At 37.1% G+C, this 144,007-nt stretch overlaps 4 protein-coding genes and 1 pseudogene across 4 annotated transcripts; 3 read left to right on the forward strand and 2 right to left on the reverse strand.

The window, feature by feature from the left end:
- Positions 1-3,292: 3,292 nt before the first annotated feature.
- Positions 3,293-8,887, forward strand: LOC136157467 (E3 ubiquitin-protein ligase RNF130 pseudogene; annotated as a pseudogene).
- A 3,857-nt stretch (positions 8,888-12,744) lies between these two features.
- On the reverse strand, positions 12,745-13,704 carry OR2C3 (olfactory receptor family 2 subfamily C member 3). Its single transcript, XM_065919351.1, has one exon. The coding sequence runs from the start codon at positions 13,702-13,704 to the stop codon at positions 12,745-12,747; it is 960 nt and encodes a 319-aa protein (XP_065775423.1).
- Positions 13,705-29,540: 15,836 nt separating this feature from the next.
- Positions 29,541-30,504, reverse strand: LOC136157489 (olfactory receptor 2C3-like). The gene is given in 2 exon segments (XM_065919360.1): positions 29,541-29,975; positions 29,977-30,504. Coding segments are annotated over 2 exon segments (963 nt in total).
- Positions 30,505-59,306: 28,802 nt separating this feature from the next.
- GCSAML (germinal center associated signaling and motility like) lies at positions 59,307-107,767 on the forward strand. The gene is made up of 5 exons (XM_065934876.1): positions 59,307-59,350; positions 85,501-85,560; positions 89,070-89,122; positions 104,408-104,436; positions 105,354-107,767. Exons 1-5 carry the CDS (start codon positions 59,322-59,324, stop codon positions 105,585-105,587), a joined length of 405 nt encoding a protein of 134 aa, XP_065790948.1. The 5' UTR covers positions 59,307-59,321; the 3' UTR covers positions 105,588-107,767.
- A 22,520-nt stretch (positions 107,768-130,287) lies between these two features.
- Positions 130,288-131,220, forward strand: LOC136167323 (olfactory receptor 2G2-like). Its single transcript, XM_065934889.1, has one exon. The coding sequence runs from the start codon at positions 130,291-130,293 to the stop codon at positions 131,218-131,220; it is 930 nt and encodes a 309-aa protein (XP_065790961.1). The 5' UTR covers positions 130,288-130,290.
- Positions 131,221-144,007: the final 12,787 nt, after the last annotated feature.

Raw genomic sequence — 144,007 nt, forward strand, 5'->3', positions numbered from 1 at the left:
ATCTATGTTTCTATTTTTGGACCAGTACCCTACTGTTTTGTAATAAACAGCTTTGATTAAAAAGCTGTAGCTTTTTTGTATAATCTGAAGTCAGGGAGCCTGATTCCTCCAGCTCTGCCTTTCTTTTCAAGATTGCTTTAGGTATTCAGGGTCTTTTGTGTTTCCACACAAATTGTGAAATTTTTTTCTAGTTCTGTGAAAGATGCCATTGGCAATTTGCTTGGGATTGCAGTGAATCTGTAGATGGTTTTGAGTAGTATAGTCATTTTCAAAATATTGATGATTCCAATCCAGGAATCCTGAAAGATGCTGCTATGAAAGTGCTGCACACAATATGCCAGCAAATTTGGAAATCTCAGCAGTGGCCACAGGACTGGAAAAGGTCAGTTTTCATTCCAATCCCAGAGAAAGACAATGCCAAAGAATGTTCAAACTATCCCACAATTGCACTCATCTCACACGCTAGCAAAGTAATGCTCAACATTCTCCAAGCCAGGCTTCAACAGTGTGTGAACCACGAACTTCCAGATGTTCAAGCTGGATTTAAAAAAGGTAGAGGAACCAGAGATCAAATTGCCAACATTCATTGGATCATCAAAAAAACAAGAAAGTTCCAGGATATTATCTACTTCTGCTTTATTGACTACGCCAAAGCCTTTGACTATGTGGATCACAACAAATGTGGAAAATTCTTCAAGAGATGGGACTACCAGACCACCTGACCTGTCTCCTGAGAAATCTGTATGTAGGTCAGGAAGCAACAGTTAGAACTGGACATAGAACAGACTGGTTCCAAATCAGGAAAGGAGTCAAGGCTGTATATTGTCACCCTGCTTATTTAGCTTGTATGCAGAGTACATCATGTGAAATGCTGGGATGGATGAAGCACAAGCTAGAATCAAGATTGCTGGGAGAAATATCAGTAACCTCGGATATGCAAATGATACCACCCTTATGGCAGAAAGTGAAGAACTAAAGAGCCTCTTGATGAAAGTTAAAGAGGAGAGTGAAAAAGTTGGCTTCAAATTCAACATTCAGAAAGCTAAGATCATAACATCTGGTCCTATCACTTCATGGCAAGTAGATGGTGAAACAATGGAAACAGTGACAGACTTTATTTATTTATTTATTTTTGGACTTCAAAATCACTGCAGATGGTGACTGCAGCCATGAAATTAAAAGACTCTTGCTCCTTGGAAGAAAATCTATGACCAACCTAGACACTTTGCTGACAAAGGTCTGTCTAGTCAAAGGTATGGTTTTTCTAGTAGTCACGTATGGATGTTAGAGCTGGACTACAAAGAAAGCTGAGTGCTGAAGAATTGATGCCTTTGAACTGTGGTATTGGAGAAGACTCTTGAGAGTCCCTTGGACTGCAAGGAGATCCAACCAGTCCATCCTAAAGGAAATCGGTCCTGAATATTCATTGGAAGGACTGATGCTGAAGCTCCAATACTTTGGCCACCCGATGGGAAGAACTGACTCATTGGAAAAGACCCTGATGCTGGGAAAGATTGAAGGTGAGAGGAGAAGAGGATGAGAGAAAATGAGAGGGTTGGATGGCATCACTGACTCGATGGACGTTAGTTTTTGTAAGCTCCAGGAGTTGGTGATGGACAGGGAAGCCTAGCATGCTGAAGTCCATGGGGTCACAGAGTTGGACATGATTGAGCAAATGAACTGAACCGAACTGAATTCAGAAACATGGTGCATTTCCATTTCTGTTACTGTCATGTTTGATTTCTTTTATCAGTGTCTTTTTCTGATTGTTTATTATTAACTTATGGAATGCAAGAAATTTCTGTGTATTAATTTTCATCATGAAACTTTACTAAATTCATTAATTGGGTTAAGTAATTTTCTGGTGGCGTCTTTACGATTTTCTATGTATGGTATCATGTCATTTGCAAACAGTGACAGTTTTACTTCTTTTCCAATCTGGATTACTTTTATATCTTTTTCTTCTCTGATGGTCATGGCTAGGACTTCCAAAACTATGTTAAATAATAGTGGTGAGACTGGGCACTCTTGTCTTATTCCTGATCTTACAGCAAATGCTTTCAGTTTTTCACCTTTAAGAATGATGTTTGCTGTGGGTTTTTCATATATGGTCACATATGATCTTTATTATGTAGAGGTAGGTTCCTTCTATGCCCTCTTTCTGGAGGGTTTTTTTTTTTAATCATAAATGGCTGTTGAATTTTGTTGAAAGCTTTTTGTTTTTGTATCTATTGAGATTATAATATAGTTTTTAATCCTTCAATTTTTATATGGTATATCACATTGCTTGGTTTTTATATTGAAGAATCTTTGCATCCCTGGTATATATCCCACTTGAACATGGTTCAGTTCAGTTTCGTTGCTTAGTCATGTCTGGCTCTCTGCGACCCCATGAATCGCGGCACGCCAGGCCTCCCTGTCCATCACCAACTCCCGGAGTTTACTCATGGTATATGATCCTTTTTATTGTGTTGTTGGATTCTTCTACTATTTTGTTGAGGATTTTTGCATCTATGTTTATCAGTGATATTGGCATGTAATTTTCTTTTTATGTTATATCTTTTCTTTTGGTACCAGGGTGATGGTAGCCTCATAGAATGAATTTGGGAGAGTTCCTCTCTTTGCAAGTTTTGGAAGAGCTTGAGCAGTATAGATGTTAGCTCTTCTCTAAGCATTTGATGGAATCCACCTATGAAGCCATCTGGCCCTGAGCTTCTGTTTGTTGGAAGATTTTTAATAAGTTACAATTTCGGTGCTTGTAATTGGTCTGTTCATATTTTCTATTTCTTCCTGGTTCAGTCTTAAAAGATTGCTCCTTCCTAAGAATTTGTCCATTTCTTCCAGTTTATCCATTTCATTGGAATGTAGTTGTTTGTAGTAGTCTCTTATGATTCTTTCTATTTCTGCAGTGTCAGTGCAACTTCTCTGATTTTATTTCTAATTTTATTGAATCTTATTTTTTTCTTGATGAGTCTGGTAAATTTTTATCTATTTTGCTAATCTTCTAAAAGAAAGAGCTGTTAGTGTCATTGATTTTTTGCTATTGCTACCTTAATTTCTTTTTCTTTTATATCTGCTCTAATATTTATGATTTCTTTCCTTCTACTAATTTTGTGGCCTTTTTTTCTTTCTTTTTTTTCTAATTAGTTCAGGTATAAGGTTAGGTTGTTGATTTGAAATTTTTCTTGTTTCTTGAGGCAGGATTATATTGACAGAAACTTCACTCTTACAGCTCCTTTTGCTACATCCAATAAGTTTTGAGTCATCAGTCCCAAATTGTACAGTGAGCAGTATGGACTTGAATTCAGTAGCACAGGTAGGTAGCAGTTGGGTTAGCAAATGACCCATAAGCCTGGCCATTTAAAACAACTGAAAGAAAGTGCTAGCAATTCTTATAATTCTTCTTGGTGTTAAGAGATGAGCAGAGCTCAATGCTGTCCTCTGCGGTTCTGGGGTGATGTGTTTGGTCAACTATTTCTGAATAAACTGAAGAATACCTGCACTACTGTCTTAAATTGGTATCCAGTCTTGAGATCAAGAGGATGATGCATGCTTGGGAAAATGGGTATCCCAGTGGATACTCCTGTCCTGTTCCTTGCTTCTATGTTTGGAGGTTCTAAAATCTTGAGTACTAATTTTACATTAAACCATGAACAGGCAAAGAAAATAATAGTACATTAAAACACCAGGAGATACTTTTTATTCATCTTTTTAAGGAGTCAGGAATATTTTTCAGTTTTCAGACTGACATTATTCTACAGATCTTGAAAATTTTCATCTAATGATTTCAAAATTATGATTTTCCACTATTTGTTCTTTTATTTTGTGGGTACTAAATAAGGTAAAAATTGTCAGTGACTCCATTAACTCCTTTCCCAATTCATGTTACTTCTCTGACTCCCTAGGTCACTACTGACCTACTTCTTACTTCTCTTACTTCCTTGCCTAAGCTGTCAAAATTTTTGTAATTTTAAACCAAATTCTCAATGGAGGAAAAAGCAAAGGCCTATTTATAAATCAATCTAAATTATATACAAGCAGTAGAAAGAAATTGTCATTATTATGTCACAGTCCCCTCTGAGCATCCTATAAGATAGTGGTATAGAGACATTTTATATTCCCACATATAGATAGTGGAAGACTACAGGTAGTTCACCTGGCTCTTAATTTTCATGGAAGGAGACGTGCAACTGAGTTTGGATATGCACTGATTTCTGGTCATTGCCTAACAGGCTGGTGTTTTGTTCAGGGATTTGACAAGAAAAAGGCTGAGAAGTTAATGACAGAAATCTGGAAAGAGGCGGTAGATGAACTTCTTGAAAGAGGCACAGAATGTGATAACTATTTCCTACATAAATCTGCACTAAAGTACATCCACTGCAGAGATGGATCTTGATAGTTGGTAGATGAGAACTCTTCCAGTAGATACTAGTCAGTCTTTTTTGCCAGCCTTGCTCCCAGGCCCAAGTAAAATTGAACAGAGAAGCAGGGATGGAGGCTGTGAATTGATTCAAATTTATAACATTTCTCTTATTAAGGCTGATCTCTTAATTGGCACGTTCCCAGGGGACTAGGGAACCAACTAGTGGTGTGTTGATTACATTAGACTCCTTAGATCATAGAGTCAATAACGTTTATTTCTGTAGGAGTAGAAAAATATTCTGGGTGACATTTTTTCCCTTGCTCTACCACTTATTTTATTTTCTTGGGCTCCAAAATCACTGCAGATGGTGACTGTAGCCATGAAATTAAAAGACACTTGCTCCTTGAAAGGAAAGCTATGACAAACCTAGACAGCATATTAAAAAGAGACACAGAAGTACAGAACAGGCTTTTGAACTCTGTGGGAGAAGGTGAGCGTGGGATGTTTTGAAAGAACAGCATGTATATTATCTATGGTGAAACAGATCACCAGCCCAGGTGGGATGCATGAGACAAGTGCTCGGGCCTGGTGCACTGGGAGGACCCAGAGGAGTCGGGTGGAGAGGGAGGTGGGAGGGGGGATCGGGATGCAGAATACGTGTAACTCTATGGCTGATTCGTGTCAATGTATGACAAAATCCACTGAAATGTTGTGAAGTAATTAGCCTCCAACTAATTAAAAAAAAAAACAAAAAGAAAAAGAAATTATAAAAAGCAGAGACATTACTTTGCCACCAGAGGTCCATCTATTCAAAGCTATGGTTTTTCCAGTAGTCATGTATGGATGTGAGAATTGGACCATAAAGAAAACTGAGTGCAGAAGAATTGATGCTTTTGAACTGTGGTGTTGGAGAAGACTCTTGAGAGTCCCTTGGACTGCAAGGAGATCCAACCAATCCATCCTAAAAGAAATCAGTCCTGAATATTCATTGAAAGGACTGATGCTGAAGTTGAAACTTCAAAACTTTGATTACCTGATGTGAAGAACTAACTCATTGAAAAAGACCCTGAAGCTGGGAAAGATTGAAAGCGGGAGGAGAAGGGGACAACAGAAGATGAGATGGTTGGATGGCATCACTGACACAATGTACATGAGTTTGACCAAGCTCCGGAAGTTGGTGATGGATAGGGAAGCCTGGCGTGCTGCAGTTCATGGGGTCGCAAAGAATCAGAAATGACTGAGTGACTGAACTGAACTAAATTCATATGCAGCATCTCTTTCAACCACATTGCTAGGAGATAAGAAATAAACTATAAGAAAAATACTCTTAAAAACACAAGCACATAAAGGCTGAACAATATGTTACTGAACAACCAATGGATCACTGAAGGAATCAGAGGAAATAAAAAAATACCTAGAGACAAATGAAAATGAAAGCACAATGATCCAAAACCTATGGGATGCAGCAAAAGCAGTTCTAAGTGGGAAAATTATAGCAATAAAGTCTTACCTCATGAAACAAGAAAAATCTCAAATAAATAACCTAACCTTACACCTAAACTGACTGGAGAAGAAGAAAAAAACAAAACCTAATGTCAGTAGAAGGTAAGAAACCATACCATTCAGAGCTCAAAAAATGAAATAGAGTTGAAGAATGACTAAAAGCTGGTTCTTTGAAAAAATAAACAAATTTGATAAACTTTTAGCCAGACTCATCAAGAAAAAAGGGAGAGGGATCAAATCAATAAAAGTAGAAATTAAAAATTAGAAATAAAGAGAAGTTAACAATTGACATCACAGAAATACACAGGACATTAAGAAACTACTAAGAGGTACTGCATGCAAATAAAATGGATAACCTGGAATAAATGGAAATATTCTTAGAAAGATACAATCCCCCAAGACTGAACCAGGAAGAAATAGAAAATATGAACAGATCAATCACAACTAATGGATTTGAAACTGTGATTAAACAAACAAAAGAACAGGATCAGATGGCTTCACAGGTGAATTTTTTCAAACATTCAGATAAGAACTAACACCTATCTTTTTGAAACTGTTCCAAAAAGTTGCAGAGGAAGAAAATCTCCCAAACCCATTCTATGAGGCAAACATCATCCTGACCCCAAAACCAGACAAAGATACCACAAAAAAATGAAATAAAGATCAATATCACTGATGAACATAGATACAAAATTCCTCAACACAGTACTAGCAATCTGAATCCAACAATATGTTAAAAGGTTTGTACACTATGAGCAAGTGGAATTTATCCCAGGGATGCAAGGATTTTTCAATATCTGCAAATAAGTCAGTGTGATACACATCAACACACTGAAGAATAAAAACCATCATCTCAATAAATGTAGGAAAAGCTCTGACAAAGTTCAGCATCTAGTTATTGATAAAAACTCTCCAGAAAGTGGCCATAGAGGGAACCTACCTCAACATAATAAAGGCCATACATGACAAACCTACAGATAACATTATACTCAACAGTAAAAAGCTGAAAACATTTCCTCTAAGATCAGGAACAAGACAAGGATGTCCACCCTCTTCACTTTTATTCAACAAAGCTTTGGAAGTCCTAGCTACAGCAATCACAGAAGAAAAAAGCAAGTAAAAGGAATCCAAATTTGAAAAGAAGTAAAACTGTCACTGTTTGCAAATGAAATGATAGTATACATACAAAATCTTAAGGATGCTTCCAGAAAACTGCTAGAGCACATCAATGAATTTGGTAAAGTTGCAGGTTACAAAAGTAACACACAGAAACCTGCTGCATACCTATGCACTAACAACAAAAGATCAGAAAGAGAAACTCAAGAAACCCCATTTACCATGGCATCAAAAAGAGTAAAATGCCTAGGAATAAACCTACCTCTGGAGACAAAAGATTTGTACTCTGAAAACTGTAATACCCTGATGAAAGAAATCAAAGACAATTGAAATGGAAAGCTGTAACTTGCTCTTGGCTTGAAAAATCGATATTGTCAAAATGACTATACTACCCTAAGCAATCTACAAATTCAATGCAATCGGTATCAAGTTACCAATGGCATTTTTTTCTTGGAACTAGAACAAGAACAACAAAAAACTTAAAATTTATATGGAGACACAAATGACCACAAATAGCCAAAGCAACTTCCAGAAAGAAAAATGGAGCTGGACGAATCAGGTTCCCTGACTTCAAACTGTACTACAAAGCTAGTTATCAAAACAGTATTGCAGGCATTCTCTGAGGAGCCCCCACTCAGCGGGACCGGCCACAGGGGATGGAGTGGGCCCGCCAACCAGGCCCTGGAGTGACCCAGAGGAGACGGCCAGGCGCCGCCTGGCCAGCTGTCATCGTAGAAGGGCCCCCTGGGCGCGTCCTGGAGGTTGGCCAAGCAGCGGTTCTGTGGCGCTGGCGCCCAGGAGTGCCGAACTTGGCACGGGCCTCAGGCATGCGTTCGTGCTGCAGGGCCTGCTGCGCCAATCCTGCCTCTCCCAGCGGCCTGGGAGCCCCCTAGGCGAGCTACCTTGGCGGCCCGGAAGGACTGCGAGCGGTGCTGCGCTGGCCGGCCGCCCGGCTCGCCGCGCTCGCTCTGCTGACCAGCAGCCTGTGATCAGCGCGTTTGGACACGCGAGCCAGGAGTGCTACACTGCGCTCGTCAACGTGACGGTGCAGGAGCCCGGCCGCGGCAGCCCTTTTTACATCCACATCCATCGCGGGCGCTATGAGCTTGCCCAAGGCCGAGGCTGTCAGTTTCTGGCGCTTATACCCATCTATGGAGTTGCTGATCATCTGGGCTGTGATCCTCAAACCCGGTTCTTTGTCCCTCCTAACATCAAACCGTGGGTTGCCTTGCTGTAGAGAGGAAATTGCACCTTTAAAGAGAAAATCCCACGGTCTGCCTGCTTTCCACAATGCAGTTGCTGTAGTCATCTACAATACTATATTCAAAGGATAGCCAGTCACTGGAGATATTATTGTTGTCATGATTACAGAATTGTGGGGTAACGATATTTTGAGTTATCTGGAGAAAAATATCTCTGTACAAATGACAACAGCTATTGGGACTCAAAACGCTGCAGAAGAACTTCAGCCACGACTTTGTAGTCGTCGAGTCAATATCTTTTATTGTTTTGATGATTATTTCTTCAGCATGGCTTATATTCTACTTCATTTAGAAGATTAGGTACACAAATGCCCCGGGGGCAGGAACCAGCGTTGTTTTGGAGATGCAGCCAAGAAAGTCACCGGCAAATAGACAACCAGTGAAAAGGGGTGGTAAGGAAACAGATCCAGACTTTGATCATTGTGCAGTCTGCATAGAAAGCTATAAACAGAATGATATTGTCCGGATTCTCCCCTGCAAGCATGTATTCTACAAATCCTGTGTGGATCCCTGGCTTAGTGAACATTGTACCTGTACTATGTGCAAACTGCATATATTGAAGGCCCTGGGAATTGTGCCAAATTTGCCATGTACTGATTAAGTAGCATTTGATATGGAAAGACTCACCAGTGTTCAAGTAGTTAACTGAAAATCAGCCCTAGGTGAGCTCGCCAGTGACAACTCGTTTAGCCTGGGGCCACAACTTAAGAGATGTCACTTCTTCCTCAGGATGGGGAGCACACTCCTAGAGCAAGAGAGATCAACATCACAGTGACAAAAGAATGATTTATTATTGACAGTTACAGCCTCCTCAGCGCTATCACACTACTATGTGATCATCAGAACCATAGCTAGTTGAATGCTAATGAGGTAGAATAGTTTTGAAGAAGGAAAAACTGCTTTCTGACTGATTGCCTAGAAGGAAAAAAGAAACTATGTTTGTGCATCATTTACCAATCATGCCACACAAGCATTTATTTTTAGTACATTTTATTTTTCATAAAATTGCTAATGCCAAAGCTTTGTATTAAAATAAATAATAAAATTAAGAAAACAGTATTGTACTGGCACAAAAATAGAAATATAGATCAGCGGAATAGCATAGAAAACCCAGAAATAAGTCCATGTGCTTATGGTCAATTAATCAATGACAAAGGAGGCAGGACTACACAATGTTGGAAAGACAGTCTCTTCAGTAAATGGTGGTGGGAAAACTGAAGAGCTATCTGTAAAAAAGTGAAATTAGACTATTCATTAACACCATACACAAAATAAGCTCAAAATGGATTAAAGGCCTAAGTGTGAGGCCAGATATTATAAAACTCTTAGAGGAGAACATAGGCAGAACACAGTTACATAAATCACAATAATACCTTTTTTATGTTTCCATTATCAGAGTAATGGAAATAAAAGCAAAAATAAATAAATGAGACCCACTTAAACTCAAAAACTTTATACAGTAAAGGAAACCCTAAAAAAAAAAACCTTATAGATAATCCACAGAATGGGGGAAAATATTTGCAAATGATTAGTCTTTAAAATTTACAAACAGCGTAAGTGGCTTAATATCATCAAAACAAATGACTCAATAAAAAAAATGGACAGAAAACCTAAAGAGACAATTCTCCAAAGCAGAGATACAGATGACTAAGAGACACGGGAAAAGATGTTCAATATTGCTAATAATCAGAGAAATGCAATTCAGAATTACAGTGAGATATCACCTCATGCTAATCAGAACGATTACCATCAAAAACTCCACAAACAACAAATGCTGAAGAGGTTGTCAAGAAAACAGAACCTTCCCACACTATTGGTGAGCATGTAAATTGCACAGCCACTGTGGAGAACAGTATGGAGGTGTCTTAAAAAACTAAAAATAGAGCTACCATACAATCCTACAATCCCTCTCTTGGTCATAAATCTGGAGAAAAATGTCCAAAAGGATATGTTCACCCCAATGTTCATTGCAGCATTGTTTACAATAGCTAAGAAATGGAAGTGACCTAAATGTCCATCAACAGAGGAATGGATAAAGAGAATGTGGTGCATATATAAAACGGAATATTATCCAGCCATTAAAAAGAATGAAATAATGTCATATATAGCAACATGGGTGGACACAGAGCTAGTCATACTAAGTGAAATAAGTCAGACAGTGAAAGATAAATATCGTATGATTTGTTTATATGCACAATCTATAGAAAACAATCCAAAAGAATTTATTTACAAAGAAGAAACAGATTCAGACTTAGAGAATGAATTTATGATTACCAGGATAGAAGGGTACATACGGAGAGGTATAGTTAGGGAGTTTGGGATTGACATGTACCCACTGCTATATTTAAAATAAATAGCCAACAAGGACCTACTGAACAGCACAGGGAACTCTGCTCATTATTGTGTGACAATCTAAGTGAGAAACGTATTTTAAGAATAATTAACACATGCAAAACTGAATCACTTTCCTGCATACCTAGAACTAACACAGCATTATTAATAACTATACTACAATATGAAATAAAAAGGCAAAATGATCAATAAAAGTAATATCAAAAAATGTTTTTCTGTCTGATCAGCATTTTTAATCACAAAAATGTCAATATTATTAACTTTCCAACACTGCTTTGAGTTTTAAATCAATAGGTACTGTGATTGCTCTGTGAACTTAATTCATCTTTTTTAGGGCAGCACTGTGTGCTAGTTTTCCTAAGCTCCAGGAATAGATCTCATGTAAAGATCTCATTTTAGGAATGAATAAATGCATGATTGGACATATGAAAAAGTAAACAAATATTCTACTGAATGAAAAAATAACTTTATATTTCTTATAAACAGAAGGTATAGAGCTGAATAAGAAAGTTGATATTTCTGTAATTAGAGATAAATCTGTATAGTATGTTATTGATGAAATCTCTAATTGACTGGAAATTCAGCTAAAAGTTCTACTCTTGAGACATTTGCATCTTTATATTCCTCCTCCTGAAGCGGTATGAATTGGTTTTTGCTCACAACATTTCTGGCACCAAATGTGTGAGATTTTCTACATCAATAACCAATATTCCAACTCTCCAAAGACCAACTGTATATTTGAGAATTCAGTTTAATTCTGACAGTAAGTACACCTGAATTTAACACCAGATCCCACTGATTTAAAAGCAAAGTCTTGCACAAGAGCCCTTCCCCCCACCTGCCCACAGTTCAAAAGTCAGTTGCAAGTTCTAGATTGCCACAAACTACCAATTGACTATAATCATGGATTGCCAGTACCTGTCCTTTGGTCAGGTTAAGTGATTTCCTAGAATACTTACAGAACTCAGGGAAACATTAAGTGTACTGGTTTATAATAAAGAATATAAATGAAGAGGTACATGGGATGAGTCCTGAGCAAAGGAGCTTCTGTCTCTGCAAAGTTTGGGGTTCATAACCTTCTTGCCACATATATTTATTCACCATCCTGAAACTTTCCAAACCCCAGAGTTTAACGTTTTTATATAGGTCCATTGCATAGGCATGGTTGATTAAGTAAAAACTGACCATCGGTGCCTTAATTTCTAGTTACTCCCCCTCCCCAGTGGGTGGATGTGGGGCTGAAAGTTCCAACCTTCTAATCATGTGGTTGATTCCTCTGACACCCAGACTCCATCCTGAAGCTGTCTGAGGACTCTAGGTTGAGTTATTTCATTGTCATAAACTCAGGTACGGTTGAAATGGGCTTGCTATGAATAACAAAAGTCGTTCTTCTCACTGATATCACTAAGAAAATTCCAAGGGTTCTAGAAGCTCAGTGCCAAGACTCATGATAAGAAAAATGTATCTATTTCTTATTACATCACTGGGATTTATAAGGAAAATGGCAAAGACACCTATGGATAAATATGCTAGACTTATATATCAGCCTAAAATCTTGATTTGTTGTTATTCAGTCACTCAGTTGTGTCCTACTGTTTGTATCCCCGTGGACTGCAGCACGCCAGGCTTCCCTGTCCTTCACTGTCTTCCAGAATTTGCTCAAACTCATGTCCATTGAGTTACTTTGCAATTATCTAACTGCTATGAGATAATAATATCTACATCACTGAGTCACTGCAAATATTGGGAAGAAAAGGCAAAGGACTTCACACAAATTAGGCACCCTTAGTGGCAGACATTCTATAAAATCTTAACAAACTAACATAACAATTAACATATGTAGCTACATAAACAATTTACAATATCATAACAAGCATACCTATCATACATATAAAACTATATAAATAGCCAAATGATATAATTATGAACAAAAAATGAAAACAGAAAACACTTTATCTTTATCTTGGCCTGAAAACAGTATGAGTACATCCAACTCAATTTGTCACCTACTTTGAACTCAAGAAGTTTTGTACCGAAATGACATCCCAAATATTCTGCCCCTCCAAATCCTGTATTTCTCTTTCTCTTATTTTTAAAAAATAATTTTGATCCCTTTAAACCAACTTCCTCCTCACAACTGGTGAGTTTCTAAATATTACCTCGTGTCCCTCCAAAACCACAGTTCTCTAATACAATGTGCCTAAGTGCCTTCTTCACAGTCTTGTTCCTTAGCGTGTAAATCAGGGGGTTCAGCATTGGGGTGACCACCGTGTAGAAAAGGGCTACAAACTTACCTTGCTCATGAGAGTTTCTCTTGGCAGGCTGGAGATACATGAAAATGATGCTCCCGTAAAAAAGAGCCACCACTGCCACATGGGACGAGCAGGTATTGAACGCCTTTCTCCACCCTTCTGCTGACCTGAGCTTCAACACAGCCCAGGCAATACGGCTGTATGAGACCAGGATGAGACCCAGAGGCAAGACAACAAAGATAAAGCTGGCCACGTACATCTCTACTTCATTGAAGCTGGTATCCACACAAGCCAGTTGCATAATGAGGGGCATCTCACAAAAGAAGTGGTCAATGTGATTGTTCCCACAGAGAGGCAGGAGCATGGTGAGTGTGGAACCTACCATGCTGGTGGTCAGACCCCCAAGCCACGAGGCAAAAGCCAGGCTGCAGCAAAGCTTTGGATGCATGATGACAGTGTAGTGGAGTGGCCTGCAGATGGCAGCATAGCGATCGTAGGACATGGCAGCCAGAAGGACACATTCAGTTGCCCCCAACCAGTGGGAGATATAGAACTGGATCACACACCCTCCATAGCTGATGGTTTTCTGTGGTCCCCAGAGATTGACCAGGAGCTGTGGGACGATGCTTGTGGTGAAGCTAATGTCCAGGAAGGAAAGGTTGACAAGAAAGAAGTACATAGGAGTGTGGAGATGCACATCCATGCAGGAGACCACAATGATGATGCCATTACCCAAGACAGACACCACATAAACCCCCAAGACAAAGATAAAAAGGATGGGTTCTAGAGAGGGTCTTCCGGAGAAGCCCAGCAGTATAAAACCTTCTGGAAAACTTACATTGGCTATTTCCATCATACATACAGCTATAAGTAGGGCAAACAAGTCACCTGCAGACGAGTGGGGGCACAGGGTATGAGTGATTACACAGGGTATAGTGATTATATCAGTTAGCAAACTTTAAACATAAATTTAAATCCTTTGTTCCTGAAAGCATCCCATCAACTGCTCCATAGGTAATGGCCCATCAGCTTCTTGAAGAACAGTTTGGAGTGTGTGCCAAGTTACATGGAAATATGCATAGCCTGGGGAAAAAATGGACACATGCAAAATTCTTGGCATTGAGTTTTTATTGAAATATTACTTGTAGTAGCAGATGTGGAATCAACCTAAATTTTTAGTGATAAGGTTTTCATTGGGTGGAGGATGGCATTTCATATGATGAAACACAGCACAGTTATTAAAATCGAGCCTGTGCTACTTCCCTAGTAAGTTAGTAGCCACATGAGTTCATCTTGACATTTCTTGTTCTGTCAAATCTCACAAACATTGGCAAATTTTTGTCTTATTATTAAATATAGCCAACTTCTCATCACTTCTCACCAGCTCTGCTGCTTATACCTTAACCTTTGCTGTTATCATTTATCACCTGAACTGTTGCTGTAACATCCTAGCTTGTCTTCCTGCTTCCCTGTTACTTCCTTTCAAAGTATGCTCAACATGATATCAAGAAGATTATGTTAAAATGTAATATGGTCATAATTGCTCCACAGCTCAACACCCTTCTTATCATAGAAAAAGGCTTGCAGTGGTTTTCCTCCAAGGGTAGCCACATGCTCTTATTCCTCACCTCCTTAAGGTTGTTTTTAAAAAACCATCTTTTACTGAAGGTTTCCCTCACTGTGTTATTTAATGAAAAGAACAGCTCTATCCCATCTCTCTTATCCCCCTTTCCTGCTTTATTTTTTGTCATAGTACTTATCTTCATAGAACAAATATTCTGTTCTAATTTGTTGTGCCTATTACCTGCCTCACTCCATTACAGTACAAATGTCATGGACATAGGGCTTTCTGTTACTTTATTTTTGAGTTCCCAGTGCTAACTCAGTGTCTGAAACACAAAAGTTCCTTACTTGACAGTCATCAAATCAGTGAATTGTGAAGCAGTTTTGTTAAAATGATGTGTGAGCATGATGAAAGAAGAACTAAGGCAAAATAAAGGTATAGTTGAGGGACATGCAGTGTAACCTCAAACAATGCTGCAAAGAGGGAACACTTAAAGCTGTCAAAGTCATGCATAGCTGACCCAGACTATGTCTTCCTCTTATAAATGTTGAATAAAACCAGAACCAAGCACGGACAATGTGTGAAGTCAGAAGCCCTCTTAAAGGGAAACAGGAAACACTCTGCTTCAGGTATCTCTGAAAAGTTCTGGAACCTTTGCTTACAAACACATGAAATTTTTCTTCTCTGGTTTTTGAAAGGAAAAATAAATGCATTATAATTAGAGTTCATTCAAGTGTGAGGATCTGAGCAGCTATAAACTCAACTATCAACGCTTTTAAAATTCCAGAGAGGGAAACTTTTCATCTCTATAACTGGAAGTTGACCAAGCAAAATAAATTGTACACATGTATGTTTACAGTGTTTTATAATACATGTCGAATTTCCCCATGCATTTGGAGAAATGGGGTTCAGGGAGCTTCATGCCTTTCCCAAAATTCAGGCACAGAACTTGTACTGGTTTGGACTTTACTGAGCTAGAATGCTGAGAAAATCATCTGCTTAACATACAGTACACCAGAGCAGCACTGAGCTGCTCCAAACCCACCAGGAAGAGGATTCAGAACCCCTACAAATTTAGTAAGCATAAAGAGTAGTTTCATAATGTGGATGTTGGAGAGGAGAGGTGAATGGGGATAGTGCTGTGCAACTGATTCATGACACAATAAAGTAATTGCCCCATACACAGAGTCACCTCAGATGAATTGATGAGTACATAGAAAAGTAAAAGGCTAAACTGAAGATTGCATTGTCTCTCATGGGCTTAAGTATCCCTACTGGAGATATGAAAATTTTATTAGCACACATATGGAGAAAATGTGTGACTGTCACCAAAAGATGGGGATCAGAAGTTCATAGTCATGAAGTAATAGTTTGGTAGAATTTTTGAGAAAATGGAGATCTTAGTGATAATTTGATTCATTTCTGGAAATGATCAGTGAAGTGAAAGTCACTTAGTCATGTCCAACTCTTTGCAACCCCATGGACTATATAGTCCATGGAATTCTCCAGGCCAGAATGCTGGAGTGGGTATCCATTCCCTTCTCCAAGGGATCTTCCCAACCCAGGAATCAAACTGGGGTCTCCTGCATTGCAGGTGGATTCTTTACCAGCTGAGCTGCCAGCCTGGAGGATTCCATGGACTGTAGAGTCCATGGGATCACAAAGAGTCGGACATGACTGAGTGACTTTCACTTTCACTATAGAAATGATCAGTGGCTTACTCAAAGTCCAGGGGTTGCTCAGTGCAAGTACTGGAGCTATACTCAAGCAATCAGATACTTAGTACAAGAAAAAAAAAAAAAAAAAAAAAAAACCTCAGTAAAGGAAGAGTTTTGCTCATTCAATGATTCACCAAAGCACCACACACAAAAAAAAGCATTCTTGAAAATGTGACCCAGCCCCAAGTTCTGTGGCGTTATGATAAAGAAAGGTAGCATGGTGAGAGTTACAGGAATGAGTTCAAATTTTGTGAGTCAATTATGTCATCACAGATTCTACCCCTGAATTTATCCAACCTGCTAATATCCCCAAGACCCCAAAAAGAGCAAATCGACATGGTGCAGTGCTCTCAAACTTAATTAGAATTACCAGAAACTGTATGATTCCAGTTTATTTTAAATATCATCAATAACAAATAAATCTGAGAATATCACTTACTGATGGTAAACTAGCAGTATCCTCTCTCTCTATGCAGGGTGCAAATATTGTATACCAAGTAGTATTTTATTTCAATAATTAATAAGATCCATTAATTCAATACATATGGCTTTAAAAAGTAGGAGAGTCAGCAAGGTATTTTGATGCTCTAAAATTGCTGGAAATCTCTAAGTCAGTGGTGGTAGGTGTGCTAGATTCTCTTCAAATGCATATGTGAGGGCAGCCTTAAGTTTTAAAATTAGAATAGATTTAAATTAGAGAGAAAAACTTATTTTTTCCTAAGAAAGGTGTAAGCAAAAGAAGTGAGAATGATTCACAGAATTTTCAGAGTGAGAAATATATGGCAGTCCCCAGAGATCAAGTGTGTCATAAAACTAATAAAATTACAAGACATTCATTTTATCCCCTGGAGCATTCAGGAAGGAGACAGAGTGTGATTATATCAGGGGAGTGAAGTTGGAGGAGAAAAAGCTTTGGGGATTTTCTTCCCTATTGAATAATTACAATTCTACTAGACTTTCTATACACATAGAATTGTTCATATGTGTACAGACGTGTCAGTTTGAATGCTATTTCAGTGTTATTTTAGGTTTTTATACTACCAAATATTGATTGTCTATGCATTTATGCAATGATGTCCATATCTCGTGAAGAAGAACATGAAATATTTGCTCACTACAGTAACTTCAGTAATTGTGCTACAGATATTTTTTCAAAATTCAATTATTCTATTATTGGAGTATAAAACAGTGATGGACTAATATTTTTCTTGATAGAACAAGGTTATTTTTACTGTAGTAAAATACATGTAACATAAATTTGCTAGTGTAACCATTTAATAATGTACAGATCAGTGGAATTGTGCATTTACAAAATAGTACAACCATCACTCACATCTAGTTCCAGAACTTTCTTATTAACCCCATCAAATCCCTTTTTAGCAGTCACTTTCCTTTTTTTTTTCTTTTCCTAGTCTTTGGAGAAATCTACTTTCTGTCTTTATGAGTTTGCCTACTTTGGATATTCCATGTAAATGAAATCATAATGTATGTGGCTTTTTATGTTTGACTTCTTTCACTTAGCATGTTCTCAGGTTTTTCCATGTTGTAGTGTGTATCATTATTTTATTTACTTTTATAGTTGAGTCATATTCTATTGTATGACTTTGCCACATTATGTTTACCTAGTTATTTGTTGATGTCCATTGGAATCCACCTGCAATGCAGGAGACCCTGGTTTGATTCCTGGGTTGGGAAGATCCCATGGAGAAGGGATAGGCTACCCATTCCAGTATTCCTGGGCTTCCCTGGTGGCTCAGCTGGTAAAGAATCTGCCTGCAATGTGGGAGTCCTGGGCTTGATCCCTGGGTTGGGAAGATCCTCTGAAGGAGGGCATGACAACCCACTTAAGTATTCTTGCCTGGAGAATCCTCATGAATAGAGGAACCTGGTGGGTTACAATCCATAAGGTGGCAAAGAGTCGGACAAGACTGAGTTGCTAGGCACATTGGTTTATTTGTTGATGGACATTTGTATCATTTTCACTTTTTGCTATTGTGAATAGAGCTGCTAATGACATTTCTCTACAAATATTGTTTGAACATCTGTTTTCAATTATTTTGGTGCATGTCTAGGAGTGAAATTAATAGATCATATGGTAACTTTGTGATTAGAACTTGTTTTGGGGACTTCCTTGGTGGTGTAATGTATGAGAATCTGCCTGCAATGCAGGATACCCGGGGTCAGTCCCAGGGTCAGGAAGATCCCCTGGAGAAGGCCATGGCAACCCACTCCAGTATTCTTACCTGGAGAATTACATGGACAGAGGAGCCTGGCAGGCTACAGCCCATGGAGTTGCAGAGTCGGACACGACTGAGTGACTAACACTTTCATGCTTTCACACTATTATATTTACTATGCTGTTGTTTTTCAGTGGCTAAGTCATGTCTGACCATTTGTGGCCCCATGGACCTTAGCTTTCCAGGCTCTTCTGTCCATGGGGTTTTCCAGGAGAGAAGACTGGTGTGGGATGCCATTTCCTTCTTCAGGGAATCTTCCTGACCCAGGGATTGAACCCGGGTTTCCTGTGTCTCCTGCATTAGGCAGGCTGATTGCTTAGCATTGAGCCACCAGGGAAGCCATAGTTTTGTATTACAGTTTGAGATCAGGAATTATGAGACTTCCAGTTTTGTTTATTTTCCTCAAGATTGCTTTGGTTATTTGGAATCTTTTAAAGTTCCATCCAAATATTGTGATTAAAATTTGTGTGTGTGTGCTTGTGTGTGTGTGTGTGTGTGTGTGTGTGTGTGTAAAAAGTGCCATTGTATTTTGATTGAGATTGCTGTGAAACTACAGATGACTTTGGGTAGTATGGACATTTTACCAAGATTAGTTCTTCTGATCCATGAATGTGGGCTCTTTCCATTTATTTGTGTTATTTCATTTCTTTCCTCAAATTCTTATAGTTTTGAATATACATATATTTTACCTCCTTGTTTAAGTTTATTCTTAAGTGTATTACTATTTTGATGCTATTGTGAATGGGAAACAACCAAGCAATGTATGCAGTGAAATATGTGCTAGACACAGTCTACTGCCTTACAATCTAATATGGGTCATTTTTACCAATAAATATTTTATCTTATTTTTGAGTGCAAGTTACTCTTAATTTAATTCTGCAAAGAGCTATTATGAACCTCATTTTAAAGGTGAGGCAACTGAAGCTTTGAATGGGCAAATGACTTGCTCAAGGTCATGTGGCTAAATGGTGGAGAGATTTGCACTCATAAATATTTATTTCCTATCTCACATATTCCCTTAGTGACCTGATATAGTCTAATGGATTCAAATATTAACTAAATCCTAAAGACTCTTTGAACTGTATCACTGGCCAGCAACTCAACCCCACACTTCAGACTCAAACAACTCATTGTCTGTGTTGTATGTTGATTTAAAGGGTGTTATGGAATGACTCATTTCCCCCACCAACATTCATATGTTGAGGCTGTTACCCCTATTGTGATTGTATTTGGATATGAGGCCCTTAAGGAATAATTAAGTTTATATGAGGGAGCTCATGTGTGGCATCCTAATCCCATAGGATATGTGTCCTTATAAGAAAGTGGAAAATACCAGATCTGCATCTCTTTCCCCCTGTTTCTATCCCCCAGTATGCAGAGGGGAAAGGCCATGTGAACACACAGTAAGACCAAGGCAATCTGCCAACCAGGAAGAGAGTCCTTACCAGCAATTAACCTGATGACACCTTGGTGTAAGACTGATCTGTCTCACAGGTCCAGTGTCTGACCTGTGAGAAACTAAGTTATTGTTGTTTAAGCTATTCTACATGTAATATTAGTTCAAATTTAAATACAGATGGCTAATACACCTTCTGAACTTAATGTTTTCGAAAATGAACCCTGTTTTCCACCAGACCTTATCTAGCTTCAGTATCCCCATCTCACTTGATGACAATTCTATTCTACTAGTTTCTTAGGTTAGAAACCTCAAAATCAACTTTGACCATTCTGTTTTCTCTTTCTGATGGTTGTCAACCACCTACAGAAGAGATGCACCTGTATAAACTCTGTATCCTTTGAGTCACTATATTGGTATTAGTTATAGCAGTACATCTAGTGTAAATACTAGTAAAAAAAATTAGAAAATTTTATGAAGAAATAAAACAATTATGTGCATAAAAAGAAACAAACACTACTGTTTGTTGAGTTTTTATATGTTTATCACTATGTTATTTTTCAGCCTCTCACTACATATGGCTCCACAACAAGCATATGTGGTTGGTGCTATTACACAGTTTTACAGATGAAGAGAATGAGGCTCAGAGAGGAGAGTTAATTGAGTAAGGTCACATAGTCACTAAGTAAAGAACCAGGTCCTATAGCAAGTATGACCTGACCTCATACCAGATACCAAAACCCTGTGCTTCATGTCCTTTCCTTATTATCTACATAGAGGTCTTGGTCCTATAAAAATGTGAGTTCTTCTGACAATAATTTAAACTCTAGCTCACTACTAGAGTCCCAATAAGATACTGTTTTTGAGTAGCAGGAATGGGCTTATTGTGACATTTAAGATAAAGTAAGTATAGGAACAGCTATGAAATTTTTGAATTTGAAGAATAGAAAGAATAGTGATATATTCCTTGCTCTACTAGCTAAGAAAATATTCTATTAATCCAGTTATTGAAAGTGTGCTGTGAAAGTGAAAGTGTTAATTGCTCAGTCATGTCCAACTCTTTGTGACCCCAGGGACTGTAACCTGCCAGGCTCCTCTGTCCACGGGATTTCCCAGGCAAAAATACTGGAGTGGGTAGCCATTTCCTTCTCCAGGGGATCTTTCTGACCCAGGGTTTGAACCTATATTTCCTGCATCACAGACAGATTCTTTACTGTTTGAGCCACCATGGGTGCATCATGCATAAATAAATATTAAAAGAACAGAATTGATATTCCCCAAATAAACTTATATACATAAGAAATGTAGTTTTTGAAAAATGTATAATTTCAGGATAATAGTAGAAATATAGCTAATTGAAATAAACTGTGGAGGGGCCATTGAATAAACATTTGGAATATATTAAATATAATTTTGTTCTATTATGCGCGCGCACACACACACACACACACACAGACATTGTAGAAGGGATTGAAAAGATAAGCATAAAATAGAACTCTATTAAACACAAAATAAATTTTGTGTTTGAAGGACCATTTCTAAGCATATTTCAGGCATCAAGGCATAAAATAATTTCCTCCCACTTACTAAGATAGTCTGAAAACATAAAAGTCAATGTTTGATGCTGTTCTCTCGAAACATCCCACCCTGGCCTATCTATGGTGAAACAGATCACCAGCCCAGGTTGGATGCATGAGACAAGTGCTCGGGGCTGGTGCACTGGGAAGACCCAGAGGGATCGGGTAGAGAGGGAGGTGGGAGGGGGGATCGGGATGGGGAATACATGAAAATCCATGGCTGATTCATGTCAATGTATGACAAAACCCACTACAATATTGTAAAGTAATTAGCCTCCAACTAATAAAAATAAATGAAAAAAAAAAATCAACGTTTGCCTGGGGTCTGGAAGACCCCTCATCACCTGGATCTTGAGGATCTCTCAGGTTTAAATTCCTTTCACACTTTTCCTCACTCCCTTTCAGCCACACCTGACAATTTTCCATCTGAAATTGTTTCTCCTCTAAAGCCTTTGCACTGGTTGCTCTTTTTCCATGAAATGCCCTTCGCACTCATGTTTTGTGTCTCCTTCCCCTGTTTCATTATGAAGAGCTAAAATGGCAACTCTAGACCTCCTGTCACCTTCTCCACTCTCATCCTATTGACTGTTGGTCCTGTCTTGACTTAACCTACATTCTCTATAGGCTTGCTTATTTAATAAGCTTGTGTATCTGTGAAAGGGTGACATCGTTTCTTTGTTCTTGCATCTCCAGCACACAAAACAGGTTGCATATAAAAAATAAGTTAAAATAATGTTTCATTTTGTTGAATGAAATAAGGACTATAAGGAGTTATAATTATATAGTTGATGGAATTTAATACACAAAATTTAAAGCTTTTGTACTACGAAGGAAACAAAAAAAAATCATGTTAAAAGAATAAACATCCTACTGGAAAAATTATTTAACACTTCTAATAGTGAAGGGAAATAGATTCATATACAAACTACTCCTTTAAAGCAATAAGAAAATGTGAAACAGCAAGAACAACAATGAAAAAAGGGGGAAGACAATTTAGCACAGAAAGCATATAGTATCCAAAACATTTCAAAAGGTGTTAAAACTCACTAGTGATCAGATAACTGACAAGCAAAGACTAAAATGATCTACAGAATCCAAAGTTAGTGAAATTGTGAGACTATATACCTTTCCACATGCTATTGGCAAGAATATAAATTTATAGTTTCTTAACAATTTCAAAATGTATATTTCCATAAAATATGAATATGTGAACATTATTTGCTTCAGAATTCTAAGATCCATCTTCTATAACTAGTAGTCAAGTTTGCAAGAATTTCAATACATATGAATTTATTTTAATTTTATATGTAATAATGAAGATGAGGAAAATGCTCATGGTAATTAAAATTTCAGAATACATACATACATATATATATATAGTACATATTGATGTGAAAATATATCTATGAAATGTTTAGTGAAAGAACTTGCTAGGAAGTCCTGAGCTTGCTCTTTTCTGGGTTGTTTTCTCATATCTTGCATTACAGTCTTGGACCAAGGAGGTTGCCTGCTGAGTGTGTTTACAGTTTTTAATCATATTTTTGATACCATCTGGCTCCCACCACTTCACACACTATCCCATCCCAAGCTGAAAGATGAAGTGGAGTGTGCTGAGCTTGAAGAAATTACTTTCACTTTAGTCTGGGTGTCCCCAGGGCAAACGCTATGCCCAGTGCATATGGTTTATAATGTCAGATAACGGTAGAGCAGGACAAGGGGAGAGGAGACTTTGACCATGAGCATGGGTATCAGTGCTCCATCTAGCAGAGATATGGGAGCTGTATGATATTGTATATATATATTATAATTTCTTAGATGACTAGACTGATAAGGACATCATTTGTTATAATATTTAATTTTTGTCCTCAGTTTCTGGAATGCTTTTAGAGCAAAAAGAAGTGGCTATCATTTACAAATGATAAAAATCCCTTTCAACTATACTTGAGTTTGTGTTAATGGGGTGACTTTTGGAAAGTCTCTAGGTAACCACTAGGGCTTCTCAGGTGGCGCTAGTTGTAAAGCACTCATATGTCAATGCAGGAGACAGACACGGATTCAGTCCCTGGATCAGAAGATCTCCTGAAGAAGGGCATGGAGACCTACTTCAGTATTCTTGCCTGGAGAATCCCTGGAAAGAGCAGCTTGGCGGATTATGGTCTATTGGGTCGACTTAACATGCACTAGATAACCAGCAGATGGGCTGGTTCCCAGCGGAATCAACAAGGTGGTTATAGTGTTGAAACATTCAGTCCTGCCCCTTCCGCCATACACCCAACTCCCTAACCTCAGAAAGGAAGAGAGGGGATGGAGGGTGAATCATTCACTAAAGGTCAATGATTAAGTCAACCATGTCTATGTTATGAAGCCTCAATAAAAACTCAGAAATGCAGGCTGTAGGGGGTTTCCACGTTGGTGAACAAGAAAACATCTTCATGTCATGAGAGTTGAACACTTCAAAATACATGGGGATAGAAGCTCCCGTGTTTAAGGTTCACCTGGACACCACCCTATATATCTCTTTATCTGGGTATTTATTTGTAATCTTTAATATTCTTTGGAATGAGTGAATAATTAATTTAGTGAGAAAAATGTTCTTGAATTCTGTAAGCCATTCTAACAAATTAATCAAACCTGAGGAGGGAGTCATGGAAACCTTCAATTTATAGCTGAGTTAATTAGAAGCACAGGTGACAAGCTAGACTTGTGATTAAGGCAATCTCAAGAACTGTAGCCCATCAGGCTTCTCTGTCCATGGACTTCTCCAGGCAAGAACACTGGAGTGGGTAGCCATTCTCTTCTCCAGGGGAGATTTCTGACCCAGGGATTGAACCTTGTTCTCCTGCATTGCAGGCAGATTCTTTACTATCTGAGCCACTGGGGAAGTCCCTATTTAGAAGCAGAGCTGACAAGCTAGACTTGTGATTGGGGTCTGAAGTCAGGTACAGTCTTGTGGGACTGAGTCTTTAAACTGGATATCTGATGCTATTTTCAGGTAAGTACTGTCAAATTCTAAGGTTATCCAACATGTGTCAGAGAACTGATGGTTGTGGGAAAACACCCACACAGAAATGCATCTCAGATCAGTTTCTGATGGAAGGAAGGGAAGTCATCCCATTGACTTCAATCCCTGTGGGAGGTGTGGCTTCATTTCCAGACTGTGCATGCTTGAATTAAGCATGTGAGGAGACCCTGAGGGAAAGTCTCGGAGTATACAAAGGGGCCTGAGGTGACTCAGATTCGGTTTGCTTGGGTGAGAGAGCATCAAAACCTGTGTTCAAAAGCTTGCTGCAAAAAGGGGCAAGAGTGACAGGAGTAATCATGGAGATTCAAAGATTCTAATGTATTGGGCAAAAAGATGCACAATACAAAAAAGTAGGTGGCTAGTTTCCAGGCTTCAACAGCATGTGAACCGTGAACTACCCAATGTTCAAGCTGGTTTTAGAAGACGCAGAGGAACCAGAGATCAAATTGCCAACATCTGCTGGATCATTGAAAAAGCAAGAGAGTTCCAGAAAAACATCTATTTCTGCTTTATTGACGATGCCAAAGCCTTTGACTGTGTGGATCACAATAAACTGTGGAAAATTCTTCAAGAGATGGGAATACTAGACCACCTGACTTGCCTCTTGAGAAATCTGTATGCACATCAGGAAGAACAGTTAGAACTGGACATGGAACAACAGACTGGTTCCAAATAAGGGAAGGAGTACATCAAGGCTGTATATTGTCATCCTGCTTATATAACTTCTATGCAGAGTACTTCATGTGAAATGCTGGGCTGGATGAAGCACAAGCTGTAATCAAGATTGCTGGGAGAAATATCAATAACCTCAGATATGCAGATGATACCAGCCTAATGGCAGAAAGTGAAGAACTAAAGAGCCTCTTGATGAAAGTGAAAGAGGAGAGTGAAAAAGTTGGCTTAAAACTCAACTTTCAAAAAATGAATATCATAAGCATCAGGTCCCATCACTTCATGGCAAGTAGATGGGGAAACAATGGAAACAGTGACAGACTTTACTTTTTGGGACTCCAAAGTCACTGCAGATGGTGACTGCAGCCATGAAATTAAAAGACACTTGCCCCTTGGAAGAAAAGCTATGACCAACCTAGACAGCATATTAAAAAGCAGAGACATTACTTTGTCAACAAAGGTCCATCTACTGAAAGCTATGGTTTTTCCAGTAGTCATGTATGGATGTGAGAGTTGGACTATAAAGAAGGCTGAGTGCTAAAGAATTAATGCTTTTGAACTGTGGTGTTGGAGAAGACTCTTGAGAATCCCTTGGACTGCAAGGAGATTCAACGAGTCAATCCTAAAGGGAATCAGTCCTGAATATTCATTGGAAGGACTGACGCTGAAGCTGAAACTCCAATAATTTGGCCATCTGATGCGAAGAACCAACTCATTTGAAAAGACCCTAATGCTGGGGAAGATTGAAGCGGGAAGAGAAGAGGGCGACAGAGGATGAGATGGTTGGGTGGCATCACTGACTTGACGTACATGAGTTTGAGTAAGCTCCGGGAGTTGGTGACGGACAGGGAAGCCTTGCGTGCTACAGCCCATGGGGTCGCAAAGAGTTGGACATGACTGAGTGACTGAACTGAGCTGAACTGAACTGGGTTTCCAATAGGTCACACAAACATCTTTCCCCCTTTCACTATGTCTTAAGGACTTATAATATAAATAGGATAAAAATTTACACTGTTTAGGAAGACCCTCCCTTACTATCCCTCAGGCTTCACTCCTTCAGGATGGCTCTGTTGGTGAGTTTGCATTACTTCTACTGGATGTGGGGTCAGAAATTGTGTAGAATCACTGGTGTCCTTTCAGTTCTTAACTTCATCATGAGCCACAAATCACACTTCAAATGAATTTCTTTAGGTTCTGAGAAGGATGTCTTCATTGTCAAACAACACCATGTTGAAACTGCCTCCCTCATTCTTTAGCCTATGTATTCTATTACTTTAGCACTTTGGCACTGCGTGTCAAGAGTTACAGATTTAAACTGCTGTGCTGTGCTAAGTGGCTCTGTCATGGCTGACTCTTTGTGACCTTATGGACTGTAGACCCCCAGGTTTATTCCGTCCATGGGATTCTCCAGGTAAGAATACTGCAGTGGGGTGCTGTGCCCTCTTCCAGGGGATCTTCCCGACCCAGGGATCAAACCAGTGTCTTCTGCATTGGCAGGTGGATTCTTTACCACTGCACCACCTGGGAAGCCCAGAAAAATGTTTCTTGTGCCCAAATAACTCATTAAGTTCCCTTAAGAAATTTCCTGTCCTGCAGTCCCAGATTAGTTATGGCTGTTCCTTATTGTAGTTCTCTTTCAGTCTAGAAACCTTGCAAGCAAGTAGAGATAAGAATGGTAAAATAAAATGACTGTTATTAATTTAAAGTTCCACTGGAGCCTTGTGATCTACTCTATGTGAGCGAACTGAAAAACAAAGTAAAGTTATGCTTCCCTTGAGTGCTAGGTAGTTGCAAGACCCTTTAATCTTGAACCCTCCTGCCTCACCTTTTCTCTAAACATAAAAGGAAATTGAATTCTACTCTAAGTTAAGATGGTTCTTTAGGAGATTGTTGTTTTTGTTCAGTCCCTAAGTCAAGTCCAATTCTTTGGGACCCTGTGGTCTGCAGCATGGCAGACTTCCCTGTCCTTCACTGTCTCCCAGTTTTTGCTCAGATTCATTTCCATTGAGTCAGTGATGCTATCTAACCATCTCATCCTCTACCACCCTCTTCTCTTTTTACCTTCAGTCTTTCCCAGCATCAGGGTCTTTTCCAATGAGCCAACTCTTTGCATCAGGTGATCAAAGTATTGGAGCTTCAGTGGCAGCATCAGTCCTTTCAATGAATATTCAGGGTTGATTTCCTTTAGAATGAAGGGGTTTGATCTCCGTGTTGTCCAAGGAAATCTCAAGAGTTTTCCCCAACACCAGTTCAAAAGCATCAGTTCTTCGGTGCTTAGTCTTCTTTATGGTCCTACTCTAACATCCATACATGACTACTGAAAAAACCATAGCCTAGACCTTTGTTTAAGCTCAGACCTTTGTCCACAAAGTGACGCCTTTGCTTTTTATACGCTCTCTAGGTTTGTCGTAGCTTTACTTCAAGAAACAAACACAGCATTGTAAGGCAACTATATCCCAATAAAAAAGTTTAAAAAAGAAATAAACTAAGTAATTAATAGTTGATAGTGTTGATAAGTTATCAGTCTCAATACTCTATGTACTTTTACTTTATCCAAGATCCAAATCTACCATTATCTGTTGGTATTATTCAAATGAGCAGTCTGAGAGTCAATTTGTGACATTTAGGGAGGTGTTGAATTCAAAAAGTGGGAGCAAAATTTCTAGAGACAGGGTTTTGGCCAAAAAAAAGTCCAGAAAAACCTTTCAAAATATTGCTGAAAGTAAATGAGTTTGTGGTACACCCACTTAATATGTTTGAAAGAAAAACATGCTATTTTTTTCTTTATGATCAAATATTTTTCTTTGATCAGAATTTTCCCATCTCAAAAATGTAAATATTATTAACTTTACAACATGATCTTGAGTTTTAAATCAACAAGTCCAGTGATTGCTCTTGAACTTAATTCACTTTTTTAAGTGCAACTTTGTGTGCTAGTTTTCATAACTTCCAGAAATCATTCTTGGACTTATGAATAGTACTCAGTGAATAAAAATATCTTTACATATCCTGTAGACAGAATATGTAGACTTGAATAGGGAAACTGATCTTCCTATAGTTACAGATGTATCTGTGCAGTATGTTATTGATGAAATCTCCAATTTCCTGAAAATTCAACTCAAAGTTCTACTTTTGAGGCATTTGCCTCTTTAGTTTCCTCCTCCTGAAAGTGCATGAATTGTATTTTGCTCACATCTTTTCTGACACCGAATGTGTGAGATTTTTTTCACAACAATAACCAATATTCTAACTCTCCAAACACCAACTGGGCACCCTATAATTCAATTTAACTCTGACAGTAACTATCTAAATCTAGTACCAGATCCTGCCAATTTAAGAACAAAGTCCTCCACAAGACCACCCCCAGTTTAGAAGGCAGTTGCAAGCTCCAGGTTGCCACCCATGTCTATGACCAACTAACTATAGAGTTGCCATAACCCCTTCTTTAGATTTAGTGATTTGCAAGAATGGCTCTCATAACTTAGGGAAACACTTTAGTGTACTAGTTTATTACAAATAATATAAAAGAAAAGATACATGGGATGAAGTTTGGAAAGGTCTTGAGAACAGGAACTTCTGTCTTGGTAGAGTTTAGGGCACCCTACCTTCTTGTCACATAGATGCAGTCACCAACTGGAAGTCTCCAAACACTGTTGTTTAAAGTTTTTGTGGAGGTTCATTGCATAGGCATGGTTCATTAAGTTATTGGCCATTAATGATTTAATTTCCAGTAACTCCTTCCCAGACTTTGGGCTGGGACTGAAAGTTATAAACTTCTAACCACAGGGTCAGTTCCCCTGGTATCCAGGCACCTCTGAAAGCTATCTAGAGACTCTTCTTTGAGTTAATTCATTGGCATAAACTTAGGTATGTTGAAATGTGCTTGTTATGAAAATAAAAGATACCTTCTCATCCATATCACTCAGAAAATTTCAAGGGTCCTAGAAGCTCAGTGCCAGAAGTCAGGACAAAAAAAAAAAAAATGTATATATTTCTTATTACATCACAAGAGACTATAGCCAAAATAGCATATATATCCATGGATACAAAGAATAGACTTACATCTCAGAATAAAATCTTGATAACTTTGTAATTATCTAACCTTTGTGAGGTCAATAATATCTACCTCACTTAGTCATTACAAATATTAGGGGAGAAAAAAGTAAAGGATTTCACACATATTAGACACCCTTAGTGACAGACATTGCTTTAAAACATTAACAAAATCATTTAACAATTAGCATATGTAGCTACATAAACAATTTACAATATCATAAGTAGCATGAATATAACCCACACAAAGCTATACAAATAATTAGAAAAATATACTTATTAATAAAAAATAAAACAGAAAATAAGTTCTCTTTGCACTGGCCTGAAAAAAATATGTAAGTACATCCATTTGTTTGCCAGTTACCTTGAACTTAAGAAATAGTGTATAGAAATGATATCCCAAATATCCTGACACTCCAAATCAGTTTTGATTCCTTTAAATCTGCTTCCTCCTCACAAGTTTTTAAATATATGTATCCCTCCAAAACTACAGTTCTCTAATACAACGTGCCTAAGAGCCTTCTTCACAGTCTTGTTCCTTAGCGTGTAAATCAGGGGATTCAGCATTGGGGTGACCACAGTGTAGAAGAGGGCTACAAACTTACCATGCTCATGAGAGTTTCTCTTGGCAGGCTGGAGATACATGAAAATGATGCTCCCGTAAAACAGAGCCACCACTGCCACATGGGACGAGCAGGTATTGAATGCCTTTCTCCACCCTTCTGCTGACCTGATCTTCAACACAGCCCAGGCAATACGGCTGTATGAGACCAGGATGAGACCCAGAGGCAAGACAACAAAGATAAAGCTGGCCACGTACATCTCTACTTCATTGAAGCTGGTATCCACACAAGCCAGTTGCATAATGAGGGGCATCTCACAGGAAAAGGTGGTCAATGCAATTGTTCCCACGGAGAGGCAGGAGCATGGTGAGTGTGGAACCTACCATGCTGGTGGTCAGACCCCCAAGCCACGAGGCAAAAGCCAGGCTGCAGCAAAGCTTTGGATGCATGATGACAGTGTAGTGGAGTGGCCTGCAGATGGCAGCATAGCGATCGTAGGACATGGCAGCCAGAAGGACACATTCAGTTGCCCCCAACCAGTGGGAGATATAGAACTGGATCACACACCCTCCATAGCTGATGGTTTTCTGTGATCCCCAGAGATTGACCAGGAGCTGTGGGACGATGCTTGTGGTGAAGCTAATGTCCAGGAAGGAAAGGTTGACAAGAAAGAAGTACATAGGAGTGTGGAGATGCACATCCATGCAGGAGACCACAATGATGATGCCATTACCCAAGACAGACACCACATAAATCCCCAAGACAAAGATAAAAAGGATGGATTCTAGAGAGGGTCTTCCGGAGAAGCCCAGCAGTATAAAACCTTCTGGAAAACTTACATTGGCTATTTCCATTATACATACAGCTAAAGGTAAGGCAAACAGGTGGCCTTGCAGGTGAGTGGGAAGACACAGGGTGTGAGGTATAAAGGGATTATATAAGTGAGCAAACTTTAAATCTAGATGCATAGTCATTGCTCCTGAAATCATCCATTCAACTTCATTGTGGATAAGTTTGTATCATCTTCTTGAAGGTCAGTTTGGAATGTATGCTAAATGACATGGAAATATGCATAGCCTGTGGAAAAATGGACACATGAAAAGTTTTTGGAAATGAGCTGTTATTGAAATATTACTTACAGAAGCAATATCTGGAATCAACCTAAGTTTTTAGTGAGGAGTTATCACTGGGTATGGTATTTCATGGAATGAAACACTGCACAGGCATTAAAATTGAGCCTGTGCTGAAATTTGCTGAATGTTGTGTGGCAGCCTGGATGGGAGGGGAGCTTGGGGGTAATAGATACATTTGTATATGTGGCTCAGTCCCCATGCCGTCCACCTGAACATTGTCACTCAGTGATATTCCAGGATAAAGTCAAATGTTACAATGTTGAGCCTGTGCTCCTTTGCCACACAGTTAATAGCCACATGGAATCCATCTGGACATTTGTCTTCTCTCAAATCCCACAATAATTGGCAATGTTTCATTTTATTATTAAATGTATCCAGATTCTCATGGCTTCTTGCCACCTCTGTTGTTTCTACCCTGATCCTTGCTGTTATCATTTATCACCTGTACTCTTGATGTTATATCCTAAATTGTCTTCCTGCTTCCTTATTACTTCCCTTCAAGTTATTCTCAACATAGTAGTCCGAAGATTACATTAAAATGCAATGGTCATATTGCTCCCCTGCTGAACACCCCATCTTCATGGAGCAAAGCTTGCAGTGATTTTCCTCCAAGACAGCCACATGCTTACATTCCTTACCTCCTTCAGGTTGTTTCTCAAAAGTCATATTTTACTGAGGGCCTCCCTCACTGTGCTATTTAATAGTGAAAATTATAGCTTCCTCTCAGCTCCCTTCTCCCCCTTTCCTGTTTTATTTTTATTCATAATACTTATTACCATAGAACAAATATTCTATTCCAATTTATTATGTTTATTACCTACCTCAATCCGTTAGAGTAAACATTTCATGGAGTTATGGCTTTCTGTTACTTTATTTTTGGGTCCCCAGTGCTAACCCAGTGTTTGACACACAGAAGTCCCTTAATCAATTATCACTGAATGAGCAAACTGTGAAGCAGTTTTTAGAATGGTGTGTAGTCATGGTGGAGGCAGGACTGAAGCTAAATGAAGGTTATAGGTGATAACCTCACAAAAGTATTTCTAAGAATGAACACTTAAAGCTGTCAAAGTCATGCCCCAGTGACTCAGATTCTCTCTTCCTCTTATAAATGTTAAATAAACAACACAGGACCTATCAGGGACAGTGTGTGAAGTCAGAAGCTCCCTTAGAAGAAAACAGACAATCAGTCTGCGTCAGGTGTATCTGAAGAGTTCTGGGACTGTTCTTAACAAAAACATGAATTTTGTCTTTTCAGTCTTTTATTTATTTATTTATTTATTTTTTAAAAAATATTATTTTATTAGTTGGAGGCCAATCACTTCACAACATTTCAGTGGGTTTTGTCATACATTGACATGAATCAGCCATATAGTTACACGTATTCCCCATCCCGATCCCCCCTCCCACCTCCCTCTCCACCCGACTCCTCAGGGTCCTCCCAGTGCACCAGGCCTGAGCACTTGACTCATGCATCCCACCTGGGCTGGTGGTCTGTTTCACCATAGATAATATACATGCTGTTCTTTCAAAACATCCCACCCTCACGTTCTCCCCCAGAGTTCAAAAGTCTGTTCTGTACTTCTGTGTCTCTTTTTCTGTTTTGCATATAGGGTTATTGCTACCATCTATCTAAATTCCGTATATATGTGTTAGTATACTGTAATGTTCTTTATCTTTCTGGCTTACTTCACTCTGTATAATGGGCTCCAGTTTCATCCATCTCATTAGAACTGATTCAAATGAATTCTTTTTAACGGCTGAATAATATTCCATGGTGTATATGTACCACAGCTTCCTTATCCATTCATCTGCTGATGGGCATCTAGGCTGCTTCCATGTCCTGGCTATTATAAACAGTGCTGTGATGAATATTGGGGTGCACGTGTCTCTTTCAGATCTGGTTTCCTCAGTGTGTATGCCCAGAAGTGGTATTGCTGGGTCATATGGCAGTTCTATTTCCAGTTTTTTAAGAAATCTCCACACTGTTTTCCATAGTGGCTGTACTAGTTTGCATTCCCACCAACAGTGTAAGAGGGTTCCCTTTTCTCCACACCCTCTCAGCATTTATTGCTTGTAGACTTTTGAATAGCAGCCATCCTGACTGGCGTGTAATGGTACCTCATTGTGGTTTTGATTTTCATTTCTCTGATGATGAGTGATGTTGAGCATCTTTTCATGTGTTTGTTAGCCATCTGTATGTCTTCTTTGGAGAAATGTCTGTTTAGTTCTTTGGCCCATTTTTTGATTGGATCGTTTATTTTTCTGGAACTGAGCTTCAGGAGTTGCTTGTATATTTTTGAGATTAATCCTTTGTCTGTTTCCTCATTTGTTATTATTTTCTCCCAATCTGAGGGCTGTCTTTTCACCTTACTTATAGTTTCCTTTGTAGTGCAAAAGCTTTTAAGTTTCATTAGGTCCCATTTGTTTATTTTTGCTTTTATTTCCAATATTCTGGGAGGTGGGTCAGAGAAGACCTTGCTGTGATTTATGTCGGAGAGTGTTTTGCCTATGTTCTCCTCTAGGAGTTTTATAGTTTCTGGTCTTACATTTAGATCTTTAATCCATTTTGAGTTGATTTTGTGTATGGTGTTAGGAAGTGTTCTAGTTTCATTCTTTTACAAGTGGTTGACCAGTTTTCCCAGCACCACTTGTTAAAGAGATTGTCTTTTTTCCATTGTATATCCTTGCCTCCTTTGTCAAAGATAAGGTGTCCATAGGTTCGTGGATTTATCTCTGGGCTTTCTATTCTGTTCCATTGATCTATATTTCTGTCTTTGTGCCAGTACCATACTGTCTTGATGACTGTGGCTTTGCAGTAGAGTCTGAAGTCAGGCAGGTTGATTCCTCCAGTTCCATTCTTCTTTCTCAAGATTACTTTGGCTATTCGAGGTTTTTTGTATTTCCATACAAATTGTGAAATTATTTGTTCTAGTTCTGTGAAAAATACCGTTGGTAGCTTGATAGGGATTGCATTGAATCTATAGATTGCTTTGGGTAGAATAGCCATTTTGACAATATTGATTCTTCCAATCCATGAACACGGTATGTTTCTCCAACTGTTTGTGTCCTCTTTGATTTCTTTCATTAGTGTTTTATAGTTTTCTATGTATAGGTCTTTTGTTTCTTTAGGTAGATTTATTCCTAAGTATTTTATTCTTTTTGTTGCAATGGTGAATGGTATTGTTTCCTTAATTTCTCTTTCTGTTTTTTCATTGTTAGTGTATAGGAATGCAAGGGATTTCTGTGTGTTAATTTTGTATCCTGCAACTTTACTATATTCATTAATTAGCTCTAGTAATTTTCTGGTAGAATTTTTAGGGTTTTCTATGTAGAGGATCATGTCATCTGCAAACAGCGAGAGTTTCACTTCTTCTTTTCCTATCTGGATTCCTTTTATGTCTTTTTCTGCTCTGATTGCTGTGGCCAAAACTTCCAACACTATGTTGAATAGTAGTGGTGAGAGTGGGCATCCTTGTCTTGTTCCTGATTTCAGAGGAAATGCTTTCAATTTTTCACCATTGAGGGTGATGCTTGCTGTGGGTTTGTCATATATAGCTTTTATTATGTTGAGGTATGTTCCTTCTATTCCTGCTTTCTGGAGAGTTTTAATCATAAATGAGTGTTGAATTTTGTCAAAGGCTTTCTCTGCATCTATTGAGATAATCATATGGTTTTTATCTTTCAATTTGTTAATGTGGTGTATTACGTTGATTGATTTGTGGATATTAAAGAATCCTTGCATTCCTGGGATAAAGCCCACTTGGTCATGGTGTATGATTTTTTTAATAAGTTGTTGGATTCTGTTTGCTAGAATTTTGTTAAGGATTTTTGCATCTATGTTCATCAGTGATATTGGCCTGTAGTTTTCTTTTTTTGTGGCATCTTTGTCTGGTTTTGGAATTAGGGTGATGGTGGCCTCATAGAATGAGTTTGGAAGTTTACCTTCTTCTGCAATTTTCTGGAAGAGTTTGAGTAAGATAGGTGTTAGCTCTTCTCTAAATTTTTGGTAGAATTCAGCTGTGAAGCCATCTGGTCCTGGGCTTTTGTTTGCTGGAAGATTTCTGATTACAGTTTCGATTTCCTTGCTTGTGATGGCTCTGTTAAGATCTTCTATTTCTTCCTGGTTCAGTTTTGGAAAGTTATACTTTTCTAAGAATTTGTCCATTTCATCCAAGTTGTCCATTTTATTGGCATAGAGCTGCTGGTAGTAGTCTCTTATGATCCTTTGTATTTCAGTGTTGTCTGTTATGATCTCACCCTTTTCATTTCTTATTTTGTTAATTTGGTTCTTCTCTCTTTGTTTCTTAATGAGTCTTGCTAATGGTTTGTCAATTTTGTTTACTTTTTCAAAAAACCAGCTTTTAGCTTTGTTGATTTTTGCTATGGTCTCTTTAGTTTCTTTTGCATTTATTTCTGCCCTTATTTTTAAGATTTCTTTCCTTCTGCTAACCCTGGGGTTCTTCATTTCTTCCTTCTCTAATTGCTTTAGGTGTAGAGTTAGGTTATTTATTTGGCTTTTTTCTTGTTTCTTGATGTGCGCCTGTAATGCTATGAACCTTCCCCTTAGAACTGCTTTTACAGTGTCCCATAGGTTTTGGATTGTTGTGTTTTCATTTTCATTTATTTCTATACATACTTTGATTTCTTTTTTGATTTCTTCTATGATTTGTTGGTTATTCAGAAGCGTGTTATTTAGCCTCCATATGTTGGAATTTTTAACAATTTTTTTCCTGTAATTGAGATCTAATCTTACTGCACTGTGGTCAGAAAAGATGACTGGAATGATTTCAATTTTTCTGAATTTTCCAAGACCAGATTTATGGCCCAGGATGTGATCTATTCTGGAGAAGGTTCCGTGTGCACTTGAGAAAAAGGTGAAGTTAATTGTTTTGGGGTGAAATGTCCTATAGATATCAATTAGGTCTAGCTGGTCCATTGTATCATTTAAGGTTTGTGTTTCCTTGTTGATTTTCTGTTTAGTTGATCTATCCATAGTTGTGAGTGGGGTATTAAAGTCTCCCACTATTATTGTGTTACTATTAATTTCCTCTTTCATACTCGTTAGTGTTTGCCGTACATATTGCGGTGCTCCTATGTTGGGTGCATATATATTTATAATTGTTATATCTTCTTCTTGGATTGATCCTTTGATCATTATGTAGTGTCCTTCTTTGTCTCTTTTCACATCCTTTATTTGGAAGTCTATTTTATCTGATATGAGTATTGCGACTCCTGCTTTCTTTTGATCTCCATTTGCGTGAAATATTTTTTTCCAGCCCTTCACTTTCAGTCTGTATGTGTCCCTTGTTTTGAGGTGGGTCTCTTGTAGACAGCATATATAGGGGTCTTGTTTTTGTATCCATTCAGCCAATCTTTGTCTTTTGGTTGGGGCATTCAACCCATTTACATTTAAGGTAATTATTGATAGGTCTGGTCCCGTTGTCATTTACTTTGTTGTTTTGGGTTCACGTTTATACAACCTTTCTGCATTTCCTGTCTAGAGAAGATCCTTTATCATTTGTTGAAGAGCTGGTTTGGTGGTGCTGAATTCTCTCAGCTTTTGCTTGTCTGTAAAGCTTTTGAATTCTCCTTCATATCTGAATGAGATCCTTGCTGGGTACAGTAATCTAGGTTGTAGGTTATTCTCTTTCATTACTTTCAGTATGTCCTGCCATTCCCTTCTGGCCTGGAGGGTTTCTATTGATACATCAGCTGTTATCCTTATAGGAATCCCTTTGTGTGTTATTTGTTGTTTCTCCCTTGCTGCTTTTAGTATTTGTTCTTTGTGTTTGATCTTTGTTAATTTGATTAATATGTGTCTTGGGGTGTTTCGCCTTGGGTTTATCCTGTTTGGGACTCTCTGGGTTTCTTGGACTTGGGTGGCTATTTCCTTCCCCATTTTAGGGAAGTTTTCAGCTATTATCTCCTCGAGTATTTTCTCATGGCCTTTCTTTTTATCTTCTTCTTCTGGGACGCCTATGATTCGAATGTTGGGGCGTTTCACATTGTCCCAGAGGTCCCTGAGGTTGTCCTCATTTCTTTTGATCCTTTTTTCTTTTTTCCTCTCTGCTTCATTTATTTCCACCATTTTATCTTCTACCTCACTTATCCTATCTTCTGTCTCCGTTATTCTACTCTTGGTTCCCTCCAGAGTGTTTTTGATCTCATTCATTGCATTATTCATTTTTAATTGACTCTTTTTTATTTCTTCTAGATCTTTATTAAACATTTCTTGCATCTTCTCAATCTTTGTCTCCAGGCTATTTATCTGTACCTCCATTTTGCTTTCAAGATTTTGGATCATTTTTATTATCATTATTCTAAATTCTTTTTCAGGTAGATTCCCTATCTCCTCCTCTTTTGTTTGACTTGGTGGGCTTTTTTCATGTTCCTTTACCTGTTGGGTATTTCTCTGCCTTTTCATCTTGTTTAGATTGCTGTGTCTGGAGTGGGCTTTCTGTATTCTGCAGGTCTGTGGTTCCTTTTTATTGTGGAGGTTTTACCCAGTGGGTGGGGTTAGACGATTGGCTTGTCAAGGTTTCCTGATTAGCGAAGCTTGCGTCAGTGTTCTGGTGTGCGGATCTTGACTTCTTCTCTTTGGATAGCAATGGAGTGCCCAGTAATGAGTTTTGAGATGGGTCTATGTGTTAGGTGTGACCTTGGGCAGTCTGTATGTTGACGTTCAGGGCAATGTTCCTGCGTTGCTGGAGAATTTGCGTGGTATGTCTTGCTCTAAAACTTATTGGCTCTTGGGTGGTGGTTGGTTTCGGTGCAGGTATGGAGGCTTTTGTACGGTCACTTATTACTTAAAGATCCATGTAGTCAGGAGTTTTCTGGTGTTCTCAGGTTTTGGGCTTAAGTCTCCTGCTTCTGGATTTCAGTTTTATTCTTCCTGTAGTCTCAGGACTTCTCCAACTATACAGCACTGATAATAAAACTTCTAGGTTAATGGTGGAAAGTTTCTCCCCCATTAGGGATACCCAGAGAGGTTAACCGAGTTACATGGAGAAGAGGAGAGGGAGGAGGGAGATAGAGATGGGCAGGAGGAGAAAGAGGGGGACTCAAGAGGAGAGAGACAGATCTACGAAGTTGTCTGATCCCAGAGTGTTCTCCGTAGCCCAGACACCCACAAAGATTCACAGAATTGGATTAGGAAGAGAAGGGGAAAGGAGGAAATAGAGGTGTTCTGAGGTAGAGAACAGAGTCAAGATTGGGAGAGAATAATCAACACACTCCTGAATAAAAATGGGAGCTGAATATTGGATTCTTAAATGTTCACAATTTATATCATATACTGAAAAACAAAAATTAAAAATCTAGAGTAGAGGTTGTACTCTTAAAAATACTATATTAAAAACAAAAACCAAAACACACAAAAGAAATTTTAGAAATATATTTGAAGTTTGGTATAAAAATAGAGCTTCTCTTCTTTTTTTTCTCTTTCTTCTGTAAGGTTATAGTGTATTGAAAATGAAAATTAAGGCGTAGTAAAAGGAGTGCTAGAGGGCTTTAAAAGAAATAAGAGAAAAAGAAAAAGAGAAAATAGAAGAGAAGAATAAAAAAGAAAAGAAAAGAAAGAAGAAGAAATAGAAGAAAAAGAAAAAAAAGAAAAGAGAAAAAAAATTGTTTTGCCTAATTAAAAAAAATCGTAAAAATCTATGAAAATGAAAGGTAAGGAGTAATGGGGGAGTAATAGGGAATTTTTAAAGGAAAATAAAAGAGAAGCAAGAAAAAAGAAAAAAAAATTTTTTTTTCTTCCTTACTTAAAGAAAAAAAAGAAAAAAAAAAGAAAAGAAAAGAAAAAGAAAAAATATATCTAGGAATTTCTCTGGAGCTGTTGCGGTCAGTGTGGGTTCGGCTCAGCTTCAGATAGCTCCTCGTTCCAGCTTACACTTCTCGATATCTACAGGCCCTTCTGGTGTAGTCAGTCGGTGGTTTCTTCAGGGATTTTAATCTGTTACACCGGTCCCTTCTGAAGCGGTTCCCTTTGTTTATTTGGGTTCTGTTGCCGGTCTCTCTTCCGCGCCTAATTTCCGCCCTCCTTTCGAAGACAATGGGCTGCTTTTCTGGGCGCCTGATGACCTCAGCTAGCGATCAGAAGTTGTTTTGTGAAGTTTGCTCTGGGTTCAGTTATTTTTTTGATGAATTTCTAGGAGAGAAAGTGGTCTCTCCATCCTACTCCTCCGCCATCTTGGCTCCTCCCTCTCTTTTCAGTCTTTTAAAAGGAAAAGTAAATTGATTATTATTGGAGTCCATACATTGTGAAGAATAGAGCATTTATAAACTCAACTGTCAACTCTTAAAATCCCACAGCAGGGAACTTACCTATTTGTATAACTGGAAGTTAGACCAAATGAATAAATTGAACACTTGTACATTCACAGTTTTAAAAAATATATGTAGAGTTTCCCCATGAATTTGTAGAAATAGGACTTAGAGGGCTTCAGGCATTTGCCCAAATTCATACACAGAAGTTGTACTGCTGTGGTCTTCACCACACCAGAATGCTGAGACAATCCTCCAGCACACCAGAGCAGCACCAAAAACTCTGAGAAGGCACCAAGGAGATGTACTCAGATCCCATCCAAATTCAGGAATCATGGAGAGTTGTCAGGGGTGGTTTCATAACATGGATGTGCGGGAGGATATGTGAATGAGTATACTGATGTGCAATAAAGAATAGTCATGATACAATAAAATAACTGCCCTGTGCAAAGAGTCACTGAAGATGAATTTAGGAGGACGCAGAAAAGTAAAAGTCTAAACTGAGAACTGTGTTGCCATCTGTGGGTTTAATTGCCCCTCTGGAGATAATGAAAATTTGTTGACTCACATATGAAGAATATGTATGAATGTTCCCAGCAGATGGGGACCAAAACATCAATCATAGCCATGAAGTAATAGTTTGGTAGAATTTTTGAGGAAATGGAGATCTTAGTGATAATGTGATTCATTTCTAGAAATGCTTAGGGGCTTACGCAAAGTCCAAGAGTTGCTCAGTGCAAGTATTGGAGCTACGCTCATGCCACCCAGATTCTTAGTAAAAAAAAAAGTCCTGTAAAGGCAGAGTTTTGCTCATGAGAGTGACTCACCAAAACCATTACAATAAAAATCACTCTTGAAAAATGTGACTCAGTCCCAAGTCCTGTGACATTATGACATAGAAAGCATGATGACAGTTACAGGAATGAGTCCATATTTTGTAAATCATTTATTCAGTCCCAAACTCTTCCCCTGAAGGTAGGCAACCTACTAAAATACCGAGGACTCCAAAAAGAGAAAATCCTGTTACTCAAAAGGATCAGTGCTCATCAATCTTATTGGAATTACCAGAAACTCTGTGATACTGTTTTATCTTAAATATGTAACATGAAAGAAAACAAATAAACTGAAGAATATGACTTACTGATGGCTATCTTTCAGCATCATCTCTCTGTAGTCAGGGTGCAAATATTGTATAATGGGCAGTATTTTATTTCAATATTTGATAAGATTAGCAAATTCAGTGCAAGTGGCATTAAAAATAGGAGAGCATCCAAGGATTTGGAAGCCTTAAAAATATTGGAAATCTTCACGTCAGTGGTGGCAGGTGTACTAAATTCTCTTCTAATGCATGCGTAAGGACACAGTCTTAATTTTTTTAATTAGAATAAGTTTAAATTAGAGAGAAGCACTGATATTTTCCCCTAAGAAAGGTTAGCAAAAAGAATGAGAATAAGTCACAGTATTTTCAGAACAAGAAATATATGCCAATTCCCAAAAGACCAAATATGTCATAAAACTCTTAAAATCACAAGACATTCATGCTATCGCCAGAGTATTCAGGAAAGAGACAGAGGGTGGCTACATCAGGGGAGTGAAGTTGGAACAGAAGAAGCTTTGGAAATTTTTTTCCTATTGAATAATTACAATTCTTTTATAGTTTCTGTACACACAGAATTGATCATGTGTGTACAGAAGTAATATTTTGAATGTTATTTCAATGTTATTTTAGGTTTCTATACTGCCAAACATTGATTGCAGAACACAAGATTTGTGTGTCCCCACAAAATGTCTTCATGTAGTGGAGGAGAGAGCCTGAAATATTTGTTCACTACAGTAATTTTGGTACATGTCCTACAGATTTTTAAAAAATCCAATTATTCTACTCTGAGTGTACAATGCAATGATAAACTAATACTTTTCTTGACAGAACAAGCTTATTTTTACTGTAGTGAATATGTAGCATATATGGTAATGTACATATTTCAATGCTATTCTCTCAAATCATCCCACCCTTCCCTTCTCCCACTGAGTCCAAAAGTCTGTTCTTTACATCTGTGTCTCCTTTGCAGCCCTGCATGTAGAATCGTCAGTACTGTCTTTCTAAATTCTGTATATATGCATTAATACACAGTATTTGTCTTTCTCTGATATACTTCCCTCTGTATAATAGGCTCCAAGTTCATCCACCTCATAAATTTGCCACTGTAACAATTTTAAAGTGTACAAATCAATTGAATTAAACTCATTCACAAAATAGTACAATGATCACCAATATTTTGGAGAAGGAAATGGCCACCCATTCCAGGATTCTTGCCTGGAAAATCCCATGGACAGAGGAGCCTGGTGGGCCACAGTCCATGGGGTTGCAAAGAGTCAGACACAGCTGAGCACCTAACACACTTTCACTTCGCACCTTTTATAAATTAATTTTAATGGGAGAATAGTGATTTTGCAGTGTTGCATTAATTTACTGATCTACAGCAAAGTGAATCAGTCACACACACACAAACATGGCCTCTGTTTTAGAGTTCCTTCCCATTCCGGTCACCAGAGAGCACTGGGTAGAGTTCCCTGTGCTATATGGGAGGTTCTAAGTAGTAATTTTTTTTTTAACACATAGTACAGATATATGTATCAGTTCAATTTTCCAATTTATCCCACTCTCCATTCCCCCCTTGGTAACCAAAAGTTTGTTCTCCACATCCGTGACTCTGTTTTTGCTTTGCATATAAATTCATCTCTGCCATTTTTTTTTCTAGACTCCACATATAAGTGATACTGTGTGATACTCATTTTTCTCATTCAGACTTACTTCACTCTGACAATCTCTAGGACCATCTACCTCTGCAAATAGTACTAATCTGTTCCGTCTTTTGGCTAAGTAATATTCCATTGTATATACACACCGCATTTTAAAAATTTTTTTAATTGAAGGAAAATTGCTTTGCAATGTTATGTTGGTTTCTACCATACAACAACACGAATCTGCTATGCATGCTTAGTCGCTCATTCATGTCCACCAACTCTTTGGGACCCCCATGGCCTGTAGCCTGCCAGGCTTCTCTGTCTATGGGATTTTCCAGGCAGGAATGCTGAAGTAGGTAGCCATTCTCTTCTCGAATGGATCTTCCCGACCCAGGGATTGATCCAGGGTCTCCTGTATTGCAGGCAGATTCTTTACCATCTGAGCCACCAGGGAAGCCATAAGTATATATTTATCCCTTCCCTTTTGAGTCTTCCTCCCATCCCCCTCCATCCCACCCTTCTAGCTTGTCACAGAGCAATGGGCTCTGTGAATATTCCATGAGAAGAAAGTGTAGTATGCCATTTTCAGGTGGAATATTCTATAAATAACAATTATTAAATAAGTCTATATGTTGTAATGTATCACTTAATGGTTATGTCTTCTTTTTAACTTTGTATCTGGGTGAGCTCCTTGTGTTATATGGCAACTTCCCACCAACTATTTTACAAATGGTAACGTATATGTTTCAATGCTACTCTCTCAATCCATCCCACTCTCTCCTCCCTCTGCTGTGTCCAAAAGTCTGTCCTCTTATTGTTGTATTTCTACTCTTGGCTTGCAAATAGGTTCAACATTACCATTTTTCTACATTCCATACATATGCATTAATACACAAAACTTTTTTCTTTCTGACTCACTTCACTCTGTGTAACAAGTTCTGGGTTCATCAACCTCAGTTTAACTGACTCAAAGTCATTCCTCTACATGAGAGTAACATTCCATTGCATATATGTACCACAACTTCTTTATCCATTCATCTGTTGATGAATATCAAGGCTGTTTCTACGTCTTGACTATTGCAAACAGTGTTGCAAGGAATATCCAGCTGCATGCATCATTTTGAATGATGGTTTTCTCCAGTTATATGCCTAGGAGGGGGATTGATGGGTCATGTGATAGCTCCATTTTTAGTTTTTTCAAGTACAGATCTTTTGCCTCATTAGGTAGTTTTATTCCTAGGTATTTTATTCTTTTTGATATGATGGTAAATGAGATTGTTTCCTTAATCTCTCTTTCTGACTTTTCATTGTTAGTGTATAGGAATGCAAGAGATATCTGAGTATTAAATTTGTACCCTGTGACTTTACTAAACTCATTGATGAGCTGAAGTAGCTTTCTGGTATCATCTTTAGAATTTTCTATGTATAGAATTATGTCATCTGTGAACAGTGATAGCTTTTCTTCTTTTCCAATCTGGATTACTTTTATTTCTTCTTCTCTGATTGCCTTGACTAGGACTTCCAATACTATATTGAATAATAGTGGTGAGAGTGGACTTCCTTGTCTTATTCTTGATAATACTTGAGGAAATGCTTGTTTTTAGAGGAAGTGTTTTCGATTTTTCATCATTAAGAATGATGTTTATTGTCTTTATTATGTTGAGAAGGAAATGGCAACCCACTCCAGTATTCTTGCTTGGAGAATCCCATGGACAGAGGAGCCTGGCGGGTTACAGTCCATGGGATTGGAAAGAGTTGGACATGACTGAGTGAATTCACCCACTCAGGTTCCCTCTAATCCTACTTTCTGAAGAGTTTTTATCATGAATGTGTGTTGAACTATGTTAAAAACTTCTGAATCTTTTAAAATTATCATATGGTTTTTATCCTTCAGTTTGTTAATATGGTATATCACACTAATTGATTTTTCATACAGTGAAGAATCCTTGCATCCCTGGGATATATACCTATTTGTCAGGTTGTATATGTTGTTGTTTTTGGCTTGCTAGTATTTGTTGAGGACTTTTACATCTATGTTTATAAATGATATTGACCTGTAGTTTTATTTTTTTGTGATATCTTTGTCTGGTTTTGGTATCAGGGTGATGGTGGCCTCATAGAATGAATTTGAATGTGTTAATCCCTTTGCAATTTTTTGGATCAATTTTAGAAGGGTAGATATTAGCTCTTCTCTAAATGTTTGATAGAACTGACCTGTTGAACCCTCTGATTCTGGTCTTTGTTTGTTGCAAGAATTTTGATCACAGTTTCAATTTCAGTACTTGTGATTAGTCTGTTCATATTTTCTATTTCTTCCTGTTTCAGTCTTGGAAGGCTGTACTTTTCTAAGAATTTGTCCATTTCTTTCAGGTTGTCCATTTTATTGGCATATGGCTGCCTGTAGTAATCACTTATAGTCTTTTGTATTTCTGTTGTAACATCTCCTTTTTCAATTCTAATTTTATAGTTTTGAGTTCTCTTCTTTTTTTCTTGATGGATCTGGCAAAGATTTGTCATTTTTATCACCTCAAAGAAACTGCTTTTAGTTTCATTGATCTTGGTTACCTTTTTTCCATCACTATTTCATTGATTTCTGCTCTGATCATTAAGATTTTTTTCTTTCTAGTAAATTTGTTTTTTGTTTGCTCTTCATTCGCTAGTCATTTTAGGTGTAAGGTTATATATATTGCCTCTCTGTTGAGCCTCCCTTCCAAAAAGCAACCTATCCCTCTATCTCAACACATAGAATGAGTTGAGATCCCTCTGCTATACAGAAGCTTCCCACTTGCTACCTATTTTATACTTAGTAATATATATATGCCAATGATACTCTCTCAATTTGTCCCACCCTCTCATTTCCCCCATATCCACAAATTCATTCTCTACGTCTGCATTTCTATTTCTGTGAATAGATTCATCAGTGTATTTTAGAGATTAATTATGCATGTGTTAATATATGATATTTGTTTTTCTCTTTCTGACTTACTAGACTCTGTATGACAAACTCTAGGCTCATCCACATCACTACAAGTGACTGAATTTCTTCCTTTTAAGAGCCAAGTAATATTTCATTATATATATTACATATCTTTATCCGTTCAACTGTTGATGGACATCTAGGTTGCTTGCCTGTAATGGTTATTGCAAATAGTGCTGCATTGAATATTGAGGCATAGGTATCTTTTGATTTTCTCAGGGTAAGTGCCCAGAGAAGTGGGATTGCTCCATCACATGTTAGTTTTATTCTTAATTTTTTTAAAAGAAATATTCATACTGTTCTCCACAGTGGCTGTATCAATGTATATTCCCACCAATGTGCAAGAGAGTTCCCCTCTCTCCATATCTTCTCCAGCATTTATTGTTATTTTATTTTTTATTTATTTTTTGATGATGACCATTTTGATCAGTGTGAGGTGATACCTCATAGTACTTTTCATTTGCATGCTTCTAATAGCAAGCAGTGTTGAGCTTCTTCTCTTGTGTTTGTTGGCCATCTATATATCTTCTTTGGAGAAATGTCTGTTTATGTCTTCCACCCATATTTTGATTGGGTTGTTTGTTTCTTTGGTATTGAGCTTCATGGATTGCCTGCATATTTTGGAGACTAACCTTTTGTTAGTTGTTTCATTTGCTATTATTTTCTCCCATTAAAGGGTGGTATTTATATCTTGTTTATAGTTTCTTTTGCTTTGCAAAAGCATTTAAGTTTAATTAAGTCCCACTTGCTTATTTTTTGTTTTTATTTCCATTACTCTAGGAGGTGGGTCAAAGAGGATTCTGCTTGATTTATGTCAAAAAGTGTACTGCCTATGTTTTTCTCTAGGAGTTTTAAAGCTTTGGGCCTTACATTTAAGTCTTTAATTAATTTTCTATTTATTTTTGTGTGTGGTATTAGGAAGTGTTCTACTTTCATTCTTTTACATGTAGCTGTCCAGTTTTCCCAGCACCACTGATTGAAGAGGCTGTTTTTTCTCCTTTGTATTTTCTCACCTTTTTTTCAAAGATAAGGTGCCTAGGTGCATGGGTTTACCTCTGGGCTTTCTGTCTTGTTCAGTTGACCCACATTTCAGTTTTGTGCTAGTACTGTGCTGTCTTGATGACTGTCTTGATGGTCTGAAGAAGGTTGATTCCTCCAGCTCCAGTTTTCTTTCTCAAGTTTGCTTTGGCTATTCAAAGTCATTTGTGTTTCCATACAAGTTGTAAATTTTTTTACTCTAATTCTGTGAACAATGTCACTCATAATTTGATAGAGATTACATTGAATCTGTAGATTGCTTTGGGTAGTATAGTCACTTTATAAGACTGATTCTTCCAATCCAAGAACATGGCATATTTCTCCATCTGTTTGTGTCATCTTTGATTTCTTTCAACAGGTTCTTACAGTTTTCTACATGCAGGTCTTTAGTCACATTAGGTAAGTTTATTCTTAAACATTTTATTCTTTTTATTACAATGGTGAATGAAATTATTAATTTCTTTTTCTGACTTTTTGTTGTTAGGGTATAGGAATGCTAGGGATTTCTGTGTATTAATTTGGTATCCTGTGACTTTACTGAATTCATTGCTTAGCTCTAGTAATTTTCTGGTGGCAGCTTTACAGTTTTCCACATATAGTATCATGCCATCTGCAAACAGTAAGAGTTATACTTCTTCTTTTTCAATCTAGATTTCTTTTATTTGTTTTTCTTTGTGATTAACATGGCTAGGACTTCCAAATCAATGTTGACTAATAGTGATGAGAGTGGCACCCTTGTCTTGTTTTTGATGTTAGAGGAAATGCTTTCAGTTTTCCACCATTGAGAATGTTTGCTGTGGGTCTGCTGTATATGCCCTTTATTATATTGAGGTGTGTTCCTTCTATGCCCATTTTCAGGAGCATTCTTATGATAAATGGGTGTTGAATTTTGTGAAACGCTTTTTATTCATCTTGAGATTATTCATATGGTATTTATTTTTCATCATCTTTAAATGGTATATCACATTGATTGATTTGCATACACTGGAGAATCCTTGCAACCCTGGGATTAAACCCCCACTTGATCATGATATATGGTCCTTTTAAGGTGTTGTTGGATTCTGTTTGCTAGTATTTTGTTGAATATTTAAAATTTTTTTTTAATTGGAGGAAAGTTACAATGGTTTGTTGATTTCTGCCATACAACAATGCAAATCAGCTATAATTATACTATATCACTTCTCTCTTACACCTCCCATCATCCTCTTGTTGAGAATTTTTGCATCTATGTTTGTTCATCAGTAATATTGGCCTGTGATTTGTGTGTGTGTGTGTGATATTTTGTCAGGTTTAATATCAGGGTGATGGTGGACTCATAGAATGAGTTTGGGAGTGTTCCTCCCTCTGCAATTTTTTGGAATAGCTTGAGAGGGATAGTTGTTAACTGTTTAATTGTTTGATAGAATACACCTGTCAAGCTATCTAGCCCTTGACTTTTGAGTTTTGGAAGATTTTTGACCACAGTTTTGATTTCAGCTTGTGATTAGTCTGTTTATATTTTCTCTTTCTTCCTGACTCAATCTTGAAAGGTTGTACTTTTCTAAAAGTCTGTTCATTTTGTCAAGGCTGTCAAATTAATTGGCATTTAGTTGCTCATAGTAGTCTCTTTTGATCCTTTGTAGTTTTGTGTTGTCTGTTGCTACTTATCCATTTTTGTGTCTAATTTTATTGATTTGAGTCTTCCTTTTTTCCCCTCAATGATTCTGGCTAATTGTTTGTCAATTTTGTTTATATTCTTAAAGAACCAGCTTTAAGTTTTATTGATCTTTGTTCTTGTTTTCTTAATATTTTTTATTAATATTTCTTATCTGATTTTATGATTTCTTTCCTTCTACTAAATTTGGGGCTTTTGTTTTCTTTTCCCACTTGCTTTAGGTATAAGTTTAGGTTGTTTATTTGATGTTTTTTTCATTTCTTGAAGTAGGCTTGTATTCCTTTAAACTTCCCTCATAGAAATTTTCCTGCATCCCATGGGTTGTGAGTCATTATGTTTTTATTGTCATTTGTTAGTAGGTATTTTTTCTTTATTTTCACTTTGATTTCTTCAGTGACCTCTTGTTTTTTTAGAAATGTATTGTTTAGCCTCCCGATGTTTGTGTTTTTTACACTTCCCCCCCTGTAATTGATACATAATCTCACAGTGCTGTGGCTCAGAAAAGATGCTTAATACAGTTTCAATTTTCTTACATTTACTGAGAGTGGATTTGTGACCAAAGATGAGATATATCCTGGAGAATGTTCCACGTGCACTTGAGAAAAATGTGTACTTTGCTGTTTATGGATGGAATGTCCTGAAGATATCAATTAGGTCCATCTGATTTGATATGTCATTTAAGGCTTGTGTTTCCCTTATTAATTTTCTGCCTGGATGATCTGTTCATTGGTCCATGTGGGGTGTTAAAGACCCCTATTATTATTGTGCTACTGTTGTTTACAATTTTATGGTTGTTAGCATTTTACTAATGTATTGAGGTGCACCTCTGATGGGTGTATAAATATTTATAACTGTAATTTTTTCTTGGATTGATCCCTTTTTTATTATGCAGTGTCCTTCTTTATCTCTTGTAACAGTTTTTATTTTAAAGTCTATTTTTTATATGAGCATTTTTATTCCAGCTTTCTTTCGCTTTCCATTTGCATGGAATATCTTTTTATATCCCCTCATTTTCAATCTATATGTGTCTTTAGGTCTTAAGTGGGTCTCTTGTATGCAGCAGGTGTGTGATCATTATTTCTGTATTCATACAAACAGTCTGTGTGTTTTGATTTGCATTTAACTCATTTACATTTGAGGTCATTATCAATATGTATGTTCCTATTGCTATTTTCTTAATTATCCTGGGCTTGATTTTGTGTGTCTTGTTCATTTCTTGTGTTTCTTGCCTAGAGAAGTTTTTTCAGCATTTGTTGTAATGATGGTTTGGTGGTGCTGAATTCTCTCAGCTTTTGCGTGTCTGTAAAGTTTCTGATTTCTCCATCAAATCTGAGTGAGATCTTTGTTGTGTAGAGTCATTTTAATTGTAAGTTTTTCTCTTTTATCACTTTTAATATACCCTGATACTTCCTTCTGGCCTACAGAATTTCTGGTTCTTTTATATGACGTTTTGCTTTTCCATAGCTACTTTTCCTCCTTATATTTAGTTTTTGTTAGTTTGATTAATATGTGTCTTGGTGTCTTTCTCTTAGGATTTATCCTGTTTAGGACTCTCTGTACTCCCTGTACTTGGGTAGCTATTTCCTGTCAGATGTTTGGGAAATTTTCAACTATAATCTCTCAAATATTTTCACAGACTATTTCTCCTCTTCTTCTGAGACTTTATAATTCAAAAAAAGAAAGTGGCAGAACAGTACAAAAAGAATAACGAGTGTAATAAATTTAGAATGCTAACAGATATGCTAGAAAAAAATATGAATTTGTTTGTAACAGGCACTGTAGCATAAAACCAAACTCCAAAAGGAAAGAAGAAAAAAATAATAATGATAAAACCAAAAGGGAGCAGAACAGGAACAAAGAATAAAAATAAAATGGACTTAGAAAATCAACAGATATATTGGAAAAAATATTTCTAATATATTAGAAAAAACAATACTATTATTGATGAAACAATCCCTGGAGGGTAAAGCTTTATTCCAATAGAAAAGAGAGAGAGAGAGAAAAGTATATATATATATATATATATATATATATATGTATGTATGTATGTATGTTGCTGGTTAGTCACTAAGTTGTGTCTAACTCTGTGACCCCATGGACGGTAGCCTGCCGGGCTCCTCTGTCCATGGGATTTCCCAGGCAGGCATACTGAAGTGGGTTGCCCGTTTCTTATCCTGTGGATTTTCTGGACCTGGATTTGAAACCATGTCTCCTACATTGAAAGTAGCTTTTTGATCACTGAACCACTTGGGAAGGCTCTCTCTCTCTCTCTCTCTCTCTATATATATATATATATATATATATATATATACACACACACACATATGTATATATATATAAAATACCATATATGTGTATCTATCTATTTATCTATCTATATATATACATATATAATTAAAAAATAAGAGGGAGGAGAACAATAACAGAGTAAAAAATTGTTTAGAAAATTAAAAAAAGAATAATAAAAATAAAAAAGTTATATATGAAACAACTACTGGAGGGTAAAACCAACCTCTACTGGAAAAGAGAAAAAAAAATAGAAAAGAAAACAACAAAAAGGCAGAAAAATTGTTGGCTGTGAAGGGCAGTGCTTAGTTATGGAAGAACCCAGGATGTGGTGGGATTTAGGGAGAGGTGGAGTTTACCCAGAAGTGAAGTCCTCATTCACATTTTCCACAGCTCTGGAAGATGTCCTGGGCAGGGAAGGAGGGTAAGCTTGGGCTCTTCCCAGCTGAGGGGTCCTCTTGAGTACCTCAAACTTTGGGTGCCAAGGGTTAAGCCCATCCATGTCCCCAGGAGGCTCCCTGGGCCTGAGTGGGTGGGGGAACGAGGTGGTTCTCCACTCTTCCACACCACAAGGTACCCTATAAACATGTTTTAGGTTAAAACATACTGGAAGCAAAGAAAATAATTTCAAAAAATAACTTTTCCTTTATGGGTAGTTACTGACTACAGTTATTGTACAAACCGGAGCAGTTAAGCTCAAATTCTACAGCGAAATGTCTGCACTTGACTTTCCTCATCTCAGGGTCTGATCAGGAACACAGCCAGCAGGGAGTGCCAGTCTGAATTTTCTCAGCCTCCTGGCTAGAATTAGTGTCCTTGAAAGTTGGGGATATGTTACCCAAAGGATACAACCATGAAGTTGGAAGATGAATAAGTACTGGGGACCTAATGCACAGCCTTGTGATTGTAGTTAACAACATTACATTACGTACCTAAAATTTGCTAAGTGACTAGATCTTGATGTTCTCATCATGAAAAAAAAAAAAAAAGAAAGAAATGGTAATTATGTAATATAATGTGTTGACTATGTCAACAGTGTTAAGTATGGTGGTATTTATATTCAATACATAAATGTATCAAATCAATACAACTTAAATTTACATGTTATGTGTAAATTATAGCTTGATAAAAAGAAAAATCTTAACAAAGCATCTGACATAGTTAAAGCAAAATGAGAGAGAAATGCTTCATGTATGGGGGATTTAACCTATAAACCACATAACTGTCTTCAGTATGGTGTGTCTCTCAATTAGAAATACATAAGAAAGAATGTTCTAAGTTATTATTGAGCATGGTTCAAAGAGCATTTGAATAATAGAGATTCTTATAGTTATTTCAGAAACAATGCTAAAATTAAGATGACTCAACTATATATGTTTAATCTTCTACTTTAAACAATGCAAACCATCTGCTTCTCTGCCAACTGTCAATCCATCATGACATTAGTTTCTGCAACTTAACCTCTAATCTTTGTAAAAATATCTGATTGTAAAAATATCAGAATTTCTAATATTTGCTAATTCTTAAGTACCAGTGCCTGGCAGGTCATTCAAGAAATCTGACTTTAGTAACTTTTAGGTAAAGGACCATAAACAACAACAAAAGGACCTTATGTCAAGGGAAAATGTGCCATGCAATTTGTTGAAGGAATAGTTCCTGGTCGGTCAGTGATAGGGTACTCATGATGAGTGTGCTAATGAAAGGTTGAACATTTGAATTCTGGATGGAGAGAATGAGAATATAGATCTGTACACAGATTGTTAAACCAAATTACATCATTCATTGTTCAGGAAAATGTTTTCAATTAGGTCTTGAATCTAAAAGAGATGTAAACAAGACCTCCTCAAGTTCTTACACCGTTAGCTTTGGTTTTTGTATCCTTCAGTGTTTCTGATCATTTCTGGATAGCAGCACTGAAGGAAAAATACTGAGTTGTAACATAAGCTGTAATTTAAAAAAAATTTATTTATTTATTTATTTTTCATAAGTTGTAATTTATAGCTCAACATTCAGAAAACTAAGATCATGGCATCTGGTCCCATCACTTCATGGCAAATACATGGGGAAACAATGGAAATAGTGGCAGACTTTATTTTGGGGAGCTCCAAAATCACTGCAGATGGTGACTACAGCAATGAGATTAAAAGACACTTACTCCTTAGAAGAAAAGTTATGACCAAAATGGACAACATATTAAAAAGCAGAGACATTACTTTGTCAACAAAGGTCCGTCTAGTCAAGGCTATGGTTTTTCCAGTGGTCATGTATGGATGTGAGAGTTGGACTATAAAGAAAGCTGAATGCCAAAGAATTGATGCTTTTGAACTGTGGTGTTGGAGAAGACTCTTGAGAGTCCCTTGGACTGCAAGGCGATCCAATCGATCATCAGTCCTGGGTGTTCATCGGAAGGACTGATGCTGAAGGTGAAACTCTAATACTTTGGCCACTTGATGTGAAGAGATGACTCATTTGAAAAGACCCTGATGCTGGGAAAGACTGAAGTCAGGAGGAGAAGGGGATGACAGAGGATGAGATAGTTGGATGGCATCATCGACTCAATGGACATGAGTTTGAGTAAACTCTGGGAGTTGGTGATGGACAGGGAAGCCTGGTGTGCTGCAGTCCTTGGGATCTCAAAAGAGTTGGACATGACTGAGTGACTGAACTGAACTGAACTGTAATATAGATATTTAGGCAAGTGATGTCAAAAAGGGAAATTTTCCTTCTATGTTTGAAAATATGTTGTGGCGATGAAGGTACACGTCCCACAAGTTTCAGATGAAGATCAGTTAAGATAATTATAACTTTCTTGAAATCATCATTGTCATCATCATCATCATCATCTTCATCAGTCAGGCAACTGTAAGGGAGGAAATCTTTCCATCTGTCTCTCTCTACTTAAGCTTACTGACCGAGGCCCTATAAATTAAACTGACAAGAGATTAACAGAAGGAAAGATATGCACATTTATTAAATTTTAATTTTATATCCATGGGGGGCATTTTTTGGAAAGTGAATATCCAAAGAAGTGACATATGAGAGCTTACATATCATCTTAACAGGAGAAAGGGAGAGAACAAACACTACTTACCAGACAGCAAATGAATTTTAGATTCTTAGGAGAATAATGGGAGGTATGATAGATGATGACAATGTCTGTTTGAAAGTGATGGTGACTTCCTATTTCCTTTCCTGTGATGATTCAATCTTCCCTGTGACAAAACTCCCAGGAAGGGGATTTACTACAATTGAATTCTTTCTTTGAAGAAATTCTTTCTTTGTGTTTAAGTAGATAAGGGGAGCTCAAAGAAAGCTTTTTCCTGCATTTATTGATTATAAAATGTCTTCATTACACCAAAGTGGCATATTGTGATCTCCTATACAATCATATTTTACCTTTCCTCAAAATTGAGATAACTTCTTTTTTTCCATATAATAAATATAAAAAAAAATTTAGTCAAGCAACGACATTAAAAACATTTTAAACCAAGTACCTGGTTTGTTGATCTGTTAACTTTTCCAGTAGTCAATTTTCATCTTATTGGTCTGTCCTTCAACATATAACAATTGAGTTAGATTTGAGAGTCAGTTTCTTTACCCAGGGCTTGGGTAAGAAACAATTTTGGTTCCAGTATTATCTACAAATAAGCAGAGACTAGCTGTTAACAGATAAGAACCTTCTTTCATCTCACATGCTTGGTCTAGCTCCAAGTTTTACGGAAGTAACTGATATCAAATCTCCCACACAGATGACTGATGTAATTTAATGTTACAAATACCACTAGTTTCCTGGAGGGAAATTTCCACTTAGCATCAGAAATTTTAAACAAACATTATCAGCAAAGTAAAGATTTATTTGTAAAAAATGCTAATTGTAGCATTGTTATAATAGAAATACTGAAGTAACCAAAAAAAAAAAAAAAAAAAAAAAAGAGAGAGAGAGAAAAGACCAAAAAACAATCATTAGATGGCTATATAATGCGGTACTTTGTATCATTAGTAATGATATTATGAAAATACAATAACAGTCATCTTACAAAATCCTACAAAAGAACTTTACACAGAAAATTATAAGATACTGATAAAAGAAATCAAAGATGACATAAATAGATGGAGAGATAGTCCATGTTCCTGGGTAAGAAGAGTCAATATTGTGAAAATGACTATACTACCAAAGGCAATACAAAAGACCCCGAACAGCCAATCAGTCTTGAGAAAGAAGAATGGAGCTGGAGGAATCAACCTTCCTGATTTCAGATTATACTACAAAGCTACAGTCATCAAGATAGTATGGTACTGGCACAAAAAAAGAAATATAGACCAATGGAGCAAGATAGAAAGCCCAGAAATAAACCCATGCACTGATGCATACCTTATTTTTGACAAAGGAGGCAAGAATATATAATGGGGCAAAGACAGCATCTTCAATAAATGTTGCTGGGAAAACTGGATAGCTACATGTAAAAGAATGAAATTAGAACACTTCCTAACACCATACACAAAGATAAACTCAAAATGGATTAAAGACCTAAATGTAAGACTGGAGACTATAAAACTCTTCGAGGAAAACATAAGCAGAACACTCGATGACATAAATCAAAGCAAGATCCTCTATGACCCACCTCCTAGAGTAATGGAAATAAAAATAAAAGTAAACAAGTGGGACCTTATTAAACTTAAAAGCTTTTGCACAGCAAAGGAAACTATAAACAAGGTGAAAAGAAAATCCTCAGAATGGGAGAAAATAATAGCAAATGAAACAACTGACAAAGGATTAATTTCCAAAATACACAAGTAGCTCATACAACTTAATGCCAGAAAAACAAACAACCCAGTCGAAAAGTGGGAAAAAGACCTAAAGAGACATTTCTCCAAAGAAGACATACAGATGGCTAGCAAACACGTGAAAAGATGCTCAACATCGCTCATTATTAGAGAAATGCAAATCAATACCACAATGAGATATCACCTCACACCAGTCAGAACAGCCATCATCAAAAAGTCTACAAACAGTAAATGTTGGAGGAGGTGTGGAGAAAAGGGAACACTCTTGCACTGTTGGTGGGAATGCAAATTGATACAGTCACTATGGAAGATGGTATGGAGATTCCTTTAAAAACTAGGAATAAAACCACCATATGACCCAGCAATCCCACTCCTAGGCATATACCCTGAGGAAATCAGTGTTGAAAAAACACATGTATCCCATTGTTCATTGCAGCACTATTTACAATAGCTAGAACATGGAAGCAACCTATATGTCTATCGACAGGTGACTGGATACAGAAGTTGTGGTATATATACACAATGGGATATTACTCAGCCATAAAAGGAATGCATTTGAGTCAGTTCTGATGAGGTGAATGAACATAGAACCTATTACACAGAGTGAAATGAGTCAGAAAGAGAAAGATAAATATTGTATTCTAATGCATATATTTCTTTGAAGAAGGAAATGGCAACCCACTCCAGTATTCTTGCCTGGAGAATCCCAGGGACGGGGGAGCCTGGTTGGCTGCCATCTATGGGGTCGCACAGAGTCGGACACGACAGAAGCAACTTAGCAGCAGCAGCAGCAGCAATGCATATATACAGAAACTAGAAAAAAGGCCCTGAAGATTTTATTTACAGGGCAGCAGTGGAGAAACAGACATAGATAATAGATTTACGGACATGGGGAGAGGGGAAGAGAGGGTGAGATGTAGGGAAAGAGTAACATGGAAGCTTACATTACCATATGTAAAATAGATAGTCAACGGGAATTTGCTGTCTGGCTCAGGAAATTCAAGCATGGGCTCTGTATCAACCTAGAGGGGTGGATGGGGAGGGAGATGGGAGGGAGGTTCAAAAGGGAGGGTCTATATGTATACCTATAGCTGATTCACTTTGAGGTTTGATAGAAAACAACAAAATTCTGTAAAGCAATTATCCTTCAATAAAAAAATAAATTAAAAAAAGAAAAAATATAATAATGGTCATCCTAACTGGTTTGAGGTGAAATCTCATTGTGGTTTTGATTTGCATTTCCCTAATGAGTAGTGATGGTGAGCGTCTTTTCACATAACTGTTGGCCATCTGTAAGACATCTTCAGAGAAATTTCTACTCAAATACTTCGCCTATTCTTTTATCGGGCTACTTATTTTTCATTATTATTTTTGCTATTGAGTTGTATGAGTTCCTTATGTATTTTGAAAATTACCTTTTTATCAGATGCATAGGTTGCAAATATTTTTCCTTTTTTGTAGGTTATCTGTAGGTTGCCTTTTCCCTCTGTTGACTGTTATAACATAATGCCTATAATTAACCAAAAGGTATTGTACACTTAAAATTTTGTTAAAAGTGTAGATCTCATGTTAACACATGCAAACACCCACCCACATGCAAACACCAGAAGGACGTAAAGAAATTTTGGAGGTGATGGTTATTTTTATTAGCCTGATTGTGGGGATGGTATTGAGTATATATGTGTGGCTGCTAAGTTGCTTCAGTCGTGTCTGACTCTTCGCGACCCCATGGACTTATGGACCCTATGAGGGTCCTCTGTCCCTGGGGATTCTCCAGACAAGAATACTGGAATGGGTTGCCATGCCCTCCTCCAGGGGATCTTCCAGATTCAGGGTTCAAACCCACATCGTCTCTTACGTCTCCTGCGTTGGCAGGTGGGTTCTTTACCACTAGTGCTATACTATATATAATATAGCACTATACAATTTATACACACACACACACATAACCACTCACCAAATTGTATATGATAATTATATTTGGATTTGTTTTATTCCAATTATCCCTCAATAAAGCTGGAAAAAAGAAAAAAAATAAGAAACTGATCTTTGAAAAACTTATTTAAAGGCATAGAAAGACATGTGCAAAGGAAGACCTGCTTTTGGAAATTTTTTTAACCCAAGGGGTGCATATATGTATTCACAGAGCAAAGACTATAAATATACATTAAAATACATAGAAATTATTTCTGGGTAATAGGATTCTGGGTTATTTAAATGTTTTCATTTTTTCTTATTTGTACTTTCTAGATTTTCTATGCCAAGTATATAATAACAATGATAAGAAAAACCCATGTTATCAAATATCTGACTTTAAAAGTACAAAGTGAGATGATAGTTCTGACTATAAGAGTAAATAGAATGCATTTTGTGCACCTTCCAAATAAATGAAAACCGAAGTTGTTGATAGAGAAGAGATGAAGTAGAGAGAGCAACCACATGGAGAATATTGACAGGGTGGATTCTTCTAAAAAATAAAAATGACCCACATCAAGTGTATAATTTGAGATATTGGCTTTGAAGGCTAGTATCTTATTTTTCTACACAGCACTGAGACTACTAAATGAAATTTCTTTTTTTTTTTTTTTTGAAATTTCTTATAGCATGCATGTCAGCTCATTCAACAGTCATAGCCACCATCATTACAGAATATTTTACACTAAAATCCACTTTCACTTATATACTATCTATTTCACAGGTGAAGAATGTCAGGTGCAGGAGGCTCATTGGCTAGCCTTCAGTAGTAGAATTAAGAGTGTTAATCAGTCAGTCATATCTGACTCTTTGTAACACTATGGACTGTAGCCCACCAGGCTCCTCTATCCATAGGATTTTTCAAGCAAGTATTCTAGAGTGGGTTGCCATTTCCCCCTTCAGGAGATCTTCTGACCTAGCAATTGAACCTGCATCTCCTGTGTCTCCTGCATTACAGGTGGATTCTTTACCCTTTAAATCCTTGTCTTTTTCCTGACCATCTCATGCTAGTGTGAGCAGAGGGGACCCTAAAGAGGCTGAAGAAATTGGAGACCTTGGGTGTTACTACATCTCCATCACTGAGTGTCTGGCTCCCAATGGGGACCTACGTAAGCATTTAGGGACTGATGAGTCCATGGCACTGGTTCTCAAATCTCAGCAGGCAATAGGAGGAAGACATCCCAAGAGTCTCTGATTCAGCAGGTGTGAGCTGGGGCCCGAGAATTTGTATCTCTAACAAGTTCTCAGGTGAAATGGATGTTCTTGGTTTGGAATCATGCTTTGAGAATCCCTCGTCTAGCACTGTGTTCCTTAAAGGATCAGCAGGAGTGGCATCTACCCAAGAGTTTGTTAGAAAGGCAGATTGTTGACCCCAGCTTGACAATCAGAATCTGCATTTACAAGATCATCAGATGATTGTTATAGATTTGAAAGTTTGGGAAGCAGGGCTTTAGTACACAGGTTCTCAAATACGAGTTGGGTAAGCCATAAACCCAGAATGGGATGTGTGGCAATCTTGTTGCAGATGTATTTTTCTCACAATTGTGACTGAAACATAAACTAGAATTTAGAAATTTCTGAACCAGAATTTGGGCTTTCCCAGTGACTCAACGCAGGATCTGCCTGCAATGCAGGAGCCACAGGAGACATGGGCTCGATCCCAGGATTGGGAAGATTCCCTGGAGGAGGAAATGGCAACCCACTCCAGTATTCTTGCCTGGAGAATCCCATGGACAGAGAAGCCTGATGGGCTATAGTCCACAGGGTCACAAAGAATCAGACACAACTGAAGCGACTTTGCACACACACACAAGGCCTGATACTTCCTGAGCTCTGCCAATGGCTAAGTTAAAACATCCTCAGTCCTGGTATTCGGAAAAAGAGAATTGGAACATATGAGTGTATAGTTTCTGAATTCAGCAGATCAGTTTCATGTTGGATGAGAACTGAAGAAAAGTGGCTACTTGTTCTCTCCTCTTTTGCGTGAGAACTATAACAAAAAAGCTATTTCACTCTCCCAGCAACAATGGCTCAGAGTCAGCAGTCAGCTTATTGCCTGCCTTGAAATTATCACTGTGGCCAGCTTGCGCTCTGTGGCTCTGATGGGCGGTGTAGGGGAGGAAGTGGGGGACCAGATGGTGGAGATTGTATGTTAGGCCCTGTCACCTTCCTCCTTGTAACGTTAGTCTTGAAAAAACAACAGGAAGAAAAATTTCTTTTTTACTTACCTTGAATAATGTCCAGACTCTTCTATTTCTCTTACTCTTTCTCTGTAGTCTTGTCTTCTGAAGTTTCAGACCACTAAGGAAAGGCATTTACATTTGATTTGATTTTCATAAATGGAAGAACAAACAGACATTTGTTCTGGTTTTAACTTTATTTCTTTTCCTTATAGGAGGGTTTCTTTTTGTGTGTTTGGAAGAGGACAAAATATTGAGAGTCTTGAAATCTCAAATTTCTGAGAAATAGGAATAGTCCCTGTCCTATCTGAAATCCTGAAATTTTCTTGAAAGCAAAATGAACCCAGAGTGTTAGATTTATTCTCTCATGTTTCAGCCTGATTTTTCCACACTCCACACACACACACACACACACACTCACACTCACACTCACACTAACATCTCTTCCTTTTCCCCTCCCCTGCCTTCTCTACCATGCCTATGCCCATCCTCTGGCAACTTGTCATTGGTGAAAGCATGAATCAGTGGTCAGATGTAACATCCTGTCCCGTTTTGTGGCCACTGTTAAACTTTGGTCAAGACACCCCAAGTGGAATTAAACTCAGGATCTGAGAAACAGAGTCACAGTGAGAGAATGGGAAATAATCTCATGAGAGAAATCAGGTAAGTCCTGACTCTGGGCACAGCCCTTCTTGAGAGAAGAGACAGGAAGAGGGAGGTGGGGTGTGTTCATTTGGAATGGTGGATCAGTTGTGCTTTAAGAAGGTTGAACTTACAAACAGCATCTCCTAAGAACACACAGGAAGCTCCCAATCCACTTTCTCTTGTCCTACTTTGGAATTGTGGTAGGTTGCCAGATTTAGAAAATAAAAATACAAGATGCCAGTCAGATCTGAATTTCACAGAAACACATGGATTTTTTTTTTTTTTTCAGTGTAAGTATCCCTCTTGCAATATCTGAAGCACTGTTGCACAGGTCATGTGCTGGGTCATACTTAAACTGAAAAAGTTGTTGTTTATCTGAAATTCAAATTTAACTGTGCATCCTGTCTTTTATCCAGCAACCTGGGTCTGTGATCACTTGAATCTTCCTACATCTTTTTCTTCATCTAGGTAGAGGGCTTATCTTGCCATTCATTGACTTCATGGGATCAGAGTGAAAATAAACACTCAGGTTCTACAAATTGTTGAAGTAAAACAATTCACTCAGGTGTTTTTAACTTAAGTAGTGCCTTTTGTGGGTGATTTTTATCCCTATCCTCATCAAACACTTCCTTCTTTCTCATAGGTAAATAATTTTTTCTTTGCCTAAGATATATAGACACACTTCTTTTTGTTATTGTTGGAATGACTTTTATTTTATTCTTTATTGGAATATACTTGCTTTACAAGACATGTCTTTTTTATCCATTCATCTGTGGTCTTAGATTGTTTCCAAACAAGATATATCAAGGGTTGGCAAAGGTGTAGAGAAAAAGAAAGACCTGTATACTGTTGGTGGTTCAGTCACTGTGGAAAATAATTTAAATAATTAAAAAGTGTAACTATCATATGATCTAGCATTTTTGCTTCTGGGTACATATGCAAAAGAAATGAAACCAGGATCCTCCTATGTTTGTTGTAACATTATCCACAACAGCCAAGACATAAAAGTAACCTAAGTATTGAGCAACGGGTCAGTGGATAAAGGTTGTCTTTTCTTTTTTCTCTTGTTTTTCTTGATAGTAGTCATACTAATGAGGTGATATCTCATATGGTTTTGATTGATTTGTATTTCTCTGATAGTTAATGATTGTTGTTGTTCAGTCTCTAAGTTGTGTCTACTCTTTGTGACACCATGCACTGAAGCATGCCAGGCTTCCCTGTCCTTCACTGTCTCCCAGAGTTTGCTCAGACTCACATCCATTGAGTCGATGAGCCATCCAACCATCTCATCCTCTGTTGCCCCATTTTCCTCTTGCCTTCAATTTTCCCCCAGCATCAGGGTCTTTTCCAAAGTGCTCTTGTTGGCCATTTGGATGTGATCTGTAATACAGGTAGATTGATCTGGCCTTGCGGCACTCAACATATTGCTCCTGTGTTCCAATGAGTATATCCGCTTCCCACTAGCTAACATCTAAACTGTGGAACATTTGTTTTAGAATTTAAAGTACTATATATTGTTTTAATCACTCCCTCCTTGTTCTCTTCTCCCTTTGGGCATTGCCTCATGGTCTTGCTTAGCAACCAGCCTCTAATTAAGTACTTTCTACTTACTAATGGAGTCTCTCCAAGGCAATTTTCACTTTGAATATATCTTTACAGCCCCTATAACTGTCTAGGATGTAGAGCAAAATAGAAATATAAAGAATGTGTACTTAGTTAGTTAAATGTACCTTTTTCCCCCTTTCTGTCATAAATACGTTGCATGGATTTTGTCAATCTGGTCTCTTGGCCAATTTGAGTTCAAGTGTGCCTTGGCTGTCAGAATTCTTGCCCCAAGGTTCATTTTCAACCATTTTTTATTTGTCAAAATATAACATTCCCTCTACAGTGCTGTGGCAAGATATTACATCTTCCTGATCTTTACCAGAAATTATTCTTTCACTATTCAATGACTTGTAAATGGTTCATACACACTGATGATTCTAAACGCATCGTGTTCTGTCATGGTTATATGGGTGTAAGACTTTTAGATAATGCATTCTCTGAAATGCATTAAACTCTGAAAATCCCTGAAATTCTTGCTAATGATCTGCAGAAAAAAGGCTCTCAATAAATGTTTTCTGGCTAGTGTGAAGAAGCATGTGCGCTCATTGGAGAAAAGCAGAGGTTAAAATTGTCCTCTTCAGATTACTGAGACTTAAAGCGGCTTTCCATTTTTAGCTGTCTTCCTATCTGTATTGATTTTTAAAATATCCAACCTTATCTGTTACCGTGTTCTGATAGGGTTGGTGGTCTCTTTCAAAACAGCCATGAATTGTGCTTACTTTACAAACATGAAAGCATCATGAGGATGCTGATTCAGTTCAACCATGTTGTAAACGAAGCCAGTTAGACTCGGAGAGATGAAAGTGTCTTGGTTTGCTTACCCTCACCACTGCAAAAACCCCTTCTTATTCTACTTTTCATGGGATGGCAGAGTCAGACACAACTGAGCAACTAACACACACATATATATTCTACCCTTTAGCCACTGCTCTCTGCTTAGGATCCTATTCCCACCTTCTGGAGAAACCTATCAGCTAGATTTCAGATCTATTTTAAAGTTCAGGAAGATGTGAAGAGGAAGTAGACATGTTATCTTAGGATTTCTCATGGTTGTCATCTGTGAATGATGCCTCCACAGTAAGAGGCATCCTTAAGAGGCATCCAGTAAGAGGCATCTAGGCCCTCCTGCATGCCCACAAACTTCAAGGCAACCAGATTCTCTAGCATTCAAGGAACTCACAGGACTGAGTGAAGTATTCAACTTGCATTGATAGTACAGACTAATAATTATCTCAAGCTTGCTCTCTGCTCTATACACCATTAAGAAGTTAATAAGATTATCTCATACTATTTTCCATACTAAGTGGTTATTTTTATCCTTAGGTATGGTTTCATTGGAAAAATACAATATTAAGTATAAAAGAGTTGGGTTTTTGAATACATTTATTAACTGGTGATGGGAGGTAATTTTATTTCCAGTAAGTAAAATATGGGTAATTTCTCTCTAGAGTACTCTTTGCCTTGGTGAACTTCAAAAGGCAGGTTAGCAGCACTGTTTGCAGTTCATACAACTAGATAAAGGAGAAATGAATAATTTCTAATAAATAATTCACCTGAGAAATCATGAAGCTAGATTAAGCTTATATTTGATAATTGTCCTGTTTTTCTTGTGATCCTGAATAAGCTGCTTGATTTCTATGATTGCATAACTGTATGTCCACTGTGAGGGTAATAATATTGCCAGATCTTAGATTTAGTTGTGATGATAAAAGGAAACAATGTATATGTGTTAGTGGACTTCCCTGATAGCTCAGTTGGTAAAGAATCCACCTGCAATGCAGGAAACTCCAGTTTCGATTCCTGGGTGGGGAAGGTCCCCTGGAGAAGGTATAGGCTACCCACTCTGGTATTCTTGGATTTCCCTTGTGGATCAGCTGGTAAAGAATCTGCCTGCAAGCAGGAGACCTGGGTTCAATCCCTGGGCTGGGGAGATACCATGGAGAAGTGAAAAGCTACCTACTCCATTATTCTTTCCTGGACAATTCCATGGACTGTACAGTTCATGGGGTCTCAAAGAGTTGGACACAACTGACCAACTTTCACTTTCACTTTTCATATGTGTTAGCAGGAACATCAGTTCAGTTTAGTCTCTCAGTTGTGTTCAACTCTTTTTAGCAGAAACATAGTAGCTGATTAATGAATGATACCTGCTATTTAATTCCATTAGTACTGAAGTCAACTTTATTTTCAGATTCTTGAGTTACAGTGCATTTTGCCTCAGTGAATTACTTGTAGAAATTATTTAATTCACAACGAACCCCATTCAATGCACTGCAGTTATGATTGAGAACAAGACGGAAAAAAATTCTACCTCATGGAACTTGTTCTAGCAGGAGAAATGGGTTACAATTTTATAAATCGTGTACTTCAGGGAGTTATAAGCACTATGAATGAAATATAGCAAAGGGAGCAGTATGATGTCATGGAGCACTAATATTAGAGAGGCATGGGTAACTGGGAATAAGCAGATTAGGCAAAAATCTGTGGGATTAGCTTCCAGACAGAGAGACCATGTGTAAAGGCCCTGAGGAGAGTCAGATTTTGGTGTGTAATGGGATGAGGAGAGCAGGGGACATGAGATTAATAGGGTCACCACTTGGTCACTTCATATTTTACAACTGCTTGTCCTGGGCTTTTTTTCTCTAAGTGCTATTGAGATATAGTTGGTATGCAAAATTCATATATTTAAAGTATGTATTTTTAAATTGATACATATTTACACTTCTGTGATATCATCACCACAGTTAAGGTACTAATATCTTAATTAGTGGAGATAATTAAGAGTGAAATAGAGGAGAGTGAAAAAGCTGGCTTAAAACTCAACACTCAAAAAACTAAGATCATGGCATCTGGTCCCATCACTTCATGGCAAACTGATGGGAAACAAGGGAAACAGTGAAAGACTAGGTTTTTGGGCTCCAAAAACACTGCAGATGGTGACTGTAGCCATGAAATTAAAAGACGTTTGCCCCTTGGAAGAAAAATTATGAACAACGTAGACAGCATATTAAGAAGAAGAGACATTACCTTGCCAAGCTAAGGTTTTTCCACTAGTCACTTATGGATGTGAGAGTTGGACCATAAAGAAGGCTGAGCATCAAAGAATCGATGCTTTTGAACTGTGGTGTTGGAGAAGACTCTTGACAGTCCCTTGGACTGCAAGGAGATCCAACAAGTCAATCCTAAAGGAAATCAGTCCTGAATATTGATTGACTGGAAGGACTGATGCTGAAGCTGAAACTCCAATACTTTGCCCAAATAATGAAAAGAACTGACTCATTTGAAAAGACCCTGATGTTGAAAAAGACTGAAGGCAGGAGAAGAAGGGGACAACAGAGGATGAGATGGCTGGATGGCATCACTGACTCAATGGACAAGAATCTGAGCAAGCTCCAGGAGTTAGTAATGGACAGGAAGGCCTGGCGTTCTGCAGTCCATGGGTCACAAAAAGTCGAACACAACTGAGTGACTGAACTGACTGAACCATCACCTCCAGTTTCCTTGTTTTGTGTGTGTGTGTGTATTTTGTGTCTGAGTTAAGAACACTTAACATGAGATCTTAATATATTTTAAAATGCACAATAACTTATTATTAACTATAGGCACTATGTTGTGCTGCATATTCTGGAACTAGTTTATATGGTATAACAGAAACATGATATTATTGAGCAGCAATTCCCTCTTTCCCTTTCTCCCCAGTCCTTTGCAACAACCACTCTACTTTATGCTTCTATGAGTTCAACTATTTTCCTTTTTAAAAAAATTTAAAACTTACTTGGTTTTCATTGAAGAATAATGTTTTACAATATTGGTTTGATTTCTGCCATACATGATGTAGCCATAGGTATACATATGCCCCCTCCTTGAACCACTCTCCCACCTCCTAGCCTTTCCCACCTCTCTAGGTTGTTACTGATCCCCAGTTAGAGCCTTGAGTCATAAAGCAAATTTCCATTTGCTATCTATTTTACATATGGTCGTGTATATGCTTCCATGCTACAGTTATTTTCAGTTTCACATATAATTGAAGTCATGCAGTATTTGTTCTGTGACTGGATTATTTTACTTAAGCATAATATACTCAATATTCATCCATGTTGTTGTAAAAGGTAAAATACTTTCTTTTTATGGCTAAATGATTTTAGATAGTATGTATATGCTACATGCCACATTTTCTTTATTCATCTGTGAATGGGCATTTGTTTCGTTTCCATAGCTTATTTATTGTGAATAATGCTGCAGTAAACATGGGAAGGCAGACATCTCTTTGAGACCCTGATGTTGATTTCTTTTTTTTTTTAATATCCTTATATATTTATTTCAACTTGCTTTTGTGATTAATTGGATTTTGATTTCTTTGGACATATACTCAGAAGCAAAATCACAGAAATATTTTGTTTTTAATTTTTTTGAGAAGTCATCATACCGTTTTCCATAGTGCTTGCATAATTTGCCTACCTACCAATTTCTCCACACCATTGCCAATATCTGCAGATATATATATCGGATTCCCTGGTAACTCAGTTGGTAACAAATCCACCTGTAATGCAGGAGACCCCGGTTCAATTCCTGAGTCGGGACGATCAGCTGGAGAAAGGATAGGCTATCCACTCCAATATTTTTGGGCTTCCCTGGTGGCTCAGAGGGTAAAGAATCTGCCTGCATTGCGGGAGACCTGGTTTGATCCCAGGATTGGCAAGATCCCCTGGAGGAGGGCATGGCAGCCTACTCCAGTATTCTTGCCTGGAGAATCCCCACAGACTGAGGAGCCTGGAGGGCTATAGTCCATGGGGTCATAAAGAGTCAGACATGACTCAGATATAAAACAACACACACACGCAATATATTTTTGATAACAGCCACGCCATTTTAATAGGTGTGAGATGATATAACTCAATGTGATTTTGATCTGCACTTCACTGATAACTAGTGATGGTGAACATTTCCAGGCAGCTGTTGGCCATTGGTGTATCTTCTGTGGTGATGAAGGTAAAATGAAACACTTGTGCTCAAAGAGTTGAATTCACATATGCCATGATGAAAAATGCTTCCCTCTTTTAAGGTCAGTCAGAATTTATGGGAAGCCTATATGTGATAGCACTCTTGGCCTTAAAAAAATAATAACATAGAGTAGGGATTACAGTGGGTGCCGACTAAAAAGTTAATAAGCCCCTTGAACAAATACTGTACTTAATAGCTGTTCTGTCCTTTAAAAAATTAGAAATTATATAGCTGAGAGATATAAAAACTTTTCAAGGTCACTTCTGCTACAAAATGATGAAACTACAGTGTACAAATGTTGACTTAACTAACATGTATATGTTGTGAAATGATTACCAGGATATATCAGTAATTTCTGATGTCAAGTCATGTGTCATTTCCACTATACCACAACAACTTCTTTTTTTTTTCAGAAAGGGCAGATGTTAATATATTCTTCATAGAAGCCCAAATAGTGTGCAATAGGAACAAGAGGAAGAGATGAATGGAATTCTGATTTGGACTGGCAGGGACGTAGGGCATGTTTTGAAGAATTGCAGCTTGGATTGTTCTGTAAATGTTAGGCAGGCTGAACAAAATGGAAAAGACTATAAACTAAAGGGACAATGTGTGAAAATGTATAAGAGTTTGAAGTATGTGGTGTTTCAGGAAGTACAATTGTCAAATATTAGAGCATATTGTTCAAGGATAATCCCAATAGGAGAAGGATTTGAAAATGAGATTTGTCATTTGATGATAAAAAGTCTTCAAAGGCATCCAAGAAGTGATAATGCAATGAACATTTGTGAATGGAGAAAGATGTAATGTGGCTTATATGTTAAGAGAACTGTCTGTCCTTAGTGTGTAAGGTGAAATGGAGAAAAATGGACAAAGTTAAGAAGCTCTAAAAAATACATGAATTAAAAGGAAATGAAGAGCTGAAATTCAGCAGGAACAACCAAAATGGAAAAAAAGAGGTTTGGTGAAAGTAAATGCACTTCATTTTGGTGTTTGTCAGTCATTTAGATCACAAATGGGGTATGAGAGAAGGAAAAAGTTATTCCCCCGAATGACACATCAGTCTCTTCCTGGCCTCTCCCGAGGACCTCTCCATTATTAGAGACTCTTGAGATATGCTGCACATATTTGGAGATGAAGGAGACACAGAAACAAGGAGAGCAGTGATGAATATTAGGCTAGGTGGTACTTCCCAACTTCCTCCTGTAACTGTCAAATAAATCCCCATCAAATCTGCCAGAAAGAGGAAACAGAAATGATAAGAATCAGACTTAGCTCTCCCTCTTTCCTTTGTCTGTGATAACATGTTTTATTCTCCAAACAGCCGTTACCCCATTTTCACGGAATGAAAGAGCCATTAGACCTGTACCAAAGATTTTCCAGACTTCACTCTCAGACACTCTAATGCAATGGCATTGAGGGAGAAGGGAGATAACCTTTATCAAGCAACCGAACAAGTGCCAAAATATTGTATAGTTGGGCTAAATCATCACAATGATACCACAAAGGAGATATTGTTATCCCCATTTTGATATGTTTTGAAATTAAGGGTGCAAGGGTTTCAGCTTCTCAGTTAGAAGGGGTGGTTTAAGTCATCAAACATGTAGCCAGCAAGACTCCAAAGGCCACAATCTTTGTTTGATTACTTGAGAGGTTTTCTATAAGACTTCTCTTCTTTTCAAGAAGAGGGTACTTGGGCCTTCTGGAATATGGAAGGTGGGAAGCCTGCCGGTGGTTCTCAGAGGAGTGTGAGGGGATGACATGAAGCCCTCTGCCTGTTGCTTGTCTACTGAGTTCAGCATTAAATACATAATAAGAACTGTTTCCTTCTGGAAATCTATAGCTGACACACATTATATTTAGAAAGTGTGAATCTTCTCTCTATCTATCCAATGATAGGGTTCAGGATGTACTGCCCTAAAATATGGTGTCTTGGTGTATTGACTATCTCAAGCTGAAGGAATTCAAGGACAGCAGAAGCAGGATGGTTATTCTGATTTCCCAAAACTTGCCTTTCTTCCCTGAAAGCAGGAGATGAATCCCTTATGTGAAAGGTGCTCTCCTTGTTCCAAGAAGAAGAGAGACATTCCTGTCACCAGAATTTAGGGTCAAGAAAGCTATGCTAACAAAACTTGTTACACCTTTATTAGCTCTAGATCAATCCCTCTGCCTTGTCAATGCCTTCCAAGCTTGTTGCGTCTTTGTCTTAAAGATATACAAGCTTCCTTTCCTGGTCACTTCTGGTCTTCTTTCTCAAGTGAAGGCTCTCATATGCATGAAAAATTCGATAAAATTTGTACGTTTTTCTCCTGTTAGTTTGCCTCATGTCAGTTTAATTTTTAGGCCCAGCTAGAGACCTAAAGAAATTAGGGGAAGACTTTTTCTTCTCTCCATCATCTATCTACTTCAAATTTGTATCTATATATATACACAGCATGCAAACAAGCTTTTATTGACTAAAAATAATGAAATTTCGGAATAGTGCATGGAAACTTTAAAATTATAGATTAATAGCTTTATTGTTCTTGATCATCTTAAATATTTTATGATCTCTGTATGACTCAGCCTTTCAAAGATGATAGTTTAAAGGAAAATTCAATAACAGAAAATCTATATTTCCTCTGGTGGAATTAGACACAGCCCATATTTCCTCAGGCAATATGGATTTAGAACTTACATTTTGGACAGAATTTTATAATCAGATCTCCATAATTGTTTATGAAGAATTCTTACATTCCTGCTCTGGGCTAAAGTAACCAAATTAAGAGCTTGGATATTTCCCAGAGAATAAGGCTTTAGTATTGCCTCTGTATTCAGAAGGGGGAGGTAGTAAATTGACTAAAGAAAAGGAAGATGTACCTTAAGAAGAAATTTATTTACCATCTCATCATTATGCCCTTACTTTTAAAATTGTGTTCAGTGTCAAGTGCTTAGCCAGGCATCAGAGACTGAAGTACATGACTTTGAAGCAGATGAATTTTTCATGTGTAGATGATCATGTGGTTTTTTTCTTTTTATTCTCATTAGTTAATAATTAAGTGTAGAATTTGATGACTCTTAGTGGTGATTTTCTGCTTTCCAAAAAGTAGAAAGAATGTGTTAAAGATTTTCAAAACAAACTACTCTTTGTGACCATTGAAAAGTATTTTGCATTATTATTTTCATCTAGGTTCTAATAAAGTGGCAGGTGCTTTAAAAGCAGCAAAAGGACCAAAGGAATCACCACTAACAGGAAGACTAAGGAGTGGTATCTTGTTGTTTAGTCACTAAGCGGTGTCTGACTCTTTTGTGACTTCGTGGACTGTAGCCCGCCAGTCTCCTCTGTCCTTGAGATTTCCCAGGCAAGAATATTGGAGTTAGTTGCCCTTCCTTTTCCAGGGAATCTTCCCAACTTGATAATCAAACCCACATTTCCTACATTGACAGGCAGAGTCTTTACCACTGAGTCATCTATATAAGACCATTCTCATTATGTTTTCTCCTTCCTCCCTAATTCCCAGTCTCACTCCTCTTCCCATAAGTACTAATTTTAATTTGTTTCATCTGTAGTCTTAGAGTGTTTGGATCTGAGTCTTTGAAATGTTAATAGATGCAAACAATAACTTAGTATCAACTTAGTCTGTTTTCTTCTATACTCATCAATATCTTTGAGATCTATATTTATTAGAGTGAGTGTATCTGCCTTGTAACCTCTTATCTGAGCTTGCTTCACACCATCCATTCATTGTCAACCTGCCTACCAAAGTCCTGCTGTGGATATCTAAAACATACCTCTTGTATCCCGTTGGAAGGAGTTACCTGGAATATACCTCATTTCTTTACCAGGAGGCTACACTTTCTACTCTCCCTTTCTGGAGTTTTTGGATCTTCACATCTGTTCCTATACTTGAAAAATGCATGTTTTCTAATTTTGCCATATATTTTAAATGTAAATTTGTAACCAATTGTTATTTTAATTTTCATTTCTCTGGTTGTTTATTGGTGATTTTGTGTATCTATTCAGATGCTTCTTAGGCTCTGAATCTTCTTTTAAATGTTTACTATCCAAACCCTCTGCTCCCAGAGCAGCAAGCTGAGTTCCCTGTGCTACATAGCTGCTTCCCACTAGCTAGCTTTTTACATATGGTGCTCTGTGATGACCTAGAGGGCTGGGAATTGAGGAGTTGGGTGGGAGGGAGGCTCAACAGGGAGAGGATGTGTGTATACTTTCAGCTTATTTATGTTGTTGTACAGCAGAAATCAACGCAATATTGTAAAGCTATTGTCCTCCAATCAGAAATAAATTAAAGTAAAACAATATACCCAAACAAACAGAAACTTTTTTGCTCATCTTTTCCTCCCTCTATGGTTTCTTGAATTCTTGTGGATTAACAAACACTTTTTGAATATTATAGACTCACCTCTTGAGTGTTAGCCAGGTTAAAGAAAAAAGTAATGACACTTGTTAAAGATGGCAAGGAAGACTTGATTTTATAGCTGGGGCGAGAGATGAGGCTGAAAGAATTTACAGTCAAGGAACAGGGTAGGGGTCAGTGGATGAAAATTTACTAAGAGGAAATAGGGTTAAAAGTGGTTCTGGCTCAACCGACCTAACAGAACTCTTGTTGAAGACAGGACATGATGATCAGAAATCTCTTGGTGGATGGTGGAGAGCAAGGAGCTTGGTGGGGTTCTGGTTAAAACACCTTGGAAGGATTTTTACTAAAACTGGATTTTGTAGGGAAGTGCACAGACAGGACTAGGAAGAGGTTCAGGAGACTGATTCAAGTTTGTTAGCCATAATAAATACCTAATCTTACTAGGCTTCTATCTACTTGCTTCATTTTTATTTATTAATACCTGAAGTCCTAAAGGTTGATGTAATAAAATTTGTCAAGTTTTTGCCTCATGGTTTGTGGTTTGTTCTTTTAAGATAAATTTCCTTTAATTGATTTCTGTATTAAGGTGAAATTTGCATATGGCAAAATGAGCAAATTTTAAGTGTAACACTGGTTGAGTTTTACAAATGTGTATACCTATGGAACATGGTATATATCTATAGAATATGTGTATAGTCATAGAACATGTGTTTACCTATAGAACACCCCAATCATGACATGTAATTTTTCATCATCCCAGAAATTTTCCTCATGCCTTGTTTCAATCACCTCAAAGTACTCTTCTATGCCCATGTTTTGTTTGTTTGTTTTTTGCAAATGAGCTCATAAAATATGTATTTTTTTGTGCTTGCTTTTCAGTCAACATTAATGAAAAGATTAATCCATACTGTTGATGTGACAAAAGTTCATTCTTTTTCGTTACTGAATATTGCAGAATCTGTTTAGGTCAAATACACAAGAGTATGATTATGCATTCTTCTATCCTTAGTATTTGAGTTACTTCCTATTTTGGGCTATAATGAACAAAGCTACTATATTTAAATGCTTTTGTGGATAGATGTTTTCTTTTCTCTTGGTTATTTTCATAGGAAGAAGTTTTCTCCCATTTTTATGTAGCAAAGCTATTACTCTGAATTTTTTTGTACTGATTTTCTTCATTAGATCTTTGATCTCTATTAGTATATGGATTAAGTTAGGGATTTTGCTTTTTTTCCTCTCAAAAAAATGACCCAGATTTTGCAACTTCAAGTACTAGAAGATCTATTCTTTTCCCATTGAACTATAATTACTTCTATATTATATATGAAGTGTCTACATATGGTTGGTTTATGTCTTGTATTCCTTTACTAGCAGCATATAGATTTTATTATAATGACTTTGTAGTATGTCTTGGTGTCTAGTGTGATGTTATTCTCTATGATATCACAGAGGTCTGATATAATAAATATAAACCATAGTAGAAAGATTTTAGTAGGATGGGTTTTAATGTAAAGACTTTGGTATCTACAAAATCACTGGAATGGCTCTAGTCTTGGCTTTCAGCCTGGGCCTCTTTAAAAACATAGCTTCACCCTACAAAATTGATCAAGCTACCCTGCCTAAGAGGTTTCTAGGGTGATTCTACATCAAAAATTTCCCTACCAGTACTGTTTATGAGGCTTGAGAATGGACACCAGAAGGCTGATTCACAAAATACTTCTTGTCTGTGAACCTGACTTTTGGAGGAAGAACCACAAAAAGGCCTCTTCACACTTTGAGCAGCATATAATTTGCAGCTTCAATATTGGTGGCAAATGATTCTGAGGAAGGCAGTCATCACTTTCCTTTTTCCAGAAAGAAGATGGAATAGATATTAACAATGCCCATTAACTATGCTCATAACATGTCCTCTTTATTCCTCACTTCAAAATTGATTTAACTTTTTGAGGACTTTTACCTCTCATATTTATTAAAAACTAAATTAGTTGAATTAATCAAAAGTATCAGCTTGAATTTTGATTGGGATAACATTGGCTATATAGATTAACTTCAGAACAAAAAGCTATGTTGATGCAACCACTATTCCAGTCAAAACAGTTGTGTATAAGTTCATTCAAAATTTTGGTGTATTTTAAAAGAGTTGTAATTTTTTTTTTTTTTGATTCTTTGTTTAGGTTGATTTCTAAGTACTATTTATAATATCAGATAAAGTACATTATTCTCTAGCCTAGTGTTAAACGCTATTGAATTTTGTAAGATTGTTTTGTGTCTACCAGTCTTGTTAAATTTGTCATTTAATGGTTTGTTAAGTTAATGCTACTGGGTTTTACATATAGTTAATATATAAATTACAAAAAAGACTTTTCTATTTCTTTTCATATTTTACAACTCCTGCCTTTTTCTTGTTTGTTTTTTTTTCATTAACTTTGCTGTATGCTTTTGATATATTGCTTTTATCAACATTAAGGAAGTTCCAAATTATAATATATTTTATGAGAATTTGTATTATTAATGTGGCTAAATAGTATCAAATGAATTTTTGAAACTGTTGAGATAACCATTAAATTTTTTGGTTAGATTTCTAAGATGGTAAATTATGTTAATAGGTTTCTTTCATTTTTTTTTTAAAAAAAATTAATGGCTTAGAGGTCTGATAGCAATCAGTGTTTGATAAACAGAGATGGTAGTGAGAAAGCAATCAAATAATGAACATAAAATCCATTATCAATTCAGAACCATATTAAGTTACTGACTTTCCTGTCCTGTCTTAGCAGTGTCTAAGTAAACTTTGGGCTTGGGAATAAGAGAGATTGTTAACAAGTAATGGGAAATGATTAGGAAAGGCTTTTTTCCTTGTCTTTTTTTCTCTATTAGTGAATTGGAAACACTGTCATTTGCATGATCTGTATCCATTCCTCAAGATTCCATACTAATATAAGTTTGATTTTATTTACTTTAGCAATATAATCAGCTCTAATATCCCTTGTAGGTAGGCATATCATTAGATGTTCAATGAGATGACCTGGAGCTTCCTGTGAAATCTTTTTCTTTTATAATAAATATATTCAGCATAAATGGCATCTACTTTCCCTTTTATAATTACTTTAAACATGGACATGATGTCTGAGGTTGTGACAACAAGATAAGCATGATAGTGACACCAAAAAAGTAGGCATGGCAAAAGTAACAAGGGCGTCTGCCAGATAACACCTCTGAATGTCTCAATCCAATATCTGTAAATGTATCTCTCTCTAATTATTCTCAGAAAAATGCACAAAAAATGCATAAACAAAAATTTGCTTAAGCTTATAATTATTCTGTTAGCAGATTAATACAAGCTAAGTGAAAAATATAGTACAAGTCAATAATGGCATCGAATTTCAAATAATTGATAATATGGTCCCTTTTTAAAACTTTTAATTTTATTTTGAAGTTGGTTAGCAATATTATATTAGTTGTAGGTGTACAGCAAAGTGATTCAGTTATACATAATCATGTAACTATCCTTTTTCAAATGATTTTCCCATGTAGGTTTTTACATATATTGAGCAGAGTTAGAGTTCCCTTTGCTTGGGTCCTTGTTGGTTATCCATTTAAAATACACCAATGTGTACATGTCAGTCCTAAACTCTTAATCTATCCCTGGAGGAATCAACCTGCCTGACTTCAGACTCTACTACAAAGCCACAGTCATCAAGACAGTATGATACTGGCACAAAGACAGAAATATAGATCAATGGAACAGAATAGAAAGCCCAGAGATAAATCCACGAACCTATGGACACCTTATCTTTGACAAAGGAGGCAAGGATATACAATGGAAAAAAGACAATCTCTTTAACAAGTGGTGCTGGGAAAACTGGTCAACCACTTGTAAAAGAATGAAACTAGAACACTTTCTAACACCATACACAAAAATAAACTCAAAATGGTTTAAAGATCTAAATGTAAGACCAGAAACTATAAAACTCCTAGAAGAGAACATAGGCAAAACACTCTCGGACATAAATCACAGCAAGATCCTCTATGACCCACCTCCCAGAATATTGGAAATAAAAGCAAAACTAAACAAATAGGACCTAATGAAACTTAAAAGCTTTTGCACTACAAAGGAAACTATAAGTAAGGTGAAAAGACAGCCCTCAGATTGGGAGAAAATAATAGCAAGTGAAGAAACAGACAAAGGATTAATCTCAAAAATATACAAGCAACTCCTGAAGCTCAATTCCAGAAAAATAAATGACCCAATCAAAAAATGGGCCAAAGAACTAAACAGACATTTCTCCAAAGAAGACATACAGATGGCTAACAAACACATGAAAAGATGCTCAACATCACTCATTATCAGAGAAATGAAAATCAAAACCACAATGAGGTACCATTACACAGCAGTCAGGATGGTGCTATCCAAAAGTCTACAAGCAATAAATGCTGAGAGGGTGTGGAGAAAAGGGAACCCTCTTACACTGTTGGTGGGAATGCAAACTAGTACAGCCACTATGGAAAACAGTGTGGAGATTTCTTAAAAAACTGGAAATAGAACTGCCATATGACCCAGCAATCTCACTTCTGGGCATACACACTGAGGAAACCAGATCTGAAAGAGACACGTGCACCCCAATGTTCATCGCAGCACTGTTTATAATAGCCAGGACATGGAAGCAGCCTAGATGCCCATCAGCAGATGAATGGATAAGTAAGCTGTGGTACATACACACCATGGAATATTACTCAGCCGTTAAAAAGAATTCATTTGAATCAGTTCTAATGAGATGGATGAAACTGGAGCCCATTATACAGAGTGAAGTAAGCCAGAAAGATAAAGAACATTACAGCATACTAACACATATATATGGAATTTAGAAAGATGGTAGCGATAACCCTATATGCAAAACAGAAAAAGAGACACAGAAGTACAGAACAGCCTTTTGGACTCTGTGGGAGAAGGCGAGGGTGGGATGTTTTGAAAGAACAGCATGTATATTATCTATGGTGAAACAGACCACCAGCCCAGGTGGGAGGCATGAGACAAGTGCTTGGGCCTGGTACACTAGGAAGACCCAGAGGAATCGGGTGGAGAGGGAGGTGGGAGGGGGGATAGGGATGGAGAATACATGTAACTCTATGGCTGATTCATGTCAATGTATGACAAAACCCACTGAAATGTTGTAAAGTAATTAGCCTCCAACTAATAAAAAATAATAAAATAAAAAATTAAAAAAAATAAAATACAGCAATGTGTACATGTCAGTCCTCAACTCTTAATCTATCCCTCCCCTAGACCCTTTCCCTCTGCTAACCATAAGTTTGCTCTGTAGATCTGGGAATCTGTTTTTATTTTGTAAGTTCATTTGTATCATTTTATTTAGATTCTATATATAAGCAATATCATACAATATTTGTCTTCACTGAGGATAACAATCTGTATGTGCATCTATGTTGCTGCAAATGGCATTATTTTTAATGGCTGAGTAATATTTCATTGAATATATGTACTGTATCTTCTTTATCCATTCATTTGTCGAGGTACATTTAGGTTGCTTCCATGTCTTGGCTGTTTGTATTGATAACCTACCCTGTCTGGGATAACACTTAGTTGATTGTCATGTGCTTTTTCTGATTTTTTTAACTTTATTATTTTTATTAAAGTATATTTGACTTCTAATGCTTTGTTAATTTCAAGCGTACAGCATACTGATTCAGTAGTTTTACAGATTATACTCTATTGAAAGTTGTTACAGGAAAATGGCTATAATTCCAGTGCTATACAGTATCTTTTTGTTGGTTATCTATTTATAATAGTAGTTTGTCTCTCTTAATCCCATATCTCTAATACGTCCTTCCTTCTTTTTCTCTCTCTTTTGGGAAACACTAGTTTGTTTTCTATATCTGTGAATATCTTTTGCATATATTCATTTGCATTATATTTTAGATTCCATATATAAGTGATATCAAACATTATGTCTTTGTCTGACTTATTTTGTTGTTGTTCAGTTGCTCAGTCATGTCTGACTCTTTGCCACCCCATGGACTGCTTGCGACTTTGTGACCCCATGGACCCCCTGCAGCTTACTAGACTTCCCTGTGCTTCATCATCTCCTGGAGTTTGCTCAAACTCATGTCTATTGAGTTGATGGTGCCATCCAACCATTTAATCCTCTGTCATCCCCTTCTCCTGCCTTCAGTCTTTCTCAGCATTAGGGTCTTTTCCAATGAGCCAGCTCTTTCCATCAGGTGGCCAAACTATTGGAGCTTCAGTTTCAGCAGCAGCATCAGTCCTTCCAATGAATAGTTAGGGTTGTTTTCCTTTAGGGTTGATTGGCTTGATCTCCATACTGTCCAAGGGACTCTCAAGAGTCTCCTCCAGAGCAGTTCAAAGGCATCAGTTCTTCGGCCATCATTTTTTATTGTTCAGCTTTAACATCTGTACATGACTGCTGGAAAAACCATAGCTTTGATTATACAAACCTTAGTAGGCAAAGTAATGTCTCTGGTTTTTAATACAATGTCGAGGTTTGTCATTGCTTTTCTTCCAAGGAGCAAGCATCTTTTAATTTCATGGCTGCAGTCACCATCCACAGTGATTTTAGAGCCCAAGAAAATAAAGTCTGTCACTGTTTCCATTGTTTCTGTAGATCCACCGATGTAGCAGCAAATTCATCTTTCTTAAAGACTGAATAATATTAATATTATGTATTACACACACACATCTCATGTCTTCTATATCCATTTATTTGTTGAAGAACACTTAGGTTGTTTCCATATCTTGGGTATGTGATATGGGTATGTGATATGTGAATAGTGATATTGTATGTACACAGCATACAGCATCTTGTGTCTTTTGCATACATGTTCTTGTTTTCTTTTGCATACATGTTCTTGTGTCCTTTGCACACATGTTCTGATTTTTTCTAGATGTAGTACCAAGGAGTGGAATTTCTGGATCATATGTAGTTCTATTTTTAGTTTTATGAGGAATCTCCATACTGTTTTTCATAGTGATTGTACCAATTTGCATCTCTACCAACAGTGTACAAGGGTCCACTTTTCTCCACATCCTTTCCAACTTTTCCTGTTTGCAATTGTTTTGATAATGGTCATTTTACAGGTGTAAGATGATACTTCAATGCTGTCTTGATTTATGCTTATCTAATACTTTATGATGTTGAACATCTTTTCATTTGTCTGTTAGCCATCTGTATGTCTTTGAAGAAATGTCTGTTCAGGTGCATTTTTTGTTGTTGGGTTGTTTGTTTTTGTGATACTGAGTTGTATGAGGTATCTATATATTTTGGATATTAGCCTTTGGTTGAGCTCATCATTTGCAAATATTTTATCCCATTCTGTAGGTTGTATTTCCATTTTATAAATGATTTCCTTTGTTGTGCAAAATGTATAAGTTTAATCAGATCCAATTTGTTTATTTTTGCTTTTATTTATTTTGGCAAAAAATGTTGCTGTAACATGTCAGAGTGTTTGCCTATTTTTTTTTTTTTTTAGGAATTTATGGTTACAAATCTTACAACTAGGTCTTTAAATCATTTTATTTTTATGTACAATGTGAAAAATTTTTCTAATATCACTGTTTTACATGTAACTGTCCTATTTTACCAGGAAAATTTGTTGAAGAGACTGTTTTCTCCATTGGTATATTCTTGCCAATGATTAGCTGGCTATAGATACATGAATTTATTTCTAGATTCTCTTTTCTGTTTGATTGACCTATGTGTCTGTTTTTTTTTTTTTTGTGCCAGGACAAAACCATTTTGATTACTGTATATAAGTAGTATACTCTGAAGTCTGGGAGAGTGATACTGCTGTGTTCTTTTTTCTCAAGAGAGCTTTAGAAATTCTGGGTCTTTTGTGGTTCCATATAAATTTTAGGATTATTTGTTTTAGTTATGTGAAAAAAGTCATGGGTGTTTGTTGCCGTCCTTTAATGGACTGGAACCTGGGGTCCAGAGTTGACGATAAGAAAGCAAAAGAGAGAAAGAGGCTAATATTCCCTGGGTTGTGCAGAGAACCAATAAAGCCCCAGGCCAGCCCTTGTACCACTCACATAGGCACAGGGTGTCCTCTCAAAGAGGTCTTGAAAGCCCAGGCAAGAAAGTGAGCTCGGCAGGCTTCCATGCTCCAGAGAATCAGCCAGAAAGAGTGAGTGAGAGAGAGAGAGAGAGAGAGAGAGAGAGAGAGAGGGAGAGAGAGAGAGAAAGGAGGACCTGGGGACTCAGGTCTCTAGTGGAAGGAGGGTGCTTTATTGAATTCTGTGTGAGTATATATACTGTTTTACAAGGTAGCTTCTTCAGCAAAGGTAAAGATCAAAAGACCAGACTTACAAGTTACCAAGGAAACAAGGAGTAATAGGGGTCATAAAGCCAGGAGACAATCCATATCAAAAGAAAGAGGGTCTTAAATTATCACTTTCACTGTATGGAAAAGCTAATGAAGGAAATCCATGCATACATTCCATCTCATGACCTCAGTCCTGGGAGCAGTGTGCCACTCCACTCGTTCCTGTTATCAGGAACTGATAAGGAACAGAGGGCTCATGAAAGACAGAACACAGCACACAGGAATCCTACTGTTAAACATTCCCTGACAAGTGTTTTGATAGAGATTGCATTAAATCTGTAGATTGCTTTGATTAGAATACTCAATTTAACAATATTAATTATTCTAATACAAAATCACAGTATAGCTTTCAATTTCTTTGTATTATCTTCAATTTCTTTCATCAATGTTGTATAATTTTCTTAGTATACATCTTTCACCATCTTGGTTAAATTTATTCCTAGATATTTTAATTCTTTTCGATATGATTTTAAACAAGATTTTTTTTAAAACGTTCTCTTTTGAGGATTAGTGTACAGAAACACAAAAGATTTCTGAATATTAATCTTATATCCTGCAATTATGAGGAATTTATTTATTTTAACAGACTCTTTGGAGGCATTAGGGTTTTCTATATAAAGTATTGCAAATAGGAACAGTTTTACTTCTACTCTTCTAATATAGATGTATTTTATTTCTTTTTCTTACCTAATTGCATGAATTCAATGAGCATTCTTGCCTTGTTCCTAAATTTAGAGAAACAGCTTTCATCTTTTTACCATTGAGTATGATGTTAGCTGTGGATTTCTCATAAATGGGCTTTATTGTGCTCACTTATATTCCCTCTATCAGGGATCTTAGTTTTCTGAATGCTGAGTTTTAAGCCAACTTTTTCACTCTCCTCTTTCACTTTCATCAAGAGGCTCTTTAGTTCTTCTTCACTTTCTGCCAAAAGGGTGGTGTCATCTGCATTGCTGAGGTTATTGATATTTCTCCCGGCAATTTTGATTCCAACTTGCTCTTCATCCAGCCTGGCATTTCACATGATGTACTCTGCATATAAATTAAATAATCAGGGTGACAAAATACAGCTTTGATGTACTCCTTTCCCAATTTAGAACCAGTCTGTTTTTCCATGTCCAGTTCTAACTGTTGCTTCCTGACCTGCATACAGATTTCTCAGGAGGCAGGTCAGGTGGTCTGATATTCCCATCTCTTTCAGAATTTTCCACAGTTTGCTGTGGTTCACACAGTCAAAGGCTTTGGCATAGTCAATAAAGCAGAAGTAGATATTTGTTTGGAACTCTCTTGCTTTTGCGATAATCTAACAGATGTTGGCAATTTGAATTCTGGTTCCTCTGCCTTTTCTAAATCCAACTTGAACATCTGGAATTTCACAGTTCATGTACTGTTGAAGCCTGGCTTGGGGAATTTTGAGGACTACTTTGCTAGCATGTGAGATGAGTGCAACTGTGTGGTAGTTTGAGCAATCTTTGGCATTGCCTTTCTTTGAGATTGGAATGAAAACTGACCTTTTCCAGTCCTGTGGCCACTGTTGAGTTTTCCAAATTTGCTGTCATATTGAGTGCAGCACTTTTACAGTATCATCTTTTAAGATTTAAAATAGCTCAACTGGAATTCCATCACTTTCACTAGCCCTGTTCATAGTCATGCTTCCTAAGGCCCACTTGACTTCACGTTCCAGGATGTCTGGCTCTAGGTGAATGATTACACCATTGTGGTTATCTGGGTCATGAAGATCTTTTTTTGTAAAGTTCTTCTGTGTATTCATGCCACTTCTTCTTTATATCTTCTACTTCTGTTAGGTCTATACTGTTTCTGTCCTTTATTGTGCCTATCTTTGCATGAAATATTCCCTTGGTATCTATAATTTCTTGCAGAGATCTCTAGTCTTTCCCATTCTATATTCCCTCTATACCCAGTTCGGTAAAAGTTTTAATCATGATTTTAATCATGAATGAATGTTAAATTTTGTCAAATGCATTTTTCTCATCTGTTGAGATGATCACATTATTTTTATCCTTCCTCTTGCTAATTTTGTATGTCTCACTGATTGATTTGCAAACATTGAATCATTCTTGTGTTTCTTGAATAAATCCAACACAATCATGGTATATAGTTCTTTTAACATATGATTGTATTTGGTTTGCGAGTATTCTGTTGAGAATTTTTGCATCTGCATTCATCAAAATATTCATCTGGGCAATTCCCAGATGGCTCAAGTGGTAAAGAATCTGCTTGTCAAGGCAGGAGACAGAAGAGATGTAGCTTTGATCCCTTGGTCAGGAATATGCCCCGGAATAGGAAAAGGCAACCCACTCCAGTAATCTTGCCTGAAAAATTCTATGGACAGAGGAGTCTGACAGGTTACGGTTCTTGAGGTAGCAAAGAGTTGGACACATCTGAGCATGTACATATCCCCTTCAAAAATACTGTCCAGCACTTAGGATATTCTACTCAATTAAAATAGAAGGTGAGATAAGAATTACCTCATTTAAGCAAATCTAAAAAGTTTTCATCAGTACCAAACCTAAACTAAATGAAATTTTGAAGAGTCTTCTTGAGGTGGAGAGAAGAATCTATGGAAAATAAAAATTCTCAAATTGGATGGAGAAATATTGTTCAAATTATTGCATTTAAGTGTTTATTTAGATTTCTTTTGTGGAGCTATGATGTATTAAAAAGTTAAAGTCATACATTTGGAACACTTTTAAAAAGAAAGGAAAAAAGCACAGAAAATATGGAAAAATCAGCCCTTATCCCAGTACTTTGGCCAGCATACATTTTAAGCTTAATATGTGGTTTTTAAATGATAGAATATTGACAATTTATTAATTCATTCAATAAATTTTTGTATATCATCAATGCCTGATGGTATCTGAATTCTGTTTGGTTAAAACAAAATCTTTTACTTTATGCATGACAATTAACAAGTGCCTATTTATGTACAGTAATTCTAATGACAACGAATTCCAATTAAGTGTCTTCTAAATTAGGAACTCTATGACCCTGTTTTTTTTCATTTTGAAATACAAACAGCCCCTAGAAGGGTAAATTAGTGAATCATTGAAAACCTCAAGGAGAATCTTCATTGATCAGATTGGAAAAAAGAAATCATGAGAAAGTATATTCTAGGGAAACAGAAAAAGAAAAGAAGATAGGGGACACTGAAATTAAATTTTTCCTGATTCACAATCTATACTGTTAAGTAATTATAACTTCCAAATTTGAGAGTTTTTGAATACTATCCAGAAATCTCTACATCAGAATCAAAAGAAAAGGTTCCCTTTCTCTGCAAATCTGATTTATTTTATTTTATTATACTTTGTATTTGTAACAAGTTCTACTCTTTGCTTAGTAGTCCTATATGTCAATATCTAACAAAGTTTCTTGAACTTTAAACACTAATATTGAAGAAATGACTTCCGTCAATAATGTCATTAAGCAAGTATGAGGCTCATAGTCTGAGATATTTTATATGAACCCTTACATAGAAACAAGAGAATACACTATTTTTGAGGATTTGATACTAGTGGGAAAAGACTAGTCCAAGAAATGCTATGTTTGTACAATGCACATAGTGAAAAATTTGATTAACTGAATCATGGCCTTTGGTCTCTGATGAATTATTCTGTAACCATTATATAATCATTCAAGTCACTGTTTCCTCTGGTTGTAGCTTCATCATTCAGTGTTTGATTGATTCTCATAATAATGATTTTAATTAATGAGAATAAACCTAAGAGTAATATGCACAACATACACTTTTCTGAATGTAGGTGAGGATTACATTGCTCTACATGTACGTGAATGGCAAAACAGAAGGCTTTAGAGAATCTTGCTCTGGCTCAGAGGGCCAGGATCAGTAGTTCTAGTACTCCACATAGACATATATAGCATGCTTATGCTACCTGGACTCACTGGAGAGGCCGAACCTTTCCATTGTAAGGGGCTTTCAACCTTCTTGGCACCTCCTTTCTCTTCTGGAGAACTCAGGAAATTTGCATGTCAGATCATGGTCAATCCAAGCCCTAGAACTTTCCTGATTATAAAAAATTAAACTGAGAGAATCAGGGATCAGATTATAGAGTTTTGTTCCATCATAAGTCTGGCTTCTGGTCAATTTCCAAATTGTATTCTGTATCTATGACTGTCAATTTTAAAGAAAATGAAGTTTAACAGAAAGGAAAAGCAGGCTTCTTTTTAATAGTAAGAGAAGTGTACCCACTCTCTAGTCCACCATCACTGTAATAAAAACCAAATATCATGAAAAAGAAAATTACAGACCTATATCACTGAGAAACATGGATGCAAATGCTCAACAAAATACTAGTAAACAGAATCCAACAACACATTAAAATGATTATACACCATGATCAGGTGGGATTTATCCGAGAGATGCAAGGGTTTTTCAATATATACAAATCAATGAATGTAATACACCATGTTAACACATTAAAGAATAAAAACTATATGAACATCTAATAGGTGCAATAAAAGCTTTTGACAAAATTTGACACCCATTTGTCATTAAAAAAAAAAAGTACCCAGAAAATGAGCATAGAGGGAAGCTATCTCAACATAATAAAGGCTATATATGACAAACCCACATCAAACATCATTCTCACTGGTGAAAAACCTGAAAGCATTTCCTCTAAGATCAGGAACAAGATAAGGATGTCCACTCTCACCACTGTCATTCAACATAATTTTGGAAGAGTTAGTCATGGCAATATGAAAAGAAAAACAAAGAAAAGGAATCCACGTTGGAAAAGAAGAAGTAAAACTGTTGTTGTTTGCAGATGACATGATACCCTACATTAAAACAAAATCCTAAAGATGCCACCAAAAAACTACTAGAGCTAATTGATGAATTTGGTAGCTACAGGATACAAAGTTAATGCACATAAATCTCTTGAATTCCTATACATTAACAATGAAAGATCAGAAAGAGAAATTAAGGAAGCAATGTCATTTATCATTGCAACAACAAAAAAGTGAAATACCTAGGAATAAACTCACCTAAGGAGGTGAAAGCTGTAGTAAGAAATGGCAAGCCACTCCAGTATTCTTGACTGGAAAATTTCATGGACAGAGGAGCCTGGTGGGCTACAGTCCATGGGGTTTCAAAGAGTTGAATAGGACTACTTAACTGAGCACAAGGAGGCAAAAGACCTGTATTTATAAATCAATAAGACAACACTGATGATGAAAGAAATCAAAGATGACACTAACAAATGGAAAAATATACCATGTTCTTGGGCTGGAAGAATCAATATTGTGAAAAATGACTATGCTACATAAAGAACCTACATATTCAATGTAATCTCTATCAAATTACCAACAACATTTTTTAGAGAATTAGGACAAAAAATGTTACAGTGTGTATGGAAAGGTGAAAGACCCCAAATGTCCAAAGTAATCTTGAGAAAGAAAAATGGAGCTAGAGGAATAAAGCTCCCTGACTTCAGCTGTTGTTCAGTCACTCAGTCATGTCTCACTCTTTGCAACCGCATGAACTGCAGCACGCCAGGCACTGTCTCCTGAGGTTTGGTTAAGCTACTATACTACAAAGCTACAGTAATTAAAACAGTAAAGTACTTGCACAAAACAGAAATATAGATCAATGGAACAGGATAGAAAGCCCAGAGGTAAACCCACGCACCTATGGGCACCAATTCTACGACAAAAGAAGCAAGAATATACAGTGGACAAAAGACTGTCTCTTCAACGAAAGACTGGAAAACTTGACAGCTACATGTAAAAGAATGAAATTAGAACCCTATACCACACACAAAAATAAACTCAAAATAGATTAAAAACTGAAACATAAGACCAGACACTATGCAATTCTTAGAAGAAAACATAGGAAAAGCACTCTTTGACATAAATCACAGGAAGATCATTTTTGACCATCTTCTAGAGTAATGAAAATAAAAACAAAAATAAACAAGTGAGACCTAATTAAACTTAAAAGCTTTTGCATAGCAAAGAAAACCAAAAATGAGGTGAAAAGACAACCTTGAGAACAGGAGAAAAGAAAATGTTTGCAAAAGAAGCAACTGACAAGGGATTAATCTCCAAAATATGCAAACAGCTCGATAACAACAACAACAACAAAAAACCTCACTGTGTGGAAGACCTAAATAGACATTTCTCCAAGAAAGACATACAGATGACCAAGAGGCATATGAAAAATTGCTCAATATCACTAATTATTAGAGAAATGTAGATTAAAACTACAATGAGGTATCACCTCACACCAATCAGAATGGCCATTTCAAAAAATCTACACACAACAAATGCTGGAGAAAAGGCAACCTTCTTGCACTATTGGTGGGAAGGTAAATGGATATAGCCATTATGGAGAACAGTACAGAGTTTCCTTAAAAAACTAAAAATAGAATTACTATATAACCCAGCAATCCCACTCCTGGGCATATACTCTGAAAAACCATAGTTCAAAAGGCACATGCCCCTCAGTGTTCATTATAGTACTATTTACTATAGCCAGAATATGAAAGCAACCTAAATCCAGGTGAGTGGATAATGAAGATGTCATACGTATATACAAAGAAATATTTTTCAGTCATAAAAAGAACAAAGTTGGGTCATTTATACAGATGTGAATGGACATAGAGTCTATCAAAAAGAGTGAATTAGTCAGAGAAAAACACATACCATGCATTAACATGTATGAGTGGAATCTACATATATGGCTGATTCAGTTCACTGTGCAGCAAAAATTAACACAAATTGTATCCCATTTTTTGAAAAATGTTAAGGAAAGCTAAAATGGAGACAAAAAAATTTGGAGAGAGGTAACAATCTCTTTTCTTCTTGTGTGTTTTCTAGTTGCTTGAAAGACAATCAAAAGGAGCTTGGGAAGGTAAGCCCAGATGTGAAAAGAAAACGGTAAGAACACAGCATTTCAGAGCATTTCCCCCAGAGATTTACTTCCAGAATCTCTGTACCATGAGAGCTAATGTCCTATCTTAGATCTCTTAGAGCCCCAATGATAAAATTCTTTGGCTATTGCCTCTAAGACTTGGCAGAAAGTTAGATGGAGACTCTAAACATGAAAACTGGGTCATTAGTACACATATTTTGTTTCTTAATAGTTATATAATGCAAATGCATGAGTGAATAGCTGATATAAAGGATATTTGTTTCTGGTTGGTTATTTGGAATGACCACACTTCTAACCTATTCCACATACTTAGAATAATTTGGGAAAATATAAATCTATTCATGTCTTTCCCTTAAAACCCATCTATGTTTTTCTATTACACCCAGAATAAAATCCAAACTTTTCACCATGGACTAAAATTCAACATAGATTGACTCCTGTGTATGTCTCCAATATCATTCCTCACCCTGCATTCTCACCTGTTTTCTCCCAGGAAGTCATATCCTCCAAGCCACTAATCATCTTCACCTCGGGGCCCTGGCTCATGCTGTTTTGCTAGTGCACATGGGTTTCATTTTCCTTGTTTGTGACAGAAAATAACTCCTCTGGAGATGCTGGCTCTTATGATTTCTATGAGCTCCTTGACTAGACTATGTAAGAATGCTGTTTCCATACCATGTCGATTTTCTACAACTGCCCCTCTCTTTATATTTTGCTGTTGTTCAGTTGCTCAGTTGTGTCTGACTCCTTGTGACCCCATGGATTGTAGCACGTCAGGCTTCCCTGTCCTTCACTACCCTTGGAGTTTGCTCAAACTCACATCCATTGAGTCGATGATGCCATCCACCCCCATCTCCTCCTGCCCTCCATCTTTCCCAGCATCAGGGTCTTTTCCAATGAGTCGGCTCTTTGCATCAGGAAACCAAAGTATTGGAGCTTCAGCTTCAGTGTCAGTCCTTTCAATGAAAATGCAAGATTTACTACCTTTGGGATTGACTGGTTTGATTTTCTTGCAGTCCAAGGTACTCTCAAGAGTCTTCTCCAGCACCACAATTTGAAAGAATCAATTCATATTTTTCTATGCCTTTCTCTTAACTTGTAACTTTATATTGTTAGTTTGACTTTTTACATTCCATCTTCCTCTATAGACTAAGTGCTTATGAAGGCTTTAACCACTGCTTGAACTTGTTAGTGTCTATCAGTTGCCCAACCCTGACAGGACACTCATGGGGGGAAAAAAAAAGGCAGTGCAAAAGCAATCTATATCTGGACACTCATATCTTGCCACTGCTTAGATTAACAGAAACACCATGACTTGTTTGTCAGTCATGAGATTTTCATATCTTTGTACTCAACCCATTTCCTAATCATTTCATCTCAAGCTCTGTGTTTCTGTCTCTGAGATGACCCTTTCCAGTCTTACAAAGTGTGAAGGTATGGGGGATGGAGAGGAAGACCTTGATGTTTGTTGGTGACAGGAAATAATTTTTGAGGAATCAGTCATTTCCTAAGTTGCAGCTATGCTTTCTCTGCACAAAGGAAAGTGTAGAAATAGTGGAGTGGCTATGCCTTCACTGTGCCTCTTCGCAAGTCCCCTTTACATTTTGTAGCTGGAGAAGAGGTAGAAAATATCTTTCGATGTTTCTGCACTAATGTTCTGATTGCATTCTATATCTGTAATGTTTTCCCATGGATGTTCCAGGATTCATTATTCTTGAAGTTCAGAAGCTATTACACATCAGTGTTCCCTATGATTTGTGTTTCTTTCACCCATAAAATCAATTTTCAGATTCAAGTCTTTATTTCAGGTGTTTGTTTTAAATAATATCTTTGGATATTTTTGTTTTAATTGTTTGGTTCTCATGACCTGAAATAACAACTATGTGTATATTAAGATTTCTTTTTTTTTCATAATTATCATTCTTTTTCTAACCACTCTACCTCTTTATTTTCTACCACTTACCTTTTAGTCTCAAGTATGTTTTTTATGCTACTGCTTTTTTTTTTTTTTTTACTTTTCCGTGCTTTTAATACTATTTTACTTTCTCTAAAAGCTTTGCCATTTCTCTCAATTCCCCCCCCCCCCGATTTATACTAGTCCACTTTCCTGCTCCATGTATATTATGTTAATAATTTTGTTCTTTACTTGTCTTTATTACATTGTTTCTATTATCTATCTATCTATCTATCTATCTATCTATCTACCTACCTATCTATATGTGCAGTCCTTGCTTGCAACTTTGTGCTTAGGACCTTGCTGTGCAAGCATGTCATTTGTGAGATAAAGCAGTGTGTGTGTTTGTCCATTGGTTTAGCGAGAGTGCTTCCCTGGAGGTTCAGACGGTAAAGGTTCTGCCTAGAATGCAGGAGACACGGGTTTGATCCCTGGGTTGGGAATATCCCCTAGAGAAGAGAATAGCTGTCCACTCTAGTATTCTTGCCCAGAGAATCCCATGGACAGAGAAGCCTGGTGGGCTATAATCCATGGGGTCACAAAAAGTCAAACATGATTGAGCATCTAACACTTTTACTTTTTGGGAGAGAAGAGATAATCTAAGACTCAGGCTTTGATTTTAGTATGTTTTCTCTGATTGCCTCCTCACTGAATATTTTCTTCCCTCTGCTCTGAGCACATCTCTGTTTTATATTCATTACCCTCTTTGAGTTGGGAATATCATTATAGGTTGTATCCTTTGCCACTTCCATTTTTTCCCTTAAGAGTCTGGGAAAAGGAAACAAAAGTTGTGTTGGCAACTTCACGCCCTCTTTGTCTCTCCTTTGTTATGTGGTGTGGAATTATGTGGCTGTAGAGATAATCTCTTATTTCTTTCATCACTAGCCCATACTTTTTATGTCTGTCACTGCAAGTTTGTAATTATAATTTCTAGAACTTATGATTTATCTTTAAAGATGTCCTCACTCATCCAGAACAGCAGAGAAATAAATTGAATTTCAATATTATCCTTTGGGTCATTCTCAGTTTCACTATATTGCACATATGCTTTTCATATATATGATAATATACAATATATGTGGCCTAAATAATTTAGTAATTCCTAAGTACAATAAATTCATAAAATACTTTGTTGGCATTTGTGGAATTTGTTTTCTACTTTTCATTCTTTCCTTAGATTTGTGTGGTTTTCCTTTTTTTCACCTTTATTGAAGCATAATTAAAAAATAAAATTTTAAGACAAAGTTTTAAGATAATTAAAGAGTACTTGATGATTTATGCATACATTTTGAAAGGATTGCCCCACTGATGTAATTAAAACATCCATCATCTCACATATTTACCTTTTTAAAATGTGAGAGCCTATTTCAATTATACTAAACAGCATTAACTATATTTCACGGTTTTTCTGAAAAGGGAGTAGCAAGCATTTAATTTTATTTAACCTTTGAACTATAAATTTAGAATGAGCTTAGGTTAAGGGCAATGAAATAGTTCTTTCAAGTGCAACTTTGGCTTCAGGGAACTGGAGTCTCATGTTATTATCTTTTTCCTTTGTAGGCAGGAAGTGACTACATATGAGATAGAAAATCAAGGTCAAGATAAGAAGAAAAGTAAGTCATTGCTTCATGATATTTTTCATACTAGGGATGTTGTAAATATACAAATTAGCTGATGTTCTGATACTATGTTCCAGGTGGAAGAAATTCTGCTTGGAGTCCTTATAGGGATGTGCTAGTCCTTTACTTATTTTTGTCTCATGAAACTGATCTCATTAATCTTTGTATTACAGTAGTATTTGAACATGATTTATTTCTGGCAGCATTTCATAGATTTCTAGGGGAAGGAATTAACCAAACGCTGCCAATTTTAATTTATATATTGAAATTTTAAAATAGGGTCACATTATCTGTTTTTTTAAAGCATTTACTCCATTTGATATAGTATCTAGGTGTTGTTGCTTAGTTGCTTGGTTGTGTTGACTCTTTGTGACCCCAAGGACTGTAGCCCACCAGGCTCCTCTGTCTATGGGATTTCCCAGGCAAGAATATTGCAATGGGTTGCCATTTCCTTCTCCGGGGGATCTGTCCAATCCAGGGATTGAAACTGTGTCTCCTGCATTGGCAGGCAATTCTTTACCACTGTAATAATCATGCAATTACTCAAAATGAACAATTATGAAGAAAAACTCACATTTTCTTATCACTATTGCTTTAACTGTCCTCTCATCTTACAGTCAAACTTCTTGAAAGAATTGTATGGCCTCATTATTTGGGACTTTGCATTTCCCAGTCTAAGCTCAGAGTAGTTTACTTCTGGTACTACTGTTCCACTAAGCATATTCAATGGACTATGAAACGATACATTTTACCAGACTGCATCACAGTCATAATTAGAATAACAACACAGTCATAATTAGAATAACAAGCTTAAAGAGCATCATAGTGCATTGCATATGTAATTGTTATATGAGAATTACTTCTATTTTATATATGTATATGGTTGCACTGAACCAGGATATAAAATATACTTTTAAGTATGGATCACATTAAAAAAGTTGAATGTCTCTGTTCAGATGTAACTACAGGCTCTAAAAGACAATATTCAATTTTAATCTCCATCACTGTATCTTTAGCACTTGAAAATGTTGCTCAGCATCTCCCTCCTGAAATTCTTCCTTCCTTCATTTATTTGACACCACACTCTACTCTGGATCCTCAATTGTTGACCATTGCTCTACTGTCTGATGCTATCCTGTTTCAGTACACCTGGAATGCTGGTGCTTGAACAAGACTTGGAAACTTTCTACTATTTTGAGGAGCTTCTGTATGATGGATTTTATTTTATTTTTTTCTAATCTTTGGTAGAAATTTCTAGGGGAAAGTATCTGGGGAAAATGTTTATTGTAAGAACTTTTTTCACTTCTAGATGCAAATGCTTTTGTAGTTAGAGATTATTCACATTTTCTGTTTCATCTTGTCAGTTTTGCAAGTTAAATTTCTCATCAAACTTATCCTTTTTAATTAAAATTCCGAGTCCTAAACTTAAAATTGTAAGTATTTAATGTTTGCGGGATCTATAGTGATGCCCTCTTGCTATTCCTTTGAGCCCAATTCCAACTGATATATGGCTTACTCAAATCCTAAGAGATTCACCAAATACTGTGTCACTTTTATTTACAGGAAGAGTAGATGCAAATTGATTGAGGTGGCCGCTGCTGCTGCTGCTAGTCGCTTCAGTTGTGTCTGACTCTGTGCGACCCCATGGAAGGCAGCCCACCAGGCTCCCCTGTCCCTGGGATTCTCCAGGCAAGAACACTGGAGTGGGTTGCCATTTCCTTCTCCAATACACGAAAGTGGAAAGTGAATGTGAAGTCGCTCAGTCGTGTCCAACTCTTAGCGACCCCATGAACTGAAGCCTACCAGGCTCCTCCATCCATGGGATTTTCCAGGGAAAAGAGTACTGGAGTGGGGTGCCATTGCCTTCTCCAGATTGAGGTGGGGCTATCCTGAAATAATTCAGGCTACTGACCACCCACCCTCCAAAACTTCGCCAAGGTGAAGGTTCCTTCATTTTCCTTTGGCAAACTATATATCTAAAGTATTCCAGGGTACCTGTCCCTTTATGTTCACCAGGATCTATCAGCCTTATGTCCTCTATATAGTAGATTATTTTTATGTCCTGCAGATATATGAAATGATCAAAGTTCCTGCAAAGCAGATATTGACAGAAAGACAGAAATTGATAAAGCCCTGAAATACACCAATGAAGCACGAAAGCAAATGTATCTAAATATCTGCCAGTGCACTGCTTTAGTGAATTAACAGGCTCATCTGCAACAGTAAATGCAAATGAAGTTATCTAATTAAATTTGTGAAAATGTCCAAAACCCAGCCGCATTTACTGAGGCCAAAAAAGGAAATTAAGTGAAAAAGTTATCAAAATTACCACCTCTGCATCTTTTTGATATTAAAGTCAGTAATTTTCTGGTTTTATTTTATTGCTTTCAGTCAGTTTACATTTCATTTGGACCACAGCCAGTTGAGGAGAATCTACATGATGCTGCTGCAAATTGGTCAACGTATCTGCTTTCACCCTTGTTTTAGTCATGGTGATATTCATTGGATATATTTATGGACTCCTTCAACACACTATGACATAGACACAGGAAAAAATTCCCTTCTTCTATTAGTGGGCTAAGGTAAAATAAGACTCTTTTAGGGAAATTTCCTTGGTCCTTTAAACAGCTCTTGAACCACAAATTTGAAGTATCATATTCTCTGTTTATGTGCTCCAAAAACAATCAGATAATCAGTAGTCTTCATATTTCTCATTCTTTCTCAAAAGGTCTGTTAGAGCAGTCATTTAGGCTAGTCTTTTTCACTCAAGTGACCACAGGTAAATTTTAATAAGTCTTTTGCCATTTGTACTGTGGACTACTTGTGTCTCATTTTTTAATACTGATGGGATCTGCTCTGCCTCTAAACCTAATCAGCTGATGTACCTAAGTCCAGATTCTCATACCTTTGAAAGTTTGTTACTTCAACCATTCCTGGTTCCAACAATTACAGATCAGTCATAATTATTGGGTTGACTTGCAGGAAAGATGTGGCAGTCTATTAATGGTGTGTGAATCATAATAGAGCCAGAAGACTTACCAAAATACAAACAGCAAGAAAAATTCACAATTTAGAAAGCAATGTGATGCTTACCATGTGTTATTTCATGGACATAGGCAAAGGAAGGTTTTCTTTGCCATTTTCTGAGATATTGGGGCAAGGATGAGAAGGTTATAGAAGTATATTCATTTAAATATTCTTACATTCCTAAATCTTTAGATATTTTCCTTTTTTGGCTTTATAACAAGGAATACATGGGTAGTAGGTAGAATAAGGGGTTTCACAGGTGTCTCAGCAGTAAAGAATTTTCCTGCCAATACAGGAGATGTGGGTTCAATCCCCGAGTTGGGAAGATCCCCTGGAGGAGGAAATGGCAACCTTTTCCAATACTCTTGCTTGGAAAATCCCATGGACGGAGGAGCCTGGTGGACTATAGCTCATGGGGTCACAAAGAGTTGGACAGGACTGAGCTATCGAGTATGCAAACAGGTATTAACAGAATAAAGGCCCCCAAAGATATCCAAATTTGACTATGTTTTTAAATGTCAAAAGGGAGTTTACATATGTGATTCAAGGTTTCTAGGTGGGGAGATGAACAAATGCTCTTAAAATGTAGAAGAGAGAAGTAGAAGTGATGCAGCACAGTATCAGAGTGATGATGCTGCATAAGAAAAACTCAAACAGCTATTGCTTGTTTGTAGCAGTGGAAAGGGATAATGATCCAAGGAATGAGTGCAGCTTCCAGAAGCTGGAAAAGGCAAAGAAATTGAGTCTCCTTTAGAATTTCCAGAAAGGAATGCAGCCATGTCAACATCTTAATTTTGGCCCAGTGAGACTCAGAATTCTAATATCTAAAACTGTAAGATATTAGTAATAAACTTGCATTGTTTTAAGCCATCAAGTTTGCGATAACTTCTTACAGCAGTTTTTGTTCAGTCACTCAGTCATATCTGATTCTGCGACTCCATGGATGGCAGCACGCCAGACTTTCCTGTCCTTAACTCCCAGAGATTGCTCAAACTCATGTCCATTAAGTCGATGATGCCATCCAACCATCTCATCCTCTGTTGCCCCTTTCTCATCCTGCCCTCAATCTTTCCCAGCATCAGGGTCTTTCCAGTGGGTCAGCTCTTTGCATCTGTTTTGCAGAAAGTTTTCACTTTCATCTCAGGTTCACAAGATTTGTTAACAAAATAAGCCACTGGTTGTATAGAAATAAATAATACAGATATTTATTAGAGAAATATCTAGCTTACTTTCAATATACTAACATTAAAAGAAAGGAAAAATAGAAAGAGCAGAAGATACATCACCAAATTGGGCTTTGGCCAACATTCAGACTCAATCAGCTCTGGGAAGTCCCATGTCACAGCACATCTAGAGTCCCAATTGGGAAAGGGTCCCAGGCAGCATATCTAATCCATGGGTGAGACTTCAAAGACTGCAGTTTGGGTCTCCCATTTATAATCCCAGTACAGATGCAAACTGATATCATCATCAATCTGTGACCAAATTGCAAGCCTAGTTTCATGTTAATTCTGTTTGATTTTTCTTGTAAAACTTGGAATGTTGTTAAGCCTGGGGCTTGGTTGGCCAGGCCCCCTTCAGGGGCTCAACAATCTCAAGATTCTTCCCAATTTTATCTAAGGTACTGAAAGTCCTGCACTCACAGCAGGCAGTCACTCCCAGTCTCTCCCGGTCAGGGCAGTGTCCAGGCAGGTTAGAAGCAAAGTCAGAGGCCTGCTCTGCTTTGTCTCTGAAACCTAAACAAGATTGTGTGTGTGTGTGTGTGTGTGTGTGTGTGTGTGTGTGTGTGTGCGCGCGCGCGCGCGCGTGCGCACGTGTACTTAATCTCTCAGTCATGTCCGACTGTTGCAACGCCATAGACTGTAACCTGCCAGGCTACTTTCTCCATGGGATTCTCCAGGCAAGAAAACTGGAGTGGGTTGCCATTTCCTTCCCCAGGGGATCTTCCTGACCCAGGAATGGAATCCAGTTCTCCTGCATTGGAGGCAGACTACTGACTGAGTTTACAACGGAAGTTTAACTTCCCTAACAGCATCAGGTGGCCAAAGTATTGAAGCTTCAGTATCAGTCCTTCCAGTGAGTATTCAGGGTCTATTTTCTTTGGGATTGACTGGTTTGATCTCCTTGCTGTACAAGGGACTCTCAAAGAGTCTTCATAAGCACCACAGTTTAAAAGCATCAGTTCTTTGGCACTCAGCCTTCAGTTATGGTCCAGCTCTCACAACCATATCACTACTGGAAAAACCATATCTTTGACTATACAGACTTTTGTCAGTAAAGTGATGTCTCTGTTTTTTAGTACACTATGGTTGTTATAGCTTTTCTTCCAGGGAGCAAGCGTCTTTTAATTTCATGGCAGCAGTAATAGGAGACAATTACAACCTGAAGCAGTAATGCCTTTTTATACAGGCCATTACTGAGATCAATTTAGGATCTAGTTAATAATTAGATGTGCCTCTCAACTCTGTGAATTGCAGTATTGAGTTCAGACTTTCTGATAAGTGCATCAGTATCTAGACATTCATTCCGTTCCATACCATATGTGTGCTTTCTTTCATAATCTAGGACTCAGAATCAATTCAATAACAACACAGTGTTGCTGAATTCACACTTTTGTTTGTTTGATTTGGGCAGGTTGTGAATACATATTAATAGAGTAAATAAAAAGGAAAATATTCTCTTTCTTTTTTAAAAATTTATTTATTTTAATTGGAGGCTAATTACTTTGCAATATGGTAGTGGTTTTTGCCATACATTGACATGAATCAGCCATGGGTGTACGTGTGTTCCCCATCATGAACCCCCCTCCCAACTCCCTCCCCATCATCCCTCAGGATCATCCTAGTGCACCAGCCCTGAGCACCCTATCTCATGCATCAAACCTGGACTGGAGATCTGTTTCACATATGATAATATACATGTTTCAATGCTATTCTCTCTAATCATCCCACCCTAGCCTTCTCCCACAGAGTCCAAAAGACTGTACGATAGATCTATGTCTCTTTTGCTGTCTCGCATATAGGGTCATCGTTACCATCTTTCTAAATTCCATATATATATATGCTTTAATATACTTTATTGGTGTTTTTCTTTTTGACTTACTTCACTCTGTATAATAGGCTCCAGTTTCATCCACCTCATTAGAACTGATTCAAATGCATTCTTTTCAATGGCTGAGTAATATTCCATTGTGTATATGTACCACAGCTTTCTTATCCATTAGTCTGCCAATGGACATCTAGGTTGCTTCCATGTCCTGGCTATTACAAACAGTGCTGTGATGAACATTGGGGTACATGTGTCTATTTCACTTCTGGTTTCCTCGGTGTGTATGCCCAGCAGTGGGATTACTGGATCATGTGGCAGGTCTATTTGCAGTTTTTTAGGGAATCTCCACACTGTTCTCCATAGTGGCAGTGTACTAGTTTGCATTCCTACCAATAGTGTAAGAGGGTTTCCTTAATTTCTCCACATCCTCTCCAGCATTTATTGTTTGTAGACTTTTGGATAGCAGCCATTCTGACTGGCATGAGATAGTACCTCACTGTGGTTTTGATTTGCATTTCTCTGCTAATGAGTGATGTTGAGCATCTTTTCATGTGTTTGTTAGCCATCTGTATGTCTTCTTTGGAGAAATGTCTTTTTAGTTCTTTGGCCCATTTTTTGATTGCATCATTTACTTTTCTGGAATTGAGCTACAGGAGTTGCTTATATACTTTTGAGATTAATTCATTGTCAGTTGCTTCATTTGCTATTTTCTCCCATTCTGAAGGCTGTCTTTTCACCTTGCTTATAGTTTCCTTCATTGTGCAAAAGCTTTTAAGTTTAATTAGGTCCCATTTGTTTACTTTTGCTTTTATTTCCATTACTCTGGGAGGTGGGTCATAGAGGATACTGCTGTGATTTATGTCAGAGAGTGTTTTGCCTATATTTTCCTCTAGGAGGTTTATACTTTCTGGTCTTATGTTTAGATCTTTAATCCATTATGTTTAGATCTTATGTTTAGATCTTTAATCCATTTTGAGTTTATTTTTGTGTATGGTGTTAGAAAGTGCTCTGGTTTCATTCTTTTACAAGTGGTTGACCAGTTTTCCCAGCACCACTTGTTAAAGAGATTGTCTTTCTCCATTGTATATTCTTGCCTCCTTTGTCAAAGATAAGGTGTCCATAGGTGCGCGGATTTATCTCTGGGCTTTCTATTTTGTTCCATTGATCTATATTTCTGTCTTTGTGCCAGTACCATACTGTCTTGATGACTGTGGCTTTGTAGTGTAGCCTGAAGTCAGGCAGGTTGATTCGTCCAGTTCCATTCTTCTTTCTCAAGATTGCTTTGGCTATTCGAGGTTTTTTGTATTTCCATACAAATTGTGAAATTATTTGTTCTAGTTCTGTGAAAAGTTACCATTGGTAGCTTGATAGGGGTTGCATTGAATCTACAGATTACTTTTGGTAGTATACTCATTTTCACTATTTTGATTCCTCCATGAACATTAACATGGTATATTTCTCCACCTATTTGTGTCCTCTTTGATTTCTTTCATCAGTGTTTTATAGTTTTCTATATATAGGTCTTTTGTTTCTTTAGGTAGATTTATTCCTAAGTATTTTATTCTTTTTGTTGCAATGGTGAATGGAATTGTTTCCTTAATTTCTTTTTTTGTTTTCTCATTGTTAGTGTATAGGAATGCAAGGGATTTCTGTGTGTTAATTTTATATCCTGCAACTTTAGTATATTCATTGATTAGCTCTAGTAATTTTCTGGTGCACTCTTTAGGGTTTTCTATGTAGAGGATCATGTCATCTGCAAACAGTGAGAGTTTTACTTCTTATTTTCCAATCTTGATTTCTTTTATTTCTTTTTATTCTCTGTTTGCTGTGGCTAAAACTTCCAAAACTATGTTGAATAGTAATGGTGAGAGTGGGAACCCTTGTCTTGTTCCTGACTTTAGGGGAAATGCTTTCAATTTTTCACCATTGATAATAATGTTTGCTGTGGGTTTATCATATATAGCTTTTATTAAGTTGAGGTATGTTCCTTCTAAGCCTGCTTTCAGGACGATTTTTAATCATAAATGCGTATTGAATTTTGTCAAAGGCTTTCTCTGCATCTATTGAGATAATCACACGGGTTTTATCTTTCGATTTGTTAATGTGATATATTACATTGATTGATTTGTGGATATTAAGAATCCTTGCATCCCTGGGATAAATCCCACTTGGTCATGATGTATGACCTTTTTAATATGCTGTTGGATTCTGTTTGCTTGGATTTTGTTAAGGAGTTTTGCATCTATGTTCATCAGTGATATTGGCCTTTTCTTTTCTTTCTTTCTTTCTTTTTTTTTTTTTTTGTGTGTGGCATCTTTGTCTGGTTTTGGTATTAGGGTGATTGCAGCCTCACAGAATGAGTTTGGAAGTTTACCTTCCTCTGCAATTTTCTGGAACAGTTTGAGTAGGATAGGTGTTAGCTCTTCTCTAAATTTTTGGTAGAATTCAGCTGTGAAGCCATCTGGTCCTGGGCTTCTGTTTGCTGGAAGATTTCTGACTCAGTTTCAAAATCCGTGCTTGTGATGGGTATGTTAAGATTTTCTATTTCTTCCTGGTTCAGTTTTGGAAAGTTATACTTTTCTAGAAATTTTTCTATTTCTTCTGAGTTGTCCAATTTATTGGCATATAGTTGCTGATAGTAGTCTGTTATCATCCTTTGTATTTCTGTGTTGTCTGTTGTGTTTTCTCCATTTTCATGTCTAATTTTGTTGATTTGATCCTTCTCCCTTTGTTTCTTAATGAGTCTGGTTAATGGTCTGTCTATTTTATTCATCTTCTCAAAGAACCAGCTTTTAGCTTTGTTCATTTTTGCTATGGTCTCTTTTGTTTCTTTTGCATTTATTTCTGCCCTAATTTTTAAGATTCCTTCCTTCTACTAACACTGGGGTTCTTCATTTCTTCTTTTTCTAGTTGCTGTAGGTGTGAATGAGTGAGTGAAGTCGCTCAGTCATGTCTGACTCTTTGCGACCCCGTGGACTGTAGCCTACCAGGCTCCTCCATCCATGGGATTCTCTAGGCAAGAATACTGGAGTGGGTTGCCATTTCCTTGCTGTAGGTATAGAGTTAGGTTATTTATTTGACTTTTTTTCTTGTTTCTTGAGGTAAGCCTGTATTGCTATGAAACTTCCCCTTAGCACTGTTTTTACAGTGTCCCATAGGTTTTGGGTTGTTGTGTTTTAATTTTCATTTGTTTCTATGCATATTTTGATTTCTTTTTTGATTTTTTTGGTGATTTGTTGGTTATTCAGAAGCGTGTTGTTTAGCTTCCATATGATGGAATTTTTAATAGTTCTTTTTCTTGTAGCTGACATCTAATCTTACTGCATTGTGGTCAGAAAAGATGCTTGGAATGATTTCAATTTTTTTGAATTTACCAAGGCTAGATTTATGGCCAAGGATGTGATCTATCCTGGAGAAGGTTCTGTGTGCACTTGAGAAAAAGGTGAAATTCATTGTTTTGGGGTGAAATGTCCTATAGATATCAATTAAGTCTAACTGGTCCATTGTATCATTTAAAGTTTGTATTACCTTGATAATTTTCTGTTTAGTTGATCAGTCCATAGGTGTGAGTGTGATATTAAAGTCTCCCACTATTATTGTGTTATTGTTAATTTCCCCTTTCATACTTGTTGGCATTTGCCTTACATATTGGGTGCATATATATTTATAATTGTTATATCTTCTTCTTGGATTGATCCTTTGATCATTATGTAGTGTCCTTCTTTGTCTCTTTTCACAGCCTTTATTTCAAAGTCTGATATGAGTATTGCTGATATGAGTATCTGATATTATCTGATATAAGTATTGCTACTCCTGCTTTCTTTTGGTCTCCATTTGCATGAAATATCTTTTTCTAGCCCCCCACTTTCAGTCTGTATGTCCTTTATTTTGAGGTGAGTCTCTAGTAGACAGCATATATAGGGGTCTTGTTTTTGTATCCCTTCAGCCAGTCTTTGTCTTTTGGTTGGGGCATTCAAACCATTTACATTTAAGGTAATTGTTGATAAGCGTGATCCTGTTGCCATTTACTTTGTTGTTTTGGGTTCGAGTTTATATACCTTTTCTGTGTTTCCTGTCTAGAGAAGATCCTTTAGTATTTGTTGAAGAGCTGATTTGGTGGTGCTGAATTCTCTCAGCTTTTGCTTGTCTGTAAAGCTTTTGAATTCTCCTTCATATTTGAATGAGATCTTTGCTGGGTATAGTAATCCAGGTTGTAGGTTTTTCTCTTTCATCACTTTAAGTATGTCCGACCATTTCCTTCTGGCCTGAAGAGTTTCTATTGATAGATCAGCTGTTATCCTTATGGGAATCCCCTCGTGTGTTATTTGTTGTTTTTCCCTTGTTGCTTTTAATATTTGTTCTTTGTGTTTGATCTTTGTTAGTTTGATTAATATGTGTCTTGGGGTGTTTCACTTTGGGTTTATCATGTTTGGGACTCTCTGGGTTTCTTGGGGGGGGGGGGTGACTATTTCCTTCCCCATTTTAGGGAAGCTTTCAACTATTATCTTCTCAAGTATTTTCTCATGGCCTTTCGTTTTGTCTTCTTCTTTTGGGACTCCTATGATTCAAATGTTGGGGCATTTGACATTGTCCCAGAGGTCTCTGAGATTGTCTTCATTCCTTTCTTTCTTTTTTTTTCCCTCTCTGCTTCATTTATTTCCTCCATTCTATCTTCTTCCTCACTTATCCTATCTTCAGCCTCTGTTATTCTACTGTTGGTTCACTGCAGAGTGATCTCATTTATTGCATTATTCATCATTGATTGACTCTTTTTAATTTCTTCTAGGTCCTTGTTAAACATTTCTTGCATCTTCTCAATCCTTGTCTCCAGGTTATTTATCTGTAACTCCATTTTGTTTTTAAGATTTTGGATCACTTTTAGTATCATTATTCTGAATTCTTTTTCAGGTAGACTCCCTATCGCCTCCTCTTTTGCTTGGTTTGGTGGGCATTTATCATGTTCCTTTACCTGCTGAGTATTTCTCTGCCTTTTCATCTTGTTTAGATTGCTGTGTTTAGGGTGGCCTTTCTGTATTTTGGCAGTTTGTGGTTCCTCTTTATTGTGGAGGTTCCTCCTGTGGGTTGGGTTGGATGGGTGGCTTGTCAAGGTTTCCTGGTTAGGGAAGCTTGTGTCAATGTTCTGGTGGGTGGATCTGGATTTATTCTCTCTGGAGTGCAGTGAAGTGTCCAGTAGTGAGTTTTGATATGTCTATGGGTTTGGTTTGACTTTGGGCAGCCTGTATATTAAAGCTCAGGGCTATGTTCCTGTGTTGCTGGAGAATTTGTGTGGTATGTCTTGCTCTGGAACTTGTTGGCTCTTGAGTGGAGCTTGGTTTCAGTGTAGGAGTGGAGGCTTTTGGATGAGCTTTTATCTATTAATGTTCCCTGGATTCAGGAGTTCTCTTGTTGTTCTCCAGTTTTGGACTTAAGCCTCCTGCCTCTGGTTTTCACTCTTATTCTTACAGTAGCCTCCAGACTTCTTCATCCATACAGCACCAATGATAAAACATCTAGGTTAATGGAGAAAAGATTCTCCACAATGAGGGACACCCAGAAAGCTTAGCTGAGTTACACAGAGAAGAGAAGAGGGAGGTGGGAGATAGAGGTGACCAGTTGGAGAATAGGGGGAATCAGAAGGGGAGAGAGCAAGCTAGCCAGTAATGAAACCCCTATGTGCTCTCCACAGCCTGGAACACCCAGAGAGAGGCTCATGGAGTTACACAGAGAAGAGAAGAGGGAGGAAGGAGATAGAGGTGATCCTGAGGAGAAGGGGGGGGAGGGTCAAAAGGAGAGAGACAGATCAGCCAGTAATCAGTTCCCTAAGTGTTCTCCACAGCCCAGAATACCCAAAGAGATTCACAGAGTTGAGTAGAGAAGTGAAGGTGGAGGGAGGAGACAGAGGTGACCTAGGGGAGAAAAAGGAGAGTCAAAAGGGAGAGAGGGCAATCAAACCAGTAATCACTGTCCTAAGTAAAAATGGGTACTGAAGATTGGATTCTAAAAGGTACAAAATAGATAGCAAATATCAAAAAGCAAAGATTAAAAATTGAGTCCAGATTAGACTCTCAAAAGTACAATATTAAAAAAGCAAAACAAAATCACAAAAATTATAAAAATAATATGAAGTTTGCTTTAAAAATAGGGTCTTTTTTTTTTTTTTGCAAGGTAATAGTAGGTTATAAAAATGAAAATTAAAGGAGTAAGAGAACTTAAAAATAAAAGAAAATAAAAAAAATTAAAAATGATAATAGTAAATTATATGTAGGAATTTCTTTTGGAACTGTTGTGGGCAGTGTGGGGTCAGTTCAGTTTCAGATAGTTCCTTGTTCCAGCTTATACTTCTCAAGATCTACAGGCCCCTTCCAATGTAATCGGTGCTAACTACAAGGTTTTAATCTGTTGCACTTGTCACTTTCAAAGTGGTTCCCTCTGTTTACTTTGGCTTCTTCTGTTTGCAAGTCTCTTCAGTGTCTAATTTTCACCCTGAAACAAGGGGGCGAAGGTGGTCACTTATTTAGGCTCCCTTGTTCAGTCATGCTGTGGGGAGAGAGGAACACTGCAAACAAATATCACTGGTGTGTGTGGGGAGTGCTCACAGCGTTTTGGCCACACTGGGTTTGTCCCCACTCATGGAGTGTGTGCTTTCATAGTCTACACTGCTCAGGCTCCAGGTTGCTCTGCAGGGGAACTGTCTAAAGCGGGCCCTGGGTTGCATGTACTTCCCAGGTCTAAGCTGCTCAGGTTCAGGTTCTCGGGTACTCCACAAAGGCACAGACTCGGCTGGGCCTGTGATTTGTGCCCTTCCCAGGTCCAAGCAGCTCAGATGACCAGGTGTTTGGTGAGCACACACTCCCCAGATGCAGGGCATCTTATCACCTCTCCCATCCCAGCCACTCAGTTTCCTGGGTGTGCAGTGGGAGCACCGTCTCAGGTGTGCCCTGTGTCTCTTCTGGGGAGCTGAACTCTGGTTGAGACCTTTCTGACGGATTTCAACTGTCCAGGATCCCAGGAAGACTTGGCCAGCAACTAGGAGCCTGCTCACAGTTTGGTAGAGGATGCCATCTCTGGGGCCGAGATTGCCCCTTTCCGACTCTGGCTGTTGTCCTCCTGCCTCTCTGCCTCCAGCGGGGGATGGGCCGGTCTGCTGCTGGCTAGCTCTCCTCTGGTATTCACTCAGTCCTTTGTTCTGTGAGCAGGCCGGCAGTGCCTAAGGTTAGGGCTTTTTGCGGGAATGTTCTCTCTCTCTCTCTCTCTCTCTCTCTCTCTCTCTCTAGCTATCCCTCAGTTTGAGTTGCTATCTCACATTAGCTCCCTCAGATTGCCCTCAGGGCATTCATGCCTGGTCTTTACCCTAAGCAATGCAGCGCGTGCCTCCCTGTTCAGCCCCCGCTTTCTGGTAGTGGATATGAGCATCTGGGCTACTTCTCCGCTGGGAGTTGCCGTTAGGCATGTAATCTGTGGGTTTTATTTATTTTTCCACCTGGTTATGTTGTCCTCTGAGATTCCAAGACTCCCCACAGACCCGCTGGTGAGAGGGTTTCCTGGTGTTTGGAACTTCTCCTCTTTTACGACTCCCTCCCAGGACTGGTCTCCATCCCTCACTCTTTTGTCTCTCTTTTTATTTTTTATATTTTGTCCTACCTCCTTTCAAAGACAATGGACTGCCTTTCTGGGTGCCTGGTGTCCTCTACAAGTGTTCATAAGTTGTTTCGTGGAGTTTTCTCAGTGTTCAAATATTCTTTTGATGAATTTGTGGGGGAGAAAGTGGTATCCCTGTCCTATCTCTCTTTCTTTTATAATCTACTTTATGTCAAGGGTATGCTTGGATCTGATTTTTGTCTTCAGTATGAATAAGATAATGTATTCTTGGTAGGAGATACTGGCTGACCTTCCTTTGCAAGATAAATTTCAGGGTTTTCAATCAAGGAAAGATGAGTCCCACTCTTCAAGACCAGAGGGAACACCTCATGTGACACAATGATCTTTCTTTGAGTTTGGAATTCAGGTTAATTGCAGTCATCAGAAATTTTCTCAGATATTTCCATTCCAGTTCTAAGCCTCATATATATATTTTTTTTCAATGTTCTAACTTCAAATAAGAAGTCTACTCTGGATATGAATTTTGCTGACCTTTAGCACAATGAAGGCATGTTTCACATTTTTAACCTTAGAATAAATATGCTTGTTCTTAAATATGTTAAGATTTTCATCACCAAAAGCTGTAACCACTTCACCCACTGGTGTATGATTTTTTTCATGTCTTTCATACTTGTGCTTGGTTCTCCAGATTGTCACTAATGCTGCAATTGAATTGTGCTCAAGCTACATAATTCCCTCAATTTCTGATTATAAAACAATACTAATTTTAAAACATATTTGATTAATTGATTCATTACAAACTATGATATTTATAAAGATATATTTTTATGTGGATAAATATAACATTTCATACTTGAAATCAGTGCATTGAATGTGATTTTTCTGTGAAGAACAAAGAGGTGTTAAAAGTTACTAGCATACTGCTGTTATACAGAATCTGTATATTTAACATATTCTATGGTTTTGCTAACAATCACTTTCAAGCCTATTAGGTTGTAGATGTTAAGAATCATTCAATGTTCCTTTTACAAACTAGGATTTTACTATATTTAATAGTCTAAATATAGTAACCTATAGTTCTAACATATTTATTAAAAATATTACCAGTGAATCTTAGATTAATGATGTATAATTCAGTATTTATAGCTGTAATCAAATTGAATCTGTATTTAATTTGATATAGTCACTTTTGTTATGTCAGTACCTATCTCTATGACTGTTCATCTTAAGAATTGCATGATTTTCCTATGATAACTTTATAAAATTTATATCTTAATTTTATAGCCATAATTATTTTTTATTTATACTTGCCATTCTGTATTGTCATAGCATATTTATCAACAAAATTTTATTATCCAGCTTCAAAATTTACTTTTAGTCACCAATTTCGTTATATATCATTTACACAGAAAGATAGTACTGTTGTTGCCCCCAAAGATGTGTCCTTCCTTAAGAACCTCAATAATAACATGGAATTATGACATGTTTAGACAGTGGACCTCTTCGAAGTTTCATCAATTTTCCTACCATTTCACTATCTTCTTACCCTCAATTTGTGATGTCCCAAAACTCTTAGATTGCTTTCTTTTTATTTTTATCCTCCAGGTAAAGGTGTTCCATCCACTTCTAATCAGGTAATACAATCATTGTTACATTTGTCTGATAAATGCAAAATACAGACAACTTCATACAAACTTGCTTGTAGATCTTCCGTAACATGCAATTTCTGAATGGATTTATCAAAGATTTTCATAGTTTAAATATTAGTCCTGGTAATTATAATGCAAAAATAGAAAGAAATAAAAAAATAAAAATATTTTAACAAATTTAAGTGACTGGTAAGTTTGTATTGTTTTCTCAAGCCTACCAAAGTCTAATATTTTTATTTTCAAAGCTACTATAACAAAAGTAAATCAAATTCACAACTACAATCTGACCACCATTAAACATATATTATTTTTTAGCTTTCTACCTCCCCTTTTAATCTTTATGTCCAGGACTTAGCTTTTATGTTTATAAACATGGTGGATATCAATCAACAGATAAAAAAACACTTATTCTTTTTAATATTATATTGCAAACATTTTATTGATTTAATTAGCAGTATTTTAATTTTTCTTTCATGGCCCATACAATTGAAAATGTATTTAGATTCTCAATTACATTAATTAAATTTTATCCTATGAAGAATTGCTATGCAATTTGATTAATTACTTATAGACCTGTGATTGATTGTTGCATATATTATACCTCAGTATGTGTGACATAAAGTATACAACTACTTTTCTTTAGATGTTCAGGGAGATAACAGTGTCTTGTTATTCTCTTTTATTATTTGTAGTGAAATGAAAACAGAATTAGTGGTAGTTTGAAGCACAGGATATGTTGCTAAAATGAAGTCTTTAAGACATCAGGGCTTGGAGAGAGGGCCTTGAATACCTGAGGTGCAAGATCATCATTAGACAAGAAGAAAGGAGGGGGGGTGGAGTATAGAGTTTAAATCTGATGATTGATTCTAGATTCTTGACTTCTTTTTTCTTTGTATTTGCAGGAAAATGAGAATGTCAGTGGTTGTGAAGAAGTATGTTACTCTGTCATTAATCACAGTCCCTATCGGAGACCCTCCCTGAACTCCAACGATGATGGTTATGAGAATGTCACAAAGAGAGTGAGACCATTAAGGGAAGGGCCAGAAACAGAATATGCCCTTCTCAGGACACCTTGCACTATTAGGTCTTCTTCCTGTACAGCTGAGAATGATTACGAAATTGTGCTTCCTCAATAGAATACTCCTGCCTCATCAGTTTCCAGCAATAAAAATGACCAAATGGTGACCTCCAGGGGAGTCTTTCTCTGTCAGCAGTACAGCAACTTTTACTTCTGGACAGATTTTATAAATGATATTCTTTCACTGTACCACATTAAGAAACTGAAATATCTCATCGACGTGGTTTGGGTAAAGCCATATAAGTTGATATAATGATATAGAGTATTCGACCTCTTTTTCTTTGTAAGGTTTGAGGATGTGGAAATTGTAGGGGGGTCCTCCCTAGATAAACATCTACACATATGTGACTTAGAATATCCAACTCCAATTCTACTTTCCAAATTTCAGAGGCCAGCATTCACAGTCCTAACTATCTATTTCATTTTTGAGGTGTAAGCTACTTAATAAATTCTTAACATAATAAGACCAGTGACCAGAACCTTTGCTAACTGAATATTTACTTCAATTTTGCCTTTTCTGCATACTGGAGATTTTGCATGTAAATTTGTGGTAGCAGTTTAAGAATTAACAGGGTTTGATATTGGCCTTTCTAAGAGGAAAAGCTGAGAGTGCAATTTAAAAAAAGGAATGAGGTGTAGTAGCCCAGTGTCTTTCTGATAGTCAATCAGATAAATTTGTTCAAAGTTTACTAAAAACTTAGAGCATACTTGTACTTACAGTTTTGTTCACAATATACTAGTTAATTTAAATACTAGTTATTTTTAACAAAGAAGGAAGAATAGTGTCTGGTTTTAAAATTTAGGCAAATTAGTAAACAACCCATTTATTTTTACTTTCATTTTCAAGGAGAGTCTAAACAACTTGCCAACTTCCCATTGAGGACATAAAGGACATAACTGAAAAAACATCAATAATTAGTTTTTATATAGCTACAATATACTGACCTTTTAGGTTACTGGCAAGGATAAATCAACAGATAGATGTCAGCTAACTTTCTGATTTTTCATATTTTTTCATTAAAATGACAATGTGCTGTAGGAAGGAATCTGGTTTCTAGTTATTAGTTTAATACTAGACTTAATCTAAAATAATGTCTGTCATTCTTCTATGCACATTAATTTCTAACAAAAGGTAAACTGAGACACTTCTCTACACTGGAGCTCTTTTACTGCCTCCTCTATAGAACTACCTGGAAGAGAGTGGGTAGACAGAGAAAATGGACAAATTTTACAGAATGCAATAGCTCATGTCAAAATATAACTTACCTTATTTATTAGGAATGATCTCATATAATAGAAGATACAGATAATTACCATTTATTGAGCATTTGCTGGGTTCTAGTTGTGTAACTTATTGGTTTTATACAAATTTTGACTCCCTATTCTTGGTAAATTCTTGTGTTCCTTTGAAGTGATTTCAATGTGTGGAAGGAGAACTTAACAGAAATCTTATAATTCTGGAAAAGTCACCCTGTCAGAAATATGTAGAAATATTGTAGAAATCAGTCACCTTTCAGAAATGACAAAACTGTTTTTTATTGTAGAAATCAGTCAGCTTTGGGAAATGACAAAATTGTTTTACCTTGTAGAAATCAGTCAACTTTAGGAAATGACAAAATTATTTTTTCTCTGTATGCTTTTGTAGTTATTTTTCACATGTAATAAATACTATATTCAAGATAATGACTTATTTTAATATGCTTAATAATATGAAATTATAGGACAAGGGGCAGTCAATAGGTCAATGAATATTACTGTTTAGTAAAAGAAATGTAGAAATCTAAAAGCATAGATGTGACCTGGTTGTAAACCATACCCTATTTCTTGTGGAGATTCAGTATTTGTGTTTAATGTATAATCTGTCTTTCGTTCAGCATAATGAATGTTTCACCTTGTATTAGTAGTTGACATTTTTATTAGTATATTACTGAATGAATAACTCATAATTTTTAATCTAATTATTTGCTGATGGATATGTGAGGCATTTACAGTTTTGACATTATAAATAAAGCAGCTATACATTTACTTGAGTACTCAGATGTATTGGTTTGCTAGGGTCGCCAATATATCACAGTCTAGGTAGCTTCAATAACAAAATTTTATTTTTTCACAATTCTGGAGGCTGCAAAGTTCAAGATCAAATTGTAAGCCAGAGGTTTTCTGTTTTTTCAAGACCTGTTTTATGCCTCTTTCCTAGTTTCTGATGACTTATTGGCAATCTTTGGGATTTGAAGACTTATCAGTAAGACCTTTATGTCTCAAGAATAGGAAATAAATTTTACTAAAATTCAGTGATTTTCTATGTATGTTAGAGAAATATCTAGGTGTCTAGTGGTATGGGGATGTTGAGATATTATTTCTGAGGTAAATAATAAATGGTTGCATCTGGCTACTACTGTAAACAAAAAAGAGATCCAATGCCTGTGGAATTTTGAAGACACAATATTTGTGGATTTTGCTAATAACATACTCTTTATTTGGATTTGCAGCTCTTGTCTGTTTATGGAGTGACCTGAAAAGTTGCTAGTTTTTAGTGGGGCCCAAGACAAGTGACAGTTCTGCATCACGTCCAGGCTACTCTCCAAGTGCTCTGCCACTTGGACCTTATGATTCAGGAGATCCAGCGCTGCTTGAAGAGTCAGTGGCACATAAGGAAATTGTCTGGAGCTTTGGAAAGTTCCTATAGGTAAATCACAGGGAAGGCCCTTAAAATTTTGGATCCATCCTCCAAAGATTACTACTATCTTTTTCAGAAATAGCTCTGAGACTAAAGGTTTAATCATGGGTCACCAAGTTGCCTTGCAATTTGAGTTGCCTATCATCAACTGTGTCATTTGACTAAGCCATAGAATCGGGCACACATGATAACATTCCATCATATATACCACTGGAAGTGGTAGATAAGACTTTCGGCCAAGCAAGCTCTGAAGGCACAAATAGGTTACATGAAGAAGTGGCCCAAATGCCCGTGGTTCCCATTCCTGCTATAGCACTTTCTTTCTCCCAACCTGTACCTACTGCGCCATGAGGAGTTTTCCACAATCAGCTAACAGGAAGAAACACTCCTCTGCTTTACAGATGGTTTTGCACCTACACAGGTATTACACCTAAATGGAAAGCTCTTGCTCTACTGTTCTTTCTGGAACATAGCTGAAGAACAGTGCTGAAGGGAAATTCTCCTCCCTGGGCAGAACTTCAAGAAGTGCACCTGGTAATTCACTTTTCTTGGCAGAAAAAATGGCCAGGTGTGCAACTGTATACAGATTCATTTGCTAGGGCCAGAGGCTTAGTGAATGGTCAGATATTTGGAAGGAACATGATTGGAAAATTGGTAAAGAGGCCTGGGGAAAAGTGGTTAGACCTCTCTTAACATGTTAAAAATATGAAGATATTTGTGTCCTATGATAATGCTCACCAAAGTGTGACCTTAGCAGAGAAAGATTTTAATAATCAAATGGATGGGATAACCTGTCAGCCTGTAGATAACTGTCAGCCTGTTTCCCCAAACCTATCATTGCTCAGTGGGCTTATGAACAAACTGATCGTAGTGGCAGGGATAAGCTTTATGTTTGGGCTCAGCAACATGAACTTATACTCACCAAGGACTACCTTGTTATGGTCACTGCTGATGGGCCAAGTGTCAGCTGCAGAGTCCAACACTGAATCCCTGATGTAACACTATTCCTGTGCTGATCAGACAGGTACCTGGCTGTTGTCATTCAGTAGCTAAGTCCTGGCGACTCTTTATGACCCCATGGACTACAGCATGCCAGGCTCCTCTGCCATTAACTATCTTCTGCTGTTTATAAACACTCACTATTAGAGTTTGCACAAACTCATGCTCAATTGATTTGATGATGGTATCTGACCATCTCATCCTCTAACACACCATTCTCTTTTTGCTTTCAATCTTTCCCAACATCAGGGTGTTTTGTATTACTCCCATTAAGGAAGGACATTATTTTTGTTTTTAATGAAATAGGCACTTTTTCTGGATGAGGTTTTCACTCCTTGACTGCAATACTTCTGCCAAATGCACCAGTAGTAGTACCAACAGTGGAATGCCTTATCCACTGTTACGTTACTCTTCTACAAGAGCATTGCTTCTGATCAATGAACTTACTACACAGAGAAAGAAGCATGGTGATGGGCCCATAATTATGAAAATCATTGATCCTACCATGTTCTCCTGAAGCAGAGGGTTTGACAGAACAGGGCAATGATAATTTGAAGACTCAGTTATAGCACCAGTTCTTTTGCAAAATGTTGCTTGGTTGAGGCCAGGTTCTCCTTGGCTGTGTACGCTCTCAATCAGTGGCCAGTACGTGGTGCTATTTCACAGGTCCAGCAATCAAAGGGTGAACACGGGAGGGGCGCCACTCACTATTACTTCTAGTGACACATTAGCCAAATTTTTGCTTTTCGTCCTCAGAAACTTATGCTCTGCTTGCCTAGAGATCTTACTTCCAAAAGGAGAAGTATGTAGACCAGGAGAAACAATAATGAACCAGAAGTTAAGACTGCCACCTAGCCATTGTGGGCTCATACCACCTGATCAACAAACAAAAGGAAATTATTTTCCTGGTTGGGGTAATTGATATGAACAACCAAAGGGAAATAAATTGGACTGGTCGTCTACAACAGAGAGAAGGAAGAGTATGTCTGGAATCGAGGGTATCCCTTAAGGTTTTCTTAATGCTACCATGTCGTATGACTAAGGTCAATGGGAAATTACAACAACCTAATTCAGGGAGGTCTACTAATGTCCCTGACACTTCAGGAATGGCTTGGATCACCCCACAAGGTAAAAAACCCACAACTATCCAAGCCACTTGCTGAGGGCACAGGAAATATTCAATGTGTAAAGAAAGATGATAATTTTCCAGCTACAACCATGTGACCAATTACAGAAATGAGGATTGTAATTGTTATGAGTATTTCTTTTATGTTGCTATGCATGTGTTTGTTTATGAATTATATCATATATATATTCACACACACACATATATATATATAAACCTGTAAATGTACAGTATATAAACATTTTACATATTACATATACATGTACATTTATATTAAGCAAATGTCTTTAAATCTTTCCTCTCATTTTCTTATCATGAAACATAAAATGTATTGACTTTCCTTATATATACATACATACACATATATACATATACATTTTAACTTTATATCGTAGTATTTAAGATACAGAATATCAAAAAGAAGAGTGAATCTCATCCAAGGACTTTGCATTTTTTTTTGCAGAGAAGATTAGTATACCTCTGGGTATACAAAAGATAAGCAGAGGGGCTTCCCTGGTGCCTCAGTGGTAAAGAATCCACCTGCCAATGCAGGAGACATGGGTTCAACCCCTGATCTAGGAAAATCCCACATGCTGTGGAGTCGCTTAATCTGTGTGGAGCAACTAAGCCTGTGCGCCACAACTATTGACCCTGTGCTCGAGAGCCCAGGAGCCACAACTCCTGAGCTCACATGCCACTGCTAAAGCCCACGCCCTAGAGCCTGTGCGCCTCCACAAGAGAAGTCTGCAACGAGAAACCTGCATACCATAACTAGAGACTAGCTCTGCTCACCGCAGCCAAAGAAAAGCCCATGCAGCAACAAAGACCCAGCACAGCCAAAAGTAAATAAATAAATAAAATTTTAGAAAAAGATAAGGAAAGGTATAATTTTGTTCTTTCTCTTTTCTTTTTTTAACTAATTTCTCAATTTGTGTCATTCACAAATGATATTTCATCCTTTCTTCTCTAAAGTAAACATTTAAGATCATAAATTTAAAAGTACTGTTTAAGCTGTATTCTACATATCTTAAAACACATTTCGACAACTGTTCAGTTTTTAATATTTTCTGTTTTTGCTAATTTTGGATTGTAAGTTATTTAAAAGCATATTCTCGATTTCTAGTATCAGTTTTTTTTCTTTTTTCTTTTTGTTAATATTTTCTAATTATTGTTGTAGGTGAAGGATGTCTATATAATACTAGTTCTCTGAAATCTGTCAAAAATTGTTTCATGATACAGTAAGTGGAAAAGTTTTGAAACTATATCATAGTGAGCTAAAAAAATAATGTAACTTTGGTTCCATTTTGTATATACTGATTAGATATAACCAGCTAATCATGTGGTTTAAATAACCTATCTTCATTTTTTTTCCTTTAAATGTGATAATTATTGAGAAAAAAATGTGTTTAAAATATCCTACTATGGTGGTAAATTTGTCAGTTTCCTTTCATTCTATACCATATTTAGTTATATATTTTGAAAGACGTTATTAACTTCATGCAAAGTTTAGAATTGGTACCTCTCCTTGTTATACTCTTATATATCCTCTTTACTTAAGTTTTATTTTTTCTAATATTAATAAAGCCATATCGGTTTTGTTTTGATTATTATTTGCATGACTCAATTATCTTTTTCTATCCTTTTTCCTCTCAACTTTTCCATGTCCTTATATGTTAGATACCTCTTTTAAATAGCTTAGCTTATAGCTAAATATTGTTTTTCTAGTCTAGTCAGCCTTTGACACTTTCTTATTTATTTATTTAAATTGAGATATAACATTGTATTAGTTTTAGGTATAAAACTAATAATGATTTAATATATGTATATATAGTTAACATTGTACACATCATAAGTACACATTGTTTTTTCATGATAAGAACTATTAAGATTTACTCTCTTAGCAACTTCTAAAGATACAATACAGTATTGTTAACTATAGTCACCATGCTGCTTTTACACCCCCAGACCTATTTGTCTTTTAACTGGCATTTTGTACATTTTAGGCACTTTCACCCATTCCACCCTGTTATTTTTTTATTTGCAGATTTAGTACTGTTTAAGAAGATGTGTATGGATGCCACATAAGCAAAGGGTGGACTTCAACTTGTCTAGGCTGCTCAAGCAACCATCTAGATGTTGTGATTTTTTTTTTTTTTTAGATGTGATAATCATTTAAGTGGGTAAATTTTTAGTAAAGTACATAACCTTTTACAGGCTTCCCTTGTGGCTTGGCTGGTACAGAATCTGCCTGCAATGTGGGAGACCTGGGTTCAATCCCTGGGTTGGGAAGATACCCTGGAGAAGGGAAAGGCTACCTACTCCAGTATACTGGCCTGGAGAATTCCATGGACAGTCCGGACAGTCCATGGGGTCGCAAAGAGTCGCACACGACTGAGCAACTTTCACTCACATCACTTAACCTTTTATAATGTTGTGTGGGCCTCATCCAATCAACTAAAAGCCTTAATTAAAACAGACTGATTTAAACCAAGAAAGAAAAAATTCCTTCTAAGACTGCAACATAGAAGTCTAGCATAAATCTCCAGACTCCTGTCCTACAGAATTCAGATTCAAGATGCAGCTTCAATTCTTACCTGAATTTTCAGCTGTCAGGCCCACTTAGAAATTTCAGGCTCATCAATCATTACTTTTGTGTGAGAAAATTCTTTCTCTGTCTCTCTATGGACAGATAGACAGATAGATAGGTAGATAGATACAGATAAAGATATATTTTTTGTATTGGTCTGTCTCTGTGGAAAACTCTGCCTAGTAATCATTATCTGTTCATCAATGTATCTTAGGCATTTGAGCTTTAAAAATAAATCTCAGAGGCTTCCTTGATGGTCCAGTGGTTAAGAATCCACCTTGCAATGCAGGGAACACGGGTTTCATCCCTGGTCGAGGAACTTGGATCCCACACACTGCATAGCAACTAAGTTTGTCTGCCATAACTAGACAATCTGTGCAGTGATGAAATGAAGTTCATGTGAAAGGAATTCACAGCTGCTGAACAACCATGAGAAAACCTATCGAAAAAAGATACCCCACATCCAAAGACAAAGAGGAAGCCAGAATGAATCAGTAAAAGGGGTGTGGTTATAATAAAATCAAATCCCACACCCAGCAGGTAAGCGACCCACAAACTGAAAAATAATTATACCACAGAAGTTATTCCACAGGAGAATTCTGAGCCCCATGTCAAACTTCCCAGCTGGAGGTCAGGGAATGGGAGGAAAAGTCCCCAGAGAATCTGGCTTTGAAGACCCCTGGGGTCTGATTGCAGGACTTCCACAACACTGGAGAAAACAGAAGCTCCACTCTTGGAGGGCACACACAGTCTTGTGCACACTAGGACCCGGGGTGGGGGGGAATTAGTGAAACCATAAGAGACTAGGCAAGATCTCCTTGGTAATACTGAAAGGTCTTCTGCAGAGTTTGGGGTGGCTGAGGCTCACTTCAGGGATGAAGACACTGGAAGGATCAGTTCTGGGAAGTACTCATTGGAGTCAACCCTTCCAGAAATAGCTATTAGCCCCACCAAACAGTCTGTAGGCTCCAGTGCTTGGTCACCTCAGGCCAAACAACAAAGAGGTTTGGAACACAGCCCCATCAATCAGCAAACAAGCAGATTAAAGTTTTACTGAGTGCAAGACTGACCACCAGAGGGACAATACCCAGCTCTACCCACCACTAGTCCCTCCCCTCAGAAAGCTTGAAAAAGCCTCTTAGATAGTCTCATACACTAGAGGGCAGACAACAGAAGCAAGAACTACAACCTTGCAACCTGCAGAAAAAACCATAATCACAGATTCAACAAAGTGAAGCAGTAGAGGAATATGTACCAGATGAAAGAACAAGATAAAGCCCCGAAAAACAATTGAGTGAAGTGGAGATAGGCAACCTCTCAGGAAAAAAAGTCAGAATAATGATAGCGAAGAAGATACAGGATCTCAGAAGAAAAAATTCTTTATTTAAAAATTAGATATGTTTGACACATACCCTGCATGTTCTTAGTCACTCAGTTGTATCTCTTTGCAGCCCCATGGATTGTAGTCCACCAAGGCTCCTCTGTCTATGGAATTTTCCAGGCAAGAATACTAGAGCAGCTTGCTGTTTTCAACTTTAGGCGATCTTCCTGACCCAGAGATCAAACCTGTATCTCTTGCATCTCCTGCATTGGCAAGCAGCTTCTTTACCATTGAGAAATATGGAAAGAGTCCCAAAAGGAGAAAAAAGAAAGGGACTAAGAACATATTAAAAACATATTAGGCAAAACTTCCCCCAACCTGGGAAAGGAAATAGACATACAGGTACAGGAAGCACAGAGAATACAAAACAGAAAGTTCCAAGGGGACCACATCAAGACAAAGTGTAATTAAAGTGGTAAAAATTAAAGATAGAACAATATAAGCAGCAAGTGGAAAGCAAAGTATATGAACAAGTGAGCTCTCATTATGCTATCAGCTGACTTTTCAGGAGGAACTCTGTAGGCGAAAAGAGAGTAATGCTTTATATTTGAAAATGATGAAAGCTAAAAACGTATAGCCAAGAATAATCCATATGGCAAGGCTTTTATTCAGATGTGAGAGAGAGATAAAAAATTTTACAGACAAGCAAAATTGAGAAGGTTTAGCTCCATGAGACCAGCTTTACAATAAATATTAAATAGACATCACTAAATGGAAAAGAAAAGGTCACAATTTAGAAATTAAAAAGCTATAAAAGAAAAAGTCTAATGGGAAAAAGCACATATACAGTAAAGGTAGTATAAACTTTTTATGAAACTAATAGAAAGATTAAGAGAAAAAACTAATACAATCATCAATAATAAAATTAGCTAAGGGACACACAAAGGAAAAAGATATAAATATGGATGTCAAAAACAGTAAACATAATGGGAGAAAGTAAAAATTCAAGGTCATTAAAAAGGATTTGAGTAAGATATCAGAAACAAAACAGTTACATATATATGTATATTTATATACACACATATTTTCTATATTGCTATATATAAGACTCATGATATTCACAAGCCAAAATTTTTCAATAGATAAAAACACAACAAAGAAAAAATCCAAACATAACATAAGTTAGTCATCATATCACACAGAAGGGAAGGAAAGAAGAAGAAACACAAAAGAACTACAAAAACAATCTTGAAACAAGAAGAATGGCAATATGCACATATTAATACTTATCAGTAATTTATTGATTTATAAATTTACATTTTATTTTATATCGGGGTATAGTTTATTTACAAGATCGCATTAGTTTCAGGTGTACAGCAAAGTGATTTGGTTCCACATATATATATCCACTTTTTCAGACTATTGTCCTGAATAATCCTTAATAATAATAAGTTTTTCCTGAGTAATAGCTTATTACAAAATATTGAGTAGACTTCCCTGTGCTATACCTTAATCTTGCTGATTATCTATTTTATATATTTTAGGGTATACATGTTATTCCTAATTTATCCTGCCTTTCCACCATTCTCCTTTGGTAACCATAAGTTTCTTTTTGAAGTCTGTGTCTGCTTCTGTTTTGTAAATGCTTGTTTTTATCACATTTTTTTAGCTTCTGCATGTAAATGACATCACATGATATTTGTCTTTCTCTGTTTGACTTATTTCATTTAGTATGCTAATCTCCAGATCCATTATGTTGTTGTAAATGACATTACTCATTTTTTAAATGACTGAGTAATACTCCACTGGATATGTGTACCATGTGGACATTCAGGTTGCTTCCATACATTGACTATTGTAAATAGTGCTGATCATTGGGGTGCATGTATCCTTTGAAATTATGTTTTTATCCAGATATATGCCCATAATTGGAATGCTGGATCATATGGTAGTTTTAATTTTGGTTTTTTAAGGAATATTCATAGTATTCTCCATAGTGGTTGTACCAATTTACATTCTCACCAACAAGGTAAGAGGGTTCTCTTTTTCTCCACACCCTTTCCAGCATTTATTGTTTGTAGACATTAATGAAAATGACCATTCTGACTCCTATGAGGTGATATCCCATTGTAGTCTTGACATGTATTTTTTTTTTCCATTTATTTTTATTAGTTGGAGGCTAATTACCTTACAATATTGTAGTGGGTTTTGTCATACATTGACATGAATCAGCCATGGATTTACATGTATTCCCCATCCCGATCCCCCCTCCCACCTCCCTCTCCACCCGATTCCTCTGGGTCTTCCCAGTGCACCAGCCCCGAGCACTTGTCTCATGCATCCCACCTGGGCTGGTGATCTGTTTCACCCTTGATAATATGCATGTTTTGATGTTATTCTCTCAAAACATCCCACCCTCGCCTTCTCCCACAGAGTCCAAAAGGCTGTTCTGTACATCTGTGTCTCTTTTCCTGTTTTGCATATAGGGTTATTGTTACCATCTTTTTAAATTCCATATATATGCGTTAGTATACTGTGTTGGTCTTTATCTTTCTGGCTTACTTCACTCTGTATAATGGGCTCCAGTTTCATCCATCTCATTAGAACTGATTCAAATGAATTCTTTTTAACGGCTGAGTAATATTCCATGGTGTATATGTACCACAGCTTCCTTATCTATTCGTCTGCTGATAGACATCTAGGTTGCTTCCATGTCCTGGCTATTATAAACAGTGCTGAAATGAACATTGGGGTGCACAGGTCTCTTTCAGATCTGGTTTCCTTGGTGTGTGTGCCCAGAAGTGGGATTGCTGGGTCATATGGCAGTTCCATTTCCAGTTTTTTAAGAAATCTCCACACTGTTCTCCATAGTGGCTGTACTAATTTGCATTCCCACCAACAGTGTAAGAGGGTTCCCTTTTCTCCACACCCTCTCTAGCATTTATTGCTTGTAGACTTTTGGACAGCAGCTATCCTGATTGGTGTGTAATGGTACCTCATTGTGGTTTTAATTTGCCATTTCTCTGATAATGAGTGATGTTGAGCATCTTTTCATGTGTTTGTTAGCCATCTGTATGTCTTCTTTGGAGAAATGTCTGTTTAGTTCTTTGGCCCATTTTTTGATTGGGTCATTTATTTTTCTGGAATTGAGCTTCAGGAGTTTCTTGTCTATTTTTGAGATTAATCCTTTGTCTGTTGCTTCGTTTGCTATTATTTTTTCCCAATCTGAGGGCTTGACATGCATTTCTTATAGTAATTAGCAATGTTGAGCATCTCTTCACATGCTTTTTGGTTATCTGTATGTCTTCTTTGGAGAAATGTCTATTTAGATATTTTACCTATTTGTTGATTGGGTATTTTATACATATATATATGTGTACATATGTGTGTGTGTGTGTGTGTGTGTGTGTGTGTGTATATATATATAGCTTCATGAGCTGTTTGTATATTTTGGAGATTAATCTCTTGTCTGTCACTTTGTTTGCAAACATTTTTTTACCATTCTATGGATTGTCTTTTTGTTTACTTTGCTGTATAAAAGCTTTTAGTTTTAATTAGGTCACATTTATGTATTTTTGTTTTTATTTTCATTACTCTAGGATGTGAATCTGAAGAGATCTTGTTACAAGTTACTTCAAAGAGTGTTCTCCCTCTGTTTTCCTCTAAAAGTTTTATAGTATCTGCACTTTCATTTGGGCCTTTAATCCATTTTGAGTTTGTTTTTGTGTATGATGCTAGAGAATGTTCTAATTTCATTCTTTTACATGAAGCTGCCCAGCTTTCCCAGCACCACTTAGAAAGAGACTGTCTTTTCTCCATTGTATTTTCTTGCTTTCTTTGTTGTATATCATTGACCATAGGTGTGTATTGGTTTATTTCTGAGCTTTCTATTGAGTTCCACTGATCAATATGTCTTTTTTTTTTTTTTTGCCAGTACTATACTGTTTTGATGACTGTTGCTTTGTTGTGATAATATAGTCTGAAATCACAGAAAGTATTTCCTCCAACTTTACTTCTTTATTCTCAAGATTTCTTTGGTATTTGGGATCTTTTGTGTCTCCATACAAATTTTTAAAAAGTTTATTCTATTTCTGTGAAAAATGCCATTGGCAATTTAATAGGACTTGAATCTGCTTTGGGATAATAGTCATTTTCACAATGTTGATTCTTCCAATTTAAGAATATGGTACATCTTTACATCTGTTTGTTTAATTTGCATTTACTTTCATCAGCATCTTACAGATTTAAGACTATAGATCTTTTGTTTTCTTAGGTCAGTTTTTTCCTAGGATGCTTATTCTTTTTGATGTGATATTAACTAGAATTGCTTTCTCAGTTTCTCTTCCTGAATTTTCATTGTTTAGTGTGTAGAAAAGCAACAGATTTCAACGTATTAATTTTGCATCCTGTGACTTTGCCAAATTCATTGATGAACTGTAGTAGTGTTCTGGTAGTATTTTTAATTTTTTCTATGTACAGTATCATGTCACCTGCAATCAATGACAGCATTACTTCTTTTCCAATGTGAAATCTTCTTATTTATATTTTTTGTCTCTGATTGCCATGGCTAGGAATTCCAAAACTATATTGAATAAAAGTGGTAAGGGTGGACATACTTGTCTTGTTCCAGATATTAGAGGAAATGCTTAAAGCTTTTCCCTGTTGAGTGTGATGTTAGCTATGGCTTGTCATATATGGTTTTTAATACATTGTGGTATGTTCCCTTTATGCTCACTATTCAAATACCTTATGATTATTCAGTATAAGTGACAAATAGATTTAAGGGATTAGACAAGATAGACAGAGTGCCTGAAGAACTAGGGACAGAAGTTCATAATATTGTACAGGAAGCTGTGATCAAGACCATCTCCAAAAAAAAAGAAATGCAAATAGGCAAAATGGTTGTCTGAGGGGGTCTTGCAAATAGCTGAGAAAGGAAGAGACATGAAAGGTAAAGGAGAAAAGGAAAGATATAGCCATCTGAATGCAGAGTTCCAAAGAATATCAAGCAGAGATAAGAAAGCCTCCCTAAGTGAACAATGCAAATAAATAGGGGGAAAAAACAGAATGGGAAATATTAGAGATTTCTTCAAGAAAATTAAAGATACCAAGAAAATAGCTCATGCAATGATGGGCACAACAAAGGACAGAAATGGTATGAACTTAACAGAAGCAGAAGATATTAAGAAGAGGTGGCAAGAATACTATGAAGAAGAATTATGCAAAAAAGAGAAAAACTAAGCAAAAATCTTCATGACCCAGATAATCACAAAGGTATGATCATTCACCTAGAGCCAGAATGTGAAATCAAGTGGGCCCAGGGAAGTATCAGTACAAACAAAGCTAGTGGAGGTGATGGAATTCCAGCTGAGCTATTTTGAATCCTAAAAGATGATGCTGTGAAAGTGCTGCACTCAATTTTCCAGCAAATCTGGAAAACTCAGCAGTGGCCACAGGACTGGAAAAGGTCAGTTTTCATTCCAATCACAAAGAAAGGCAATGTCAAAGAATGTTCAAACTACCACAAAATTGCACTCATCTTACACGCTAGCAAAGTAATGCTCAAACTCTCCAAGCCAGATTTCAATAGCATGTGAACTCTGAACTTCCAGATGTTCAAGCTGGATTTAGAAAAGGCAGAGGAATGAGAGATCAAATTGCCAACATCTGCTGGATCATTGAAAAAGCAAGAGAGTTCCAGAAAAACATCTACTTCTGCTTTATTGACTACACCAAAGCCTTTGACTGTATGGATCACAAAAAACTGTGGAAATATCTTCAAGAGATGAGAATACCAGACTACCTGATCTGCCTCCTGAGAAGTCTGTATGCAGGTCAAGAAGCAACAGTTAGAACCAGACATGGAACAACAAACTGATTCCAAGTCGGGAAAGGAGTATGTCAAGGCTGTATATTGTTACCCTGCTAATTAAACTTCTATGCAGAGTACATCATGAGAAATGCTGGGCTCGATGAAGCACGGGCTGGAATCAAGATTGCCGGGAGAAATATAACACAGATGACACCACCCTTAATGGCAGAAAATGAAGAACTAAAAAGCCTCTTGATGAAAGTGAAAGAGGGGAGTGAAAAAGTTGGCTTAAAAGTCAACATTCAGAAAACTAAGGTCATGGCATCTGGTCCCATCACTTCATGACAAATAGATGGGGAACAGTAGAAACAGTGACAGGCTTTATTTATTTGGGCTCCAAAATCACTTCAGATGGTGACTCCAGCCATGAAATCAAAAGATGCTTGCTCCTTGGAAGAAAAGGTATGACCAACCTAGACAGCATATTAAAAAGCAGAGACATTACTTTGCCAACAAAGGTCCATCTAGTGAAAGCTATAGTTTTTCCAGTAGTCAGGTATGGATGTGAGACTTGGACTATACAGAAGGCTGAGCACCAAAGAATTGATGCTTTTGTTTTTTTTTTTTTTTTTTTTTTTAATATTATTTTATTAGTTGGAGGCCAATCACTTTACAACATTTCAGTGGGTTTTGTCATACATTGACATGAATCAGCCATATAGTTACATGTATTCCCCATCCCGATCCCCCCTCCCACCTCCCTCCCCACCCGACTCCTCAGGGTCCTCCCAGTGCACCAGGCCCGAGCACCTGACTCATGTATCCCACCTGGGCTGGTGGTCCGTTTCACCATAGATAATATACATGCTGTTCTTTCAAAACATCCCACCCTCACGTTCTCCCCCAGAGTTCAAAAGTCTGTTCTGTATTTCTGTGTCTCTTTTTCTGTTTTGCATATAGGGTTATCGCCACCATCTATCTAAATTCCGTATATATGTGTTAGTATACTGTAATGTTCTTTATCTTTCTGACTTACTTCACTCTGTATAATGGGCTCCAGTTTCATCCATCTCATTAGAACTGATTCAAATGAATTCTTTTTAACGGCTGAGTAATATTCCATGGTGTATATGTACCACAGCTTCCTTATCCATTCATCTGCTGATGGGCATCTAGGTTGCTTCCATGTCCTGGCTATTATAAACAGTGCTGCGATGAACATTGGGGTGCACGTGTCTCTTTCAGATCTGGATTCCTCAGTGTGTATGCCCAGAAGTGGTATTGCTGGGTCATATGATGCTTTTGAATTGTGGTGTTAGAGTAGACTCTTGAGAGTCCCTTGGACAGCAAGGAGATCCAACTAGTCAATTTTGAAGGGAATCAGTCCTGAATATTCATTGGAAGGACTGATGCTGAAGCTGAAACTCCAACACTTTGGCCATCTGATGTGAAGAATTGACTCATTTGAAAAGACCCTGATGCTGGGAAAGATTGAAGGTGGGAGGAGAAGGGGATGATCAAGAATGAGATGGCTGGATGGTCACCGACTTCATGGACATGAGTTTAAGTAGTCTCCCAGGGTTGGTAATGGACAGGGAAGCCTGATGTGCTGTAGTCCATGGGGTCACAAACAGTTGGACACGACTGAGTGACTTAAATGAACTGAACTGTGTTGTCTAACAGGAACTAATGTAGAATTGTAGGTCATTTCTACTACAGAGTAAATTTAAAAAATACTTGTAGAAAAGAATATGAGATTTGTGATTGCCAGAGGCAGAGAGTGTTGTGAAATGGAACTGAATCAAGGTAGTCAAAATGTATAAGCTTCCAGTTATAAGATAAATAAGCACTGGATGTAATGTACAACATGATTGAATTATTGTGCTGCATGTTATACATGAAAGCTGTTAAGAGAGTAAATCCTAAGAAATCTCATCACAAGGAAAAAATTTTCTATTTCTCATATTTGTATGTATATGAGATGATGGATGTTCACTAAACTTATAGTGATAATCATTTCATGATATGTAATTCAAATCTTATACTCTACACCTTCAACTTATACTACAGTGCTGGATATCAATTATATTTCAATTAAATTGGAAGAAACGGACAAAATGACTTAAGGTGACAGGGAAACACATGACACAAAACTGTATGGTTTGCTAGTAGACTGTAGGTTTCCTATAGCTTAAATTATACCAGTAACTGTAAGCTGTTAACTAGCAACAATTTTGATTTATTTTTTGTATTAATTGAAATCTATGACACTTGTATTTAAAGTAAAGCCATGGATTAAAATATAGGTTTAAATATATATAAAACTTTCCAAAAAAAAAAAAAAAAAAAACCTTTCCAAAGCAGAAGGCTTCAGGCTCACATACTCAGTAATTAATTCTATCAAACCTTTAAAGAATAAGTTAGTCATTATCTCCAGAGATACTATTGAAATTTTCTAGGCTATTAAAAATTTTTCAGATGACAAAAAAATATGACTTTAGGGATTACAATGAATTGTTCTCCTTGGCCATCTTCTGTTAATAAGTATTTCCTGGTGGGGCATAGTATCCCAGAGGACAAATGCATGATCTCTCTCTGTAGCATGCAAAGCATCCACACCAGGAAAACTGACAACTTTTTAATAAATTGTTTCTATTCTCTGAACACCACAAGTGAGGCAGAACATCTTTACATACTCCAAAGGTTGTGCTACTCTAAATATGCATTATTCTTAAGATAACATGCTTTTTAAATAGCTAATATTTCCTCAAAATTTAAATGTTACAATATCTGGAAGGATAACTGCTAGATATGTTTCATAGAATTCTGTTTGCACTATCATGTTGATCAAATAAGAATGCCCATGCTTTAAGAGTTGGATAAAGTGAGTGAGTTCATTTAATTGCTACCAAATTATAATCATAAGTTTATTACTTCAGAGCAATTTCTAAAGCATTTATAGTAGCTTCCTTTAAGAGTCATAAATTTGGTTATAGTCTGTCAACTTAAAAATACAGAGTGAAGTAAGCCAGAAAGATAAAGAACATTACAGCATACTAACACATATATATGGGATTTAGAAAGATGGTAATGATAACCCAATATGCAAAACAGAAAAAGAGACACAAAAGTACAGAACAGACTTTTGAACTCTGTGGGAGAAGGTGAGGGTGGGATGTTTCAAAAGAAAAGCATGTATATTATCTATGGTGAAACAGATCACTAGCCCGGGTGAGATGCATGAGACGAGTGCTAGGGCATGGTGCACTGGGAGGACCCAGAGGAGTCGGGTGGAGGGGGGGGTGGGAGGGGGGATCGGGATGGGGAATACGTATAACTCTATGGCTGATTCATGTTAATGTATGACAAAACCCACTGAAATGTTGTGAAGTAATTGGCCTCCAACTAATAAAATTTAAAAAAAAAAATCTTTTTAAAATTAAACTTAAAAAGTATTTTAATCTTTCTTTAAAGCATAGAGATATTTTAATTTTCATTCTTTTTTTTACAGAGGTGGCAACAGAAACATATAAAGATGAAACCATGGGTTCAAGGATCTTTAATGAGTTGGCAGCAGATAATTTTGGACTAACGTCACCACTAAGCAGAGAAAAGGTAACTGGGTAATGCATTTCTAAAGAAGAGATGTCAATGAGTTTGTAAGAGATTGACAACTGTGTGGCTTCCAAAAGTTCATTGGTTTGGTGTATTCATGAAAATGCAGGGTTCTTTCTCTGTTTTGTGGGCTTAAAATGTTATAATTTAAGTTATATTTCCTTAATAGTTGATACTCAGCATTAAAATTATATAGCAGCAAACTCTTCCTCTCCTGGACAATACTTAAATTGGCGCTATAATAAGAATTAAATTTGTGTAACCCAGCCCTTTCACAGTTCAGTTTTTCTCCATTATTTCATTTCACTTTAGGGAAAAGGGAAAATTAGTAAAAAGGGGAAAATGACCTACTAAGATCAAACCAAATGAATAATGCAGGAATGGTGCAAGTCTCCTATGATAGAATGATAACTATGAACTCCACACTAGGCATCTCAGAAGCAATTATACATAAAACCTTTATATCTGCAACTTTATGGGTAAGTTTTGTAAGATTTTTCCAATACTCTTTACTCTCATGAGCAACATGTAAACATTTCACAATATCTAATCAGATAACCCCAATGCACATTTGATTGTAGTAAGCTATGCTTAGATCTACTGGTTTAGGGTTCACTCTACTGAACAGTAGAGACATCTGTACTGCTACCTCTTTCTCCACATTCATGTGTGGTGTGTACTTCTGAACCAGAAAATATCACCCTAAGATTAAACTCTAAACATTGGCTTCATTCATGCCTGGTTTTGCTCATCTGAGTAAGTGAATATCTCTAGCTCCAAAAGCTGCAAAGATGTATCATATATGCCAGTTTCCCCACAGTTGTATTTCTTTGACTCCTCATCTTCTTTCCCAGTGTTACTCTCTGTCTCTATCATTTGTCAGAATGCCACCTGCCACCGACTCTGTCTATATGTTCTTGTTAAATCTTCCTTCCTCTCTTCACCTCAGAACAGAACACACAGATGTGTATATATGAAATAGGTTTTGGTATACCACCTTTGTGACACTGCTTTCCATCCGTGGTCTTGGAGTGTTTGAATGTAAATATCTGAGAGTTCTTCAAGGTTATTAGCACAGCTTGGAAGGCTTGAAGCTAAAACTCAACACAGGGCAGTTTTCATCAAAATTAATCTCTTAGCAGAAAACAAAGTACTATGAATGAGACACTAAAGAGATGACTTAAAAGGTAATGGAAGTTACGTAGCCAATACATGTATGTCCATTTCTTGCATCTTAGCAAGAACCCAGGAGACCAGCACAGTGTGAGGAGTTTGGGAGTACAAACACCTGGGCTCAGATTCTGGCTTTGCCACTAAAGTCTCCATGAACACGTTACTTCTCCACTCTCAGCGCCAATTTTCTCATCTTTGTTGATAAAAAAACCCTCTTTGTTGATAGTAAAAACCACTAGTCTCATAGAATTAAACAGGTTCACAGAATGCACATACTCAGAACAGAGTTTGGTGTATGATGAGTCCTCTGTGTCTCATTCATTATGTACTCATGATTGAATCACTGACTTTCAGCGATACTTATAAAACATATTTTAATGCCTCATGGCAATATATCTTAGATGCATGGAAAAAACTGATGGTAATATCCTAACTTTATTTATAAAGACACTTAGTTCTAGGGACATAAAACCATTTTCCAAAGTTAGCCAGGTAGTCAGTGATCACCCTTAGAGAAAATGCCAAATCTCATGTTTTATCTAGTGAATTCCTAGGCTACTACACAGGTTGCAGTCCTGTCCTGGAATCCTCTCAGAATCAATGCAACATAAACAGCCAAGACACTTTTCTCTATTTCTCTATGGTAACAGCAGGCAGAAACTTTCTGCAGCAAAGTATTGAGACCAGGTAACGCATTTTCTTTTCTTTTTTTTTTTTTTTTCGCATTTTCTTTTGTAAGTGAGAAGCAGCTTCCAAACTCAACTATGAGAGGTGCGGTTCTCTGTATATCATGTAACAAACATTTGTAGATAAATAGAAAACCCATTTGGAATTCTCTTATCAGAATGGCCTGTTTAGTAGTACCATGAGATAAGTTTGTTTTTATTTTCAAAGACATGAATTGCATCAAAGACAGTGGAAGGTAAAAGTCAGCAGACATTTACCTTTTCCTTCTTGCTGTTTTAGATTCCATTTCTATCACCTAGCCTCTGCTGAAGTCTTCAGAATAATTTCTTGACACTTCTATTCATAAAATGACCCATTTGGTTGTCATAGTTTGTAAAAATGCAGTATGGATTTCTAGTACCTAAATAGCCTAAGATCAATCAACAGCTGGTTGTAGCTTCTCTATCCCTTCACTCGCTCCAGCTCTTGCACTTTAAGCTCCAGGCAATAATTTTCAGCAGTTACTGATGATACCAGGTTCTTTCAAGTCTGTGTTTTTTCTTCCTTTTTAAACTCATTAGACTGCTGCTGCTTCTTGAAATAAACTTGTGCAACTCAAGAGCACTCTATAATCTTAGAAGCTAAACTCAAATATACTTTCTGAGATCTTTCTTTCATCTCCATTTTTTCTCCCCTCTATTAGTTATTGGAGAATGAAATAAGATTTGTTAAGTAATTGTACCTAAAACTTCTCATTGTGCTTACTTCTTGAGTACACTTGTGCCTCTACTAGCCAGCAAAATTTTTGATACAAAATTCATGCTTTTTAAAATGTCATATTCCCCTTATATAGCATAGGATGTAGTATATATACAGTAAATTTTGGTGGATACATTAGCTGATATAATGTCTAAGAGAAATACTTAATTTGTAGTTATTCACCTAACATATATAAATACCTTAATACATGCTGTTAAAAGGATAAGAAAACTGGTCCTCAAAGTGTTTATGACTGAATAGAGTATAAAAATTAAGTATATATAGATTTGATATTGATGAAAAAGGTGAAAACCTCAATCTTGATTCATTCTAAGTTGTTTTGTTTTCAAGGTAGATGGAAAATCTCTGATCAACAGACCAGGTATCATGGGATAATTGATGATATTACACACTGGTATTCTCTACTTTAGCCGTTCCCTTTATTACAAAGTCTTCTTTCTGAACATTTAGATCTTTTTCTTTGTCATTTATTATATTATAATGTAATATTTGAATATGCATTTTAAGTTCATTATTCTAGATCTTCTGTCTTTTATTTCATATATAATGAAGCATAATATATAATTATATATAATGGAATAAATAATAAAAATATACTACTATGTAAATATGTAAAAATATTTCATACATTAAATGACAAAAGATAAATATGTTATTAGATAAGCCACAAGCTCTTCTTTTAAAATTTTATTTGAAAATGAAAGTATTAGTTACTCAGTCATGTTTGACTCTTTGTGACCATATGGACAATAGCCTCTGTCCATGGAATACTTCAGGCAAGAATACTGGAGTGGTTGCCATTCCCGTCTTCAGGAGATCTTCCCAACCCAGGGATCAAACCTGGGTGTCCCATGTAGGAGGCAAATTGTTTACCATCTGAGCCACCAGGGAAGCCCAAGTTTTATTTATACATAATTATATATTAATTTTGACTTCACAATCATTTTCTGGAAACTATGTTAGATATGAAGTACATCAAGCTAACAGACATCACATTCAATACTCTTTAATGCTAATAATGTGTAAGTATAGAAATACAGAGTTGTAGAAATGAATTGCAAAAGTGATTTCTGTAAAGATTTGCCAAAATGTTGATTAAATTGAGTCTTAAAAATGTAAAAATATCTAAGCAGATGTGGTATGAGGTATGAGTGAATACTATTAAAAACACAGTATGTAATAAAACTTAACAATGTAAAACCACATTCTAAGTTTGGAGAACTGAAAGTGTTTCTTTCTGAGGCTTGGAAGGAGGTGTCGAAAGACACCATGTTTGGCTTAGGCATGATTATCGAGGGGCTAGTAAACTACATGAAGGATTTTTGACCTTGTGTTTTAACACTCTCTCCCATACATGAAATACAATATTTATTCACACCTTTATCCCCAACCAAAGCACTGCCATTCTAGATCCACTATCTCAAACAGTCCTTACATTACCCCTGTAAATTAGAACTATTCATCATCTCCATGTTGCAGTCAAGCAAACCAAAATCCAGTGATATCTAGAGATTTATTCAAGATATACAACTAAAGTGTGAAAGACCAGGACTTAAACTTTTTATGCCTCTGAAATCCTTGACTTTTCATCATGCTCTATAGACTTACATTAACACAAGGAGAGGCAATGATTGCATGTGTGTCTAAGCAAAATAAATATGACTTTGGTAGTGTCTTGGTGGATTTTAATGACACAAAAAAAGAGATTTTGAAAACTTGTGCTGAAACAATATACTTAGTGGTAAAAGAGGTATAGTTTAAAAAAATAAAAAACTTGACAGACTGTTTTTAAATAAAAACTTCATGACAAAAATTTAAGGTCTTAAAGTGTTACCCCTTTCAGCTGCATTTGTGTTTTAAAAGAGACTTGGGGAGTGATAATGATTAATTTGCCATAAGTTCTTCAAACATCCAGAGTTTTGACACTTGGCTGGGGATATTGCTTATATTCATTTAGCTGTCCTAATCATATTATTATGTAATTTCCATAGTCATAAAAGTTATATGTATATGATTTATGTGTTTATATAGGATCTTAATTATGAATAGGTGTCAAATGAGTAGCTAGTAACAATGTGTCATAGGTTGGGTGGGACTCTAGGTCAAAGTCTTTATGACAAGAAGGGCATCAAAACAGTGGTTTTTAATTTTGTTCTTGAACATTGTAGAAATGATCAGTCTGATTTTTCCAGGCATCAACTGACTTGGAACTGAATTGATGCACACTGTTCTTAACTACTCAATCTTATTTCATTATGTGCAAAACTTCAATAATTTTAACTTCCTCCTATTCATTGGCTCAATATCCTAATGGTAGTTAAATCCTAATAATTTTTGCTTCATCCTCTGAAGCATTTCTTGCATTCTATTGATATCAACTTCACTGTCTCTAATTGTGATTGTCTACACTGTTATTTTATGGACTTCCCAGGTGATACTAGTGGTAAAGAACCTGCCTGCCAGTGCAGGAGACACAAGAAATAAAGGTTTGATCCCTGGGTCAGGAAGATCCCCTGGAGGAAGGTATGGCAACCCACTCCAGTTTTCTTGTCTGAAAAATCCCATGGACAGAGGAACCTGGCAGGCTATAGTCCATAGAGTCATAAAGCGTTGGACACTATTGAAGTGACTTAGCATGACACTATTATTATTAGCTGCCTACATAGTTTCTGGACTATGCTATCTTCTATTTTAAATGATTCTATACTGTGCAGGCATACTTATCCTGCAAAGGAAAATTTAAAGCAAATCAAAAACCTCCTACACAGCCTAGGCTATGCAGATAATGTGTATTGATAAAGTGACTCAAATTTACCTTGTATCCTATTCTGTTATGTAGCATAGTCAATAAGTAGTAATCATGCTTCAAATTTAGTTCCTTTTTTCTATCCCATCCTATAATGTACTCTCCATTTCTATACTCATTTCTTTGTAAAAAATAATTTTATTTATTTTTGACTATGTTCAGTCTCTGTTTCTGTGTGAGCTTTACTCTCATTACAGAGAGTAGGGGCTGTTCTCTAGTTGCAGTGTCACATGGACTCAGTAGCTGTGGCTCCTGAGTGCTAGAGCACAGGCTCAATAGTTGCGGCGCATGGGCTCAGTTGCTCTATGGCATGTGGGATCATCCCAGATCAGGGATCAAATCCATATCTCCTGTATTGGCAGGCGGATTCTTTACCACTGAGTCCCTAGGAAAGCCCTCTATATTTATATCTTACCATCAAGACACGTTTTCGTCTTCGATTGTTCTCATCTTTTTGAGAGCACAGTTAATTCAATCTAAGCCTTGTCCTTTATAGATTCTTCTCTCTACTATGCATTCTCATAAATGCACTGCTGACACAGATAATAAGATGCATATTCTTACATGTTTCATCATGGCCCTACCTTACTTAATCTATTTGGTTGGTTCTGAGAATGCACTTTGATGTTTATGATTCCTACATTTCCTACAAAAATCCATTACTTTTATATTGAAAAAAAATGATATTGATGAAAAGGTGTTGAGAATTTCAACCTTGATGCATTTTAAAACTTTTGTTTTATCCTCAAGATAAATGGAAAATCTATGATCAAAAGGTCAGGCATGCCACTTCACAAGATAACCAATGATATCACACTCCAGTATCCTCTACTTTGGCCCTTTCTCTTTACCTATATCCGAAGTCTTATTTCTCAATATCTAGATCTTAATTCCCTGGTGGCTCAGATAGTGAATGTGTCTGGCTACAATGTGGGATACCCAGGTTTGATTCCTGGGTCAGGGAGATCCCTTGAAGGAAATGGCAACTCACTCCTGTACTCTTGGAAAATCCCATGAACAGAGGAGCCTGGTAGGCTGCAGTCCATGGGGTTGCAAAGAGTCAGACCGGAATGAGCAACTTCATTTTCTTTCTTTATTTCTTTCTAGATCTTAATTGCCAAGGGAATTGCTATAAAAATCTTTCAGTTTCTGTTTAATGTGACTTCATCATTCTGGAGTGAATAATCAAAGTAAGAGTAATGCAGTGGACCAATGACAGCAGACTCCGTGGGTTCATCCTGGTAGGGTTTTCTGACCGACCTCAATTAGAGCTCATTCTCTTTGGGGTAATCTTGTTTCTTTACTTCATGACGCTCCTCGGCAACTCTATCATCATCCTTGTATCCCTCTTGGACTCTAAACTCCATAATCCCATGTACTTTTTCCTCTCCCATCTCTCCTTCCTGGACCTCTGCTTCACCAGCAGTATTATTCCTCAGCTTCTAGTCAACCTGGGGAGTTCAGATAAGTCTATCACATATGGTGGCTGTGTGGTTCAGCTCTATGTTTCCCTTGCCCTGGGATCCACGGAGTGTGTCCTTCTGGCTGTTATGTCCTATGACCGCTATGTTGCAGTTTGCCGTCCTCTACATTATGCCTTTGTCATGAACCCTCGGGTCTGTAACATCCTGGCCTCTATGGCGTGGCTCAGTGGGGTGACGACCACCCTTATACAGTCCACCCTCACCCTACAACTCCCCTTTTGTGGGAATCGCAAAGTGGATCATTTCTTCTGTGAAGTTCCTGTGCTCATCAAGTTGGCTTGTGTGGACACCACTTTCAACCAGGCAGAGCTCTTTGTGGCTAGTGTCTTATTCTTGGTGGTGCCGTTGTCACTCATCTTGATGTCCTATGGGAACATTGCTCAAGCAGTTCTGAAGATAAAGTCAGCCATTGGACGACATAAAGCATTTAGGACCTGCTCCTCCCACCTGATGGTTGTCATCATCTTCTATGGAACCATTATCTTCATGTATCTGCAGCCAGCCAAGAGTAGATCCAAGGACCAGGGAAAGTTTGTGTCCCTCTTCTACACTGTGGTGACGCCCATGCTTAACCCCCTTATTTATACCCTGAGAAATAAGGAAGTCAAAGCAGCACTGAAAAAAATTCTGGGGAAAACTTTATGATTTAGTGAGGCATGGTTGTCAAAAGATATTTAAAAGAGCATTATTAGGACAGTAATTTAATGGATGATGACTCAACAAATAATTCAGTTATGTTCATAAGTAAGTTTCCATAGAAAAATTTTAAACAAAGCTTGAAATTCTAAGTAGGACAAACTTGAGTTTGAATGCCCATTTCATGACAGAACAGCTGGGTGACCCAAACAATTTGCATAACCTTTACATCAGCTATAAATATAAGCTGGAATGAATGATACTGAGCAGCTTAAATTAAAATTAGATTATTCTAGGTATTTTATTGCTTATAAAGTTTATTCATAAATTTAATTTATTAGTCATAACTACATGCATATTATACTTTTTCTTTTGCATGGATTGAAATATTTTTACAAATTACTCATGTCAGAAAGAACAAATCCTAAATATCCACCGTATTGTTCTTTCAGCTAACCATGGATTCCTGAATCCCTCAGGTTGTGATCCCATTACACCAAGCTCATTATTGTTGTGCTTTTCACCTGTTTGACAATTTTCTGACTTTTTAGTGTTCTCTCCCTAGTAGATTTTTAAGAATGGCAACTATGCTATGACTGGACCAAAGTTTAAAGTAAAATCTGTACAAAGGTGACTTCCAGATTTGTGCTTCAGTATAGATATTTACTGTCTATATTTTCATGTTCAATTATGCATTTCACTTCTACACCTGGGTATATTGAAACAACCTCAAAATTAGTACATCAAAACTAATCAAAAGTTCTCTGGTTTTTTGGTTATTTTTTACTATTCTCAATATCACAAAATGGAACATATATCATCCCAACTCTGTCTCCTATTTCATTTGCTGTTTGTAACTTATATACAATCTTATTGATTTTACCTTTTAGTTATCTCTCTAGTCTATCCACTTCTTTCCATTTTAATTTTCTACCACAAGTGTACTTCTAAGATGGCCTCCTTACTAGGCAGAAGATATTTACTTAATGAACTAATCATGTTTTCCATTATGTATGTTATTAGGTACATGCAATTTTTAACTCCTCATGAAACTTATATTTGTCTTATCTTCTTTACGAAGTACATTTGTTTATTAACAATTATTCAGGCATTGAGGACACAGATGTGAACAGAACAGCATCCACACTTGTAAAGGGTTTATATGCTAATCGTCCAACTCAGTCAATTGATGGATTTTCACCGTGTGATGGTATCTCTTGTCAAACAATAGAATTCAATGTTAGAGGGAGAAAAACCTCACTTTCATCAAATTAATTGTAAAATCAAATCTATCTCAATATTAATGGCTACGTGGTTTTTTTTTTTTAATTTGGATTTTTGGTATTAAGCTGATACAGTTGCAAAGCAATATTATCTAGGCAGTAGCACCTCACCTTGAAGAAGGAAGAATGAGTTTATACTGTTATTTGCTAAATCACAACTACTTTAATGTGTGTGTAAGAAAGGAAAGAATTCCTGGGTGAATTTTAAAGGGTCTGACAGCTTATAGTAGCCAAATAGTCTTCAAGTGGTATGTTTTTGGTGACAGAGAGGACATTTTTATTTAAAATGATTAGAAGACTTACATGATATGTACACAGATATAGCAAGATATAACTGGAAATAGAATGTTTTCCACTACATTGAGGAGGGTGCAAGCATCTCTGAAATCCAAGTAAACTGGAGCTTAATAATAGAAAAATGAAAAGGAAAACAAGCTTATGCAGCATAAGCCCTGACAGGTTTTTTTCTCTTTTTGGTAACATAAATGCCTGACTTAAGATTTGATTGCTGAGGCACCCATTTCAGTGGTGAATCCACTTCACAGATGGCTCTCTCTGACAAATTGTTGGCCATCTAACTTGATAAAGAGACAGGCCACCTCCACCCAATAAGGCTCTTTTGTTTTAGAGACCATAGGTCACTTCAACAACTGACCTTTTGGGCTGATGAGGACATTTTCCTCTTTTGGCTTTCTTTCTTTCTTTGAAGTATAGTTGATATACAATGTCATGTTAGTTTCAGGTGTACAACATACTAATTCAATATATATATATACACACATATGTATATATTTGAATATTTCTGTTTTATAAATAAATGCATGTGTATCCTTTTTTATTTTCAGATTTCACATGTAAGCGATATCATATATTTGCCTTTCTTTGGTGTGGGTACTTTAAATTTCTACTCTTGTGTTTTAAGTTCACCTACAAAGAATGAACTTAAGAAATCCTAGGTTCCTACTCATGATTTCAATAAAGTCAGAACCCCAAGCCTGCTACTCTTCCCCCCAACACTATGTGGCCCCATGTGTTCTGGGTAACTGTTAAATTTTGTAAATAATAGAGCTTTATTTTTCAAAGTTTTCTGAAGGTTACTGCTGAAGGGTGTTTTGCAAGTATATAAGAACTACAATTTTGTCCAGCCACAACATTGATTATTGATAGTCTGACATCAGCACAAAACAGCTTAATAGGCAGGATGTAGAATTTGGAGATTGTTGGTAAGCATGATCAGACTTAGACAATCAAAGAAAAGTGGGGACTCTTTGGTTTTGAATAAAAACAAAGCAGCAATTAATTTTGCTTCTACAGAACAATTAAAGTATTATATGAATATAGAAGAGAAATAAGAACAGAATTATTAACTTGTCTGCTCAAAAATGTAAAGTGGCATTTTACAATAGTGAGAACAGAGCAGTGTAATAATGCTTGACATTTGCTGTTCAATTGTAACTCATTCTACAGCCACCTCGATATTGTGGGTCAACTACTTAAGAGATCTATTCTTGAGGTTATTTTTCTGAGTTGCTGTAATTTTTCTGAAATCTCTGTAATTGCCAAATTAGTATTTTTCCATTGTCCATGCAAGCATTATAAAAGGGTTCAGTTCAGTTCAGAAGCTCAGTCGTGTCCAACTCTTTGTGACACCATGAACCACAGCACACCAGGCCTCCCTGTCCATCACCAACTCCCGAGTCCACACAAACCCATGTCCATTGAGTTGGTGATGCCATCCAACCATCTCATCCTCTGTCATCCCCTTCTCCTCCTGCCTTCAATTTTTCCCAACCTCAGGGTCCTTTCAAATGAGTCAGCTCTTCACATCAGGTGGCCAAAATATTGGAGTTTCAGCTTCAACATCAGTTCTTACAATGAACACCCAGGACTGATCTCCTTTAGGATGTACTGGTTGGATCTCCTTGCAGTCCAAGGGGCTCTCAAGAGTCTTCTCCAACACCACAGTTCAAAAGCATCAATTCTTCTGCACTCAGCTTTCTTTATAGTCCAACTCTCACAACCATGACCACTGGAAAAACCATATCTTTGACTAGACGGACCTTTGTTGACAAAGTAACGTCTCTGCTTTTTAATATGCTGTCTATGTTGGTCATAACTTTCCTTCCAAGGAGTGTCTTTTCATTTCCTGGCTGCAATCACCATCTGCACTGATTTTGGAGCCCCCCAAAATAAAGTCAGCCACTGTTTCCACTATTTCCCCATCTATTTCCCATGAATTGATGGGACCGGATACCATGATCTTAGTTTTCTGAATGTTGAGCTTTAAGCCAACATTTTCACTCTCCTCTTTCACTTTCATCAAGAGGCTCTTTAGTTCTTCTTCACTTTCTGCCATAAGGGTGGTGTCATCTGCATATCTGAGGTTATTGATATTTCTCCCGGCAGTCTTGATTCCAACTGTGATTCCTCCAGCCCGGCGTTTCTCATGATGTAGTCTGCATATAAGTTAAATAAGCAGGGTGACAATATACAGTCTTGACATACTCCTTTTCCTATTTGGAACCAGTCTGTTGTTCCATGTCCAGTTCTAACTGTTGCTTCCTGACCTGCATACAGGTTTCTCAAGAGGCAGGTCAGGTGGTCTGGTGTTCCCATGTCTTTCAGAATTTTCTACAGTTTATTATGATCCACACAGTCAAAGGCTTTGGCATAGTCAATAAAGCAGAAATAGATGATTTTCTGGAACTCTCTTGCTTTTCAATAATCCAGCAGATGTTGGCAATTTGATTTCTGGTTCCTCTCGCTTTTCTAAAACCAGCTTGAACATTTGGAAGTTCACAGTTCACATATTGCTGAAGCCTGGCTTGGAGATTTTTGAGCATTACTTCATCAGTATGTGAGATGAGTGCAATTGTGCGGTAGTTTGAACATTCTTTGACATTGTCTTTCTTTGGGATTGGAGTGAAAACTGACCTTTTCCAGTCCTGTGGTCACTGCTGAGCTTTCCAGATTTGTTGACATATTGAATGCAGCACTTTCACAGCATTATCTTTCAGGATGTAAAATAGCTCAACTGGAATTCCATCACCTCCAATAGCTTTGTTCATAGTGATGCTTCCTAAGGCCCACTTGACTTCACATTCCAGGATGTCTGGCTCTAGGTGAGTGTGAGTGATCATACCATCATGATTATCTGGGTTATGAAGATCTTTTTTGTACAGTTTTTCTGTGTATTCTTGCCACCTCTTCTAATATCTTCTGCTTCTGTTAGGTCCATACCATTTCGGTCCTTTATTGAACCCAACTTTGTGAAATCTTTCCCTTGGTATCTCTAATTTTCTTGAAGAGATCTCTAGTCTTTCCCATTCTATTGTTTTCCTCTATTTCTTTGCATTGATCACTGAGGAAGGCTTTCTTATCTCTCCTTGCTATTCTTTGGAACTCTGAATTCAAATGGGTATATCTTTCCTTTTCTCCTTTGTTTTTCACTTCTCTTCTTTCCACAGCTACTTAGGATAAATTTAATTGGCAAGTGTTTTGGAAAGTGCCAAAGTAAGTTCCCAGTGTTCGTGTTAGTTGCTCAGTTGTGAACTATTCTTTGTGACCCCATGGAATATAGCGTGCCAGGCTCCTCTGCCCATGGAATTCTCTAGGCAAGAATACTGGAGTGGGTAGCCATTTCCTTCTCCAAGAGATCTTCCCATCGTAGTAGTTGAACCTGGGTCTTCCACTTTGCAGGCAGATTTTTTTACGTCTGAGCCATCAGGGAAGTTCCTGGTATCTTACCACATAAACCCTTAGGTGATATTAACAAATGATGATCATAGGGCATTTTTTCATGATCATATCCTGGGACCTTCTGTTTGGACATTTTAATGTGCAACACATTTTCCATAGAGGGAAAATGGTAATTTTCTTATCCTTCTGGGGACGTTCTGAGGCCATATTAACAGCCTTTTTTTTTTTTTTTTCCCCCTAGTATAAACCAACTCCTAAAGGAGGAAATAAGTCACTGGGGTTTTACCCTTTTAAGTTCATTCTTTTCAGAATTGGAATCAGCAGCGATCTCTCATTTTCTTCTGGGGTGTTTCTATGCAAACCCCAGCATCTAGTTTAGAAACTATTTACTTTTTCATTATTTGCAACTGGCATTTCCCTATTGTACCACAGACTGCATGAGCAGGATAAACAGCTTTCTGAGCTGTTGCAGAGAGATTCAGTTCCAGAGAAGTAGCTTTCTAGCCACTGTGATATTTCTTACTCCTAACTGAGGGTCAAAACTCATTCATATAGTAAACTCCCAAACATAGTTTCAGTATTCTTGCATACTCTTCCAGGTTAGGAAGAAAGATTAGGTATTATCTTTGTGGGCATACTGACATTCGTTTAGTTGGTACTCAGTGACAGGACTTTACAACAGCTTGAATGTTTCCTTTTCTCAGAACCTTACATTTGGTTCCTAGCTAGCACTGTCTTGAACAATTCCTGTGGCTCTGGGACCTTAATCAGGAATACCTTTATATTTCCTCTCAAGACACAGGCACCTGGAAATACTGTGGACAAAGAAGTAACTCCTGAAGCTAGAATGCATGCTCTCAGCCTGAAACAGGTATGTTGACAGATGGTACCTTCTGTGGTCATCATAGTCTGGTTGTACGTTTTACTGCATGCAAAGCAAGCTATGAAAACACAGAAACTCATCTGGCTCAGATGGTAAAGAATCTGCCTGCAATGCAGGAGACCTGGGTTCACTCCCTGGGTTGGCAAGATCCCCTACAGCAGGGAACTATAACCCACTCCAGTATTCTTGTCTGGAGAATTCCGTGGCAGAGGAGGGCCTGGTGGGCTACAGTCCATGAGATCGCAGAGTCAGACAAGATTTAGCAACTAACACTTTCACTTTCTTTTCAGAATTGAGAAGTCTCTGGATTTCTAATTGTAATTTCATGTTGTATTTGACTATTTCAAAAACATTTTTCCTCATAAAATTGACTGGACTTCTTCCTTCCTCCCCGGCTCCTTTCCTTCCTTTATTCCTTTTTTTTTTTTTTTTTTGATGCTCAATATCACCTCTGCTCAAAGACAGCAAAAAATGAGTTTATTCCTTTTTTTTTTTTTGATGCTCAATATCACCTCTGCTCAAAGACAGCAAAAAATGAGTTTAAAATCGATCATTCCTGATCTTTTTGTATTCTTCAAAATGAAAAAAAATGACCTTTTTACCCAAATATTTTTGCACTTGATACACATTTGTAAAGCATCTAGTCAAAGTCTAGAGACAATCTCATTGACCTAAAAGGGAATTAAGTGAGTATACACATTATCTGCTTAACCAACTGATATTACTTGCAAGTACAAATACATTTCCAGAAATTCATTTCTAAAAGATTAATATGTGCCTCACTTCTTCACTTACCACCCTGCTGCCCCTTTATTTAGCAGCAATCTCAGTCTCCTAATTTCCTCTGGATTGACCCCATAGACAATTAAAATGCTTGTTTTTTTAATATCAGAATACTGCCCTCTCTCATGATACATTCAATTTCTCTTCTTTCTATTGAAAGGACATTTGAACCCAATTTTTAAAGTATTTTAGTTAGTCGAAAGTATTTGTGATGTTTAGCCTAGAGTTATCCCTATCCTATGTGGATGAGAACGTTTTGTTTAGTATATTTACATATAAAATTTAATTTTTTTATTTTTTGCTGTTGGATTTTAGAAATGTAAAAAGAGTTTACCAAAATTGAGTAGAAGATTGAATGAGTCATAGCAACTTTTATATACTGGAAAGTATTTTAAGGAGAATAATAGTTCATGGGCTAAAACATAGGACAAAATTTGAACTCACACCCTGTAATCACAGAGTGAAATAATGGATGCCAGACTACTTTCAAAGAGAAAAAACGTTCAGTGTTAGAGAAGCACAATATGAGAGTTTAAAACATTTAATACAAGTGGTATTTCTAAAGACTCAATCAAGAGAAACAAATTGAGGATATACACTAGAGATGAAGTCTCAGCAGATAGCAGGTTCTTGAGGGACGGAGGAGCTCCAAGTACTTGTGAGGTGCTATGTGTATGTCCAGCACAAAGAGGAGGAGCTCTCAATGCTTATATTACAGTCAGGATAGACTCTCTGTGATATGAAAACATCCAGAAATTTTCTATACTTTAGTTATCCTGGAGGTACTCCCAAGACAACGTGAATTATGAATATCTCATTTCCTGAGGATGAAAATACCCTGTAGATGGTTATGTAAGGCAGATGGGTTGGGCTGCAGGTAATAACATTGATTGGGTGACAATTCAAGACAACACTGATTATGTCATTTTCTGAGGGTAGCACAAATAATCAGTGGTCTTAAAGGTGGTGGCATCTGTTGGAATACAAGAGGGCATTATCTTCAAGGGTTTAGAGAACTGTCCCATAGGATGTCCCTTGTCACGGTGGATTGGTTCAAAACAAAGGGACCAAGAGTGCCCATGTTAGGAGGCAGCTATCAAATCCAAAAATTAGTTTCATACAATGATTTAAGGCCCATACCATAGCATGTGGGGAGCCCAAGGAAGAGTGGGTTGCACAGAAAGAAGAAACATAAGTGCAAAGCAGACAGTCAACATTTGCAGGGGGAGCTGGAGGGGAAGTCTGGCTGAAACTTGAGAGATATTCCTTAGGTATTTGTGGAAGGAATGATTATTAGCACAATTTATTTAGTCCCAATTACACAGCCTGGTTCTTCACATGATATTGCTTGCATGCTCAGTCATGCCCTATTCTTTGTGACCCCATGTACTGTAGACTGACAGGCTCCTTTGTCCATGGAATTTTTCAGGTAAGAATACTGGAGTGGGTTGTCATTTTCTACTCCAGGGGATCTACCCAAGCCAGGGGTTGAACCCACATCTATGTCTCCTGAATTGGCAGGCGGATTCTTCACCACTGTGCCACCTGGGAATCAGAAATGTGTCTTTGTTTACAAGTATATTTCCACTTTAATTAAAAGTTTTAATGATGGTATTTTGCACAACAGATAATCAGCAGTTTTATAATAAAGCATAAAAATTGTTTACAATCTAGCCTCCATTTGCTGTTTTGTATGAAAATTTCTTTGTGAAATATAATTTAGGCAGCAACCATTATACATTTTCCTGATGTCTTTCACATGATTCAGCCAGTCCCTCTTTTAAAAACTACTGTTGATTTGAATCATTTGTTTTTGTAGCTACAGGTTGTCTTAAATTCTTAGAGAGTGAGGAGGAGTACATTTTACTTTCCAAACATTTACCTTGTCTCTTGGAGAAATTCTTCTTCAAGTATATATATTCTTCATGTAACTTTTGTCTCTTAAAGACCTTTACTTCATTGCTTTTCTTTGTCTTTTGATTTTTGTTGTTTTTGTTGCATTTTATTTTGAAAAACATAAATCTTAGGCTTCACTGGTAGCTCAGCTGGTAAAGAAAGGCAGCTGCAATGCAGGAGATCCCAGTCTATTGCTGAGTCCAGAAGATCCGCTGGTGAAGGGATAGGCTACCCACTCCAGTATTCTTGGGCTTACCTGGTGGCTCAATTGGTAAAGAATCAGCCTGTGGTGTGGGAGACCTGGGTTCGATCCCTGAGTTGGGAAGATCCCCTGGAGAAGGGAACAGCTACCCAATCCAGTATTCTGGCCTGGAGAATTTCATGGACTGTAGAATTCATGGTAGAGAAGGAAATGGCAACCCACTCCAGTATTCTTGCCTGGAGAATCCCAGGGACAGAGGAGCCTGGTGGGCTGCTGTCTATTGGGTCACACAGAGTTGGACACAACTGAAGCGATTTAGCAGCAGCAGCAGCAGCCAGAGTCCATGGGGTCGAAAAGAGTCCAGCTCAACTGAACAACTTGCACTTTCAAACACTAGGTTCCGTGCTTTATACTTCTTACATATTCATCATCTTTTGATGTATACAGTGATCTAGACTTGTCTTTTCCCAAATACAGCAGAATCATTTTGTCTTGTATTTTCCACCTCCCCACCCCAGCCCCCGGTGCTATTTTAGTGGTATTTTTAGAATATGAGAGGGAGAATTAAATGTTGGTAATTTAGAATTTGTGTTCTGTCCTTCAATCATTTGATGGGAAAGTACAGGGGGCATCTTGAATGTTCACTCAAGATACATAGTTTTCAGTCATTTTTCCCCTTAATGAAATCTCTACTCTGGAACATGCCCAGCTCAACTTGATATTTGACCCTGTCACTCAATTATGAAACTAGCTAATCTTTCCAGCTATGGAGCCATCCCTTATATGGGCTATACTTTCAGTACGATATACATTTTCATGGCCCTCTATATTTTATACTTTCTTTGTCCAAGATGAGACCTACATAGAATGGTGCTTAGTGAAGAGAGTTTCACTCTCTGTTCATGTGATTTTGTTAAATTTCAACATATCAGGCACATAATATGTGGAATATATAATATAGGCTTATAAGCATTTCATAACTTTTAGAACTGTTCCTGCTTAGAATAGTATTTACTTTCTATTTTCTGCCATTTGTGTTTAAGCTACTAGTTTTAAAGAGAGAAGTGGAAATACTGCATTCATGGTCAATATTTATATCTTAAAAATATTTTTCACACCTTGTAACCCACTCCAGTGTTCTTGCCTGGAAAGTCTGGTGGGCTACAGTCCATGGGGTCGCTAAGAGTCGGACACAACTAAGCGACTTCACTTTTCACTTTATGACATTACAATCCACTTTCTCAGCCTCATGCTTTTGATAAAGCCATGTTCAAATAGAAGAGCCATATATGTTTGAGACATCTCTAATTTGAGGGAAGGTTGGTAAGTTCTGATCATTTGGTAGTGATATCTACTATCTGCTAGTTGACTAAAGATATGTTAGTATCCCTAGGGAAAAAGAAAGAGGTAAAATATGGTGGATATAATATGAGTGAACTGCTGAATAATTTTTGAAAGGCTACTTTGTGCTGACCACTCTAAGGGTTAGAGACAGAAAAGTCATATTTTATATGACTCCTGGCCTCATGAATCTCACAAACTGTTGTGAGTAGACACATACACCACTTAGTCAAATGACAAATTAGTCAAAAATATATTTATCCATTATCAAGTTTCCCAGATAGTTAAAAACAAAGCTTTTTTTGGAGTGTATGGTAGTAAAGTATGCTTGCTACCATAAGGATAATAAAGAATGTTTTATTTACCCTTAATAACTTGCTTTCAAAATATGAATTACATTTTGCACTCACACTTTGAGTCAATAACAAATATGCACATGATTATAGGAAAAAGAAATAAAAAATTATGGCTAGCATTTCATTTCCTAAAGACATTTTGGAGCCTGGAGGATCCTGGGTCTCTGAAAAAAAGAGAGTGAGCAATTTTTCAAAAGCACATAAACAAACACTAGGGAAAGAAAAAGAAAGATAGGTAAGAATATAGAATTAACTGGTTGATCATAAGAAATAGATTCATATGTTGCCTTAAATACTAAATACATATGCTCTTTTGACTGAGCGTATAGCTCTGAGTAGTTGGTTTTTAATTAATACCAGTCTCATCTGGTATATTTAAAAATTACATAATGTTACAAACTAATTTCCACTCTTTTGGGGTGATGAAAAATGGCCTTATTCTCACTTTATTGAAAGTTGCTTAAATAAACCTGCTTTTTTCTCCTAGTTGAAATTAACTGAATAACTGAGTTTCCCCTTCATGTGACTAGAAAGACATCAGTATAAACGGGGTACATTTGGTTGGATGGAAATGGTAATAAAATTAATTTCCTAAAACAGATGATGGTGCTTCTTTTTTACAACTTTATTGAGGTAGAACTGATATATAAGTAAATTCACAATTTATTTAACATATATAAGTTCATGTGTCCGGACATATGTGTGGACCCATGATACAGTCACCACAATCTAGGTAATACATTTATATGTCTTCTCCGCAAGTTTCCTTGTGTTCTTTTGCTTTTTGTGTGACTGTGTGGTAGGAACACACAACATGATTTACCCTGGTACCAAATGTTAAGTACATAATATAATATTGTTAATTATAAGCAATATGTTGGACAGCAGCTCTTTAGAACTCATATTGTATAGCTGCAATTTTTTAACCCTTGAGCACCTCCCTGTTTCCTCCTCCTCCCATCCTCTGGCCATCACCATTTTATGTTTCTATACGGCTGACTGTTTTACATGTTACATACAAGAGGGGTGCTTGTCCATTTGTGTCTGACCTAGTTTACATAGTATACTGTCCTCAAAGTACATCCATGTTGTTGCACACTGTAAGACTTGTTTCCTTTTTAAGGCTAAATAATATTTCATCAATATTCCAATAATACTCCATTAATTAAAGTTGACTAAAATGCCATAAGGGGCTTCCCCGGTGGCACTAGTGGTAAAGAACCTGCCTGCCAGTGCAGGAGGTGTAGGACACACAGGAAGCTCCCCTGGAGGAGGGCGTGGCAACCCCGCCAGCATTCTTGCCTGGAGGATTCCCAAGGACAGAGGAGCCTGGCAGGCTACAGTCCATAGGGTCGCACAGAGTCAGACACGACTGAAAGGACTTAGCACGCATGCACGGAATATGCTGTATCTTCTTTATTTATTCATAATATTTTATCAATATGCTAATATAATACTCCATTAGTTAAAGTTGAATAATATATCATATTTTTCTTTATCTGACCATTATTAGATGGACACTTAGGTTGGCTGTTGTGAATAATGCTGCAATAAACACAGGAATGAAGTTACACTTAAAGATCCAAATTTCAATTCTTTTGGGTGTATACCCAGCAGTGGGAATGTTGGACTGTATGATAGTTATAATATTTTGAGGAACATTGATTCTGTTTTTTATTTTCACTAACACTGTACAAGGATTCTAATTTCTCCATAATCCTTCCAACATTTGTTGTCATCTGTTTTTGTTTTTCTGTTTTTTTTTTTTTTTATAACAGCCATCCTTACAGGTATGAGGTGATATCTCATTGTGGGTCTATTTGCATTACCCTGATGATTAGTGATGTTGAACACTTTTTCATATGCCTACTGGACATTTGTATGTCTTGTTTTGAGAAATGTCTGTTCAAGTTCTCTGTTCACTTTTTAATTGGGTCATCTCTTTTGTTGTTTTTGTAGACATTTGAATCTCTTACATATCTTGGATGTTATGTACAATTTTATATATTTTCTCCCCTTCCAGAGATTTTTGCTTTTGTTGCCTGTGGTTGGGTCTTATATCTTTAAAACCATTGCCAAGACCAATACCATCAAGGTTTTCCTCCATATTTCTTCTAGGAGTTTCAGTTTCAGATTATACATTCAAATCTTTAATCTAAGTTGATTTATGTATGTGGTGTAAGCTAGGGGTTCAATTTTATTCTTTTGCAAGTGGATATTCATTTTCCCCCAAACTGCTTATTGAAGAGACTGCCCTTCCTACATTGTGTATTCTTGGTCTCTTTGTTGAAGATGACTTGTTTATATGCAAGCGTTTATCTGTAGGTTCTCTATCCTGCTCCGTCGATCTACA

This window comes from Muntiacus reevesi, chromosome 1, assembly GCF_963930625.1.
Source record: "Muntiacus reevesi chromosome 1, mMunRee1.1, whole genome shotgun sequence".
Lineage (NCBI taxonomy): Eukaryota > Metazoa > Chordata > Mammalia > Artiodactyla > Cervidae > Muntiacus > Muntiacus reevesi.

Coding starts and splice junctions, on each gene's coding strand:
- GCSAML (XM_065934876.1), top strand. CDS start 59,322: ATGGGAAATAATCTCATGAGAGAAATCAG. Junction 85,561..89,069: donor CCAGATGTGAAAAGAAAACG/GTAAGAACACAG, acceptor TTTCCTTTGTAG/GCAGGAAGTGACTACATATG. Junction 89,123..104,407: donor AGGTCAAGATAAGAAGAAAA/GTAAGTCATTGC, acceptor TTTATCCTCCAG/GTAAAGGTGTTCCATCCACT.
- LOC136167323 (XM_065934889.1), top strand. CDS start 130,291: ATGCAGTGGACCAATGACAGCAGACTCCGTGGGTTCATCCTGGTAGGG.
- OR2C3 (XM_065919351.1), bottom strand. CDS start 13,704: ATGATGGAAATAGCCAATGTAAGTTTTCCAGAAGGTTTTATACTGCTG.